General features: G+C 35.1%; 4 protein-coding genes across 4 annotated transcripts in view; 3 read left to right on the top strand and 1 right to left on the bottom strand.

Moving 5' to 3' along the window:
* Positions 1-1,433, top strand: part of LOC132559132 (sodium-dependent glucose transporter 1B-like) — a 3,565-nt gene extending 2,132 nt beyond the window's left edge. Inside the window, exon 3 of the mRNA XM_060223739.1 lies at positions 223-1,433. Coding sequence (XP_060079722.1) covers positions 223-1,433 — 1,211 coding nt within the window. The remainder of the gene's footprint in view (positions 1-222) is intronic.
* A 22,502-nt stretch (positions 1,434-23,935) lies between these two features.
* LOC132559127 (secernin-3-like) lies at positions 23,936-42,139 on the top strand. Its single transcript, XM_060223733.1, has 6 exons — positions 23,936-24,007; positions 29,689-29,843; positions 34,742-34,929; positions 35,508-35,713; positions 36,190-36,423; positions 38,932-42,139. The coding sequence occupies exons 2-6, from the start codon at positions 29,700-29,702 to the stop codon at positions 39,387-39,389; spliced, it is 1,230 nt and encodes a 409-aa protein (XP_060079716.1). The 5' UTR covers positions 23,936-24,007; positions 29,689-29,699; the 3' UTR covers positions 39,390-42,139.
* A 5,116-nt stretch (positions 42,140-47,255) lies between these two features.
* LOC132559125 (disintegrin and metalloproteinase domain-containing protein unc-71-like) lies at positions 47,256-132,334 on the bottom strand. The gene is made up of 24 exons (XM_060223732.1): positions 132,253-132,334; positions 98,204-98,358; positions 89,635-89,717; positions 87,973-88,039; positions 79,933-80,015; positions 71,008-71,071; positions 70,582-70,636; positions 70,078-70,163; positions 61,916-62,005; positions 61,269-61,340; positions 60,700-60,866; positions 60,376-60,457; positions 59,782-59,869; positions 56,461-56,512; positions 56,130-56,238; positions 55,435-55,602; positions 55,042-55,122; positions 54,585-54,699; positions 53,635-53,746; positions 53,035-53,151; positions 52,595-52,766; positions 50,968-51,278; positions 50,038-50,160; positions 47,256-49,226 (listed from the first exon to the last, which is right to left on the bottom strand). The coding sequence occupies exons 1-24, from the start codon at positions 132,332-132,334 to the stop codon at positions 47,597-47,599; spliced, it is 4,164 nt and encodes a 1,387-aa protein (XP_060079715.1). The 3' UTR covers positions 47,256-47,596.
* An 11,147-nt stretch (positions 132,335-143,481) lies between these two features.
* Positions 143,482-144,179, top strand: part of LOC132559131 (homeobox protein cut-like 2) — a 6,902-nt gene continuing 6,204 nt past the window's right edge. Inside the window, exon 1 of the mRNA XM_060223738.1 lies at positions 143,482-143,571. Within this exon, the coding sequence (XP_060079721.1) occupies positions 143,482-143,571 (90 nt within the window). The remainder of the gene's footprint in view (positions 143,572-144,179) is intronic.

The following is a 144,179-nucleotide window of genomic DNA, read 5'->3' as shown; positions in this document are numbered from 1 at the left end:
CGCTTCATATCTTAGTTTGTATATAAGACAGCTGTAAAATGTCTATGTAACGATTGATCAATGAATCACAGTTGTTGAATTCGGTGTTTTAAGTTCTTATCAATTTTATATGATAGCGGCAAGAAGCGCGACAAAATCGAAGTCAAGGGTTTCTCTGAAAACGTTAATTGAGACAAATCGTTAAAAATTGCATTCTTACTCAATCTTATTCAATGTTGTTAGGTGGAAATACAGAAATTTTGCGGATTTGGCAGAAGAAGGGACGTGAAGCAATTCTCCGACTTAATTTGGTATTCGCCCTAGGGAGTGTTTTGGCCCCCCTCGTGGTAGCACCATTCCTAATGGACCAACCTCGGGATGAGAATATACTAACCAGGACTACAAATGGTTCGTACCTGACCGAGGTCATACAGAACATTTCTAACACATCAAGGGACCATCAGTTCTCATATGCAATGAAAATTGAAACTTACAGAATAAATAATTCTCTTTCTACATCTTCACGTAGAATAAACATGAACATGTTAAATCGTTCGTATCTAACGAAAGGCAGAGTAAACATGTCAGATTTGAATTTTCTAGAAAGTTTATTTGAATCTAAATCAGGAATATATGTTCCATTTTCTATAAGTGCAGGTCTTTCACTCATAGCGTGTATCATGTTCCTGATATCGTACGTATGTTATTCAACGGAAAAGATTCGCCCTGCCAAAAAAGCATGCAAAACAAGGAAAGCTAGGAAACTACCAACTACTATCAAATATACCACAATATCTGTGATAGGCTTCCTGTTTTTCTGTTACTGTGGAATCGATGAAGCATACACTGCCTTCCTATCTACCTTTTGCGTGGAACAATTTCATTGGTCAAAACAACAAGGGGCGTTTTTGACATCGTTAGTGTTCATATGCATCCTTGTTGCTCGACTACTAACAGTTATTTTTGAAAAGTGGATAGATACGTTGGTTATTATTGGAATCAATTTCATAATTATGTTCATTTCAATTTTAGGACTTTTAATTGTATCCTTGTATAATTTTGATACTGCCCTTTGGCTTTTTTCACCGTTGTATGGGTTTGCAAAGTCTTGCCTCTTTGCTTTGTTGTTTAGTTGGTCCAATGAATATATCGCTCCAATGACTGGCAAGATATCTGCTTTTTACTTCGTTGCAGCGACATTGGGCTGTGCATTAAATCCGGTGCTTTTGGGTGTTTTGATGGAGAATGACGCAGTCTGGTACTGCTACCTTTTTCTAATAGAGATCATTATTGTCGTAGTATTGTACCTACTAGGTTTGCTCATAACAAAATACATCGTGCGTAACTATGGCAAGACATACGATGCAGAACCCGATATTGTCAAAGTTGGCTACACTGAAGATGAGGATTTTCTTGATGAAAAAGCCAAAGAGGAATTTGAAAATTCAAACTGAATTTTTGAAATAAGTAGTATAAGCATGATTTTGATGTAACCGTTTTTGATCGCAAAAAGTTTATGAATAAAGTAACAAATAACTTTATTTTGAACTCTTAGAAACTCTGGTTACCGATTTCTCATTTCCAACATGGTGTTAATTGTGAATAGAGTTAAATGATTCAGTGTTCTCACACATTGTCTCAAATGTGAAAAAGGTATTTTTGTTTAGGCAAGCATTTATGATACTCGTCCGAAATTGTTGTTACATTTTCCCCGTTAATTTTTCAGCTATAGCTAGTTACACGTCAGCAGATAACCTAAACAATGTAGATAAGTATCGTAAAAAAGATATTTATATTTATGACTTGATATTTCAATTAACGAAATGTTTTCATCCCAAGGTTTTGGATATTATTTCATTATGGTTCAACAAATTCCCTCGACACAAAAATATCATGCATGACAATCAGAAGTATTTTTGTACGCACATAAAACCCAATTGAAAATGCAATGCGATCATTTATTCTAACCATCTATAATTTATAAATCGATAAAAAAAAAAAGAAAGAAGGAAAGAAGGAAAAGTGTACCGTCAGTCTATTCTCTCTTTGATCGACAGTTTTGTTAAATGTTATGTCAGTATATCACATAATGAAAATTAAGTAACCAACTAACCAATATTACTTCAACCTAACCTCTCTGTTTGTGAACATTACATAATCAAAAAATCATTGTGGCATATTTTCTTATAACATAATGATGAAAGGTACAGTATGACAATCTTTAGATATTTTGCATGAGATTTATACAAAATAAGAATATAACGAATTAAAAATTACAGAGTTATACCCCTTCCCTTGCCGATGTTATCATAAATGAGTGCTTACCTTCCTTATTTCTTTACATTCTTGTTATGAAGGAATTGTTGTCGTGTTTATTTACCTTGTGTTACCTTATTCACTTAAGGTTATATAGAGTACGGGTTTGTAGTTTAGATTCTAGCAGTCTCAGATTTTACTATTGGTCTCGATCTGTTAGACTTATGTAAATGTTTATTATTCTCATCTTTCTCACTGTTATTTTTGTATACGCCTTTGACTTTTAATTCTATGAACCTCGAAGTTTAAAAGATCACCAGCAGGATCTACCACCTTCAATCTAGTGAATAGATGCCTTCTTATACAGTCTTATACAATATTTTGATCTGTTCTTATTCTAAACGTCATGCATCCGTGATTCTGTCCGCGATCAGAGTGTAGGAAAACATTATCACAGAATATTCTCTAAACTTAGACTTGGTAAACACCAACAAGTAAAATGCCGTTAATTGTAAACGACACAAATCTACATTATTTGCATGACGTCATGTTGTCCTGGACATGGTAATGTTATAAAGAAGTTTCATTCAACCGTGTAGTGTCTTTACGAACATGAAACTTGTGTGAGAGTATCCGTAACACTCCTCAAAACCACTTTCTAACGCTTCCTATTGACACTAATCTATTCCCATACATCCTATCGATACACAATTATTCTTTAAAAAGTGTGAGAACAGAAATAAACAAGATGTGTGAAAGGCTACGCCCCAGCCAAAGTGTTACATTAAATCTGTACTGCATGAGGCCTGTGCTAATTTTATACACACTTTGTGAAACATTTATGTTTTCATTGTGGTAAAGTTTTTTTTACTTTCGAATGTAGGTCATAAATATTATATTCTAAAGGTTCTAACAATTTAATAACTTACCTTTGTTATCCTGTGGAGTAAATGTTGTAACAATTTGATAACTTACTTTTGTTAACCTGTGGAGGAAAGATTGTAACAATTTGATAACTTACCTTTGTTATCCTGTGGACAATTTGATAACTTACCTTTGTTAACCTGTGGAGTAAATGTTGTAACAATTTGATAACTTACCTTTGTTATCCCGTGGAGTAAATGTTGTAACAATTTGATAACTTACCTTTGTTATCCCGTGGAGTAAATGTTGTAACAATTTGATAACTTACCTTTGTTATCCCGTGGAGTAAATGTTGTAACAATTTGATAACTTACCTTTGTTAACCTGTGGAGGAAAGATTGTAACAATTTGATAACTTACCTTTGTTAACCTGTGGAGTAAAGATTGTAACAATTTGATAACTTACCTTTGTTAACCTGTGGAGGAAAGATTGTAACAATTTGATAACTTACCTTTGTTATCCTGTGGAGGAAAGGTTGTAACAATTTAATATCTTACCTTCGTAAACTTACCTTTGTTATCCTGTGGAGGAAAGGTTGTAACAATTTGATAACTTACCTTTGTTAATCTGTGGAGGAAAGGTTGTAACAATTTGATAACTTACCTTTGTTAACCTGTGGAGGAAAGGTTGTAACAATTTAATAACTTACCTTTGTTAACTTACCTTTGTTATCCTGTGGAGGAAAGGTTGTAACAATTTGATAACTTACCTTTGTTAACCTGTGGAGGAAAGGTTGTAACAATTTAATAACTTATCTTTGTTAACCTGTGGAGGAAAGATTGTAACAATTTAATATCTTACCTTTATCCTGTGGAGGAAAGGTTGTAACAATTTGATAACTTACCTTTGTTAACCTGTGGAGGAAAGATTGTAACATTTTGATAACTTACCTTTGTTATCCTGTGGAGGAAAGGTTGAAACAATTTAATAACTTACCTTCGTAAACTCACCTTTGTTATCCTGTGGAGGAAAGGTTGTGACAATTTAATATCTTACCTTTGTTAACTTACCTTTGTTAACCTGTGGAGGAAAGGTTGTAACAATTTAATAACTTTCCTTTGTTATCCCGTGGAGTAAATGTTGTAACAATTTGATAACTTACTTTTGTTAACCTGTGGAGGAAAGATTGTAACAATTTGATAACTTACCTTTGTTATCCTGTGGAGGAAAGGTTGAAACAATTTAATAACTTACCTTCGTTATCCTGTGAAGTAAAGGTTGTAACAATTTGATATCTTACCTTTGTTAACATGTGGAGAAAAGATTGTAACAATTTAATATCTTACCTTTGTTAACCTGTGAAGTACAGGTTGTAACAATTTCGTTTAATATCTTTTGTATAATTCTTTCTTTACTAGTCCATTAAGTAATAACGTCTGCCATAGCAAGTTTATCCTTATGTCTGTATAAACTGCTGATCTCAAAGGCGAAAAAATTAATCCGTTAAGAGTTCAAAATGATGTTTATTTAGATACTGAAGTAACGACGTTAATATTTCATGAATGTTGATATATGTCTTGATAGTCCAAATATTGCTAAATATTGACTATATATAATGTCCGATAATCCAGTGAGAAAATTGAATCCGCCTAGACTCCAAAAGGATATTTATGATATTTCAATAAACACGTTTAGTTTGCTAACACAAAACCAAATACAGCCACATTTTTTTTAAATTTTTACTTTCGTTTGTAATTGTGCAGTGATCGTATTTTCACCGATTGAAATTGTACAACCAGTAAAAAAGTGAAATTGGAAGTCCTTTATTTTAAACCACTTTACTGTAAAATTTCTCCTAAAGCAATCCGAACAGGAATTAGATGCTATTGTGGTTAAACTGATACCTACACATGCTGTACCAAGATTCTAGAGTCTAACTTATTATATGTTTATTGTTGTTGAGATTTATCAACTCTCAGTGTAATCCATGAGGTATTTGTAGGGTGGATCATTTACAAACTAGTATATGATTAGAAGCAAACGAGTCCCCAACAAATACCTAAAGCAAATATTAAGTAACAAGTTTAGTATCGATACCTGAATCGGATAAGTGTCATTACTAAGGTAACTTTTCCCTCACATTTTCTATAAATTATAAAGCCCATTACCATGCATTCTTGGTTTTGGTTTTAAAATCGATACCACACAAGCAACAAAATACAAACCAATATAAATATTATCAAAACAGCATTTTAATCAAACTCTACATATGTTTACACCATGTGCCAATATCTGTTTTACTTTTGTTAGTTTAGATATTTTTGTTGTTTAAGTATTAACATACTTGATAATGTATAATGATTGTATAGATTTGCCGATTATTAAATATTAAGTAGTTGATTTACCTGTTTTAAATTGTTGTTTGATTGTTTTTGATTTTTTTTTTAAATTACGATTATTTCAATACCGTCACAATACTTCTTGAAAGAAAATAAAAGAGGTCTTTCTTATATCTTTTATTCCTAACATGTGTTTATCAAACTTAATTATTAAACTGTTAGTATTGTGTCAAATATACATAATCTTTATTATTAGAAATACCAAATGTAAAGTATCCTTCCGTTCCGTACAAGTAAAACTGAATCTTTGTTCTATAGCTATTGAAAACTTTTATAAATTACAACAAAACTTTCATTATCATGAAATAAATTACATAAAGTTTTGTTTGAATAACTAAATTGATACATTTAACAACGATTGAAATCAGTAATGAACTATGTCAAATTGTAATTTAAATAATATCATTCAGATCATATTTACTGTAATTGAATGGCGAAATTGTTAATATATATATATAATTTACATTAAACAGGTGTAAGTTTTACAATGTTGTCTTTGTTTTGTAATGACCGAACGCATACCCATCACAGAGATCTGGCAGGGTCCATCGCTTGTCGTCAAATGTACACAACCCAGATTTGTTGAGGTAATACACGTAAAACTGGTGTCTTTTAGTCCTTATGGTGTGCAGTTCGCACATTTTGTTTTGTTTGCCAAAAAGGCATTCGTTATACATCTCGTGACGCAAGTCACGCTTAATGGTAGATTTGGCAAAGACTTTTGGCCACTTCCTTTTCTACGGACGAAATGGTAAATGATTCCTAGGTTTCCAATCGTGAAAATTTCACTGAAATTAAAACTATATTTTCGTGGGAAGTCCTACAAACTCTCCGATGTTCTTGCTTATATTTAAAATGATTTTGTTGGTCGAATCGTGACAGAAGTGTCCCATTGGGTAATTAGACAGGTCCAACAAGTGCCTGTCGTGTAACATGTCGACATAGACGTCGCCACAAAGAACTAGATAACAAAAACTGACGGTGTCTGTGGATAACAATTTTATCCACTCTCCATATTTTGGTTTGAGATAAAGGGTTTGTTTAATACTAGTCTCTTTTGACATTTTCTTCACCCGTCTCTCTCATTAGAATGGTAAATATTTGGAAAGAGGGTCTCGAGCAGTAGTTTTTACTTTTTTTGTTTGTGTGAGCGAGTTTAATGTCTACTCTGTTGCGAACGTTTTCCATTGTCTCGCCAAAACATCCTTCTGGAAATCGTTTGTTGCTAACTTGCGCCTTTCTGTATTAGCCTCGGTGTATTTCTTTAACAAAAGTTGTTGTGTAAATGCCAGCACTCTGTGGAATTTCGTTACCTTTAGGTAACCCAAAGAAAGTCACCTACAGGCAATGGTTCTGTCTTGCCATATAGATGATAAACGAGTCCGATCGGAAAGGATATTAGGATTCGAGGATGTATAGATTGTTGGCTTTTGCATACTGGGTCTGTGAGTAATTCCAAGCTATTTTTTGTCATTTTCAATGTCGCCTGCCATGCCAGACCGGGCCGGTGTAAAGGTGGTCTAGATCCAAGTCATAATAACTTAGTCACATGGTTCGAAAATGTTCAAATACGTCTGTTTATAGCAATACATACAATTTGAGATTGAGATCCTGATATTGAGCTAAATTTTTAATTTTAAGTCGATGCCAAACGTTTTGCGGATGATTGTAGTCTTCTTGCAAATGTGTTATTTATTCAATCGTATTTTTATCTTATTAGTATTGAAACAAACGCTAGCATTTGGTAATCGAACTACGACTAAATTAGGTCTCATACCATGAAAAATAGGTGAAATTGGTAGAACCAGCCGTAATGGTCATCTGTTTGAAAAGAATCTGAGTGAACGGTTTAGTTTGCTCGAGTGTTTGACTAAGTACATGATTAACTGCTGGGTTGAGTCTGATTTTCCATGTAAAGTAACATCCACTTTTGTACAGATGAGACTGTTTTTCAAATCCAACAATTCTAATCCATTTTGACCGGAAACTACAAATTTGACGAATGAGTTGCTGTTAAGAAATTAGTAACACGTCTTGATAATATACATTTTCCACAGCCGTTTGTGTTGGAGGAAAATCAAACAGAGCCAATTCTGATGGTTGTTTCTCTCTTTAAAAATCTTTCTTTAGCATAGCCATTGCGATTTGATCCCTTTCCTCATAATTTTGTTGTTTTGCAGGTTTTTTTTGGTATATCGCTTCTTTGTTGATTTCTTGGTTTACTTCTTAGTTGACTTTTAAAATATCAATTCTATAAAATCTGGGGTTTTCTTACAGCTGAAACATGTTCCTTGTTCCTGTTTTCTGCAAACGAGAGCACAACGACGTTTTGCTGTAAAATGACGATCAGACGAAACCCCACGCTTTTTGAGCTCAGACTTTACTTGCTCAACGGCTTGCTGCGCCGGCGAAACCATATCAACATTGACGTCTCGTGCTGGTAAAGGTTTTCTTCTTCGTTGTTGACCTTGTCTATGAGAAACATAAATTCGCTTCAGTTTACGTTGTCTACATAAGCCTTTTCCTTGCCTTGTGCTACGTCCTGGTAATATTTCATCCTCTTCCCCTCGTAAGGGACGTACATGTTTCTTCGAAATGAAGAGTGGTCGTCACTCGTCCTTTCATGAGTGAAACTAGCTCTCTTTTGCCAGCGATTGCCTGGGACAATTTTCCCACTTTCACCGCTTTTACCAGACGGCGAATATTGAAAAAGCGATCGCAAATGTACGTCTTTGTTTTCAGGAAAGTATGTCTGAGGTTTGTTAATGACTACATAGTGCGACATCTTACAACTTTCGTGACGTGTTTGATGTCTTTCTCAGCAATCCATTGGTTATATCGTGAAGACCAATCTTCGAATTTCACACTCACTTTGTCCTCGTCCTTTACGGTTTTTATCCTTTCTTCAATAAACAATGCATTTCCGTCCGTGTCCACTCTTTTTAGTTTAGATTGATAAAATTCCCTTTTATGTTTTCGTTTAAAAAGTCGACCAATCGATATGTTGGAAAGCCTTGACGTGGAAATCAACTATGTGCTTTGAATTTTTCGGAGGACCACTGCTAATGACAAGTTCTAGTAAAGGGTTGCTTTCAATGTGAAAATCTCCCGAGACTTTCAATATTCAATCTGATCATTTATATATCACCAAGTACTCAACATCTTTAAACAATTATTCTCCAAAATACACACGATCAACCTCATATTTCTAAATGTATCACAAACATCTCTTCTGACCTAGATCAACATCTTCATCTGATATCTATTTGGGATTTATGTTATGTGCGCTATGAGATTTCCTTTTAAATCAATTCGGTTAATGTATTTAGATAATGATTGTTTCTTCGAAATCTTGGAAATTCATGTAAATACATTCATGGAATATAATTGTAAAATTAAAAATAAAATAAATAGACTCATATGACCAGGCATCCATTGCTTCGAACCTTACTATCCACAATGGCATTTTAGTAAACATGTACTCAGTGTACATACAAATATATTCTTATTCTCTTTGTACACTGAATTATTTTGTTTGTAACATCTATCTTAACTTCTGTGGTTTCCTTCCTCATATTTATTATTTCCACCTCTAATTCTGATATTTTCCTCTCCTTTGTCTGTGCTGACTTCTGGAGCCTATGGTTGTACACTGATTGTACACGTTCACTGAATCTAGTTCCATTCTCATCATAGATGTCTTCCTTGTAACCCTCCCGACCCTCCTCCCCTTAATCTGTGACAAAACATCTTTTGTTGGTGAGTACTAAAGTAATGATCTATGACCAAATCCTTGATGTCGTTTTAATGACTATATCACCTTGTTTGTTTGTTGTTTTTTTTTATCTCAGAGAGCTCTTGTCTTTTCTATGCCAACTCCTGTTTTATACTATTGTTTTCTGATCCATCAGTATTTGAAGTATTCCTCTTCATCCTAAACGCTGCAACTGTGTCACCACGAGTTGCTGTTGTTTGTTCGATAAAAGATTTTAATTTCCCTATGGACACTTTGTTGCTAAGTCTGTGTAAAGCAGAGCATTAAATTAGTGTTCAGTCAATATGTTCAGGCAGTAGCCCACACAATACATGTGTGTGAATAGTATTTAACCCAACAGAATGGCTAAACATGTAAATGATCTTACTCTACAAAAGTTGATTTATTATGCAGTTCTCTCAATCAAAGTCTGCAAAATTTCGCAAATGCAGCTGATTGCGGTACCCTCCGTCCTCATATGCTAGAGTACCAACATGTGTGCGTGTGTCGACATGGCAGCCATTTTTCATCTCATTCGCTCACCAGTGCTTTTTAGGTATGATTCCTGTTACATAAGACGTATAATTGCTGCATTTCACATATAAAACGTCGATTCCAATGCAACTCCAGATATACAAGAATGTGACTTCGGACTCTATTCTTGACCATTGTTAGTTGATAGGGAGGTTGGTTACGGATTTTTTGTCGCCGTGACTCTTCCTAACACTAGGCATTATCCCACAGTCAATGTCAGTGCTCTAACCACATGCCGATCATCGATCTTAACAAAACTTTTATAAGACAAATCGATTACACTTTCGGTTGCGAATCACTGCTGTGTCTTTTGCATATTTTAATATTAGTGGACTATTAATTCCCGAGATTTTCCACAGCCTGCATGCCATGTTTTCAATCATCCGAATAGTGACATGGTTCATCATATTATAACAACATTAAGTTCTTTTGAAATATTGCATAATCAACCATTACTAAACTTATCTAATTTCTAGTATTGTTGCGCCATCCAATCTAGTTTCGACATTTTGTTTAACCAATGTTGAGGTTCTCACAGGTTCCACCCTTCTGTAATTAATTGTGCTATTCATTTGTGTGCCTTTTGTACAACTTTCTATCACTGTCGCCATCACCGATCGACCACCTGCCATTCTATATCAGTCAATGACATCCTTGCGAGTGACCAGTATATGGACGCGATGGTATATTTGTTTGTATACCTGATCGGTCATTGTCAACATAACTGAAAAACAACAGATAATGAAATATGCTGTGAGTAATGAACTGGATACTATCAATATGAGTGGATTACAAATTACTTAGAGCCACTTGCTGAATTAGGCAGCATTTAAAGCAGTTAAAAGATCCGATGGTAGACAATGACGACTCAACTGCAATGAATATACTAATTTAGCTGGTACCTTTATATTCTTGAAATTTTAGATTCATCAGATACTGTAAAGACATAATTTCGTGCAGTTAAAATTTCGTTGCTTTCTTCGTCAATACTAAATCTTTGACACTTGATTTTGATAATACCCACGAAATCATTGTTAGCAGTGAAGAAATCATGTCCAAGCTTTCTTTTTTCCTATATCATGGGCAGATAAATTCATGGATTAAATAACCACGAAATCAATGAAAATAAAGCCCACGAAAATTCATGATATTATAGTATCATTAAAGACAAGCTACGTGTCAAAAAGTATCTCATCAGATTAGTATATTTTATCCCATAACATTACTACAGCTTGATTAATGTGTATCACATCAAAATTTGTCGATTTTTATCACTAACAAGACTTTCCATGTGACAAAAATATGCGGTGCAACTCTTTATGTAATGTATACGTTAATAGTAATTATAATAATCATTAAATTGGCCAAGATTTACATGGTGGGCGTCCTCGACAGAGCATAAACGACTTGTATTTTTACCGTGTTATTTCGTTTTTATCCCAGTTTTATTGCATTTGAGATTGGGTAAGGATTATTCTGATATGTTGAATTTTTCATTGTTGATTTTGTAGATGACAGTTTTCATGTTTCATGTCATGATTTCAAACAGACAAATTCAGATATTACATGGGACGAAACGATAAAACAATATCTTCATTAAAGATCTTTCCAATAGTTGTAAAATTAAGGTATCTCAGTTTTTTCTGCATGAACTCCTGTTTTCCTAAACCACCCTAACTTTGCACGTCCTTTAGTGACCCTGCCTGTTAATGGGACGCAAAACAATGATAAAGAAAATAAATTCAAAATTATTCCAGCGATATTGCCTAAGAGAGCTTTGTATCGAAACAGGTCCGAGATAAACAATTTAAGCTATGTAGAAGCACGTTATCTAAACATGATATGCCATTTTTTCCAAATATTATAGACATATTTAAGGTCATACTTATATATTCGTCACTATTGAATTGCTACATACAAGATGCATGCTCACGTTAAGTCAAGATCATTAGCGGACTAGGTGGTAATTGTAAACCCTAGAGGTAGGTATTGCTGCAAGGTACACACAATTATTTACGTATTGCTGGCATGATGATATTTGGTTGGTTCCGATACATAGCATTACGTCTCTATTTTTGGCGAATAGTTTTATCCTTGGCTGTCATAGCCATCATGACTTTTTAAAATGTGTTGATAAAAACGATTGTGACACTATTTAACGTTCGAACACGAAAGTGACTTGAATATGTATTCTCGCATTAGAAATCGCTAGCCGGATTTAAGGCAAATTTCTGAAAGCTGTGTACCTTTCCGGAACTCGTTTTAATGAATTTAAAACAATTATCACCATCAAAATGTATATCCTTATGTCAGTTTGAACAGGTGAGATTGGTTAAAATACCAGCTGTTAATGTAAAATTAGACTGTGTATATACAGTACATCAGGGAATCCCGTACTCAGTCCCTGACTTGTGATTTCATTAGATATATTGGGTAAATAATAAGGTCACTGCGTTATTTACTTCTAATTTCTGCTATGATCGGAATTCAATTCTTACGTCTTGCTTATTTCTTAAATATCAAACAATGTTGGGCTGATGAAATTCGAGCTAATGTTTAGAAATTGATTTAGCAAGATATATATAGTGTCCACAAATGAAATATCGTATGTTTGTTTGTATGGTGAATTGAGTCGCACAATTTCTATAAGAACAAAAATATGTCCTTTTATGATATTTTTATCTTTCGTCATTGTCCATCCTCGGATTTTTAATTGTTTTCAGCGCTGCCTTATCCTGCATCACGCTGACTCAAAACCATACATGATCCACTCTTGATGATCAAGTTGAATACTCTCAGTACATTTCATTATCAATTAAATGGCGTTCCTTATTAATTAAGGACAATGACCGATCAGACATACAAACAACCATATCAACGCGTCCATATACTGGTCACTCGCAAGGATGTCATCGATTTTAAATATGATAGAAAATTACCTCCAGACAAGAGCTCTTCTTGTTATGCGCTGGCTGGCCCGGGATCACCGGATCGTGACTTTACGATTTTACAACACCCTGTCTTGAACTCTTGAACTTCAATCTTCCAACCTGTTTTTTTAATGAGTGTTCCTCTCCCTGCTTACGTGAAAAAACGCATAAAATCACTTTTTTCAGGGAAATCCTCATATTTTGTCGGCGTTACATAGAATTTAAGTTTGAATGAAGGATCTGCAAACATGCCGGTGTTGTCTTTATTGTTTCATTGTTTTGAGTTTTAATCAGTTTGATGTTTTCGCTGAAGCAATTGAAATAAAAATAGAGATATTTCTTTGCTAATGAACTTGACATATTAAAACTCCATGTAATACTCGTATTGTAATGACTGATAGTGTTGAAATGCACTAATTATCAACGTCACTGGACTTATGCGTACATCTATTAATTAAGGATCGTTCCCTCCTTCATACGTATAATGCATTAACGTCATTAGTAAAAGTTATCAAAGCTGTTACAGGAGCGTTATTATTCTAAAGGTAATTCTAATGGTAACACTGTATTAAAAGAGAAGATATAAGGTAGATTCTTAACAGATCTTCATAAACCTGATTGTTACAGAAGCGTCAGTATTCAAAAGATAACTCTGATAACTAACTTGATACAATGTATGAAAAGATAACTCTGATAACTAACTTGATACAATGTATGAAAAGATAACTCTGATAACTAACTTGATACAATGTATGAAAAAATAACTCTGATAACTAACTTGATACAATGTATGAAAAGATAACTCTGATAACTAACTTGATACAATGTATGAAAAGATAACTCTGATAACTAACTTGATACAATGTATGAAAAGATAACTCTGATAACTAACTTGATACAATGTATGATATGAAAAAATAACTCTGATAACTAACTTGATACAATGTATGAAAAGATAACTCTGATAACTAACTTGATACAATGTATGAAAAAATAACTCTGATAACTAACTTGATACAATGTATGAAAAAATAACTCTGATAACTAACTTGATACAATGTATGAAAAGATAACTCTGATAAATAACTTGATACAAATTAGTGGCATAAACAACTTATCATTTATAGTATATATCTCGTTCTTTGTTCTTCGCCGTATACAGAAAGTCCTTTTTTTCCCATTTTTGACTTTGAACGTCGCTTTACAAATTATAAACGTTGAGATACAAAGGTTGTCCTGATTACCATTTATGAAGTACAATTAAATGAACATCGAATTTGAACATCTGGGGCATGACTTGACATACCCTCTCCCGTGAAGTCTCTGTATCATAGACTGAGAATGCTGTGATATTCAAGACATGAGTGTAGAAATATTTCAACTTCTGGAACACCTATTTTTCCATAGTTTTATTAATTGACACGTTTTTCAGGCCAGATGCGACTTATGTGACGTCAGTGCAAAAGTAATGGTCTTGCTCTGGACAACCAGAAGTAACGTTGTAGAGATTTGAAAAAGTGTAATTTGACCCTTATGTTTCTCGATATGAACGTACAATTAGTGAAATAATATTGATAAAATAGGAAATCGATAGAAACCCTCACACCTTGTGGTTGAAGTCATGGTATGTCAAGGCTATAGCTGATATTCTTCAGTGTTTAAGTGTGCTGTATCTAATTCTAATTACTTATAAAAAGTTGTCATTCACTCGTGTGTCTATTTAATCAATCTTCGAGATTGCAGACGGTAGGTATGTTTGCTGGTATATAAGTCGTCGTTGTTGGCCGTCGCCTGCATGCAATGTTTTCTTTCATTCAATAGTGGCACAGTTCAGAAGATACTTATGTTATTAGCTATATTCTAAAATTATCACATACATACATAAACAAAAACGGTTGTTTCATTATCAGGTTAGTGCACCTACCGATACAGATTTTGACGTCTCTTTCGGTTACTTTGACAGATGAATGTTGAATATGTAACTCAAACTAGTACAATAGAAGTCGTTGAAAATGCACAATTTTAGAGTCTATTAACATGTTTTATATGAAAACGCATCCAAATAGTTTAAATGACCGGTAGTAACTAGTAAAACAGTAAAACGCTATGTTCCATGTCATGTAATGTAAATATTTTGAAATGGGAAGTCATTATTTTAAAAAGGATTTGTTTTAAAATTGATTTTTTTTAAAGAAAAAATATGGTTTGTTAGCACCATGATGCAAATTTATCATAATTATTTATGGAAAAACAGACATATTTTCATTCATTGGAATAATGGCACGATTCAAGATATAGACATGTCTTTTTTTTTGGGGGGGGGGGGGGGGGGGGGATTATAGGATATATGGAAAATACGAAAATAGTTTATTTGTGCGGCATGTGCACCTGTCCAGCTAGATTTTGACATTCTTTATTATCAAATTTGGTTTTAATAAGTTGCGTCCAAGGTAACAAAATGTAGATCCTTAGCATTACTGACGTCTTAGAAGAATGAATCAGCTATATCATAAATGAACATGAAAGATTTCACAACAAGAAAATAATATTCAATTATTCATTGATATTTAATACTGTGAAAGATTCAGGCCATGTGAAATCTAATATTTGAAATAAGATCTTTTTAACATTCAGTCAAGCCCAAATTGACTCTCATTTTGTATTTGTTAGGATTTGTCATTGTGACCTGATATGTAGATGCTTTGTGTATCACAGTAACAGCTGTACTCTATCCAGGTCAATTTATTGATGTTGTTTGATTACATATCATAGATGTAATTAAATATAGCTCATCTATAGTGTGGCCATACATCTATATCAAAAATCCCGACAAAAGATAAAACTGACTACAAAAGGAAATAATAAAACGATTTACAAAAACAAGATTTCGGACTTTGGCTAATACTTACATAAAGTATTAACGAAAAAAGTGAATATTTCTTTTCAATGCAAATTTATAACTAGATGAAGTATGGCCAAATAATGAGTTAGACATTGTCATACAGCTGTTTCGGCTTTCTTACCTTACGTCAGAGGCCATAGAGGAAAAGCCGTACAGCCAAACAACAGGTGTAGATTACAACATATTCAAAAACCATTTGACACGATAATCTTTATATGTTCCTAGATTAGCAGATTCAAAGACAGTCCCATACAACATACGCCTATGCAGCTTCAAACGAATATTCAATTTGAATCCAATATTAATGTCATTCAAATGACCGATAAAGTGAATGTGTATATTATATTCAGATTTAAACGATATTCAAATAATACACCTTAATGTAATTATACAGGTAACACGTTGCCTTCATACTTAGGTGTACTTAGAGACATCCCATCTGTCTTTCTACATAGCTGTATCAAGATCGAGACGAGACAGGATATACAGTAGTTTGTAGTAAGTTTCTACCCAGAAGTCCTTTGTTCATTGTATTACATCGAAATGTTATCAGTTTCTAAGCAAATTCAAATATTTTTGATTAAGGTGTACCGATATGACGCAGATGGAAACACCAGTGGAACTAGAGAAAGTTATCACAGGAACTGACAACGAGTACCCCACTATCAAACTGGCGAGACCAACGATTGACGCTCAAGAGTGGGATACGGAGGAACGAATGGAGATGGACGGAAAAGATGCTGAGAATGCAGACATGACATCTTTTCGACGTTTTCAGCTTAAACTCAAAACCAACAAGTTATTCCGAGAGAAAGTCATATACGCTATTTGTCTTTTTGTTTCTAAATTCATTCTAGTAAGTTTGTTTTCTTTCTTATCAAGGACACTGTGATGTCTTTATAGTATCGTGTCTTATTGATGTCGATATTCAGGTTGTATTTGATTGTGAATTTTACTGACTGGCTGTGTGCCAGGATCGCCAGACAAATAAATAACCATTATAAACATGTTATCAATAACCAAAACACTCGTCTATGAATGATAAAGTAGAAGTTCTGTCTGATAGGTTTAATGCAATGTGTATAAATGTAAAAATATATTCTTCCTGAAACAATTAAAAACATAAAATATGCATTTCTCACTTCATTTTAGAAAAGATAAAGACTTTTCGAGATATAATGAATAAATTTTTAGTTATTTAATGTATCTATGTGATCAGGATATTGTTCTATGTGTAATGTAAGTTATTATATTTTCGTGGTACTGAATTATCTTTTTAAGTGATTTTGGTTTTGATTTGATGGTGTCGATAATTGTAGGTGGTTAAACTACTTTTACTACTACTTACTACAGTTTGTGGAAATATGACTACATGACTTTTATCACGTGAAATCATTGGAAATAATTTCCGAGAAAAGTTATTGATTCTACAGTATTTTATAAGTAAAATTACCAAATATGGTGAAGAGAAATAATCTTGAATAGGTCATAAAGGTCAAAAGATTTTAAACCTTCAAATGACTTCTTCTGACAAACCCAAAGGTCTTAAGTCATGATATTTGTTTGATGCGATTTCGAGATAATCCAACAAGAAATTTTCTTGAGCAATATTCAAGGTCACACGGGTCAAATTTGTTAATATGTTTACCGTTTCTTCTCAGTAAAGATGACTTTGAATGTCAATAATGTGACAAAAAAATACTTACAAGGTAAGCAATACATGCCCATTAGGTGTTTCGTTTACAATTTTACAACTCCTTGCTCCAATACTAATTATATATAATTTCAGGGATGGGGTAAAGGAACGTTCGGACCATCTTACATCGACATTCGAATGATAAGTGGAACAAGTCTTGATCTAGGATCTTGGATTCTCACATCAAATCTGACTGGGTTTGCATTGGGATCAATTTTGCAAGGAGTTCTGTATGGGAGATTTAACAGCAAGTTGATGTTTGGTATCACCATATGTCTGTACTCTACTGCTTTTGCTTTGGTGCCATGGTGCAGACAATTCGAATCCATGGTGTTTGCCTATGCTGTTATTGGTATAATGCAAGGTATACTAGCATCAGGTAGGTATATAAGTATTAAAGGTTGCCTTGAAATCAAACAAGATAACAAAATGAAATATATAAATATAGAAGGACACTCTTTACCTAGGACATGTTGTTTAATAGTATTATTTCTTACTCTTACGTTAATGAGTGTAAGGAACGACAACTCTGGGAAATATTAATTAATCGAAATAGTATGTTTAAGTTATGTATAAATGATAAAATATTGATCGTATACCATAAAAAATATTTTGTAATTAATGAATTTGTTCGTAATGTATGCATACTTTTAAATCATTTATTTTCATGGAAAATTTATTTTTGAGGATTTCGCTGAGATTCTTCATTCATATTTATGCGAACTGATATAATAAGGATATTCAATGAGCTATAATCATTCGCGAAATTAAAAATTAAATGGCTATAAAATAGTGGTTGTTTGAAAAAGCACAACAATGTGTGATTTTACAGTAGATGAAATGAATTAACAACCCTGATCAGCATAGTTTCACTCGCAAAATCATTTATATATATATATATTAGCATATCTATACTATGTTTTTGCTTGTTGTTTTTTAATTGTATTGTTTAAAATATAGTTTGTGTAGCACCTTATTAACAATTGTGAACGGTTTTCGCTGAAATGTGAACATAGTAATGTTTCTTACAAGATATAAAAACATAACCCCATCTTCGTTGACCTATTTTGTGGGTATGTATTTTACGTCACATCATTTATTCCTTTCACACGCCTCGGTCTGTCCGTATAGTGGGCCGAGGGTGAATACCTAATTTGGAAAGGACGTTATCGAAGGGGTTCTGACCTCTAACAGTTAAACAGCTGTCAATGAGGAAACTATCAGCCTTGTAGAAAATCGAGAATCTAACTTCAACTATTTTCCTAACTCACAAAGAATTAAGTTCTTTTCATATTTTCGAATTTGAATAACTGAATAATGCTTGTTATGTCGTGTTTGACTGTTCTTGTCCTGAAACGGCTAATTCTAGAATTGTCAAGAACAGCTGAATCTCACAGACCTTTCTGTTTTGCTTATATACTTAATCGTGTATATCTCTGTCAAAACAGGTACGTCAGCGGATATTATCAGGCTGTGGGGGAAAGAAAGCCGTGTAATATTCCTGGGCAGTCAGGTGATGTTGGCCCTTGGGAGCTCTGTAGCTCCACTCGTTGTTTCTCCATTCCTCACTGAACTTCCACTACAAGCCATGGTCATTTGGAATACCTCTTCATCGACACAGCCACTAGCCGCGTCTAACGTCACGATTGGATATGCTTTAACATCGGACACACAGACATCAAACATTTACATACCATTTACAATAACTTCATTCATATCCTTTCTCTCTGCTTTTTTCTTTTTTGTGATATATCTTATATACGACAGAAAGCAGACTAGAAGATCGATGACGAAAGCAGATGATTTGCAAAATCCAAGAAAGGTTCCGAAGGCAGTTAAATTATTTATTTTGTCAATGTTTGGTTCAATATTATTTATTTTAAATGGAGTCGACGAATCATTTACTGGCTTTCTTGCAACTTACTGTGTCCAGTTTTTTAATTGGTCCAAAAAAGATGGGGCTTTAATTACGTTCGTTTATTTTGTTCTTGTCTTCAGTTCGCGTATTTTTGGTGTCGTTGTAGAAAAATGGATGAATACTATCATATATACGGTGGTAAACTTTGTTATATTGTGTATTTCTGTTCTAGGAATGTTACTAATATCCTTATATAATTTTGACACGTTAGTTTGGTTTTTTTCCCCAGTGTTTGGTTTTGCTAAATCGTGTTTATTTCCCCTAATATTCTGCTGGACAAATGATTACATAACACCTCTTACAGGCCGGATATCATCATTCTACTACACAGTTATGATGGTAGGTGGCGCCCTCAATCCAGTCTTACTTGGAAATGTTATGGAGCATGTAGGATTGGTATGGTTTTGTTTTGTGTTGCTCATTGAATCATTTCTTATTCTTATATTCGTTTCCATTGTTGTCATGGCTACAAGATACATCGTGCGTTGCTATGGACGCCCTTCCTATAAAACAGCAGAAAAACAAGCTGAGAATTTGAACAATAGTTCATCTGACGTTGTTTAAAGTACTGGTAGCGTATGTTCTAAGTTTGCTGAATTCATCTGACGTGAGGTTCTACACTTTTACTCCAGATTGGAGATTTTAAAAGTGTATTTCGTTACTGTTATGTATTTCTTCATACAGAGGAATTACAATGACATGAGTATAACTTATACCTTATGTGTTCTGAGGAGTGATAGCTAGACTCTGTTACTTACCTGAAGTTATTTCACTATTGTTATTTTGTTGTAACAATTTGTTACATTGTATGTTTCTTATATCTGTTTGTAATCAATCTTATTGTCAAACTTCTATCTTCAAAACTCAGGTGTGGATCATGTAGATGTAAAATGTTTTGTTACTTTTTATTATGTATGTATATCATGTAGCTTCGTATCATGCAATCCCTTGACTCCGTATCAGACAGGTTTATGATCGCGTTATTACTTGTGTTAAATGTACACAATCCTGCCCATTGTATCAATTTGATTGACCCTGAACTAGTCATTGTTCCAAACAGTACTTCCTCGTTGGTATGTACTGCACAGTTATATCTGCAAATATATATCCTATTATACGTATGTATAATCTGATTTTCATTTTTGTGAACTTCTCTACTACCAATGAGCCTTATTGATACAAATGTAGTGTTCTTGATGCTCTGAATTTTGTAATCTTCGAAATTGTAGAACCACTACTACTTTTTCTAATACATATACCTGTATAAACCTTTCGTAAACTTAGGGTGTTCGGCTAGAAACCGTAATACTTGAAATAGTTCGCTATGCCTTTAAAATACCGATTACCAACAGCTTTCTTTAGATATTTGTGTAAGTCAAATAGATACTATGTTTTTAAGTCAAATAGATACTATGTTTTAAGTCAAATAAATACTATGTTTTTAAGTCAAATAGATACTATGCTTTTAAGTGAAATAAATACTATGTTTTGAGTCAAACAAATACTATGTTGTTTATATATAATAGTCCTTCGCTACAGATATTGAACTTCACTATGCACTCCTGTCTAAATATACCTAGTCTATCCTTGAATATCAGGATCATATTTTTACTTCCTTTACATCCCAAATATGTTCTTATCCTACTCTATTTCCAAAACTCTTAATTATCTGTACCTGTACATTCACCAACGAGGATCTGTCTGATTCATAGTAAACCGTGCGATCAGTATTATTTTCGCGCACACAAGAAAGATTTTTTTTTTAATCATACATTAATAAATATAAGTTGAATATTTGTGCAAATAAAACCGGCGATAGCATTCCACCAGGAACACTCCGTTCTTAACTTTCGAAGAGTTTTGTTACTATGGTATCGTATTTGACATCGCATTTCACTTTTTGATATAGTAATCTAATAACCGACATTTCCCCATTTGTACCCTCTCTTATTAATTACAATTTATACTAGGTATATTTCTACCTACTTACGAAATCCAGGTATTTTTGTAGTCAATAAAAGAGCAATACAACCTATTCTTACATGTTAACCTTCAGTTGATCAAAGCTTATAACATGAATATTACATCGTTCTTTCTATATCCAAAATATACATTATACTTTTCTCAAACTCTACCAGTTAGTGATTAAGAATACAAGCAGCACTGATATCCAGCGTCTCGCCATTATCACGTCTGAACGTTTGCTGACAAATTGATCGTTCTGTCTGACATTTAACTGTAAATGTTGACAAAACTAAAGTGATGGTTTTCAGAAATGGTGGTAAGTTGAAGAAGACAGATAAATGGTTTTACAATGGTAGTTTGTTAGAAAATGTTGATAGTTTTAATTATCTTGGAATAATGATGAAATTTAATGGTAAATTCAATTTGACGCAACAGAAAATAGCTGAGCAAGGAAGGAAAGCATTATTTGGTATAACAAACATTTGTAAGAAAAATTATTTCAATATTGAAACTCAACTTAGCGTTTTTGACACTTTCGTATGTAGCATACTGAACTATGGATCTGAAGTTTGGGGTTTCCATAAGGCGTCAGATATAGAAAATTTAAATTTTTTGTAAGAGAATCTTAGGGGTTAAGAAAAGTACACCAAACGTAATGATATATCAAGAATTGGGCAGGTTACCTTTAAGTATAATTCGAAAATTTAGAATTTTTAAATATTGGATTAAAGTAAGAAATTCAGAAAATTGTATTCTTAAGTCGTGTTATAAAGAAATGCTTGATAGGGGGAGTGAATGGACAAATAGTGTAAAGGACGAGTTATTTAAAATGGGTTTAGGATATGTGTGGGACAGTAATTATTTTAATAATGTAGCTTTTATTCTGAATGTAATTAAATGTAGGATGTGTGATGTTTTTGAGCAAGAATGTATGGGTTTGATTGAGTTGTCTTCAAAGTGTTCATTGTATAAATTCATTAGTGGTAAATTTTGTCTAAACAGTATCTAACAAAATCTATTGGTTCACAAAATATCAAAGAAATTGCAAAAATAAGATTATCATCGCACAAATTGTATATTGAAACCGGTAGATACAATAGCGTTGAAAGAATTGATAGAGTTTGCAACTTTTGTACGAGTGGCGATATTGAAGATGAGTATCACTTTATTTCAAAATGCGAACATTATAAAGATATAAGGAAACGTTTTATTAAAAAGTATTACTATATGAAACCAAGTATGGCAAAATTTATTAAACTTTTGGAAACAGAAAATACTAAAGATCTGTCGAATTTAGGAAAATGTATAAGTATTTGTAACAAAAGGAGAATAAATACTGTTTAAGACATTAATTTAATTTATATGTGTAGAGTTAGATATATGGACTTATTCTTTACACTTTGATCCTGTGTACGTGGTCTGTGTGTGCTGTGTGCTATGTATTTCCTATGCTTGTTGTTGTGTTTGTACTTGCACTGTAAATATATGCACTGTACTGATAAACCGTAAGGTTTAAAGTAAATAAACTGATGAACTGACAGATTACTCTGTGAATGATTTAATCTTATTAATATCTAATGACATAATGTACAGTAAGACAATACGGATAGAGAAAGGAAACATTGGCATTTTTTTAAAATGTTTGTCTGCATAACTGTCATCCATAACGACCATAAACGTCACCAGGCAGTTTAACATTTGCCTAGCTGTCCTCGTAGAAACATTTATTATACTGTAAGAGGAACTGTTTTTCATTGATCGTTTTGATAAAAAGAATCTTTCTGCTCAGACGCAAATTGTAGTATGAAAATCGCAAAATAAAAGTAACGAAACAAAATCTATTTGTCCGATCATTTCGTTTCTATTGTGTATGTATAGAATACTGTCCAACATCCGATAAATTGATCAAATTAATCATACTCCAGGTAGCGAAAATCGTGTGCATAATTTTGAATCAAAATCTGCATTAAGCACTGTTGCTGAAATATGGCATTTACAACTGATATGAATAACATTGATCTGCTACTTCAATTTTCTTGTTGCGTTGGCGCAGACGATGATGTTGGATTGAAAAACCGTCATTTATTTTGACCGTTGTTAAAGACGTTCTTTTTGAAATGAGGTTATCTGTTCATTCTTTCTGTCTCACAAGCTGCGAGGCAAAGTATAAGTTTGTGTGGGTACGTGTAAGCAGATTTGTTCCTATATAAATGTTAAATGATGTTGCCATTTTTATGTTTTCTGGGACATTCTATTTGATTGAATACTAACTTTTAATGCTTTGTACGATACGCATTCTGCCAGAGACGTTTACAGCATATATGTATACACGTCTCTGATTGTGCTAATACTTATGCAAAGCACTGAATGCGTAATGCTTCAAATGTAAAGAAGTTTTATGAAATAGACTTCTTCATTTTGATCAAATAATTTCACATTAAGCATTTTTCGTAAGGCATTTCATATTTTGCATGAAGTTTTTCACGTTTGGCATAAAACATTAAGCGTAACGCATTTTGCATAAATCCTTTATCATAAAGCTTTATACACGTTGTACCGACTTTCCTTGGAACAAAAACGAACCGGGTAGCTCGTATAGGTACGACAGATTTGTCCGTAACAACGGCATAACCGATAGGCCCTAAGAAAAAAAATTCATTCAGGAAGGCCTCGAACGTCAGCGGCCCGTGCGAAGTATCGACTTTTATTGCGCATGGGCAGACGATGCTGATGTAATTCCTCGTCTCGCTCACAGCTGTGCTGTCGACCTGTCTGGAGAAAACTGTAATCTTCCACCGCCTCCACCCAGGTATGTATCATACCAAATTAATGATTGATAGTATTTTTTAAGAATTAGAAAACATTGTCTTTATTATGACTCATTATACCGTTTGACGTGGTATATCAAAGCGTGCAGACACATGTGTATGTGCACGTTTTATTCAATGAAATACACAGACAATCATATTACACACATGCTGAATGTACGTGTGTTATGCCAAATGCCATAATTTTGACGCTAATTATGTGGTATGCTTCATGGAGCCAGTGTTTCAGACAGTATTGTTGGAGGATACCTAGTTCTAGAAACGAACGACCTGCTGCGTACACAGTTATGTCGGCATTTTTATGAAAGACACTAGCAGAAAATAATCAATAAATGGCTAGCCCACGAATGGAGGAGCTTATTTATAAATAAACTGTCATTACCTGCTTGCCGTAAACTGATGAAAATCGCCCAAAAGATTAACAGGAATCTCCAGAGCATGTTTTCAGTTAAAAATTAATAAAAAAAAAAGAACTGAATCAGCATGCTTAATTATACAAACTGTGTTGAGGGTAAAAAAGATGTTTGGCATGACAGTTGACAATATGTTAACAAAATAAAAAGTTTGGAAACCTGCATGATGTGATATCATATTCTTATAACAACATCCTAATATATTACATTGTTATAAAAACATCCTCATAATATCACATTTTTATAAAACATCTTCCTACTATCACATTCTTTTAAAAACAACCACATAATATCACATTCTTATAAAAACATCCTTATAATATCACATTCTTTTAAAAACATCCACATAATATCACATTCTTATAAGAACATCCTTATAATATCACATCCTTATAAAACATCCTCATACCATATTCTTATAACAAAATCCTCATAATATCACATCCTTACAACAATATCCTCATACTATCACATCATAATATCACATAATTATAAGAACATTCTTCTATCACATCCTTGTAACAATATCCTCATACTATCACATTTTTATATAACATCCTCATAACATCACATTCTGATAACAACATCTTCATGATATCACATCCTAATATGAACATCTTCTTAATATCACATATACAGACAACATTCTCATATCACATTCTTGTAACAATATCCTCATAATATCACATCCTTATCGCAACTTTCTCATAATATCACATTCTTATAACAAAATTAATATCACATATTAGCAACATTCTCATAATATTGCATTCTTATAAAAACATCCTCATATCATATTCTTATAACAAAATCATTATAATATCACATCCTTATAACAACATCCTCATAATATCACATCTTAACATTATATCTTCTAAATATCACATATACAGACAACATTCTCATGTCACATCCTTGTAACAACATGCTCATAATTTCACATCATATTAACAATATCCTCATGATATCACATCATATTAACAACATGCTCATAATTTCACATCATATTAACAATATCCTCATGATATCACATCATCTTAACAACATGCTCATAATTTCACATCATATTAACAATATCCTCATGATATCACATCATATTAACAACATGCTCATAATTTCACATCATATTAACAATATCCTCATGATATCACATCATCTTAACAACATGCTCATAATTTCACATCATATTAACAATATCCTCATGATATCACATCATATTAACAACATGCTCATAATTTCACATCATATTAACAATATCCTCATGATATCACATCATATTAACAACATTCTCATAATATTACATTCTTATAAAAGCATCCTCATAATATCACATCCTTACAACAACATCCTCATAATATCACATTTTTATAAAACATCTTCCTACTATCACATTCTTTTAAAAACATCCACATATTATCACATCCTTATAACTGCATCATTATATATCATATATACTTGTAACAATATCCTGATCTAATCAGATTGATCTGTCCTACATTAAAACTCAAATTCATAATCTAATTTCCTTTTGGGTGCAAATGAATGTAAATTAAGAATGTTCAGCATCATCATCATTGTGTAATTGATTTGTAGACTGTACATATGAGGCTAATTTTAGAAGTGCATTTATTGTAGAATAAAGAATAGTAATGGGAAAGTGTCTTAACATGCAAGTTGTAGTTCAATTTTGGTGACTTAATAAATATCTCTATGGAAGCTTTTTGTGATACCGTTATATTCTGAAGTACGCCTAAATGGCTCTTTACTAACAAAGCCATAACAAAGCTTTCGCATGACTTGGTTAAAAGCTTTTCAGTTTTCTTGCATACGATAATTACCTCTGGTAGCTATGGGAACGTCTTTAAGACAATCTGAATATTCATGAATTGATTTACAGCAGCTTCTGAGCAGTACATGTCTTGTGTATACAGAACAGCTAAAACAGTGATTAGAAAATGAAAAAAGTAGTTGCTATTCAAATTTCCATGTATTTGTACAATTTTATTGGCCTTGGGCACTCACACTCACAAGTTACAAATAGCTGAACCTACGTGTAAAATTTGATCTGGTAAACAGAAAAGCACTTTTCCAAAACACAGAATTAATCATTTAAACACCCATTGATTTGATTTGGACACTTTGACCTTCACCCCAATAATTTGATCTGAACCATCACATTTTAAGCTAGTGTTAATAATATTAACCTTGACTCCATGACATTCAACTATACAATTTCATTTCAAAAGATCAAGGTCATGGTACATGTGTGGTTGACCTTAAAAAATGACCATTTGATAATTCTTTGATAAATATTTCCAAGGTCAAGGCCATCGCTTGATTTAGTGATTTTGACATAAGTTTGTGTTCCTGAAAGTCGTTCAGAACAGATTCTGTATAAGATGTAGTGTTTTACCTTTTACTAGAGTACATGTAAAGGGAGGGGGAGGGGGGCCTTGTTTAAATCAGAAATATTTGAGTTATTACTATAGAAGTCTTAACAGACTTCCTTTTTACAAAAGACTTGTGTACAGTACTAGAATATGGAGAAGAAAGAGAATCTGTACCAGATGTTTACATCTTCTCTGATTGAGCCTTAACCTCTGTGTAATTGATGTTTGTAACTATAAATAAACAGTGGTATGTTAAATTTAAAAAATCCCAGGTTTCTGAAGAAAAAGAGGTTTTATATATGTTTTTTCTTGTTATTACAAACAAAAGAGAATCTGTTTCATCAAAAACACCCCTGAGATGGGACTTATAAATAAAAGCAGAAAGCTTATTCATTGCTCTCCTGAATATGATATGTGCATGTATATGTGTGTATGGCATTCCTACAATGTAAGCTTTCAAAAGTCAATTTTGTTTTACCAGCTCATGAACTGCCAACATCAACATCAAAGTTAATATATCACAAGTTAAGTAATCAAATTGAGGTTACCTCCCCTTATTACAAGATGGGAATTTTAAATGATAAACATTAAACTGCTTTTAGTTGGCAATTTTTGATATCATGAATGCCAACTCCAGAAAGACAAATTAAAATTCAGCTTCACAATGTTGGCATTAATATGCCAATTGATGTAAACTGAAAGTTGTTTAATGCTTGAAGAAGGCAGAGAAATCTGTAACTTGAGCCAATAGATTTATGTTCATAAATATTGTGTATCCCAGATTAAAAACCAGCGTTCATCATTACAAGCTCTTCCATCAGCTTAATGAGGATATTGAAGTTTATTGATCGATACATGTATGTCAATCACATACACTTGGGTTCCCTAGGAATAACTACCTTAATCAATTGTCAATAACTCAACAGGTATTTCAACTGCTTAGGGTGTTAGCTCTACTACATTGTATTTATTTTAATGATTCCCTCCATATAAACTGATAAATCTTCTAGAATTCATTGACTTGACTATTAACATTATAAAACAAACTCTCAATTACTTTATTATTCTTACATCACAGCTATTCCTGATAACTGTTTTCAAAATGATTTTTCTGTGATAACTTTTTCAGTTGTTCAAGTATGCTCATGCAGTAAGACTACAAATATGCATTTTGACCTGTAACAGTAACACACATTTGTGACTTAAACATTCCATGACATAATTTATGGTTAATAACAGATCAAATTATGTCACCAACAAAGGAGAAATGAGATATTTTGCTATATTGTCAATATAACTAAGTTACCTACGGATCTAACATGTAGCATCTGTGAATATAGAGATGTTATATACTGTAAACTTATCAATTTTTGTGGGAAATGTATTTTCATGGATTTTTTAGGTACTTTAAATCAATGAAAATACATGTCTGGGAATTGTTAAAAGAAGTATATATTGCTTTATAGAGCTATATTATATTTTTAGCCCACCATCTATCTAATAGATCGTGGGTTATTCAAATCGCCCTGCGTCCGTGGTCCGTGGTCCGTCCGTCCGTCCGTCCGTAAACAATTCTTGTTACCGCTATTTCTGGAAAAGTACTGGATGGATCTTTCTCATATTTCATATACAGGTTCCCCTTGGTCCCTAGTTGTGCATTGTACCTTTTTTGAACTGATTTGCATTCAAGATGGCCGACAGGTGGCCATCTTGGATTTTGGAAGTAAAAGTTTGTTACCGCTATTTCTGGAAAAGTACTGGATGGATCTTTCTCAAATTTCATATGCAGTTTCCCCTTGGTCCCTAGTTGTGCATTGTACCTTTTTTAGATGGCCGACAGGTGGCCATCTTTTATTTTGGAAGTAAAAGTTTGTTACCGCTATTTCTGAGAAAGTACTGGATGGATCTTCCTCAAATTTCATATGCAGTTTCCCCTTGGTCCCTAGTTGTGCATTGTACCTTTTTTGGACTGATTCGAATTCAAGATGGCAGACAGGCAGCCATCTTGTATTTTGGATGTAAAAGTTTGTTACTGCTATTTCTTGGAAAGTTCTGGATGGATCTTTCTCAAATTTCATATACAGTTTCCCCTTGGTCCCTAGTTGTGCATTGTACCTTTTTTGGACTGATTCGAATTCAAGATGGCAGACAGGTGGCCATCTTGGATTTTGAATGTAAAAGTTTGTTACTGCTATTTCTTGGAAAGTACTGGATGGATCTTTCTCAAATTTCATATGCAGGTTCCCTTTGGTTCCAAGTTGTGCATTATACCTTTTTGGACGGATCCGAAATCAAGATGGCTGACAGGCAGCCATCTTGGATTTTGAGAGTAAAATCTTGTTACTGCTATATCTGAGGAAGTACTGGATGGATCCTTCTGATATTTCATAGATATTGGTTTCCCTTGGTCCCTAGTTGTGCATTGTACCTTTTTTGGACTGATTTGAAATCAAGGTGGCCCACAGGCAGCCATCTTGGATGTCGACAGTAATACAGCACAAGCATATTGTCCATTATCCACCTGTAACTGACTGCTATCTAATAATACTTTGGGATCTTTTTCAAATGATATTTGCTAATAGGTGCTTAATAAAAATATCTTGTGCCATCATTGAGTACATTCAATGAAGACCAGTTCATGAACATTTACAACACCTGTAACAAACAAAAAAAAAATAAACAAATCTTCAAGAACTGAAAACAGATCATCAAATGGTGGGCGCCAAGATCCCTCTGGGATCTCTTGTTTATCCATGAAGTCAATTGCCCATAAAATCTAGTAATTTTTTGAAAAACCACAAAAATTTAACTTCACTTAATATCTGATTCTACAGTATACATATTTTGTTTGATTTTCAGACGTGACCACTATGTCGGACATATTTGTGGCTTTCCCGTCTGTAACGGCAAACAATACTGTGATATTTGGGAAGAACTCGGATCGTCCAGCATCAGAGATACAGGAAGTTGTCTACTTTTCTGGGGCACAACATGACCCTGGCTCCAAGGTCAAGGTTAGTCGTAACAAAAAGGCACTGAGATAGCAAATGCCAATTTTACAGTACCAGGAAAATCGTTTTTCTTTCTAACAAAAAATTGATTCAACAAGTGATGAAAAACACTTTCATTTTGTTATACATTCAAATTTTTGAATTATCAGAAACTACTATCTGATTTAATGCTGCATGATGCATTCCTAAATTTCGTCAATATTATAAGATAGGAAAGTTCTGTAAATGTTATTTTTTGAAGAGACTTTTTCACAAAAGTAATGATTTGAACATTGTGCACCTTATTGTATCTTATCATTACATCATCTCATATTATTTTTATATCAATACTTCAGTCCTCCTGAAAATTCACAGGCAGTATTGCTGTATCATACAAGTATGATGAACACATTTTGATACACAATTTCCAAGAATAAAAACGTTGATGTACATGTCATGTATCATGACCAGGACGCTTTTGTTTGCTGGGCTTATTTTCTTCCATGTAATTCATTTGTTTTCTAAGGAAGTAGGTCTGTTGGTAACCCTGTGTAGTACCATGATTCGACCTTAAGCCTTTCTCTGGTAATAAACCCTTCTCTTTAAGTAATGCTAATGTACCAGCAAATGGTATGAATTCCATTATCTTGTCCCCTTTGCAAGTGTTGTAGGCTTGTATTTCAGGTTAGTAATTTAGGCTAATATTGTAGGTTAGTAATTTAGGCTAATATTGTAGGTTAGTAATTTAGGCTAGTATTGTAGGCTTGTATTTTAGGTTAGTAAATTAGGCTAATATTGTAGGTTAGTAATTTAGGCTAGTAATGTAGGTTAGTAATTTAGGCTAGTAATGTAGGTTAGTAATTTAGGCTAATATTGTAGATATAATTTAGGCTAGTATTGTAGATAGTAATTTAGGCTAGTAATGTAGGTTGGTAATTGTAGGTTAGTAAATTTAGGCTAATATTGTAGGTTAGTAATTTAGGGTTGGTATTGTAGGTTGTAGATTAGTAATTTAGGCTAGTATTGTAGATTAGTAATTTAGGCTAGTAATGTAGGTTAGTAATTAAAGCTAGTAATGTAGGTTAGTAATTTAGGCTAGTAATGTAGGTTAGTAATTTAGGCTAATATTGTAGGTTAGTAATTTAGGCTAGTATTGTAGGCTTGTATTTTAGGTTAGTAAATTAGGCTAGTATTGTAGGTTGGTATTGTAGGTTAGTAATTTAGGCTAGTATTGTAGGTTGGTATTGTAGGTTAGTAATTTAGGCTAGTATTGTAGGCTTGTATTTTAGGTTAGTAAATTAGGCTAATATTGTAGGTTAGTAATTTAGGCTAATATTGTATTGGCTAGTATTGTAGGTTGGTATTGTAGGTTAGTAAATTAGGCTAGTATTGTAGGTTAGTAATTTAGGCTAGTATTGTAGATTAGTAATTTAGGCTAGTAATGTAGGTTAGTAATTTAGGCTAGTAATGTAGGTTAGTAATTTAGGCTAGTAATGTAGGTTAGTAATTTAGGCTAGTAATGTAGGTTAGTAATTTAGGCTAGTAATGTAGGTTAGTAATTTAGGCTAGTAATGTAGGTTAGTAATTTAGGCTAGTAATGTAGGTTAGTAATTTAGGCTAGTAATGTAGGTTAGTAATTTAGGCTAGTAATGTAGGTTAGTAATTTAGGCTAGTAATGTAGGTTAGTAATTTAGGCTAGTAATGTAGGTTAGTAATTTAGGCTAGTAATGTAGGTTAGTAATTTAGGCTAGTAATGTAGGTTAGTAATTTAGGCTAGTAATGTAGGTTAGTAATTTAGGCTAGTAATGTAGGTTAGTAATTTATAATATAGGTTAGTAATTTAGTAATATTGTTTAGTAATTTAGGCTAGTAATGTAGGTTAGTAATTTAGGCTAGTAATGTAGGTTAGTAATTTAGGCTAGTAATGTAGGTTAGTAATTTAGGCTAGTAATGTAGGTTAGTAATTTAGGCTAGTAATGTAGGTTAGTAATTTAGGCTAGTAATGTAGGTTAGTAATTTAGGCTAGTAATGTAGGTTAGTAATTTAGGCTAGTAATGTAGGTTAGTAAGGCTAGTAATTGGGTTAGTAATTTAGGCTAGTAATGTAGGTTAGTAATTTAGGCTAGTAATGTAGGTTAGTAATTTAGGCTAGTAATGTAGGTTAGTAATTTAGGCTAGTAATGTAGGTTAGTAATTTAGGCTAGTAATGTAGGTTAGTAATTTAGGCTAGTAATGTAGGTTAGTAATTTAGGCTAGTATTGTAGGTTAGTAATTTAGGCTAGTAATGTAGGTTAGTAATTTAGGCTAGTAATGTAGGTTAGTAATTTAGGCTAGTAATGTAGGCTAGAGATTTGGGCTAGTATGATAGGCTAGTGATTTTGGCTATTATTTCAGACTAGTATTTTAGGCGAAATATGTATTGTTAATTTAGAACTTTTTGATGAGTTCTATGCTGTTGAAAGCTCCACCTTGCTTTTTGCATCTTGGACAATTTGATATATTATTATGATGATCAGGTATAAATCAATTTCAATATTTATCTCATATGAATATATTCCTACCAAGATATGTCTTTTAGAAAATAAAACTTGCAGTTTGTCCTTGTGGATTATCTGTTGTACATGCAAATGATGCACTCAATTCCACCAGGGCTTACACTATAGATAGTCAAGGATTTACTTTGGTCTGACAAGACAGATAGAGCAATACTTGATTTTACTGGTGATATTGATCATCGAGTCAGACAACAGACTGATGGCTGAATCAAACATGCACACAGCTATTTATTTATCACTATTCTGTAGCTCGTCTGGGCCAGGGATAGTCTTATGTAGGTTGTTTGGTACATATTGAAATCAATTACAATATTGCTATTGGGGGATTTTAGAGTGTTAATATATAGCAGTCACTCTGTGTCAATATAGGTCATGTATGTTAAGGAGATATCCTTCTGTTGCATATATGTATGCATTTCTTTTGCCAAAGAGTTCAGCATATAGAAAGATGTACCACGTAATCTGAATTATCTCAAATTTACACCTGTAATTGTTAATGGTTAATTTTCAAGATGGAATTAGAAAGGTATCATACCTCCTTAAAAGATTTTGGTCATGTCGATTTTGGTTTTCCTTAAATTCTGTGACATCATCTAAATAGCACTACCATCTAGATCGCACCACTCAAATATATCTCGATATCTATTTTCAGGCTGTCGAAATTACTTGGTTACTCATGAGAAATGTAATAAGGTGACCAGCCACATGTTACATGTGACGTCAAAGTGTAACTTCAGCTGACTGTGTCAAATATATAAAACAATATATCCTTGATTGAAAGTGAAATATTCCACTTTAACTAAGCACTATATATCATATACAAAAACTTGAGCAAAAAAGTCTATTTGAATAATAGTATAAGTTGAAAATCTATGATGAAGGATCTTGAGTCAGCGATATTCAATTATACATGAATGTACATCTCTGTTATATGATCGTGATGATAACAGCTGTTACTGTTATTAAATAACTTTGTGATATATAACATGGAAGATGATTCTACAGGTGTTCAACACCTGTGATTAATTACGTACACAAAGGCTAAACAAGATATAATCTTCATTAAGATTCGCTGGAGGGGTTTGTTCGGACATTTCTCACCGTTTCAATTATCATGGAAAAAAATGACCTGTGTATATAGGCTAGGCATGACCTGTGTATATAGGCATGACCTGGGTATATAGGCATGACCTGTGTATATAGGCTAGGCATGACCTGTGTATATAAGCATGACCTGGGTGAATAGGCATGGCCTGTGTATATAGGCATGACCTGGGTATATAGGCATGACCTGTGAATATAGGCATGGTCTGTGTATAAAGGCATGACCTGTGTATATGTAACCCTGGTAAAATACTAGCCGCAATATACTACTCGGCTAGAGAGATCTTCTCTTTAGCTCGATTGGTTGAGCGTCAGACTAGTAAGTCAGGGGTCCTGGGTTCGATTCCTAGTGGAGGCATTGAGATGAAAAATGACTAATGTTACATTGGCGCCCATGTAGGGACCCGGGAATAGTACTTAGCCATGCCCCATCAGCATCGCTGTAACCCCTGGAAACTCGAGGAAGAGTTATTTCCTGGAGGGGGAGTATGTAACCCTAGTAAAATACTAGCCGCAATATACTACTCGGCTAGAGAGAACTTCTCTAAAGCTTGATTGGTTGAGCGTCAGACTAGTAAGCCAGGGGTCCCGGGTTCGATTCCTAGCGGAGGCATTTAGATGAAAAATGACTTCTGTTACATATATAGGCATGACCTGTGAATATAGGCATGACCTGTGTAGTGATGACTTCATTAGGAAAATAGAGTATCGCTGTTGCTGATGTAACACTTTGACGGCATACGTCATACGACCTCATTTCACTTTCAAAATATACATATTCACCAAACTAATCTAAAGGGGACAGGACCAGATTTCGAAGTTGTGTGCCAAGTGAAATGGGATACCCCAGACTACAGACATTATTTCATCTTTTTGGGCTGAAATATGGCATTATGAAAAGTTGTGGCCAAAATCCTTTAATTATATGCAAATAGCCAATGTACTGTGGCTGAAAACATACTGATATTTCCTAAATATAACAAATTACAAACATAAGGTGCTAGAATATATTGTTCAAAGGGAGCTAAATCTTATAAATGGGCCTATTAATGTATAAGGTACTACAACATGTTGCCCTAAGTTGTGATTCATGCAGGAGACAGGTTGGTATAAGGTTGACAGAGAAAACAGGATTGAACATGATTTTCCCTTCATATTTAAATCTGCATATTTGTTTTTAGAAAATGTTATGAAATTTTTCCATGCAAATTTAAAACCTTGTACTAGGCATTGGCCTGAAATTTTAAAAACTGTGGAATTTCAGTGTACCTTTGTGGAGATAGAACAGGTGGAGCAAACCTACAATGTCATCCTCAGTAAACCCACATGGTGTTGGGGGGCAGAGATGGGAGCTAATGACAAAGGGGTGTGTGTAGGCTGTACATCAGTGTGGACCAAGCTTTGTCACCAAGGAGAACATGCAGATAAACTCATAGGTGTTGACTTTGTCAGGTAAGTGAACTGACACATGTAGACTTTGTCAAGTAAGTGAACTCAGAGCTGTAGGTTTTGTCAGGTAAGTGAACTTGGTTATAATTTATTTAAATCAAATTTCCTTGAAGTCAGACTTTCAAAGTTTTGAAATCCACACAAATCCTAAAAGAAATAATATTGTTTATTTAACATACTGACTCACTATTAAATGATTCCTGGAACATTCTCAAGCTAAGGTGAGCTAGATCAACTTATCAAAGTCAAGGAATGACATTTCAGGCTGGATTGAGGTGTTATAGAAAATGAGTCCAAGTGCAAGAAACTGGTCTCCAACACTTGTTGACAGTAGATTGTGTGTTTGGTATATTGCCATATCACTTTTGATTATAGTGTCTCCAAAAAGGGTCAGTTGTCTGAGATAGGAGATAATTAGATGTGACATGATTTTAATTGAAACTTCTCTTTTGACAAAATGTCATATCAGGGTGCCAGACAGATTTGATGAGACAGAAAAATCTAGCAGTTCAGTGGCACAAGTTTGGCATTTCTGTGTATGTTAGTGTCCTATCTAATGTTACTGCTTATTGCTATTACAGACTGGCTCTAGAGAGGGCAAAATCTGCAAGGGAAGGAGTTGATGTCATAACCTCTTTACTGGAAAAACATGACCAAGGTGGTCAGAACACACATGATGTTAACTTTGGCCAGTGGACATACAACAATTCTTTCTTGGTAGTGGATCACTCTGAAGCCTGGGTACTGGACACAGCTGGTCAATTCTGGGCAGCCAAGAAATTCACATGTAAACAACATTCTCAAATTACGCTATGCTGTCACACCTTATGCCTTCATCATTGAAATATTCTTGAATAATCTTATTTTATCTACTTCTTTCACTGATGTAAATTTATTTGAAATTTCTAGGAAATGAAAAAGCTATACCACATCAGTGGTGTCTTTTTCAGTTTAGATCAGTTTTAGGTATGATTTCCTTATAATAGAAATATTTATCTGTTAAGTAAGTATTAAATAGAAGTAAAAAAGGCCATGATTTGTTTCAATTCCTCCACTTGGAATTGAACCTGGGACCTCTGGTTTACTAGACTTGCTGGACAGATTGAGTTAGAGAGCTCCAGTCAATGTTGTGGCTAGTGTTTATAAGGGTTACATACATAGGTACATTGTATCAAGAAATACATTATTTGATTATGACTTGAGATACATTTTATACCACAAGTCTGTATAAGATGTTATACACACAGCATTTTTACCTTGTAGCTGGCGTCCTCAATATCTCTAGTGCATTGTCCATTACTACTGAGATGGACTTATCATCTGCCGGGCTTACAGAGGCGGCTATTTCTGCAGGATATTGGAAGGCTGACCAGGGTAACTTAAATTTTGCTCAGGCATTTGATGCAGAGTTCTCTGGATTATCATTGGCTGAGACCCAGTTGCCAAACAACCGAGTAAAAAGAGGCAAGGAACTTATGGAGAAAATAGTGGATAAGGGTATGTGTTTGACATCTTAAGTATAAGTTGATAAGTTTCCATATGGTATATCTATGCTGATGGAGACACAAATATGTCGGTCTCGCTTCATTTTTTATACTTTTCAAAAATTATGTACAAATAAAATCAATTAAAAAGAACAATAACAAATGTTATCACTTACACTTCTACTAAAGCCTATCTTCAATACTCTAGGTATTAATTAAGTATACTATTGCTCTCTGCTCCCTTGGAAAATTGTCCTGGCAGAATTGACGGCAGAAGAGAAGTAATTTGACTGGTCTAAAGCAGGTTTCAGGAGAAAATACTGACCAATCACAGACTGACATTCTCAAGGGAGTGACACCCAACATCAAAGGCAGTACAACATACCATTATTTGACCTAGAGGTTCATTTGATGTACATCAAAGCATCAAACCTGTCCTCTTGTCTTATCCACATGGTGTCGCACAAAGGATCAAACCTGTCCTCTTGTCTTATCCACATGGTGTCGCACAAAGGATCAAACCTGTCCTCTTGTCTTATCCACATGGTGTCGCACAAAGGATCAAACCTGTCCTCTTGTCTTATCCACATGGTGTCGCACAAAGGATCAAACCTGTCCTCTTGTCTTATCCACATGGTGTCGCACAAAGGATCAAACCTGTCCTCTTGTCTTATCCACATGGTGTCGCACAAAGGATCAAACCTGTCCTCTTGTCTTATCCACATGGTGTCGCACAAAGGATCAAACCTGTCCTCTTGTCTTATCCACATGGTGTCGCACAAAGGATCAAACCTGTCCTCTTGTCTTATCCACATGGTGTCGCACAAAGGATCAAACCTGTCCTCTTGTCTTATCCACATGGTGTCGCACAAAGGATCAAACCTGTCCTCTTGTCTTATCCACATGGTGTCGCACAAAGGATCAAACCTGTCCTCTTGTCTTATCCACATGGTGTCGCACAAAGGATCAAACCTGTCCTCTTGTCTTCTCAAACCTGTCCTCTTGTCTTCTCCACATGGTGTCGCACAAAGGATCAAACCTGTCCTCTTGTCTTATCCACATGGTGTCGCACAAAGGATCAAACCTGTCCTCTTGTCTTATCCACATGGTGTCGCACAAAGGATCAAACCTGTCCTCTTGTCTTATCCACATGGTGTCGCACAAAGGATCAAACCTGTCCTCTTGTCTTATCCACATGGTGTCGCACAAAGGATCAAACCTGTCCTCTTGTCTTATCCACATGGTGCCGCACAAAGGATCAAACCTGTCCTCTTGTCTTATCCACATGGTGTCGCACAAAGGATCAAACCTGTCCTCTTGTCTTATCCACATGGTGTCGCACAAAGGATCAAACCTGTCCTCTTGTCTTATCCACATGGTGTCGCACAAAGGATCAAACCTGTCCTCTTGTCTTATCCACATGGTGTCGCACAAAGGATCAAACCTGTCCTCTTGTCTTATCCACATGGTGTCGCACAAAGGATCAAACCTGTCCTCTTGTCTTATCCACATGGTGTCGCACAAAGGATCAAACCTGTCCTCTTGTCTTATCCACATGGTGTCGCACAAAGGATCAAACCTGTCCTCTTGTCTTATCCACATGGTGTCGCACAAAGGATCAAACCTGTCCTCTTGTCTTATCCACATGGTGTCGCACAAAGGATCAAACCTGTCCTCTTGTCTTATCCACATGGTGTCGCACAAAGGATCAAACCTGTCCTCTTGTCTTATCCACATGGTGTCGCACAAAGGATCAAACCTGTCCTCTTGTCTTATCCACATGGTGTCGCACAAAGGATCAAACCTGTCCTCTTGTCTTATCCACATGGTGTCGCACAAAGGATCAAACCTGTCCTCTTGTCTTATCCACATGGTGTCGCACAAAGGATCAAACCTGTCCTCTTGTCTTATCCACATGGTGTCGCACAAAGGATCAAACCTGTCCTCTTGTCTTATCCACATGGTGTCGCACAAAGGATCAAACCTGTCCTCTTGTCTTATCCACATGGTGTCGCACAAAGGATCAAACCTGTCCTCTTGTCTTATCCACATGGTGTCGCACAAAGGATCAAACCTGTCCTCTTGTCTTATCCACATGGTGTCGCACAAAGGATCAAACCTGTCCTCTTGTCTTATCCACATGGTGTCGCACAAAGGATCAAACCTGTCCTCTTGTCTTATCCACATGGTGTCGCACAAAGGATCAAACCTGTCCTCTTGTCTTATCCACATGGTGTCGCACAAAGGATCAAACCTGTCCTCTTGTCTTATCCACATGGTGTCGCACAAAGGATCAAACCTGCACAACCATGAAATGTTCCAGGGCTGCAGAGAGTGATAGAGAAATTATATAACCCCAAGTGTATCGCAGATGGACTTCAGTAGAAGTTGTAAGTCTTATTTTTCATTTTAATTGTTTTATTTGTAAATAATTTTGATAAATGGCTGCCAAGTAATGGAAAACTATATATCATATATAACTATGTATTATGTTTTACAGAAGTGAGTTTTTATATTGTAGGCAAGTTTTTGCTGGAAAATATGATGGAAATTCTTAGGGACGAAGACGGCAGCATCAATTTCGCTGGTGACATTTTAACAGTAGGAAGCCAAGTTTCGATGTTGACTGAACCAGCATCGCCATCACCTGACAGCCATTGGTTCACATGCACACCCAACACATCCGTTTCAGTCTTTAAGCCATTTATCTTCTGCCCGGACATTGACATCGGCAATATTACAGTTGCATCCTCTGTTGACAAACATCATAAACTGTATGATGCTCATGAAAAGAAGCGAACAATTATGGAGGAAAAATGTCCATCTGGTGAGAAACTGCGTGGGATTATGATGGCCTTGGAGCGGCAGTGTTTGAATGACATACAGGATTACCTGCAGAATTTTCCAAAAGATTTAGTTAATGAGTCACGTGACCTTTTCAAGGATGTTGCTGAATCAGAGGTCAAGTTTTACCGATAAACAAACCATAAAAAACAAGCAAATTTGTGAAATTACGTTTGTGCTTTATATCTAATCGATATCAGATTCCAAAGGGAAACAGATTTGATTTGAGATATTTTCTGGAGATTTTGAAAATTCTTTTTGCTTAATATATAGAACATCAGCATGCCACTATTATAAGTACATTATATATGCACATATAAATGAGTGGGCTTTAAGTGTTCCATCATAATTTTTATCTTCTGAAGACTCGCGGTCACATGAATATATTTCCATGAAACCAGCTATACTCCAATTCCAAAACTGTCAGTTATGTCTTCAAAATTTGTTGGTCACTTCTGACCATTACTGTAGTGTCTGTTATCAATTGTAGTTATGTATTCAGGATGTGACAATCATCAGTTAATCAATTATATCAAAACACTTTATTAATAAGCATAATATATCAATATCCATGATATCAAAAGCTGGTTATTTTGAATATCTGGACAATTCCAAATATATTTTGACATTTGGTTGTGTTTGACTTCAGCAGGTTATATTATAAGGGTGCAGAAACATTCCACTTTCTTGAATTCATGCCTAGTTTTAGTTGTTAGTCTAGACTATTAAATATGTAGGTTTCTTTGGGAACATTTGGCTTGTACTATTTATCTGCTGTTGGAATTTAATAGGTCTCCCACCAGTACTGCTGGAGAGGAGTATTTAGATAATTAGTAAACTATTATCCGTCCTTCACAATCTCTATATCGTAATCAAGTTTGTTACATTTAATGTACATATTTGGATATTTAAGTGTTTTACACCAAAAAAGGGTCACATTAACCTTAATTATATAAATATTGCTTCCAGAGGTATTAAGCCCCTACTGAACATTTCCTCGCCACCAGAATTTACAAATAGCTTTACTAGGAAATACATACTATGTAGATGATATTTGTTCAAACTGTTTTGTCTGGGATCACCAAGTACCTTTATAAGATCAAATGTTGTATACTGAAACTAAATCTATAAGATTATTACACAATTATTAATTCACTGGCGTCATCGCCCTTACTGAAGCATAACTTCTGCAAGGAGCACCAAACTTTGCACAGGGAATGTAAAAAGTAGGTCACTGTGACCATTATATGACTTCCTATGTTTCTTGTAGGTCACAATGGCATTTAAAAGATAATTTGTGATTCTTGTAGATCACTGTGACTATTACATGACTTTTGACCATACTAGGTCACTGTGACCTCAATATGGCACTGACTATATATGACCTTTAACCGTTTGTATATTACTGTGACCTTCATAAAACCATCGACCATTCTAGGATATTCCTATGATTATTTTATAACCCATGACTTTCTTGTAGGTCACCGTTCTATCTATATGACCCATGACTTTCTTGTAGGTCACCATTATATCTATATGACCTTTGACCATTCTTGTTAAGTCACTGGAACTTTTACAAGACCACATCATGAATAATAGATCTGGTCTTGCGCTCCAAAGATCTGCTGCATGTATAGTTAGTACTGTTGGCTTTAGTACATGTAACTGAATCATCAGGTGGAGGACTGTATAGATGATATATAATAACAATTCATTTGTTACACTTAGTTTGATTTTCTTGACACTGCTTAAAATTAGTGTGTCTTTTAATAATCTGTAAGAACTTTTATTTAACATGAAACCTGATCAACTTTCAGATCTAGAATTGTGAATAGTTTTATGTTTTTACGAAATAATGAATACATTTTATTTTCAAGTAATTTCAAAGCAAATTACATCTATTCTTACCATATACATGTACCACAAGCTTATTTATCAAAAACTTGTCTTTTTAATTAAAGTATTAGTGATGATCAACATAATACCATATTATGGCTTTGCTTCATCACCTGCAAATTTCGCCATTTCATGTCAAACTTAAAACCAGAATGTCTAATTTTAGTCACATTTTTTCTGTATTGAAAAGCAGAAGCTATATCTCTAAATGTAACTCTTTACTTACTTGTAATAAACAAATAAGTATTTGCCACAGTCTTATAGAGAAAAGAGTTAAATAGGAAGGGACAAAACTCTTGCAGAGGGCCAGTGTAGTATACAGCATGGACTGCGAATATTGAGTAAACAAGGAAATGCATTGAACTACACAACACCACCATTATATTAGACAGTGATGAAGTTTATAGTATGCTGTAATTCTCGTGATATTTTATGATGTTCAACTTGATATACGCCCAGAATATCATACTTTTTGCAGAATCCTTTACAGAATGGCAAAACCTGGCAAAACTTTCATAGTGAAAGTTTTTGTCAATTTCATTGGTAAACTGCAGAGTAAAGAGTGTTCAGGCCAGAAAATCCAAAGGGGATGGCTTAAAAGTTTGGATATTTTTGGTTGGTATTTTGAGAGTATTTTACTGACTTAAGAACTCATGTTATTTGTTGAATGTATATTTAAATATTTAGTCCAGCTTTCTTTGCATAGGTTGTAACTATTATGTATTGTATATTTACCTGTATGGATTGGTAAACTTGGAATCACCCTCTGCTTTGAAAGTTCTAAAATTAGGTGTTGTATTTTGCATATACATCCATCAAATTTGTGATATACCATTATAATGAAGCGAATTTTTGCTCATATTTGATTGAAGATGTAGGATGCATATTTACAAAAATATATATTAAGTTATAATAATGGAAATGTGATATGCATAATGCTTATGTTGGATGTCTTTTGACCTGTGTAGAAATACAGCTAACAAATCTGATTCTGTGTTGATTATTTTTATTTACATTGTACCTCGTGTTGAGTGGGGAGGAGTGTTACTTTAAAAGCTGTTATCGAGGAGTTGAACTTTTCGCTATTGTTAAAGTCAAAAGTAAAACTATGAAAACTTGATAAATTAAAAATGAAGTTAATAAATACTGTGGATTCATTTATTTTCGTTGGGTTCAATTTTCGTTGTTTCTACAAATTAGACAGTTTCGTGGACTCATAAATTCGTGGATTTTTGATTCTGTGGGAAAAAAATAAAAACGTTAGAATTTTCTCTTTTTGCTTCCATCTGTTTGTATTAAGGCTATGTTCACAGGAATTAACACTAATGACAAGAATAAAAGAACGGTTTTTTTTCAAGATGGCGTCCTGTGTTTTTATAATGTTTATTCGCATTAATATCAAACCACAAATCAGTATATATCCTGGCGTGTAATCAATCGGTAATTATCAGAAACAATTGTTTTCAGTGGATAAAAACCCCGCAGTCATATGAAAACACCACGAAACCATGTGTGTAAACAGGTGTGTAAACAAGATCTGCATTATTAATAATTATTGTGAACCTGTAGTCGGATGACTCTCTTCAATCGGGATGGTCCGTCAAGCCTAGTGTCCACAGTGTCGCTAACGACTGGATGCATCACAATGGGTATATTTGTTATGTTTAATAATATATAATTATATATCGTTGACACCAATTTAGTCCATGTGCTAATTACGGAGCTTCTGACCGGTGGACGTTTCCGGTGTCGGCAAAGATTACTTGGTCAAATTTAAAAATTACTTTAGAAGGTATATTTCGTTGTGTTTTTAATATTTGCTCATCCACGAAAACAACGTATCACATTCCAGTTCAGTATATATCTCTTTTACATCAAGTCTTTATGGGAAATATTGCAAATCTGAACAAACCATGAAAAAAACCCAGTGTATAAGAAATGCTGCTGTCTATTGACTCTGGATGGGTCTGAAAAAGGATGGATATTATACAAGTCCATGTGCTAGTAAGCTTGATATAAGATGCTATCAAGTCACAGTAAGCTTGTGGCTATCAAATACCCCCTGTCACTAACTACCATTTTCAATGTTGACTTCTGTGGCAACCAAATTACAACCAAGACCTTGGTAATAGCACCAATTCCTCAAAACTATACATCAATTTTCAGCTTAATCAGACAATATTTCAATTTTAGACCAATAAGAATCCTTCAGAAGGCCTTCCAAAACACTTAAAATACTTAAAGGTGGATGTAGTCAAGTAAATGTAGGCTTTCATTACCTAGTATTACAAGATGTACAGAGATAACATCCCCAGGTCTTCCTTCATGGTGGGGAGTAATCTTTATTCACTTTGCAACATAAACATAAATAATTTTACAACAGTTTTGAATGAAGTATCATCGATTTAAATTCAACATTTTTATTTGTCTGGAAATTAGCAGCAACAGCAGATACAGAACATAGCAATGGTATAGCAGAAGAATAACACAAACACAGAAACTGTAGTCTTTGTGGAGTTTAATTCTCTGTATCGTCCTACTACAACTCGGCAGGAAATTGTTCTACAATTACATAGGTACTGGTGGTGATAATGGAAGAGCACACAAAACAGGTCACAGCAACCTAATTATTTAAAGTCGCAGTGACCTGCTTACATTAAGTTTGTGACCAAGTTTAGCCATAATAATGCATTAGTAGTTTCAAAACTGTAGTAACTCACTCTAAACATTGAGCTAAAGAGAAGTAGCTTCAATTTATAGCAAGTTCCAATAACTTGGTCAAGCAAAGTAGGTGATCCAATAGTGTCACTGTGACCTAGTTGCAAGTTACTGTGACCTACATTTCATTATAATAAGTAATAATAACTTAGTTTGACGATGTCATGGTGATCTATTTTTGGTCATTGTAATGCAGCACTCTTGATTGTCATGTGACTTCACACAGGTCACAAAGTCTTAATTGTGATGATGATGCTAAAACAATTCATGATAACTATGTGAGTTACCTAGACAGGATGTTTGGAACAATTTTTGATTCATTATGTATCCTAAAGATTGTTCCAGTTGGCATTTTATTGGTGGATGACAACAAATGATATACATGACTTTTAAATACAAGGTAGATCTGTCATACAAACCCTACTGTATTTTTGGTAAACATTTCAAAAGGTTTGAATGAACTATTGGACACAATATTTGCTAGCATTTCTTGAAAATTTGCCTCCTTACAGTAGTCACAATGTATGTAGTGATTTTTTTTTACAATATGAACAACCATCTATTGTAAGGAGGCTATTTCTGTAAGGAGTTGTTTCTAGATTTCAAAGGATGAACAATACACACGGGTGTTAAATGTACTTTTATACAACTATTTTTCAAATACTCTGTAGTGTCATCAATGATTTGTGCATTCTTACAGCATTCTTCACACAGAAATATCAATGAAATTTAGATTAAAAAGGAATATAAGACAATCTGATTGGTCAAATTGTTCAACTTATTATAATTACTTTTTTTGTAACAGACAGTACACTGATCAAGACTTGATTTTCAAATTTCACCCACATTTTGATGGTTTTAATTTCACCTTAAAAAGATGCTGCTTGATGTATTTAGGTAGTTACAAAATGATATACGTGACCTTGAAATCAGCCGGATTGCGAAATGGAAATAAATGGTGAAGGAAATTGATTTCACACTTACAACAGAAAAATCCAGCTCTCTGATATGGCACCACCTGTATATATTTTAACAAACCTTTCACATAACTCTCAAAAATATGTATCAAACAACATTTTTGTTTTTTTTTGCTCTTTTTTGAGTACAAAATTGAAATGATTTAATAAAAAAAAACATTAGAACCATTTCATTTACAGTGTATAAGCCTATCTCACTGTTTTTTCTTTTTTAGGTTTTCCAACCAACTTTACAGTCTGACTGTTTAAGTAAAATGTTCGACTATATGAAATGAGATTCTAAATATCTATATTATATATTATGTGCTTTTAATACAAATCTTCACAAAATGGTTTAACTTAGACAAGAGAGAGTAATGACAACATATTTTCTCCATAAATTATACATATTTTTATATCTATTACGGTAAATAAAGCTACATTCAAAATTAGGAAATGGACAATAAAAATTTCAATAATTTTTTTTTTATCTCAGTCACACTAAATACACAATCATTAAGATCAAAATCTAGGTTTTCAACAAACTTACACTAAATGTCAAAAACAATAAACATGTATACAAAATAATCAATATACATTGTTTACTTCATTAAAATCATTGAATTAATATGATATCAATAATGAATTTACTGATACGAGATATAATACTGCAAAATAAAAGATAAAACTTTTCTCCTCTCTAAACAAATCATCACAAAATCAACACACGATATAGTTGATGAGTATTGCACAAACTGGGTTTGACCTTTTGGAAAGATCTTACACATAAAAAACCAATAATAACAGGTGTGGGGACTTAATGCGTAGAAATGAAGCATGGCGAACATCATATTTATACATGTATATACAATGTGTATGTTTTTAGAGACAAGAAAAAGTCAAACAGCTACAACCGGTAGCCCATCTCCAAATGGTAACAATGACGTATTTACAAACTCTGTCTGGGAAAAGCTTGCTGATTCAGAGATTATTTTCAGCATCAATATGCCATTGTTTTCATCAAAATGGAAAACAATTTCAGATTTCACAACCAAGATGGGATATGATTGAGAAGATATTATGAATATCTTATTTTTAATCTCAAAATTATTTCCATCTACACAGGACAATTTTAATGTTAAATCTACAGTCAAGCCTGCCCTAGCGACCAGTATATAGTGACCCCCTGTCTATAACTATATAATTGAAAATGGCTGTACATGTATAAAAAACTTTCTATTTTACGGTAAACTCTGAAATTGCAGATGGCAGACCCTGCTAGTGGACTTTTAGTCCCTGAGGTTTGCCGTAAACTGCATGCCACATTTTATATAATTAGAACAGTGGTACTGATCAGAGTATCCACAAGTACTGTAGGTTCTAAATTAATCTGATGTCAGAAAGTAATGAAATTGATTGAATTAGAGAGCTAGAGCAACTCTCCCATCCTCTCATCTAGATTTTAAATTTTTTACGATAATTTTAGTTTTCCTCTAAGTCTTCAAAATGTATACCCTTAGCATCGTTGACAGGTACTATGAGGACAAAACAGCTGTACAATGCACTTAATTATCTAGCTCTACTGTATCATATTCTAAACTTGTATTGAAACTTGTGTTCATTTTTGTGTCTTTTGCAGTTTAAGTGTATAATTTTTATTTATTATTTTGAAAAATACATTTTATATCACAATATAAATCCATAGGAGAAATGATGTCCTGACTATAATATACAGTCTATGATGTACAATTTCTGTACACCTGTTTATGGTAGGATTGCGAGTGGTGATAAATGGGTATTTGGCAGTGAGGAATATGTCCTAATCTGATCACAAACCAAACTCACACAAAAACTGTAATTAGAGTATATCTCAATCCCTTTGTCAACCTTACAGTGTATATCACATTGACTTCGTAAGTCTATGAAAAACTTTAGCAGGTTTAAATAAATTTGTCAGAATTTTAGTGATAATTTTTAACCTATAAATGTCTAATAGCATAAAGTCCTTGATAAAGATTTTCACGTGTGAGCAGGTATTCCATATATATTGTAACTGTTTAAATGGAGTAGTATACATCTCTGTTCTCAATATCAATCTGTTTTATACAGGAGATTTTTAACAAAAAGTAAGCATATGTAGATTAAAGTCATGGCAAGTAAAACTCCTACGTTGGCTTACAAACAATTGCACAAAAAAACCTTTCATTTAAATACTGTACTACCTTTCAAACACAGATTTCCATAAAAAGCAGCAAAAAAAAATAATAATCACTGAAAAGAATTTAAACAATTTTAAGACCTCAGATTGACGTGAAGCCAGTAGTGAAGTATTTGTCAAACACTTTAATAATGTGCTGTCAATAGTTTTTATTTTAAGAATAATTCAACAAAAGACTTAAAAGAATATTCTCATTATTTACTAACAGTCAGAAACATTTGACATATAGAATGTTGTTGATAGTTATTTGTGAATTGAAAAACTATTTCTTAGCAGACTTTAACTAAGTTTCACAAATCACTACGACAGATTTTAACATTATCAAAATGAAATAAAGATGTCATTTAAATTTTGAAAATACTTTAAAGAACATCAAAACAAATTTGTGTATAATTAATAAATGTAAATAGTTCTGTAAGAGCACAGAAAAAAATGTAAACAAACTATTTTAGCAGATCCATTAGTCAAGCACGTACATACACATATTATACAGCACCGGCAACAACACATTGTAAGAGTTGTCCTCCCTTGTTGTAAAATTTACCTACGTAACATTATGCTACTGTGGGGTCCATAGGCAAAGCCTCTAGTGCACTATCCAGGGCACTATGTCTCCTACTGTCGGTGTCAGAATCATTCTGGTCAAACAACAACTGGATCTCCTTCTGAGGCCCCATAAGACTGTTAGGTCTTTGTGCTACATTTAAACAATTTCTATTTTTAGGTTTTGATTTGGCAAGAATTGCCTGGGGTATTGACTCCAGACTACAGTCTATGCATGGTGCACTGCCAAACTGCACTTGGTCCTGTTTACCTAAAGGACAGGGATCTGGGAACGAGTCAGAAGGAGGTGGTATTCCCGGGGGTAATGAATCTGCTTTAGCTAGAAAACCGTATCGAGGCTGTTTGATGTTTGTTGGAACTGGGCTTCTTTCAAAAGTACCAGCATCTATTCTTGGCAACTCCTGTAAAAGTCTATGTAAATCTTCATTTTCTATACCTGTTTCCTGTAACTTTTTGGCAGGTACCAATTTGATTTGGTTTGGCCCTGTGCGGATCACAGCACTATATGATGGAGGTGAGGCAGACCCAGATCTCGACTGCGTATGTGACATCCCATCAATGCTGTTTCCTTCTGCAGGGTCATGTTCACTGCCATAACCTGAACTTTTCTCATAGCCACAACGAGAGTTGGTGGTGCCGTTGTTTGAGCTACACTCGCCTGTCTGACTACCCATTGGAGTATCATTGTTGTCTCGATCCAGTGATTTCTGTGCATAGTTGAATATGTTCCGTATGTGCAGAGGACTCATTGGTGGTGGAATATTGATGTGAGGGGGTGGGGACTCGCCTGTGCAGAAATCAGGACTTTCATTGTCCCATTCATTGCGTCGGAGTATATACTTTGTCCACTGGCTGCTGAGCAGGGGGCGGTAAGTGTCGCGAGTGCTCCCACTTGTGATAGATTGTGGGGACTGTGGTGTGTGACAGTTGTTGAAGTAATGTCGGTCCCGATCTTCAGTGGAACTACTACGAACATCTTCTGAAGTAGAAGGTGACACTTGCATTGGCAGTTCATCAGGAGAAGGTGAAAGGTCAATTGTGTGTCGATCTATCTGCTGGATCAGTTCATCCAAATTTTTCATGCGTATGACCTTTGACTTTGGTGGAGATGATAGATTGGATTTCCACAGCATAGGTGGACGTTGTGCTTGATTTTGATGTATTGGGAAATCGTAACCACCAACTCCCATCATCATTTTCCTCGGTGATGAATGTACATGTCCAGGGTTCCCAGAGTTTCCAGAATTGAAATGCGGCATTGGCAGTACAAAGTCAAAACTTGAGGATTCTGCGATTTGATCGAGGGCTTCCTCCATAGAGTTCCCTGTATCAAACTTTCGGCTGAGAATTTCCTGTATTTCCTCTGCTTCATCATCATCATCCTCATCGTACATGTAACGCTCCATACTCTCTCGATCACAGGTGACATCGGAGCCACCAGTGTTTGATTCACTGCTGCGACGCTCGTCAGCCTTCCCACAATGCTTCAGAATTCCACGCTCGGGTTTGACAGCATCATTGGAAATAATGATTGGAGGTGGTGGGAGCTCACCAATGTCACTTTCTTCCTCACTAGTCAACCGTCCTTTCTTCTTTTTCTTACCCCACATCTTATCAGACCTGAAACATGTCACACCAATATGTTAGTTTTTCTTCACATTGGCTTTAGTAAAAAACAATATTTTATTGTGAAGACTAAATATGTCAGTACAATAGGAATGACCCCACTGGCAACCAAGGAGAAGTTTGGGGGATTTTAGTTATTTACATATTGGTTTTATTGGCTTGGTCTTAGAAATCAGATTGAAGTCCTTCCTGCAGAATCATTGATGAAGAATCTAAGATAAAATTTTGTCCTGCATACAGATTTTTTTACTTTTTTTGAAGGAGTTAGTCAAAGGCTTTTCCAATATTGAAGGTAAAATCTTCATGTAAATTCCTAAAGTTAAATGGCCCTTATTCTAAAATGAATTAACAGACCATAACCAAATCAGAAACATACCTCCATAACATTATCATACAACTTCATACCAAATTATAGTGGACAGGAAATATCAAAGGGATAGTGAACAAGGGTAACAAGACTACAATGTATATGCTCTAGATTATGAAACAATGGAGACACAAAAAAAAAAAAGAAAAAATTGAAGTAGTGTCTGAGGTTCATATCTAAGAAAGTTGATTGTTCACATTTGACACTATTGGATCATTTGAACTGAAAATGTCTAGTTCATGAAAACTTTCTCACTAGGTTGAGGAGGCATTACTGACCAAAATAATTATGACAGTCACCAACAGAACAAATATTTTGAAAACATGAAAACTCCTTGCTCTGGAAACCCTTGCTAGGAAAACTGGTGTCTGACAGAATGCACACCTTCTGAGTTACAAAAAAATATTTTTCAACACAAGATGATTTGTGTACACTCACTTGTAAGAAGGTAGATTTCCAAACGTAATCAGCTTGTTTCCAGCCTCTATACATTTATCCTTTTCACCTTTCTTGCCAAAAAATCCTTTCTTTTTGTGGAATAATTTCACTGGGTTTCTCCTCCTGTGTGAGAAATAAGGAAATATTGAAACATTTACATACTACCTTTATTGCAGATCCCACTTTGAAACTTGACATTTCTGATATCAGGGCGAAATGAACATTTGATCATATACAACAGGTGGAAAAAACAATTCTTAGGGCTATTTACTGATACCACATATTACAGCATGTCCTTCAATTATAGTGTCAACAGAAACAAAGCTATATCATATTTCATGCAGAATGTATGAAATGAAAAATGCCACTGGCTTGATGTAGAAATCAAGCAAAATAGAGCAAACACCATACCAGAGGTAAAATATGAAAAATCATGAAGACAGTATTTCCGATTTGAAACAATATATACAGCGAGACATAACATAACCAACACCTAACATTAAGGGCTTTCAGAAACTCACATTAAAACTTAACAGGCACAAGGCTATAAAGACATCCTATCAACATACATAACCAAAGAAGCCTATCAAAACCAGCTTCTCTCATGAGTTCAAATGTTATAATTGAATCAAATGCATGCAAAAAATAACCTTAATAACTAGAAAACATCTATAATACATGTAGGTAACTGCTTCCACAACATTGCAAACAAGAGTCATCTGATACCGTGTAAAATTCAATGTTATATACTACAGGGCTAGGAATCAAATCTGTTTGGAGGTTTTCAATATTACGACATTGACTTGAAACACACAGGACAGGATGGAGGGAAAGACTGACCTACCTGGATATGGGTGAAACAATATTACCCCCCTCATCTCTCCCCCACGTAAAATGCTGAAAATGTCTATGTAGTATATAGTAATTCACCTGTAGCAGACAAATGTCATGGTTAGAAGAAAAACTAGACCTCCGACCACAGAGGCTAGAATGATGATGAGCCATACTGAAGAGAAGCCATTGTCCTCCGGAACAAGAGCGGCCACAGAGCTCTCGGTGTTGATAGTTGTGGCCTCATGTATCTCTATAGGAATCACAAGGATTTCCGGAGTTGTTGTGGGGGTCGTCGGCATGGGTGTGGTAGCCATGATTCCAGTTGTCACAGTAATGTTGACCTTCACAGAACAGTCAAGGTCATCCCATCCTTCATCACAGAAACATGAGTTGTCCTTCGTACAAACCTTCATTCAAAGCAAATTCATACATATTTGTCAGTTTTTGATTTTTGCATTTCCCTCAGCACAAGACATCCACAAAATCTGAAGTGTTATAAGAATTGTAAATGTAAAATTGAATTCATGAGTGTGAGCAGATTCAGGTCAATCTATTTGTAACAGAACAACCTACGCTCACAAAAACTGCCTTACATGTGGTACCTTCTAGTCCACACTGGTTTTAACTCTCCTCACAAATACTGTGTAAATCCACACATGAATTATCACTGTTCAATCAGTCTGTTAAAGAGCACCTGACAAATATATGACAGATGGCACACCATGATAATATCATTAAACCTGTCTCAATATTTAGTTAACACAGGTAAAATATTGTCCTCATTAATATTTCTATATAAAGTAACAGGCCCCTTGGGGTCTTTCTGACCCTTCACAGCCAGTACTGTAAGATACACTGACATGGTGCATTACCTGGGGTAGGGAAGTGACAAAACTTGTAGGGCTACTTTAAACACAGGACAATTAATTATAACAACTGTCATTAGAGATTACAACCTGATTTATTTAATTCCATAATTTGTCTGACTCATTTTAAATGACTAGAAATATTATAATATTGATTTTGATATTTTTTCTCTTCTTTTTATCTAATAATTATCAATAGAAAACAATTAAAGTTGACTTCAAAGATTTTGTTCTTCATGTTTATTTCTTTTATCTCATTTTTTCAAAATTCTTTGACAAAGTCAATTGAAATTCAGTTGACCTGCAGCTTTTCACTTTAGAATGGTGTTGTAAATTAAATCAGAGGAATCTGTGCATTATTCATCTTTCACTTTATTCTTAGACTTATTCAATAAAAAGAGATATTGACATAAAATGATTTCATATGTTGTTCAGAAGTGTAGATTGTCAATTTTGACAGGTTTGAGGATAGAATAACATTGTAAAATATCAATACTTTAAAAATTGAATAAAGAGGAGGGGGAATTTGAAAATGGCACAAAATATGTTCCTTTTCATCAAACTTTAGGAAAAACTGTGAAAATATGAACCATAAAAGCAAGAAGACATAAAAAAAAACTCTACAATATCTCATCTGATATCTCAATAAAAACAAAATTCTATAACTTTTTGTTGTCATATATTAACAGAATAATTCTCTTAATGATATATATATCTGAAAATATCACATATCACTTAAATCTCTTTAAGTGATGTTTGACTACTGGGATATAGGAAATTGCCTGATAAACTAAGTGAAACACACTGGTACAACACTTTTTTTATAGATTTTAAAAATAATTTAAAATCAGACTTACCCCGTGACCAGAACAGATTATATCACCCCCTGTACCAGGACATGACAGGGGAGGTAACACACTTGTGGAGACACACTGCTTGTTCATACATATGCCACCATTGCCACATTTAGTGCCATCCTGAACAAGACCAAAGTGTGGCAAGCCAATCACAGCTGGGCCGTGGATCACCCTGGCAACACAAGAATTTATTGTCAAACTATTTCTGATAATTTCAGAATACAGGCAGTTCTTCTGAAATAAACATCCCTTGGGGCCTAAACTTTAAACAAATGTTTTACAATTTAAGTACAGATTTTTAAGTACAGATTTTTAAGTACAGATTTTTAAATACAGAAGAACCGACCAGTTAATTTTAAAATTTCCCGACATTTTTTAAGGTATAAGCATGGGTATGGACAGGATTTATTTATTTCTTGAGATTTCATTTACATACTTACTTGCAGTCATACTCTATGTCATCGAATCTGAAGGTGGTTTTGGAGAAACTTCTGTCTGAGCCGAGGAGGGGGACTGTGGTGCCTCCCTGGCAGTGTAACAACCCACATTGTATGTTCCTGTTAATATAAAATAGATGTTTGATCTGAAAGTTTCAATAATTTAGGCCATTAACAACACAGAGGAGACCCTGAAGGACGAAATAGTTGTATAATGCAATCTTATTCATTATTTGGTTCCATTGAATCTAATTCTAAATTTGTATGGAAATGTTCTATTCACTTGTGTGTCTTTGTACAATCTTTATTCTGTCAACAATAAGATAAATCCATTATAAACACACTAATTTAGTACTAAACAGGTATTCTTAATGTATAAGCTGTCAGACTTCAGTTTCAGTTTTAAATTTTTTTTAAAAAAAGTCTTCGGCGCAGAATAAGTATATTCTCTTGATTTAAGGGGAGACATGAAATTTCAGAGTAATATATTTTTTTAATCATTTTGCTTTCACTGGATTGTTTTTTTTTCAAACAGATTTTGTAAGCGAAAAACTCAAACATTATTAAAAAAATGTTTTAGTTTTCAATCTGTTTGATACTTACTCAGGTAAACATTTAGCAAAGGATCCTGTGCGATTATTTTTCCCACAATGTCCATTAAAGTTTCCGGTTGGATTGAACCGCTCAAAACACTGGTAATCTGCTCCTGTTGCCTCTATTAAGAAACATATATTTGTGATGTGTGTAAAACAGACTTATATGGAATCTCTACAATGTTTTGCCATAATCTTTGAAAATTTACCAAAATGTAAAACAAAATTGAGGAACACAACCATAACCTTTATTTGTGTTGAATTTCAATATCCCACTATACTGCAGATCCTTTGTTTTAAAATCCTCTTCATTCAGAACAGGGAGTGAATTCTAGCTTTAGTTTTAGATAACGGTTATCAAGAAATCTGCTAAATCATGCACATCCTAATAGCGCCATAAGTATACCCTACCTTAACATATTAGTTTGCCAAAAGACGATCTATATGAACAAAATCTTTTGAACTGAAGTTTTGAACACATGCAATTCAGCTGAAAAATGTTGAACAAATGATTTAGATCAAGGCTCTAAGTACAAATTATACAAATTGTTATATTCTTAATTGTCCTAAAAAGAGCCCAATAATTTCTGTGTTAGCTATGCTAATAAATGTTAACACCATTCATTTCTGTGAGAGTTTTATTTTCCATAATCAATACAAAAAAAATGTCCTCAAAGTGACAGTTATAACTAACAGGTAATTTTGGTATTTAGTGAATTTCTTGAGAATGTAACATTATACAACAAAATCATGTGCAAACCAAAAACTAAGTTTATTTCAAAATCCAGGAAAGTATGTAAATTTTACAGGTGAGTAGAATGAAAACCCTGTTTAATAAAAGAATTCAGCTTCCTATGGTCATCACATATACATGCGTATATATTTAACAACATGCAGTTGCTTGTTACACTCAAAAGTCTTCCTCTCAAAACCTGTTGGTGATAAATAGGGAACACTTACCTGTACCCCAGATGTGCTGACACTGCTGGGTAAGGGTAGGACAGATACCACCGACACAGTAACCTTCACCATTACCACATGGATGTCCATCCTGCACATAGTTGTTAGCAGAACACTGCAAAGGGAGATAATTCATACATGTATTTCAGTGCCAAACTTTAATTCTATACTACCTAGGGAACCTTTTACAACAAAACATGTACTACCATAAAAAAAATCATTGAATATGTATATTTGACAGTCAGGGGAAACAATTTTTCAATTTTTGTTTTTTTCCTTTTAAATTTTTTTTTATTTCCAATGGCAATCCATTTGTTTCCATTCAACAAATCAATAAATTCATTGGTGGTTGTCTATTTGTGTTTTTTTAAATTTTAAAACTGTATGAGTTCTCTAAACACAAGATTGTCCTGGATTTGAGAAAGCTATCTATCAAATCAGATGAAAAGTACTGCACCTCTCCACTGTCTCCAGTACAAAGCTCTGGGACATCACATTCGGTGGACCTCTCCCGACACACGTAGTTCTTAGCCATGAACTAAAAATCAACAATACAAAATCATCATTGCACATACAAGAAAATCGCTGACACATCATAGAGAATCATCCTTTTGACGATTCATAATTTTGAGAAGTGAACTTTAAATATGCATCATGGTACATTAATCTTTTCATATAAGTTTGACCCAAGATCAATATTTTGTGACATATGTTTCCACAAAACTCTACAAAATAACAAGCATCCCCCTTTTCCTCCTAAAATGATTTCCTGTAGCATCATGGATGAAAAAGATGCCTAAAGTTGATGATAAAATAACACAGGCTTATCAAATACTGTTGTTCTACTTACAGTGCAGTTATGACAGCAGGCACCAGTACGACACTGTGCCCAAGTCTTAAGGAGACATGTATGAGGGTCACAACAGGGGTCAATCTTCTCACATTCCTCTACTCCTCCACAGTCACACTCTTCCCCACGTTCTATGTACATGTTACCACAGGTCTGGGTAAACGTCTCCTGTAGATTACCAAACATTTGTTAGTGGAGGTAACTTTACATGTTACAAGTATGGGTAAAGGGATCCTGTGAACACAAAGCATTTGTCAGGGGAGATAATTTTACATGTAACCATACTTCTGGGTAAATGTCCAAAGTGAACACAAACCACTTGCTGGGGAAGTAACTCGAAATGTTACCACATGTTAGGTAAAGATCTCTATTAGAACACAAAACATTTGTTTGGGAAGGAAACTCTACACTTTACCATAAATCTTTTTCAATGTCTCCTGTAGAACAACACAAAACATATGATAGGGGAGGTAACTCTATATATTACCACCAGTCTCAGTAAAGGCATCTCTTTATTTTACCACATGTCTGGAGTATCCTGTGACACAAAAAAAGGAAAAATGTTGAGGGGACATAAATTCTTTTTTTTTTTTGTATTACCACATGTCTGTCAATTCAGAACCAGTTCTGAATCACAAGCTGTCACTACATACTGTTTTATCATTATATCATTGCCTTAGTCTGTCATGAATTACCTTCTGATTATCAGGAGCCAAACACGATGCTATATCCATATTCAGGGCGACATCAAGGTCAGACAAACTGCAGGATGAGAACTGGCGTGAGTGGATACTCGTCTTAGACCTAAAACAATAATGTATTAAAAGCTACAAAATTAAGTAAATTAAGTTATCTCTTAAAGCATAATCCCGATAAACATAAATCTTTTTTGTGTCGTTGTAGGTAAGACTTTGCTGTGATTACAATAGCATTTTATTCTCTTATTGATTCAGTCATCATTCTAGAATACAAATATTATACAGCAACTTCATGTATTTAAAATGTAAATAAAAGTATTTTACTTACAGAACAGATGTAGACATGATACAACCAAAGTCATCCTCACAGTCACACCCTCCTGTAAACAGAGGTTGAATAGGTCATACAAAGGTCATACCCATACAAAACTCAACACTGCATAGTTATTTTATTTCTCATGTCTAAGATATTGTGCTTTTAATAAATAACTTATCTTAGGGGATTTCATTTTGCAAACCATAAAATGTCTGTTTTTGGAAAACCTTGTGAAGACCTCCGAGTGACAAATACAAGTAGCTGTAAACATGCCATATTATTACTCAAAATATTTCTATCTGGACTTTTTCAACAAAATCACACCTATGAAATGATGAAAAATGTTTCCAATTATGTTTAATTCATATTTGAAAATTTTCACGAACCAATGATTACCTCTGATTAACCACTAAACAACTGGGACCAGATATCAGTCTGGAGATGTAATTGTGCATTTTTAGGCCAATTATGTATTATATTAATTATGCTTAATAATCATTTCATTTCATTATATGTCATTGGCTAAGTTATTATCATGGGAATAAGGCACACATGTAAACTTAACAAAATAACACCCCACGTGAATATCAGCAACCTTATATAGTAACCTGCTATATTGTGCAACAAGTTAGTTGACACATCAGTACATATAGAGGTATATACACAAGACTGTATAAGTTGTCAAAGTCTAGTCATGTAATGATCCATAACCAAGGTCAATACTAAAGTCCATGTCGACACCTTTCTCTTGTTTCTGTGTAATACTGGTCCATCCAGTATACCCAGGTTGGCTATTCTTGTGAGATATACACACCCACCCATGCAATACAAATAGTTATTTGTAGTGACTATTTTTGTTTTGTTTTATTTTTCTAAGGCACACTTGACCAAATCTAGCTATGGAGAATTCATTTTCTATGTCAACTTGTCGATTAATTGAATTATGAAAAATATGATTTTTGTGTAATAAGGCATCAGTGTCAATGTCTGAAGATAATAATATTTCAATATTTTAGAGTGAGAAATGAGAGAAAAACATTCTTTCATATATGTGGGTGCAGGATGGGATATTTATCCATGAGGTCACAAATTGTGGTAAAACCTACTGCAAAGCCTTAGGTTTTACAGCATTTTATGACCTCTCCTACACTCCCAAACATGAAAAAGACTTATGCTACAAAAGGCTGTATAGAGGTCAACACGGAAACCAATATACATGTTGATTTATCAGTCTATATATAGGTCAACATAGATACCAATATATATGTTGATTTATTGGTCTGTATAGAGGTCAACATAGATACCAATATATATGTTGATTTATTGTTCTGTATATAGGTCAACATAGATACCAATATATATATGTTGATTTATTGGTTTGTATAGAGGTCAACATATATATCTATATAGAGGTCAACATAGATACCAACATACTGGGTACATGTTGATTTATATCTATATAGAGGTCAACATATATATCTATATAGAGGTCAACATAGATACCAACATACTGGGTACATGTTGATTTATATCTATATAGAGGTCAACATATATATCTATATAGAGGTCAACATAGATACCAACATACCGGGTACATGTTGATTTATATCTATATAGAGGTCAACATAGATACATGTTGATTTATTGGTCTGTATAGAGGTCAACACATATATCTATATAGAGGTCAACATATATATCTATAAAGAAGTCAACATAGATACCAACATACATATTGATTTATTGGTCTATATAGAGGTCAACAAAAAGTTCACAATAAAATCTGTAAAGAAAGTCAGTAGATGCATTAGAAATGAATTAAGACAGAGGATGATATCACCATAGAAGCCAGACATGATTGACTTAAAGTGCATGTGAGTCTGACTATGAAGGAAACAGACATGTTTACAGATACAACACATTCATTCCTGTTTTGCATGCAGTTTTTTATAGAGCTTAATGAAAAGAGCAGATTTATCACAGACAATAGTTTCTGCAAGGCAATATTTCTACAGATGTTCTTTAAAGAAAGATATCTTCAGAAAGATTTTCTTTTTGGCAGAAATGATATCCTCAGATTTTCCTTTAGGCAGAAATGATAAGGCTGGTGCACACTTCTTAAAGTATCCCACCAAAATGGACTCAGAAAGAAACATTGCTAAGTGATTTTTGAGACTCGGGTATTTGAATCCTGGACTCATGATTTTCCAGTAGGTTTAACTCAAACTTGGAGGACCCACTATATTCCTTAGTAATGGGACTCAACAAAATTTTGAAATGATTTTTTATAGATTCTTCTAAAAAAATCTTTAAACAAAAATGATTTCTTACACAGCATATTTAGCAAAATAAAGACATGTTTTTATAGCATCGTACAGTGATATAATTTCACATGCCAATAAAATAGATAAAAAATTTCACAAGACAAAATTACAAAATATGAAGTTTAAAATAAATGGCACTAGAAAATATCAGAAATCAAAACAAAATACAGTTTTATGAGAAAATGTGATGCAGGAACAAAAGTCAGGAGCCGACAATGTATATAGTAGTGGTTACCTGTATGATAAAGATATCGCTCCTTATCTATAGGTACAGCAAAAAACAGCACAGGTTAGTTATATGATAATGGTCAATGAATGAAACACAACAAACTGTATGTATTAATAAATGGCCAATACTGTTAAACCATACACATATCCTTACAGTAGAAATTACATCACATTTTACACTATATCATATCAACAATATCATGCAGTACTGTTGCAATGTTTTAATCATATTGTCTTTACCCTCCTTTACACTTGTGCCCTAGCAGACACTGGCCTGTTTTAAATAGGCTGACACATTGTCAGTATAGACAAAATGAGAATATCAGGTATCTTACTGTGAAATCTTATATTTCAGAGGGGCTCAATTTTCATGGTTTTTGAAAAATTCATTTTTTCATCAATGTTTGATTTCATGGATGAATGTTGACCAATATAAATGAATTTACAATAATTATAACAGTTTGTGTACTTATGAATTCAAAGATCAAAAGTAACCACAAAATCACTGAAAATAAACCCCCACCAAAATAAATGATTTCACAGTATGTTGGAAGGAAAGCAGAATGCTGGGGCTGTCACTGTTCATTAAGTTAAGTAATGCACACTGCATGTCTTTTACTTGCAATAAAAGCAACAATTATTGAAGTATAAAATAAACTGCAAATCAATGTTTTATTTCTAGATACATATTCAATTTTTTAGTAAATTTGTAACTGTTAATAATATACACTGACGTTAGTCTATGTATAACTATATGTATATCCACCAAGGTTAAAATACTCACCGTCTTCATCGTGTTTAATCCCAAGTGTGTGACCTATCATGTGTGACAGGATAGTCGCGACTTGCTGAGGCTGGAACACATTCTTCATCTGTAAAGTAGTTATAGAAGTGCATATATTGAACTGAATGATAATGACAAATAACATCTTAAAGCGATTATGAATTCTTTGAAATTTTGAAAGAAAAGAAAGCAAATCAATTTCAGTTTTTTAAAAATATTTTTATGTCTACTGAACACATGCTTTTGTATGGTGTTAAATTTATGTGGATGGGGAAAATTTGAAGTGCACTGTTTTTGAGAAGCATTTCTGATATCCATTTTTCTTGATGGAATGTTCAGAATCATCATTTTTTCAATTATCTTTAAACAAAGTCCAATGGATGGTAATTTTCCTTTAAGAAAGAATCACCAGCTTACCAAAACAATCTGGGGTAAAAATTTCGCCATAAAACAAAGTTGTGAAAATATGAAAATATGCAATACATACATATTAAATGCAAACAGTTACTTTATACTTTCAGATTTTTCACTACACTTATCTCAACACCTACCAGATTTATAGTCTAGGGAAGGTTTAGGGTAGCGTATACGAACCTTATTGATGCCGACGGCCCGTTTTGTACACACAGAGTCCGGAATGGCCATACCTATAGAGTTGTCCTCTAAATCCTCGCCACTGTGAATAAAACCAACCAACATTCCTGTTACTTTTATATAAACACCGACAGAGTACCAAATTAAAACCTGCTATAAACTGATTTCACCTAAACATCCCCTCTGACTTCAGTCAGGGATTGAGCTTATTACAGTCAATGAAATACCATTTGCATTCAACTAAAACAAAACAGACGAGGGTCGGCTTATTACCAGACATATATCATTAGACAACTTTATGAAAATGTCTTTTGTAAGACTTACACTAGAAGGTGTGCTGCATCATGTTCTATCTGTGAGAGTTCTCTCCCCTTGTATAGCAGGATCTGATCCAGGTTTTTCCGGAGACTAGGTGTAATATCTATTTTGTCTCCCTGGTTCCAATGTTCAAGATAAACAATCGGTGTCCTCATCCCTATTTCCTTGTAATACTAGAAATATGAAATACAGAGGATACAAAAATGAGTACAGGATACAGTAACCCTAGGAAATCAAAAATATGGTATAGTAAAGGGATGTATACTAATCTTAATTTGTAACTTAATTTACCAAGCAATGAAAAAGCAATTATGGAGCTGGTCTACCTATTGAAAAGAACAAAATGTTCTGAAGAAAGTTTAACTTAAGAAAGACTAGACTTGTCCCCCCACCACTGGAATGGTTATACCTGATATCAACAGCTCAACATGGCAAAATGTTTGTTTGAATATATTGAATATATTGATGACAAGTACTCAGATTTTTTCTCCCTTAAACCATCATCAAAGCAAAACTACTGGGAAACTTCCTATCTACTACATTAGCAATGATCGTGGTGAATGAAAAGTACTTACCAAATCGACAATATTGGCTATCTGTATAGTATAAGTGACCATCTCGCTGAAACTGAAGTTTAGCTGGTTGCACTGGAATACAAAAGAATTAGACAGTTGAGGCTAATCAGGAAATACATTGTAATGACAATAAGCATTGTATTAATTTGCATTTGAATGGATTATAAAAATATTCAGATTAAAACAAACAAATAGTCTTCTACACAAAGCTCTAGTCTACAGCAGTAATCCCACTTGCTAGTCAAGTCAACTGCTTCCAATTATTTCATAATACTGCAAGGTTTCAAGCACACCATATACAAATAATTTTGATAATTTAGAGTTATTTCCCTTGATTTCAAATGGCAGGAAACATTCTTTCTTAAGTTTACACTTCCACACATAACAAATGCGTTACTGGTTGAGTGATCAATCTGCTTACGTGTCCCAAGTCCTGTATGGGTAGAATTTTCATGAGACTTGTAGATTTTTAAAATACTGAATTTTTTCAATGTGGGACTCAACAAGAAAGATGAAAAGGACTCATGAAAATCATCAGTAGATTGATCCCTGTGGTTGGATTTATTCTGGAAATCTTTTGTAAAGGAGATCCATTCATACTTATAAGGTAGCATACACTCCTGTATATCCTTAATTGTTTAACTTACTGTGGCATGATCTACAAGGAGAGCTAACTTCATCATCTTATCTGTCACAATACTAGCAGGGTCTTGTGGGTCACTTTGCTGGCTTGATTGCTGTAAAAACAGAAGAAAGAAAATTTACTTTGTTTAGAAGGCTGTGAAAATTTTGCTTAAATACTGTATCTGCAACATATACAACTAAGGACAAGGACAGCCAAGGACATGGGCAGTCAAAGACATGGGCAGCCAAGGACATGCAAAGCCAAGGACATGGGCAGTCAAGGACAAGGACAGCCAAGGACAAGGACAGCCAAGGACATGTACAGCCAAAGACATGGACAGCCAAGGACATGTACAGCCAAGGACATATACAGCCAAGGACAAGGACAGCCAAGGACATGCACAGCCAAGGACATGGACAGTCAAGGACAAGAACAGCCAAGGACCAGGACAGCCAAGGACATGCAATGTCAAGGACATGGACAGTCAAGGACAAGGACAGCCAAGGACATGTACAGCCAAGGACAAGGACAGCCAAGGACATGCACAGCCAAGGACGTGCACAGTCAAGGACAAGGACAGCCAAGGACATGTACAGCCAAGGACATGTACAGCCAAGAACAAGGACAGTCAAGGACATGTATAGCCAAGGACAAGGACAGTCAAGGACATGTACAGCCAAGGACAAGGACAGCCAATGACAAGGTCAGCCAAGGACAAGGACAGCCAAGGATATGCACAGCCAAGGACATGGACAGTCAAGGACATGCACAGCCAAGGACATGGACAGTCAAGGACAAGGACAGCCAAGGACATGCACAGCCAAGGACATGTACAGCCAAGAACAAGGACAGTCAAGGACATGTACGGCCAAGGACAAGGACAGCCAAGGACAAGGTCAGCCAAGGACAAGGACAGCCAAGGACATGTACAGCCAAGGACAAGGAAAGTCAAGGACATTTACAGCCAAGGACAAGGACAGCCAAGGACAAGTTCAGCCAAGGACATGCACAGCCAAGGATATGCACAGCCAAGGACATGGACAGTCAAAGACAAGGACAGCCAAGGACATGAGCCAAGGACATGTACAGTCAAGGACAAGGATAGCCAAGGACATGCACAGCCAAGGACAAGGACAGCCAAGGACATGCACAGCCAAGGACAAGCACAGCCAAGGACAAGCACAGCCAAGGACATGCAAAGCCAAGGACAAGGACAGCCAAGGACATGTACAGACAAGGACATGTACAGCCAAGGACAAGGACAGCCAAGGACATGCAAAGCCAAGGACAAGGACAGCCAAGGACATGTACAGCCAAGGATATATAGCAAGTCAACCACAATGACATGGACGTGGACAATAAAATTGCATGATCTAGCTAGGCAACAGTAATTCTAATAGTTCTGATATTCTACAACAGCCAATAAAATACATTAAGGGAAACCCCAAACACAATTTTTCTTTCTGGCTTCCCGACAGCCAGACGGTTTATACCATCCTGTGTACTTACAAGTGCCCTATACTGCAGTACAAATAGATTTGGTATCATACATCATTATCACTTCAGTTCTATAAATCACATTCACCATAGCTTGATGTTCTTAATACTACGACATGAGACAAATGTATCACTGGAAATGATCAAATGGGCTTTTCAAAATACACACAACACACCAGCACTGAATTTATATAAAAAAAAAACATCAGATGTTCTTTCAAGTACATGAAACAAGTCTTTTAGCATTGCATCAAACATTTTTTAAAAAAATGAAAAAGCAAGCATTGAATTTTATATGAAACAGTATTTGAGCTACAATACTCCATAAACCACCAAGGATTGTAGTTTATAAATGTAGATGAACAAAATATAGTATAATGATACAACGATTAATGGAAGTGTATCTACACTAGTCTAGAAACATTTCTAAAACCAGTGTAATTCATCTCTTCAGTTTTCTTTTCTCCCTCTTCATGTTAATTCAGTTGTTGAGCATATGTCTCCAGTCAATCTGGCTCAATCATAGAGAAAGAGAAAGACAGAAAGACAAAGAGACAGAGAGACAGAGAGAGATAGACAGAGAGAGACACACACAGAGAGAAAGACAGAGAGACAGACAGAAAGACATAGACAGAGACAGACAGAGAGACAGAGAGAGATAGACAGAGAGAGACACACACAGAGAGAAAGACAGAGAGACAGACAGAAAGACAGAGACAGAGAGAGAGAAAGACAGAGAGACAGACAGAAAGACAGAGACAGAGAGAGACAGAGAGACAGAGAGAGATAGACAGAGAGAGACACACACAGAGAGAAAGACAGAGAGACAGACAGAAAGACAGAGACAGAGAGAGACAGAGAGAGATAGACAGAGAGAGACACACACAGAGAGAAAGACAGAGAGACAGTCAGAAAGACAGAGACAGAGAGAGACAGAGAGACAAAGAGACAGAGAGAGATAGACAGAGAGACACACACAGAGAGAAAGACAGAGAGACAGACAGAAATTCAGAGACAGACACAGAGACAAAGAGAGAGAGAGAGAAAAAAAAAAAAAGAGAGAGAGTGAGAGAAAGAAAAAATCCACCTGTAATTTTGAATTTACATTTTCAAAAGGAATGGACTCATAAATGATCCTGAATAATTTTCGCCAAATTAAAAGTGATGCAGTATTCATTCAGTGAGAAAATGCCTTAATAATGGCTAGTTCAAGAGGTTGATTTACTATAAAACAAAAAACAAAATGTGAAATAAAAAACTGATGCTTCAAGCTCTATAACAATCTTCCAGAGACAATGTATTGGATTTTAATTATAACACTAAAGACTCTTTGCCCTGTGGGATCTTACACACGGAAAACTGTCCATCAGTTAACAGCACAGGGAATGTTCGTGACAGAAGCAGAGAAAGTCTCATGGAGGGAAAACTTGCTGTTGATCTTGATTTTATTACAGATAACCATTACCCCTTCACTGTTCTCTGTGATTTGTAGTTTCCTCTCTGCAAGATTCTGATAGGACTGACCGATATTCTTCTTTGGTTTACGAGCCATTGTATAAATATTGATCTGGCAACATTACCTTGAAATAAAGCTTAATAAAGAATCTCCCCTATGGATAATCTTCATCAAATATCACCCTCATTTGAGCTGCTGTAGATTATCTATTGGAAATGTGGCCGCATCTCTTAGCTCTGCCTGGATCAGAAATCGGAGAATATCCGGATAGGCTATATTGTAGTATCATCCTGACTTTAATAGTTTACAGTCCAGTACATCTCACATGCTTCCTGGAAGATTCTATGTTCTAACCAAAACTCAAGAAATCTAAAGTAAAGTTGGTTAATTCAATGATTTTGAGGATTTAAGTGTTTCAGAAAAGCCTTTGTAACATGTTTAACTGATTTACAATTCTCACAAAAAATCACTTCATTGAAGAATTGTAACTTTATTTTTATTCCTTTAGGTTTGGACAATCTTCATTTCTTCTATAAATTGATGAACATTTTACAAATTACTTATTGCTAATCAAATAATAAATAATCCCATAATTTTTACTGAGTTAAACCTTCATATCATTCCCCTCTTTGTGCTAAATGTCACCTCTAGTATTGTTGTATTAAAAATACACTGCAAGAAAACTTTATTTATTATGCAATAAACAGAATCTTACATTTGTTTAGATAAAAAGATTATAAATAGAATCTTCTATTTGTTTAGTCAATAAACAGAACCTTACATTATGTTAAGACAAACAGAACATAAAGAATCTTCCATTTGTTCAATCAGTAAACCGATGCTTGTATTGATCAAAAGAAACTTGCATATTTTTCAAGAAACAGAATCTTGTACTTGTAGTCAATTCTCTTCAGATAGTTTTTAAACTTTTCACAAGTTATCAATACAGATTGCTACAGCCTTGCTAATACTAAAAAGCCATCATTTGTTTGATCAATCTCATGGAGTAGCAAATCATACCACATCCCTTTATTTTTAAATTCACAATAATTTTCTTTTGTTGTAGGACTGAAAGCCATCCTAGGTTACAATAATGCATTGAAGTTATTTGGCCTGATCAAATCTGTATTTATCTTTATTCAAATGACAGTTCAAATTAGAAAGAGAAACAAAAAATTGAGAAATAATCAGCAAATCCCAATTGTCATCAACTTCATCTTCATAACCAGAATCAACCTTTTAACCCATCCATCAGATTTCTTCCGTCTGTGTTCACTCACAACATCAACACTCACAACTTTATCCCATTACAAACATGAAACTCTTATACTTATAAATGACAGAAAAACACTGTAGTTGGATATTGTCCAACAAGACAGTAATTCATACACAAGACAGGTGATTTGGCAAGAAAACTGTACCATTTCATTATTTCTATATGGTACAGTTAAACCAAACCTTTGTACCTCACATTTCCACAATCAATAGTCTAAAATAATGCATTGGAAGGGCTGGCAAGTTATATCAGCACTGAGGACACATAGAACCAGAATTAGATCAGGCAGAATTCAATTTGGCAATGAGAAACATCCAATCAGGAGCGAAGATCCTAGCTGTGAAAAATCCCCCGAGTACTCCTTGCAGTTCGACAGTTCATAAATGTGCCAGGTTGGAGTTATCTATCAATGATAACACTTATTACACAACGAACTGCAATAAATGTGTCCTCCAGTATACTTTATTTTACCTATCAACTAGTCACAATGTCATCAAATTCAAAATTACTTTTAAAAAAATAACCCTAAAAATACCAAAATACAGGGTAACTATGATGTTTGTGACAATTTCATTACCGCACCTTACCTAACAATACTTTAAATGTTCATTCCAAGAACCTTTGGCCTTGACTTTAACAAATGGGACATGGAGGTCACATCAAGTTAATTAGGCTTAAATTTGGATCTACTGGTAACTGATGTGTATATAATGCATAAATGCCTGGCAGAATTAGAATTAAATGGAGTAGCTGTTGTGTCCAACATCTAAATCATCTTTCCATTTATCCACACTGACAGTACAGTCAACATCTTTGGCCTCATTCATCAATCATGTTTTCTTCGTATTGAATCATTTTCAACACACAATGATGACATTATATATAGCTATACAGATACTGTGTATAAATGTTGGCTTCTGACTGAAATAATCCCCCACCCACATACCTACCACCCCTTCTGGAGTGGTCATGTGTGACCTTTGAAACCCTCTTTCTTGATTATGCTTGAAGCGATCACCAGATTCTGATGAGGTGAATCATATATTTTTGACATATACAAGCAAACCTCTCAGTAAAGACCATTCAGAGAAGCAAAGAGAAGTGGCACTTATAGGGAGGTGACCATTATATTGAGGTTCAATTACAAAAAGTGACCATTATAGACAAGTAATTGTTATACAAAGATGGTTTCTAAGACAGGTCTCACTGTACTAAATCTGATCAAGTATCAGGCATCATGCACTTTTACTATTTTTTCTTTTGCTGTTCAAAGTATCATGAAAAGGAGAAAACATCAAGAAGTCAAGTAATGGGACAATAAATATACTAGGAAAATAGTAGCTCAGACAAAATGTGTAATGTGCACAGATAACCATGATATTGTCATCAGAATCCATCAGAGGCTTGCATTGCAGATGTCAATCAATGTGATTTTATGAGATCTGACAGACAATAGCTTTTACAGTGAGTGCCAAATGTATCCCTCGAGTTTATGCTCTTACTGCATTACCACAGCAAATTTTATCTTTTTTAATATATCAAATTCATGCAGACTAGACTGATCCTTTAGACGAAAACAATTTTCACCTAAAAAAAAAAGAGTCAACAAAAAGAATGATGCATGTTTGCTGAAAATATGATATACTACAACTGTTTTCCAATCAGAACTGACACCCTGACCAATGCATAAGCATGCACAGCCCTGATTAATGGGGTCAGTACTACAACCAATAGTCTCCAAGAAAGATCAGATTTGTTGATTTGTTGATAGACAACTGTAAGGCTATAATATAAACATCTCAAACTGATCAAAGGGCAAATAAAATTTTGAAGCATAAAAATTCTTTCCTTTTATTTTTTTTTCAAAGATAAAATAACATATAGATATCAACAGAATTAAGGGAATATACAAATAAATATTTGTTTTCTTATAGCTAAATATTTCACAAACATTAATGATCATTCATTACTAAGAATATTAAAAATTATTAAATAAAAAATGTTTTTTCATTTTCAAAATCAGTTCAAAACAAACGGTTCATGATCAAATTATTGAAGCATCAAAAATTTTTCTGCTACTTTAGAGAAGGCAGTACAGTAAAATTGCATGCTACTAGTAAATGATCAATATTGTAAACTACCAGGGCAGCAGTATGTCACGGGACACTTTTATCGTCATCTCTTCCCCAGTGATCGGGCGGCACACTGTCGTAAAGCTGTATCGAAAACTAAACATCACAAGCAGATGTAGGGAGAATTATCGGTGAAAACATCCGTCAAAGCACAGCACATCGTGACCAACATGTAGCATGTCATGATGAAAACGTTCAAGAGAACTATTGTGTATCTGGAGAGGACATATTGGTAATTGTCATGAACTCTGGCCTTGCAGTCTTGCTGTTCTCAGTTTTAGGTTAGATCTGTTCAGTAATAATCTGTTTACAAGGAGATGTACTTGTCATTTCCAGATGAATCCTTATCATTCACTCCATGTTAATGTTGTTTTTCATTGCAGAAATATTTAACAGGCACTTTTAGCTTTATGAAAAATGGTCATGATGATGTTTTCTCAATTCAACACCCTATTTATTATTGAAGGACTCAACAAGTCACCGACTTTCACTTTGAGGAGACAAAACCACATGTGCTACAACTCATTGTCTAGAAGCCATCCCCAAGTGTTCCCGAGACATGCACATCATTATCAAACTAAATACCAGACTGTCAGATCAGGGTAATTACCTCCCTTTACAACCTTGACTTTCATTATCTCCCCTTTTGGAATTCTTCTTCAATTAGATTTTAAGTCTTATCTGTGGAAGTAAACTTAATCTTGTAATAAAGATGTTGAAGTTCCTCCTGTTTCCCATAAAAATATAACCTGTTTGGTTTGGATAATTGAATCCAAGGACGACTTTCTGGTTGTTCGTCAAAAAAAAAAATCCTCCCCTGATACTTGTTCAAAATGGGGGGTTGTGGGTATGTGTCATAAATCACTGTAGCAACTGCACCAACTACTACTCTCTCTCCTGCAGTTTTCATCAGCTTACACAAAAAAAATATTTCATGAATATAATATCCAAATTTTTCACATATTTTTAGATTCTATACTGAAACCGCTCAATTTGTTTCCAGTTCCTAGCTAGCTATGTTGAGTTGCTACCTTGCGCTGCTCACTGGTAACAATAACAGTAAACAAGTTTTGTTTGCAAGCTAGCTAATTAGGCAGAGTGTAATCACCCAGCCTGTCATAGCATTAGCAGCTGCCGTGCCGACATCTTTGAAAAATTAGATGTATTAGTCGACATCAATACCACTGTTCAGGAAACCTTTCTACAGTGACTGTACAAGTTGGAGGTTTCTCTTGATTACCTTAGTGTTTGTGGCAGAGACTTGCAATCATATGAAAAATGCTCAGCTGAGTTTAGTGGGCAATTATACTGATGGTGGGGGTTGGAAAAGGTGACAATTACAGCCTTATATCACAAACTGTTAAACCTTTCTGTAGCCAGGGAGACCCAATACACAAACTTCAGTGATAGGTTTGTTGTGGAAAACAGGCAATGATTTATAACTTCTGAGTATTTGGCATATACAGAGGAACAGAAGAGTTAAAAAAATGTTAGTTACCAAAAATACCACAGGACAAGATCACCCCTCCCTCCCCCACCCACCCCATCTTTCCATACACTCTCACCTCACCCCTTTCTTACATCCCCAATGCTGCACCCCAATCTCTCCTGAAATATGTGGGAGTTTGCTTCATATAAAATTCTTTGCACAAGTGAAACGAAATTCATTAAAGAATCAAGTGTAAGAAGAAATGAAAACAAGGGGAGATAACTGAACTACATGTGAGGTGAGAGTACTATTTAAGGTAATGGAATAAATGTCTGGCAATGTTTGAGTCATTTATGTAAGGGAGATAACCTAACAAGCAGTGAGTGTAACAAACCTGTTTTGCCTTGAGATGTTTGACCCTTTTGATAAACTCTCCTTTGTGGAGTTCCTGGAAGGGTAGCCATTGACCATGATCATTTCCTGCACAAAATAAAAACATTTTTAGAACAAAGTAGACACTGACAAGCATAAAATAAGATTTTCATCAAAAAATGTTTAAATCCAAGCAATTCAGTTTACAAATTGTTTTAGGAGGCAAACTGTATTAACATGGAATGCATAAATCAAATTTTCAAAGTGAGGAAAGTACCCAAAGAAGGATTTTGTAAATGGAAACTTTAATTTTCTGAAATAGCTAAATAGTTAAACAAGTCTTTCAGCTCTATTTTCCAACACTGTAAATGATAACTAATTTACTCAAGTGAAAACTGTCAAATTTCATTAACTTTCTTCCTTTGTCCCATAGCGATATTTTTAGACAAAATAATAAATATTTAAAAAATCCCCCCTAAGGAAGTTCCTAAGTAGACATCAACTTCAACAGGCATTGTGTACTTACCACATTTTTCTGACTCTGACGGTGTCGCCTTAAAAACCAAATGGGGGTGTTCGGTCTGCAATAAGCAATATATATATGAAAAAAGTATTTAAATTTCAATCAAACACATACATAACTTCATAGCATGCAAATAATATTCATAACTAAATTTAAAAACACTAAAAAAAAAAAAAGAAGCTGTTTTTAGCTACTTACTACTATTAAGAAACATCTATATAACACTAGGTATTCTCCTGAAGCCTAGAATACTATGAAATCAGCAGGATGTTGGTTCTTCAGAAGTTTCTCCAACTAGATATTTTTCTTGTCTGTTTAAAACACCAATTTCTGTATTTAAGTAAACTCGTACATGGAAATAGTACTTTCAGGATTGTTAGATAAGAACCAACATAGAGTCTATTAATGTGGCCCCTTTATAATACTCACCCCCTCATCTCCTCCTAGAAGTGGCTGAATCACGTAGGTCTCATTGTTCAGATTAATCACACCCCTGAAAAAAAATCAAATTGAAAAATTATCACAATCTTCTGTCAAACCGACTCATTGGAAATCATATCCTAAATACATAATCAGTTTCAGCATACTCTGTATGTATCTAAATAGTTTTGAGATATGAGAAATTTTGATCTGCCTGAGAAAATATTTGTGTGGTGGGGCAGTCATCAATAGGTTTATACATACTTGTCTTTTATTTCTGTTTTTTTTTTTGCTTGTATTTAGAACACTAGGACTTTTAGTGAACTTAATCAATAATTACTTCCCTTGCTGAGGTTTTTTTTTTTTTGTTAAAAAAGATCAAACTATTATCAATTTAAAATGACCACATTTTAATACTTAGTCATAAATCTTTCAAGAAACTGTATTTAGATTAATTTAAAGGAAAATCTTCTCCTACATCATCAAAATTAAGTTACAGGAATTTTCCACCTCATCATTCAAATTTACACAGACCATCAGACATTTCATAAAGTCACTCTGAAACTAAGTATCACCTTAAACAAGAGATCTACCCTCATCAAAATATCAAATGCATACGTAAACACACACCAGCAACCGACCAAATTTATAAATCACTTTCTTACCATAAGCAGATTACACAGAGAAAACCTACCCCCAGACCATGCACTTTTCATAATCTCATCTGACAGAGTCCAGAAGTAATTGAAGTGCAAATGAAAATCTTTAAAGTGCACCAAATGAACTCAGTTTCCATGATGTTTTTATCCCCACTTTATCAATCATGCTGGCATTTTATGGTTACTTTGTAATATAATACCAAACTGATCCTTTTAAGCCACATTCACTGGATTGCTGTGCTGTTCCAAATGGAATTCCAGAAACAATTTTGGGAGTAGATTTCTAACACACTGACATATCTACATCCCATACATCATGATATCAGTTAAGTACAATAACGCTTTTATTTTGGACTGAAAATCTCTCTATTGTAACACACCCAACCAACAACATTTTTAGAGTAAGACATTAAAGTTGATGTTATCAGTTAACCCTATATCTTTCTGATAAATAACCTGTGTATATTGAGTATCTATACACTACACCTGTAGTGACCAGCTGTTTTTTACAGTAGACCTAGTAACTTCAGCAACAGGAAGGTAGGTGTAGGGAACACTTGGTTTTTACAGTGGACCTAGTAACTTCAGCAACAGGAAGGTAGGTGTAGGGAACACTTGGTTTTTACAGTGGACCTAGTAACTTCAGCAACAGGAAGGTAGGAGTAGGGAACACCTGGTTTTTACAGTACTCCTAGTAACTTCAACAACAGGAAGGTAGGTGTAGGGAACACCTGGTTTTTACAATGGACCTAGTAACTTTAGCAACAGGAAGGTAGGAGTAGGGAACACCTGGTTTTTACAATGGACCTAGTAACTTCAGCAACAGGAAGGTAGGTATAGGGAACACCTGGTTTTTACAGTAGTCCTAGTAACTTCAGCAACAGTAAGGTAGGTATAGGGAACACCTGGTTTTTACAGTAGACCTAGTAACTTTAGCAACAGGAAGGTAGGAGTAGGGAACACCTGGTTTTTACAATGGACCTAGTAACTTCAGCAACAGGAAGGTAGGTATAGGGAACACCTGGTTTTTACAGTAGACCTAGTAACTTTAGCAACAGGAAGGTAGGAGTAGGGAACACCTGGTTTTTACAATGGACCTAGTAACTTCAGCAACAGGAAGGTAGGTATAGGGAACACCTGATTTTTACAGTAGTCCTAGTAACTTCAGCAACAGGAAGGTAGGTGTAGGGAACACCTGGTTTTTACAGTACTCCTAGTAACTTCAACAACAGGAAGGTAGGTGTAGGGAACACCTGGTTTTTACAGTAGTCCTAGTAACTTCAGCAACAGGAAGGTAGGTGTAGGGAACACCTGGTTTTCACAGTAGACCTAGTAACTTTAGCAACAGGAAGGTAGGTGTAGGGAACACCTGGTTTTTACAGTACTCCTAGTAACTTCAACAACAGGAAGGTAGGTGTAGGGAACACCTGGTTTTTACAATGGACCTAGTAACTTCAGCAACAGGAATATAGCTGTAGGGAGCACCTGTTGGGGGCTTGCTACCCTTCTTAATAGCTCTTTTTTTTTGTATTGAAAAAAAAATGCATGAAAGCTTCTGTCTTACTGTCTTAAAATGTTAATAATTGTAAATTACTTTGAGCTAAAAGTCATACTTAAATTTATATTTCTGTTATTGACTAGTTTTAAGAATCCGGATTTCTATAAGATGTCTTGTTCTTTTATAGCTTTCACTCAGAAAAATAACTTTAATGTATGAATGTCCACTCTCAAATAATGATAATGTATCATTGTTAGACAAATTTCAATAAATAGTAATAGTGATCTTGAAACATTGAAACACAAACCATCTGAGGTGGTATCATGGATGAACTTTGCAGAAAGTTTGAAAAGAAATTCCTCCAGTAAAGAAGTCCCTTGAGTGAAATAACAGACTAATCCAAGACCGACATTGGTCATTTAAAACTGCAGGTTTGATCCTCTAAACAAACGTTAATAAAATTTTTCAATCTAGTTTCATTAAGTAAGACCTCCACCTTTAAGTCAGATCATTGTCTCATAAGAAAAGAAAACAAGGAATTTCAACAACTTTTTGAAGAACCCCAGAAACTTATCAGCTATGTACAGTGACGGATCAGAAAAAGCCAAATTTTCTTAAGGGTTACAAGAAAGCAGTCTCTCTTGAAGTCATAAAAAGAACAAATTATGAAAAAAAAAGGATGATGGAAAAATCAGATACGGTACTGGTACAAATAATAAAATCTGTGAAGAGTTGATGCGAGTAACATACTGGTGCCTATATCATTAAGAAATGCATTGAAGTACTCGCCTATAATCTTTGGCAGATGTCTGTACAATATTGCACACTCTCTGTGTTACAGAAGAGGCTACCAGAACATCTCACACCGTAACATTTCAATTATCAGCTGGATTTGAAGTCATGTCAATCAGTAATTGGTTTCTGTTAAATAAATTGAACTGTACATTGTTGAAAATTGGCAGTTTTCTGTTTCTTACTTTTTCCTATCTCAATACGTTAATGTTACCCCAATGCTTCCTGGAAAAATTTACCTTGGAGTGTTACAAAAGAAAACCATACCTAATAATCTTTTCAAAAAGTCAGGAAAGAATTCAACATATACATACTATAACCTGTCTTATCCTGACCCTGTCTAACCCAGATTCCTGCCTATTACAGCTTAATTTATGGTCCCTGTATTTCTCTCTTAAATTACCCAAATTTTTTCATTATTCCAGAGAACGGCCTTTTTATCTCATTTAGGAAAAAAAGATCAAATTGGAAAAACATTTGAAATAGGAAATTGATCTATTTGGGAATGTGGCCAATATTGGGACCTACAGAGCCACTAGATAAAGTCCCATTATTGTAAGTACAATCTCTATAATTGGCCAATATTCAGACCAACAGAGCCTCTAGATAAAGTCCCATTATAGTATGTAAAATCTCTATAATTGGCCAAGATTCAGACCAACAGAGCCTCTAGATAAAGTCCCATTATAGTAATACAATCTCTATAATCAGCCAAGATTCAGACCAACAGAGCCTCTAGATAAAGTCCCATTATAGTAAGTACAATCTCTATAATTGGCCAAGATTCGGGCCTACAGAGCCTCTAGATAAAGTCCCATTATAGTATGTAAAATCTCTATAATTGGCCAAGATTCAGACCTACAGAGCCACTAGATAAAGTCCCATTGTAGCATGTAAAATCTCTATAATTGGCCAAGATTCAGACCTACAGAGCCTCTAGATAAAGTCCCATTATAGTAAGTACAATCTCTATAATTGGCCAAGATTCAGTAAGTACAATCTCTATAATTGGCCAAGATTCAGACCAACAGAGCCTCTAGATAAAGTCCCATTATAGTATGTACAATCTCTATAATTGGCCAAGATTCAGACCAACAGAGCCTCCCATTATAGTATGTACAATCTCTATAATTGGCCAAGATTCAGACCTACAGAGCCTCTAGATAAAGTCCCATTATAGTATGTACAATCTCTATAATTGGCCAAGATTCAGACCTACAGAGCCTCTAGATAAAGTCCCATTATAGTATGTACAATCTCTATAATTGGCCAAGATTCAGACCAACAGAGCCTCTAGATAAAGTCCCATTATAGTATGTAAAATCTCTATAATTGGCCAAGATTCAGACCTACAGAGCCTCTAGATAAAGTCCCATTATAGTAAGTACAATCTCTATAATCTAGGCCCTGTCTATTCTGAAAACTGATGTGTTAAGCTCCATTACTGTATGACAATCCTTCTTAACACATGTTCATACCAGCCTTGAACATTTCTCATCCTATGGTAATCTAAAGAAAAAAAACTTTTGAAGGCCTTCCATTAATGGACTTTTCAATACATCAAATTGAATGCCAAAGACTTTTCTACAAATCTGTTGCATTTAATCAAATCAGTGATAAGAGCATTTCCTTTAACTTCAATTTTCATAAAAACTTTATATCAAATATGTCAACAATTTTTTATTTCTATGAACAAAACATCACTGTTAACCAGCCAAAAGCATTGATCCTGAGAGTGCTATAAGTTCCACTGTGGATGGAATAAGTACTTGTTTGTGAAAGTTCACATCGGAAGTTGTAATATTTCAATTGTCTGAATGCAGCAGATGTTATCAGGGGTGTTTTATTGAGAATTTGATAAAGATAGATGCTGTTAAATAAAAATACACGTGGAAAGGTCAGACAGGCAAAAGTGAGATATGTGAGGAGCTCGCTAGTGGTACTGAATAATTTACAATTGTGATCTCTGATAATACTGACAGGTTTTTTTTACATCTCCATTGAAATGCCACAGGATCAAGTTATCTGTGATGTGTTCAAAAGTACAAATAGGGCAAACCTTCGTATTTAGGAGACTAGCTTTTCATTAACTTTAATATCTTAACATTCATCTCTTTCAGAGATCAACAGAATTATGTACAAATCATCATCAAATAGTTTTGGAAAATACAAAACTACACATAAGCTAGTGACAATCTCCACACAAAACAGTAAAACACTGCTCAAAATATTTATTAAATGAAAACATGAGCTAGGCCCCATGCAATATCGCATTTGACCTTTTACCTTTGACAAACAAAATCTAATCTTATGAAGCATTTAATAACACTATGTAATGATAACTCCTATATTACAATCTAATGTTATTCAGGTGAACAATTCTGTCTCATGGTGATTTATAAATCATTCTAAGTTAACAAGAGATTGGTCAAAACTGAGGAGAGGAAATCTTGAGACAGAAAAACAATGGGCAATAACTCCTACAAAAATATCAAAATGCAATTCAAGATTCATGAAAGCCTGCAATATCTCATGACATTCAATTGAAACCTGAGATAGTATGTCAGGACAAAAAACATATAGGATAATAGATAAACCAAGCAATACCATGACACCTATAGCACTTGTGAGTTACAGAGATAAAATCATGTACATCTTGTACATAAATTTGTAACAAACACACCAGCTAATGGATACTGAGACAAAGTGATACATCTTTTAGGAGTGAATTGAATGTAAAAATGCATGTAAACATTCATGTATCTGGAACAAACAAACTATACATTTACTATCATGTTGAAGTATACTATCATAACAATGAACAAAGATTAAATTAACTCAAAGGCTTACACCAAACAAACATCCTTGACTGACAATCACTTCTCACTCACATCTATCATAATGACAATAATGTACAAAATTATTTTCAAATATTCCAAAACTTCTCCATAAGAAGAGCTTATTTCCCCAATAAATCTTGTTTACCACCTACATAAGATAACCACAAAAGACCACAATCTGATGAAATGACAGCTTTTCCCTAGTCCCTTTGTATGTTACCATAGTAACAGATGACTTGCCTTGACAACAAATTGTATTGGCTGGATGATGGGTGCTGCAGGATGAGCTATGATCTATTCTATATTTATTACTACAAGAAGTTATGTTTGGGTAAATCTGAAATAATTTTTCCAAAAGATACTGCATATTTTACCATTAATGCCAATTCAACATAGCCATTAATCAGAACTAAACTTCACTTTTCTTCCAATATAAGCAAAAAGGTAGAAGCTCTAAGGAGGATGAGCTTCAAGAATGAGAAAACTGTACAAGGAGCTTCGAGGAGGATGATTGTCAAGGCCTTGAGGGTTAAACCAAAGCAGGAGTTTGAGGATGTAGAGCTTCAAGGAATAGGAGCTTTCTAGAGGATGGGCATGGAGGAAGAGCTTTGCAAAGGAGAAACCTCAAGTAGCAGCTTTGAAAAAGAACTTTGAGTAGGAGCTACAAGTAGGACAAGCATGAAGGAAAAGCCTTGTGGAGATCAAGGAGGAAGTTTGAGGAAGAGCTCATAGGAGGAGGAACTTAGGAAAGGAAGAACTTCTAGGAGGGATAACTTTAAGGAGCTTTGAGAAGGATTAGCTCTTAAGAGAAGGTGCTATTAGGAAGAGGAATTTCAAGATGAACGGCCTTAAGGACCATGGTATGGTGCCATCACACTGAAAATAACCCAACTTTATACTGACATAAGCATGCTTAAGCGCCATCCATCAAAAAATGGAAGTTGTTTAACTATGAGAAACTAAAACTTAGTGATGTCTTAGTTAGAGGAAATTGAAACCTTAACCTTTATTGGAATTAATACCCAACCCCAAGGCTAAAGTATCGTAAGATAATTAACTCTGAATGTTTTCATTTCAGTTAACAATTACCAGAACAATTGCCGTGGTAACGAAATAAAGCTATGATAATACATCAATGATAATTACAACATTTATCAAACCTTTAAAAATGCTGAAATGTTTCTTAATTACAACCTTCAGAACATTCCAATGAAACCAACTCAATCAACAAGTAATTAAATAGATAATGTTGTTGATGCAAGTGAGAAATATTGCTTGTTCAAAATATTAAATATTCAGTCTAATCCTCCATATGGAGCAGAAAACGATTAACGCCCTAGTGATGCATTTTCCACCACAAAAATATTAAGTGAAATAGCAAACAACACTTTTTTTTTTAATGTCAGAAGATGAAGATTATTGCAATGACATATGATTAAAACAGGGAACAACTCTCTGACTCGTAGATACCCACTGAGGTTATTTAAAAGTTACAACAGTTTCTAATTATATCAGATTCACAGACTTTTTGTTATCGAACACCTTAACAATTTCAGGAAACGCTTTAACATTTCACTTTTCAATCAAATTCAAGAACAACAGTCATGAGAGGCCCAAAGTATCTAAGCAACGAGGAGATTACTTTCTAATCAATGGAGTCAGGATTCAGAGCTGAGTCATCAGCCCTCCAATGGCTACACAAAAGCAGGACCCAAGAAACCCTGTAGTGTTTAGATATTACACAAAAACAATTGGCCTAATAGGCCTGTAATGTTCAATTTTACACAAAAACATGGCCTGAAGTGTTCAATATTACACAAAAGCAAGGCCCAATAGGCCTGAAGTATTCAATATTACACAAAAGCAAGGCCCAATAGGCCTGACGTGTTCATTTTATGGAAAGGCAAAGTCCCAATAGGCCTGAAGTGTTCAATATTACACAAAAGCAAGGCCCAATAGACATGAAGTGTTCAATATTACACAAAAGCAAGGCCCAATAGGCCTGACGTGTTCATTTTACATGAAAGCAAGGCCCAATAGTCCTGAAATGTTCAATATTACACAAAAGCAAGGCCCAATAGGCCTGAAGTGTTCAATATTACACAAAAGCAAGGCCCAATAGGCCTGAAGTGTTCATTTTACACAAAAGCAAGGCCCAATAGGCCTGAAGTGTTCAAAATTACACAAAAGCAAGGCCCAATAGGCCTGAAGTGTTCAACATTACACAAAAGCAAGGCCCAATAGGCCTGAAGTGTTCAATATTACACAAAAGCAAGGCCCAATAGGCCTGAAGTGTTCAATATTACACAAAAGCAAGGCCCAATAGGCCTGACGTGTTCATTTTATGGAAAGGCAAAGCCCCAATAGGCCTGAAGTGTTCAATATTACACAAAAGCAAGGCCCAATAGGCCTGAAGTGTTCAATATTACACAAAAGCAAGGCCCAATAGGCCTGACGTGTTCATTTTACATGAAAGCAAGGCCCAATAGGCCTGAAGTGTTCAATATTACACAAAAGCAAGGCCCAATAGGCCTGACGTGTTCATTTTACACAAAAGCAAGGCCCAATAGGCCTGAAGTGTTCAAAATTACACAAAAGCAAGGCCCAATAGGCCTGACGTGTTCATTTTACGGAAAGGCAAAGCCCCAATAGGCCTGAAGTGTTCAACATTACACAAAAGCAAGGCCCAATAAGCCTGACATGTTCAATATTACACAAAAGCAAGGCCCAATAGACATGAAGTGTTCAATATTACACAAAAGCAAGGCCTAATAGGCCTGATGTGTTTAATATTACACAAAATCCTGGCCCGATATAGGCCCGTAGTTATCAGGCCCCAGAGGCCTCTATTGTTCATTTTACGCAAAGGCAAGGCCCCAATAGGCCTGTAGTGTTCATTATTACAATAAAGCATGGTAAAGGTTTTACTAATGAGAGGTAACCAGAGTATCTAGGGAAAACCCATATGGTTGGGCAGTTGACCCTCTACAATATCACGTCTGTTTGGGGGAACCCTGGACGTCTAGATGAAAGACAAGTGTTTAACCTCACTCTGCCACCTAAACACCATATTTAGTATTCAATGCTACTCAAACACATGGCCCAATAGGCCTGTATCACTCAATATCAAAGGACAAAATCTTACCTGATTCCGTGGCAAGTACTGACCGCTACACTTGACCACTGATCCTTACGCACATAGCCATGGTAAAAACAATGCTCAACGGTCTGAAACAGCAAACACAAAATTCTTAATTTAACATCAAGTCTGTTTCTTATCGAATAAGTTCATTTCAGTGAATATTTTCATATCATTTGTAAGTGTTTCAATTTTTGTAAATAAAAACATAAAACATTCAATGATATCTAGAGAGAAACAAACAATTTATACCACATGTATAAACATGTAATTGTGAAGAGTGCATATTTTCAAATAATATAGTGCAATCCTGTAAGAAACCCTTGTGTCCTACTACAGCCACAAAGGATCAATGTATCGATTTCAACTAAAACATGGGTGGATTTATATCTTTTGATGATGAAATAGAACAACATTTGTTTGAATTTATGATCATACACTATTGTCGACTTGGGTGGGCTTTGGTTTAAACAAGCACTATGGGGCTAATTGTTGGACAAATAATTGGGTACATATCAGAAAACTCATAATTATCATCAGCACTACATTGATGTACAAGAGAGGATATTTCTCCAAATTTGCTGCTTTTCCTTAAAATTTCTTCAGTTTTTCATTTTTACAAAAAATTTCCTATATTTTTTTTAGTTTTCATAAATATGGATTAAAACTTGGAATCAGTTAATATAACTTGATATATTAAACAATACAGATGGTAAAGTGAAATAGGAAAAACGTTTAATTCTTACAAGACAATCCCTTGAAATATCAGACTTTGCAACTTCTCAACAAATAGTGATAACAATCTTTCAAAGTCAAAATTCAAGGTGACCATAAGTCACCCTTTTTAAGACACAACTAGGGACCAAGTGGAACTTACATATGAATATTAAGAAATATTGTTCTGGTGCTTCTCAAGAAATAGCAATAACAAACTTTCATTTTCAAAATGGCTACTTCTGAGCCATTTCGTTTCTTCTGATCAGTCCCAAAATCAAAAGGGCACAACTACGAACCAAGAGAAACTAGCATATGAAATTTGTGAAAGATCCATCCAGTAGTTCTCTAGAAATAGCTTTAACAAGAATCATTCAAAGACAGATGACAGAACTTGGTCCTAGATTTGAAAATATCACCATCCCAATGGTTGACCAATATCATCAGGAAATGGAGCCAATCAAATGTATAACTATATCAGGACAGGCTATTTCCCCTGGGTATTTAAGGACCTTTACACCAGCATGCAGGCTCCTGATCGCTGACAACATGATGAAGAGAAAACAGGATATTTATCACACAGTAACAAAAGTCATGTCCTGTACAGGAGCTGACATCCAAATCTGGTAAAGGTCACTGGTATAAAGTATAGGCAACTAAGTAAGTCAATTACAGAGTTATCTCCCTTGTAAAATATAGGCATCTAAGTAAGTCAGTTACAGAGTTATCTCCCTTTTATAAATTTGTAAGATTCTTACATTTTTTTGGATGTCATGATATTTCTCTATCATGTAACACACCATTCGTTTGCTGTATGTTAAAATAGTCTTGTACTAGTTTTTACACAGGGTGCTTTTCAGGAGCAATATGGCACCAACAGAAGAGCTCTCATGCCAAAATTATTGATTGTCAAAGAGGGAAGAAGTCTCTTGCTAGTTGCCTTCGATAATTGCTTTGAAATTGGCAAAAACAATTTTTCAATTCCAGGGACCCAATTGTGTCTTTACCATGTACTGTTAAAATCTCAAAATTGTCAACTGTTACATTAGGAAGTCTAGAGTAAACATAAACTTTGCAGAAATACAGCCATTCTCTTAGAGTTTATATTCCAAATTCCCTCTGGAAAAGAAATAGTTACGACTCTTTTGTGACTGAAGTCTTTCATTCTTGAATGATTCTGTGTCATGAAGGGGACCTTAAAATGTACTTTCTTCAGTGTTCTGGTGATCTGTGAGATAGCATGTAGCCATGCACTAATGTAATGATAAAAAGGGAAGTTTGAGAAACTAGGCTTTAAAATCAACTTAAAGAACAACTTTCCATATTCTCATTTCTACATAAGAATTTTGTATTCCTACCCACATTTGGTAAAAATTTTGTGTTAATATCATACAGACATTTTTTGTGCTTTCTGATAATTCTGGTAGACATTTTGTTAAATAATTGATATATAGACATTATTTTTTATATTTTTATAAGAACACCAAACATATAACAGAGAGGAAATTTGCAACAAATTAAATATACCCCAAAACCCAAATACTTCAGGTAATTGTGCCAAAAACAGGAACAAAATTTCTTTGGAAAAATACATCAGTGAAAGACAAACTACAATACATGTAGTTTGAGAGGCAGGGTCCATATATAAAACACTATTACCTTTATTGTACAGAATTGCAAATTTTGATTTCATGCCATCAGTACAGGTCAAGTCTTAAAGTTAATATTGGTATCAAAAATGATAAATTTTCTAGAGTTTTTCAGATGGTACTAGAAATATTGAAAAACAAGAGAAAGTCTCATCTGGTGAAGACAAAAACATCAATCACAATTCAACCCTGGGAATGACAGACCAGAGGTGCCAGGATCCATCAATTGTAATCTGAATGTCAAATGGCACAGAATTCCACAACAGAGCAATGTGTGACAATTTGGCAATGAGGAAGACTGTGTTGAATCCTACACACCAATGCTGTGATGAGCCAAGTATATGTATGAGACACGGCATTGCCAGGGTTCTGATGGAACAGACCACCATCAGCCAGATAACGCCAAGTATCATGACTGCCATGATAGACAGTCTTCTGGGAGTCACAGGAATCAATTCAACAATACATCTACGAGCATCTACGAGTCAGAGTCAACATTCAGCAGTAGTGATATGTCAGTTTTATCTTTATTTTCAGGAAAATGAAATGTTTACAACAAGCATGTCAGTCGTATATTTGATGAAAGATAGATATTGAAATAGTGGAAATGTTACTCTATAGCACATTTAATTCTTTTCAGTGTGAATATATCAGATGTAAATCACATCTCGTTCTGAAACAAACTCTAATCAGTAGCATGGAAATTTGAAATGTAGAAACTCCAATACATTTTCAAAAAAAAAAAAAATATTCAATTATGATATTATATATCATATTTACAATTCACGCTCAAAACTTGCCAATGCCCAAATGGATGAGAAGCTATAAAAAATCAACAGACATGCAATACAGTCTACCAAGTAAATCATGTCATTTACTATGGCCATTTATTCATTTGGTTTTTTGAAAAAAAAAAGATCAGAAATGAAAACGAACATTCAGAAACAAAGATACATTCGTACGTTTAGACTAGATGTGTGTACAAAATCATGAGCATATCCCCAAATGCAATCCATGCAAGTACACAACAAAAAAACCTGTCCTAAAATGAAATGGAAAATTGAGGTCATCAACTTTGGTGGAAGAACCTTGCAATTGTAACAAATATATCACACTATCATCAAGAAAGCAGACATTTTCTGATGTCTATGTATTTGTTCGCTTGGTTTATAGTGAACAGCAAAGGTTATTTTGAGACAGGGTCTCTCTGTTAAAGAAGATGGTGATTACCTCAATGAATAACATATGAGAGGTCCATCACATACCATCCTGCACAATTAGGATTAAGTGTCTTGCAAAAGCACATAACCACAGGATAGTCCATTTCTAATAAATACCTGAAGTCCACGGAACCATGCACCTCAGCTCTTAACCTGATGGTGCCATCTAGCCCAATGCTCTATTTAACTGATAACTGTGCTAGGTAACACTCCCCTATCCCCACTCCCCCTATCCCCATCCCCATTAATCCTCACCTTCCATCACCATCCTAACCCCCATCCCCATACTCAACTCCATCCCCATCCCCTCCCCCCACTTTCCCATTCCCATCACCCATCCCTGTTTTCATATACATGATAAATCATTTAAATATCATTTTCTTGACTGGAAATTATTTTAATGTGATGTGGTCATTGATAACACAATTTTCCATTTTACAATCTATTTAGCTATGGCATCATAAGTTCCCTTACCCTTTTAAAATCATCTGGACTAAAACACAATTCCACTGGTAAGGCATATGATATAACATATATTTTCATCTATTTCTTGAAAATTCTCTAAAATTTTCAAAGAAGATACACTCATGGGTCACAATCAGTTTAAATTTAGAGATGGAATGTTGATGAAAGTAAATATGACTTGAAAGGAAAAAGAAGCCATGTTCAATGTGCAAACATTTGGAAGGAATAAATATTGATTGATGTTATCAAAGGAAGAGAAACATAATTTCTAGATATATATAACAATAAACAGTTGAAAATTAGGATAAATATATCACCAAAACAACAAGACCATCTGTACAAAACCAATCCACACGAATTGTGCAAATTGAACAAAATACGGAGGTGTGTCTAAGAATTGGTGACAGTACACTATAACTGCACTGTTTACCTGATTCCTTGTTTGCTACAAGTATACCAACAAACACATTCTTACTGCTTAATGAATTCATGCTATCGATCCATAAAGATTTCACACTTCAAATTTAACTAACATAACCTACAGCATCAAGTTTTAAATCACAAAATGATAATTTGTAAATTTCTATAATTGATCACTTTTATATTTTATATCACAAAACACCTAGCCTGGTGTGTAAAGTTAATTATGAAAATCAAATAATCTCATAACTGTCTACAGAATGGAGTCTTAAAAAATTTTCAGATTAGTTTTACTTTGTCAGCATAATATTTTCTGCAAAATTGTTTTTTCCCTCCTTTAGCATTTGAATTTCAGATTCATGCAATTCATTTTTTCACAAATTCTCATCTCCTGCAGAAAATTTTTGGATTTCTTCTGAATAATTAGCCAAATGTTTCCTTAAGGAAACTTTGCCTTGGGGGATGGAATGACTAATTCGTGACATCGGAGGCTTGAAATAGGGATTCATTAGTATGTCAGTGCATGTCAAGATCTTATTATATAACTTAAAACAAGGCCACCACAGGGAGGAACATTTAAATATCACATCGTTTGTCACATATGTCCAACAGAAATACAATGATTATCACATAATGCCTCTGAAAAAGCATACTATCTTGACATTATGGAAACTTCTACTGGGTTTGACTGATATTGGTGAGAAACTTTAATGAGATTGGTTGTAAACTTAAAGATTTCCAGACAATAATATCATTGTGTGAAAACAAAGGGCAGTAACTCTTCCAAATACAGTTAAATCAAACTTGTTTTTAAGAAGTTGATTAAGGCTCTGATGTTTGAAAGAGATCGCTAAAAAACTGTGAAAGTAGATTTCCAGACAAATAACTATATAAAAATGAACAAAATAATCAGGAAGATGTATAGTACATTGAGCGATACAAAAATGAAAAAAACTTCCTGCTGATTTGGAAATTGAAATAAAAACTTACAAACCCAAGATTAATAGTATTTTAGGAAAAACAAAACACGTCTCCACAATAATGACTACTGATTTCAAAATCAAAGGAATATCAAATGTAACACCAACTACTTGCTTTTATCAAAAGCACAGCATCCGTACCAAAATGACCTACCTATATTTATTTTCATGTTCATAAAGAACCATCATTACATTAACGAGAAACACATTCTATTCTGATGCCGCAGAACATCAAAATCTTCTGAATCAGAAATAAACAGCCAGCATCCTGGTATGTTTTTTGTGAGACATTTGTACCTAATGGAGTTATGTCTCTGTGATATCATCTACAGGGACATTTAAAACACATGTCTGTTATAATATAATGGATTCATCATTACTCAGCTAAGTGAAATCTCTCCTTCAGCAAAATCATCCTCGTCAAAACTTCATTTTTCTTAAGATATTTAATCCTTATTTCGAACAGAAACAGACTTAAAACTTGATGATTGTAAAAATGGTGGTAACAATTCTTGATCCATTTTCCATGCAGTACCCCACCAAAAAATCATTAGTACTGGATATACACTAAATGACTGAATATATATGCCTTGGTTTCACTGTAAAAAACAAAAATGAAGCTGACTCGTTCACAAGCTTAATTTATACCAAGGAAGCGTAAGATACAAACTTCCTACAGACATATGTGCGCTACTTCAGCTGAAGGAATCTGTACACATACGTGTTCTGCATTCATAAATCAAACTGATAATGTGTGTTTATAGCATTGTGAATGTCATTTCCTTCCAGTAGGTTTAACCTTATACAATCTTTAATAGAACCTTTTAACTTAGACCAAGAAATATACAAAGCCATGCGTCTGCATTAGACAATCATTCCTGATGTGGCTAAAAGCAACTTGAAACTACAATGTATCTATAAAAACTACACATTGGATTTACATTAGATAGCTAGGAAATAGTGAATAGGAATCACAATTTAAAAATCAATAATTTGGTATTTAAAAGAGAACTATTTTTTATTGTATTTTTTTTCTCTCTCAAGAATAAGAAGTTCAGTAAAACTCTAGTAGAATTGAAAATCATTTGTGTTACGGCAATGATGCTACTCTTGATTATTCAAATGATTGACAAACTATAAAATTTCACATCTAAAATTTACAATGAAATGAAATTATGATTTTATGAAAATAACATTTCTTTTTCTTTTTCAATTTTACAACATGAAATATTTGATATTCAAAATATTTTGTATTGAGATAAATGTTATGGATATCTAAGGTATTATTGTAACTTAAAATTTTTGTTTTTTGTTTTGTTTTGTTGTTTTGTTTTAGGCATGAAAAACATACTTTTATGTCTACAAGTTCATAATTATATAACACAATTGTCAAAGATAAATTTTAGACCTTTTAGAATTTTTAAAGCAGTTGGGTAGCTTTTTTTTCAATAGAATGTTAATGATCAGCTACTAGCTGTGTTCATGGTCTAAAACAAATCAGCAACCCCCTTTCTCACACAAATATGTGACTGTGATAATAAACGGCACACCATCAATTATTCATTATTGTGTGAATGCCCTTGAACTTTTTTGCAATTTTCAAAGTCAACGCTATAGCCACTCAATCCTGCGGGCCTCATTAATCTATTATTATCATTGTACAATGATTGCTCCCTGAGAACATTCCTAGGAGCTGGAGTACTGTCACACACAGTGGGTTAGGATAGCTCTGAAGGGGAGCATACATTTATCAAAACATTAAATTGTCTGTGAATGACACATCTCATCCTGGAGTAGACATCTTGGATTCATTTTATAGCTGAAGGAAGAATTATATAAGAGATAAATCTTGACCAAACACAATAAAGACCCAGGCATCTTCTCCCAGAGTACTTGGTCAATCCATTTTATTGTCCTTCACATTATGGGGTTAATTAATTCCCACAATATCAAATAAATCAATGTTCCATGTACTTGTGGTATCTTTCCCCTGATTCATGATGGCATAATGGCTTACAACTAATTTATCTGTATATGTGGATGTGTTGATATTGACAGGTGCACCCTGGGAAAGTGGACAGACAGCTGTTTCCACCATAATTCTATGTTAAAACAATGATCTTATTAAGAAATCAATCAACTTCAAAAATATTAAAAAATAAGTCATCATGAAAATGTAGAGTAATTATTCCTAGAAACTTAATTACCATATCAAATTGTTTCATATTTTCTCCTGTCAAAAACATGCAACAAAATGATTAAAATTGCAAGGGTTTGGGAAGGGATATGTGAAACACATTGTTAATTTTGTCTGAAAGATTCCTTATAAAGTAGAACCTTGCTGATCAGACTTCAAAGAAGCCCAGAAACCATTTACTCCTTATAATTCCTGGGGTCCTAAGATACTAAGATTCTAAAATGGACTACTATTTCAGTGATATATTTTATTCAATAATATACATGTTTAATCAAAGATCTAACAACAATGTCTTTTTAATATATGTTAAGAATATCAAATCAGCAGTGTTCCCTGAAAATATCAAAACATGCAACATTAGAATCAGATTGCCATTTAAGGTTTTCAAAATAGTTATTTACCTGTGAGACAATTTGTTGGTTTTCTTCTATGTTATGTCGTACCTGGATACCAGATGATAGCAGCACTCTGCAGGAAGAAAGACAAAATAAATCAGTATTTTGGAACATTTCTTCAGATGAGTGATGTCAATAGCATAGAAAATCTTATAACACAACCAGCAGAAGATGTAAGTGTGACGTTTCTATGACTACACGGTCACCTTCATCTTATAACGCAACCAGTAGAAGATGTAAGTGTGAGGTTTCTATGACTACACGGTCACCTTCATCTTATAACACAACCAGTAGAAGATGTAAGTGTGACATTTCTATGACTACACGGTCACCTTCATCTTATAACGCAACCAGTAGAAGATGTAAGTGTGACGTTTCTATGACTACACGGTCACCTTCATCTTATAACACAACCAGTAGAAGATGTAAGTGTGACGTTTCTATGACTACACGGTCACCTTCATCTTATAACGCAACCAGTAGAAGATGTAAGTGTGACGTTTCTATGACTACACGGTCACCTTCATCTTATAACGCAACCAGTAGAAGATGTAAGTGTGACGTTTCTATGACTACACGGTCACCTTCATCTTATAACACAACCAGTAGAAGATGTAAGTGTGATGTTTCTATGACTACACGGTCACCTTCATCTTATAAAACAACCAGTAGAAGATGTAAGTGTGATGTTTCTATGACTACACGGTCACCTTCATCTTATAAAACAACCAGTAGAAGATTAGAATGTGACATTTGGTGAATTCACAGGCACCTTCATTAGACAAATGACCAGTGTGAAGTGAACTAGCACTGATGTAAGTAGTGTACAAGATGGTAAAGAATTCACCAACTTTGTCAGTACCTTGCACCATGATCTTTCCCAGTTTTAAAAGAATTTAGATCTAATGCTAATACCAGTGTAAACAGGCGTAACCAATGATTCCAAAGCTCAAAGGCAGCAAACATTGCCAAATATTAAAACTATTGTACTGATCAAATAAGAAGGGTGTGGGACTTAGAAGCTGTGCCTTTTTCTGTTTTTTGGGTGAATACTGCTGATGTTAATTCCAACACACATAGAACACAAACAGCATTATCTCTGACTTAAGCTGGTTACTTGTATGTGTGGTACTGAAATAAAATTGTTTTAAGTTGAAAACACAGTTAACTAAATTTGAATCCAAAATGACAAACTCTCAAAAAGAGAACAATTCCTACAAAAAAATCACATAAAGAATGCAATAATTTTGTCTCAATGTTTTACAGTAGGAACTATGACAAAAAGCTTTACCAGATTTGCTATTCTTATACAATTTTATGAAGTTAGATAAAAAAAAATTCTACATATAGTTGGATGATATGCTAATCCTAGAAAGTACATCTTCACACAAGAAGAGAGAGGCAACCGTATGATACTGGCATGAAGGATCTCGGACAATCAATAAAGCAGATTATCTGACAGTAGCTGAGAAATAACTTTGGAGTATGGAGGTTCCCTTACTTTCCTATTGCCCTCATGGTTAGCATTAACATTGTAATAAGTCATTATCTAACTAATCAATCTAGGTTATTTCCCTTTGTGATTCCTGACTTATCTCCCCTCATTACTGCTGTCTGATATACAGCATGTTTTGTAGCTTAGTATATGAGATGTCACATGCGACTTACTCGTTTCTCTCCAGTCGTATCTTCTGTAATTTGCTTTGGATCATTAGCTCGTACGTCACATGTTTGTAGTGTTCAAAGGTTCCCTGCAGAGTTAAATGTTTAATTTCTTAGTTCAACATCATCATCACTTAACCAATAAAACAATCAAACACAAAGATATGCATTCATCCCGTAATTTCCTGGTTAATCAATGAATATACATGTTTACATTATATAATCAATTGTGACATAAGAATTAGATTTCAAGAAATGACATCACATGCTCACCGTCATATGCTCACCGTCACATGCTCACCGTCACATGCTCACAGATTGCATTGTGTCATTACAAATTAGAGATCTTATTAGATACAGAGCTGAAATGACTTAAAAGTCTGATGTAGAAATGTGTTCTACAATATTTGCCTGAATGATTGATCTTATACAGGCATTGGACAGCAGTCCTTACAGACAAAAATTGTGTAAGATTTATTCCAAAATGACTTTCTGAATGTAGTACTGATACGATACACAACCTAAACACAAAGGAAATAAAAAATCAGAAAAAATTCCTGTACTGTTGTACTAGTACATTACCAACATCTAACTAACAAATAAGTCATCTCTATCACTGTGTCAAAGAACTGAATTGTCCTGTTATAAGCCCATGACCTGACATTGAGTCAGTAGTGACGTGTTAACCTCATTGAATTAGTACAGAGTGTTGTTGTTCAAGTAAAGATTACAGAAGAATTTAGTGACATTTTCAATTGTGTAAGCCTCAATTCAATATCTAAAAGTCATGGCAAAAACAAATATTTTCAATTTTATGTACAATACGCCCAGGAGACCAAAATAAGTTTCTTCTTACTCAGAAGGACAAATTTACATAGTATCAGTATGTATTTTCACTAAAAAGCATTAATGTAAATTCAAGTGGACTTCTTACCAGCTATGAACTTTTGCTTGATATCACTTCCTACATTCATATTGTCATAAAAAAATATTGGTTTTAAAACCTTTGGGTTAATAACAGTAATTATTTTAAAAGCACAAATTATTCTGTTCAGAAACTGATTTGATTGAAAAGAACATTAAACATGACAATTCCTGAAAATATTACGCCTGCGGTAAACACTGACTACATCAAAAGACGAATCTCTGTGGAGCTATGCAACCCATTTAAAACCAGAAATTATGTAAAAACAAAACAAAACTGGTATCAAAATCATAAACATGCATCGTTAATCAATGTCAATGTGAAATTGATGTTCGAGTTTTGTTTGTTTGTAAATATTTGTATTGTTTTCATCATAATGTTGGGAGCTGATTCTAGTTTGTAATCAATTTTTATCTTTTTGAATTTTGTTTTATATTGAAATAGCAAAGTGAATATAAATGAAAATTAAAACTTGGCATTGCTGTAATCTAGAAAAACAATTAAAATCCATTTAATTAACACTAATATGACTCATCTTAAGCCGATTCCAGACATTAAGCTGATTTCAAACAATGGCACTGTAACAAAGATTATTTAAATGTTGTTGTCAAGGCTGCACAGCCACAGACAGAATTGTCACTCATTGCCTATCATCAAGCCTTTGTCGCATTTATCTTTTTGTTGATGATCAGGAGGAGTTACATTTATAATGGACAGACTGGCTGAGACTTTAGGGACATGACTTTCTGACAGACTGGCTGAGACTTTAGGGACATGACTTTCTGACAGACTGGCCGAGACTTTTGGGACATGACTTTCTGACAGACCGACTGAGACTTTAGGGACATGACTTCCTGACACACTGAATGAGACTTCGTGGCCATGACTTCCTGACAGACCGACTGAGATTTTGGGGCCATGACTTTCTGACAGACCGACTGAGACTTCGGGGGCCATGACTTCCTGACAAGACTGACTGAGACTTCGGGGGCCATGACTTCCTGACAGACCGACTGAGACTTCGGGGGCCATGACTTCCTGACAGACCGACTGAGACTTCGGGGCCATGACTTCCTGACAGACCGACTGAGACTTCGGGGGCCATGACTTTCTGACAGACTGACTGAGACTTCGGGGGCCATGACTTCCTGACAGACCGACTGAGACTTTGGGGGCCAAGACTTTCTGACAGACCAAAGGAGACTTTAGGGACATGACTTTCTGACAGACCGACTGCGACTTTGGGGCCATAACCTCCTGACAGACTGACTGAGACTTCGGGGGCCATGACTTCCTGACAGACCGACTGAGACTTCGGGGGCCATGACTTCCTGACAGACTGACTGAGACTTCGGGGGCCATGACTTCCTGACAGACCGACTGAGACTTCGGGGGCCATGACTTCCTGACAGACCGACTGAGACTTCGGGGGCCATGACTTCCTGACAGACCGACTGAGACTTCGGGGGCCATGACTTCCTGACAGACCAACTGAGACTTCGGGGCCATGACTTCCTGACAGACGGACTGAAACTTCCTGGCCATGACTTTCTGACAGACTGACTGAGATTTTGGGGCCATGACTTCCTGACAGACTGACTGAGACTTTGGGGCCATGACTTCCCAACAGACGGACTGAGACTTCGGGGGCCATGACTTCCTGACAGACGGACTGAGACTTCGGGGGCCATGACTTCCTGACAGACTGACTGAGACTTCGGGGGCCATGACTTCCTGACAGACCGACTGAGACTTCGGGGCCAAGACTTTCTGACAGACCAAATGAGACTTTAGGGACATGACTTTCTGACAGACCGACTGCGACTTTGGGGCCATAACCTCCTGACAGACTGACTGAGACTTCGGGGGCCATGACTTCCTGACAGATCGACTGAGACTTGGGGGCCATGACTTTCTGACAGACCGACTGAGACTTTAGGGACATGACTTCCTGACAGACTGACTGAGACTTTGGGGGCCATGACTTTCTGACAGACTGACTGAGACTTCGGGGGCCATGACTTCCTGACAGACTGACTGAGACTTTGGGGCCAAGACTTCCTGACAGACTGACTGAGACTTCGGGGGCCATGACTTCCTGACAGACCGACTGAGACTTCGGGGGCCATGACTTCCTGACAGACCAACTGAGACTTCGGGGCCATGACTTCCTGACAGACGGACTGAAACTTCCTGGCCATGACTTCCTGACAGACTGACTGAGACTTTGGGGCCATGACTTCCCAACAGACGGACTGAGACTTCGGGGGCCATGACTTCCTGACAGACGGACTGAGACTTCGGGGGCCATGACTTCCTGACAGACTGACTGAGACTTCGGGGGCCATGACTTCCTGACAGACCGACTGAGACTTCGGGGGCCATGACTTTCTGACAGACGGACTGAGACTTCGGGGGCCATGACTTCCTGACAGACTGACTGAGACTTCGGGGGCCATGACTTCCTGACAGACCGACTGAGACTTCGGGGGCCATGACTTCCTGACAGACCAACTGAGACTTCGGGGCCATGACTTCCTGACAGACGGACTGAAACTTCCTGGCCATGACTTTCTGACAGACTGACTGAGATTTTGGGGCCATGACTTCCTGACAGACTGACTGAGACTTTGGGGCCATGACTTCCCAACAGACGGACTGAGACTTCGGGGGCCATGACTTCCTGACAGACGGACTGAGACTTCGGGGGCCATGACTTCCTGACAGACTGACTGAGACTTCGGGGGCCATGACTTCCTGACAGACTGACTGAGACTTCGGGGCCATGACTTCCTGACAGACTGACTGAGACTTCGGGGGCCATGACTTTCTGACAGACTGACTGAGACTTCGGGGCCATGACTTCCTGACAGAGTGACTGAGACTTCGGGGGCCATGACTTCCTGACAGACCGACTGAGACTTCGGGGCCATGACTTCCTGACAGACTGACTGAGACTTCGGGGGCCATGACTTCCTGACAGACTGACTGAGACTTCGGGGGCCATGACTTCCTGACAGACCGACTGAGACTTTGGGGGCCAAGACTTTCTGACAGACCAAAGGAGACTTTAGGGACATGACTTTCTGACAGACCGACTGCGACTTTGGGGCCATAACCTCCTGACAGACTGACTGAGACTTCGGGGGCCATGACTTCCTGACAGACCGACTGAGACTTCGGGGGCCATGACTTCCTGACAGACCAACTGAGACTTCGGGGCCATGACTTCCTGACAGACCGACTGAGACTTCGGGGCCATGACTTCCTGACAGACCGACTGAGACTTCCTGGCCATGACTTTCTGACAGACTGACTGAGATTTCGGGGCCATGACTTCCTGACAGACTGACTGAGACTTTGGGGCCATGACTTCCCAACAGACGGACTGAGACTTCGGGGCCATGACTTCCTGACAGACTGACTGAGACTTCGGGGGCCATGACTTTCTGACAGACTGACTGAGACTTCGGGGCCATGACTTCCTGACAGACTGACTGAGACTTCGGGGGCCATGACTTCCTGACAGACCGACTGAGACTTCGGGGCCATGACTTCCTGACAGACTGACTGAGACTTCGGGGCCAAGACTTTCTGACAGACCAAAGGAGACTTTAGGGACATGACTTCCTGACAGACTGACTGAGACTTTGGGGGCCATGACTTTCTGACAGACTGACTGAGACTTCGGGGGCCATGACTTCCTGACAGACTGACTGAGACTTTGGGGGCCAAGACTTCCTGACAGACTGACTGAGACTTCGGGGGCCATGACTTCCTGACAGACCGACTGAGACTTCGGGGCCATGACTTCCTGACAGACTGACTGAGACTTCGGGGCCAAGACTTTCTGACAGACCAAAGGAGACTTTAGGGACATGACTTCCTGACAGACTGACTGAGACTTCGGGGGCCATGACTTTCTGACAGACTGACTGAGACTTCGGGGCCATGACTTCCTGACAGACTGACTGAGACTTCGGGGGCCATGACTTTCTGACAGACTGACTGAGACTTCGGGGCCATGACTTCCTGACAGACTGACTGAGACTTCGGGGGCCATGACTTCCTGACAGACCGACTGAGACTTCGGGGCCATGACTTCCTGACAGACTGACTGAGACTTCGGGGCCATGACTTCCTGACAGACTGACTGAGACTTTGGGGGCCATGACTTTCTGACAGACTGACTGAGACTTCGGGGGCCATGACTTCCTGACAGACTGACTGAGACTTTGGGGGCCAAGACTTTCTGACAGACCAAAGGAGACTTTAGGGACATGACTTCCCAACAGACGGCCTGAGACTTTGGGGGCCATGACTTTCTGACAGACTGACTGAGACTTCGGGGGCCATGACTTCCTGACAGACTGACTGAGACTTTGGGGGCCAAGACTTTCTGACAGACCAAAGGAGACTTTAGGGACATGACTTTCTGTCAGACCGACTGCGACTTTGGGGCCATAACCTCCTGACAGACTGACTGAGACTTCGGGGGCCATGACTTCCTGACAGATCGACTGAGACTTGGGGGCCATAACCTCCTGACAGACTGACTGAGACTTTGAGGCCATGACTTCCCAACAGACGGACTGAGACTTCGGGGCCATGACTTTCTGACAGACTGACTGAGACTTCGGGGCCATGACTTCCTGACAGACCGACTGAGACTTTAGGGACATGACTTCCTGACAGACTGACTGGAGACTTTGAGGCCATGACTTCCTGACAGACCGACTGAGACTTCGGGGGCCATGACTTCCTGACAGACCGACTGAGACTTCGGGGCCATGACTTCCTGACAGACCAACTGAGACTTCGGGGCCATGACTTCCTGACAGACCGACTGAGACTTCCTGGACATGACTTTCTGACAGACGGACTGAGATTTCGGGGCCATGACTTCCTGACAGACTGACTGAGACTTTGGGGGCCATGACTTCCTGACAGACGGACTGAGACTTTGGGGCCATGACTTTCTGACAGACTGACTGAGACTTCGGGGGCCATGACTTCCTGACAGACCGACTGAGACTTCCTGGACATGACTTTCTGACAGACGGACTGAGATTTCGGGGCCATGACTTCCTGACAGACCGACTGCGACTTTGGGGCCATAACCTCCTGACAGACCGACTGAGACTTCGGGGGCCATGACTTACTGACAGACCGACTGAGACTTCGGGGGCCATGACTTACTGACAGACCGACTGAGACTTTAGGGACATGACTTTCTGACAGACCGACTGAGACTTTGGGGCCATAACCTCCTGACAGACTGAGTGAGACTTCGGGGCCATGACTTACTGACTGAGACTTCGGGGCCATGACTTACTGACTGAGACCTCTGGGCCATAACCTCCTGACAGACTGACTGAGACTTTGTGGGCCATAACCTCCTGACAGACTGACTGAGACTTTGTGGGCCATAACCTCCTGACAGACTGACTGAGACTTTGTGGGCCATGACTTCCTGACAGACGGACTGTGGCTTCGGGGCCATGACTTCCTGACAACCAGACATGGGCCTACCACTGGACAAATACGGCAGTATATGTGTTTATTAAATTACTGAATAAATCTAGTCCCAGTCAACATTCTAACACATGTATAACCATATTGGTTGACCAAAATAACCTAATTCTACAACCTGTATTAAGCATGGTATACATCAGAAAATTACATGTTCAGTGTCTTAAATTATATGCTGTATTTAGGCAAGGATACAGAAAGACTAAAGTAGTGAGCTATTCATTTTGTAATAAAATCTAAAGTTACTGCAGCGCACATCTTAAGTAAAGTCAATACACAACATATACATACATATACCGTTTCAGTATGGAACACCATCAAATGTTCCGCCCGACACCTGCCTAGGCAAGTTTTACACAGGAAACCAATATGTCTGTCTGGCATTGCACATTGTATACCAGTCATCTGCACACCTCGGGAATGTCGTGGTGCAGGTTATTGCGTTTCTGCGCATTTTTATTTATTTTATGTGTCACTTCCAGCTCTCTAGGTGTAGGGCTCTATAATGTAATATTTGCACTGCCAGACTCCTAGGAGACCAGACTTTTCTCAGGTCCTTTTCTATGTTTAGATGTAAAAATCCTTGTCAAGCAAAACTATATCCATAGCACCCCCATTGTTACTAGCTGCCTTCCAAGATAAAAATTTAGGGATAGCACATCCAAAGAAATAACACCTGAGCTGTACTCACTGAAAAGTGTTATATTTCTCAAATATTTTGTTTACATTTTGCAATATTTCAGTACAATTATTTTAGAGTTAGCCACCCACTTTTTCTCTATGTGTAGGGTATATTCTACATAATACAAAATTATTTTGGATGTCCTGATATTGAAAAAATCAAACTTGGTACACAGTTCTGTATCAGTTTGTAAATATTAATGTGATCTACATTTGACCTTGTACCCTGCACAACGGGACACTAATATATAATCTAAGCCTTAAGCAAATAAATCAACAAAATATTGCTCTAACAATAAGCCTTGAGGTAACCACCTCTGCATGATAAACAAATAATACATTTGTCTGGCCTTACTGCAGAACAAACAAAAACAATAATTTATATGTCTGACCTTTAACTGCAGCTTATGTTAAAGTCATAGACTTATACCACATTAATTTTACCTTATTGTAAGCCAGTGTCTGATAGAAGCCAATATGTCTGGCCTCACAGCAGTGTAATGATAAAACCAATATTCCATTTGTCTGATCTTTCATTGCAGTGTATGATAAAAACCAAAGCTTCATTTGCCTTGCCTTTAAATGCACTGTATGACAAAACCATGCAATATTATAACTGTCTGGGCTTATTGTAGTGTATGATATACATATAATACCAATACCACTTTCAGTCTGGCCTTACTGCAGTGCATGATAAAAAGATATATACCGGCACTGAAATATATGTTTGGCCATATTGCAGTGTACAGTAAAACAAATATTGCATCTGCCCAGCCTCAATACAGTGCACTACATGCTTAAAGTCAGCCAATCGGAAGTGTGCACCCTCAAGAGAACGACTACAAAGGTTAGGTTCCTGAAACTAATTAGTACCTTCAGCAGAGATCAAAAATAAAAATAAAACTGTTTTATGATTTGAATTACAGGTTGTGTGTAGAGTCAGGAAGATCTCACATGCTCGGCTATAAATGGAATCAATAACACTTGGTTGGAGCAATAAAATGTCACATAGCCATCATAAGGTATACAAATAACATAGTCCAAACTTAACAAGCTCTACAATGAGGAACATTGATTAAAGCTGAGTGGGTGTAGCAATATCACCTCTTATACTGCCTTTGTTATATCATGACCATGCAGTTTTATTGCACTGATATAAATATTTCACTCATATATGAATCTTACAATTGTCCGTTATTGTATCAATTGAGGAAATGTTTTGATATTTTGTGGAAATTGGAAAGACTGTAAAACAAGGCAAAAATATCACTGAAAAGGTATATCAAAGAGTTGGATTTCTTCGTGTACATACATAAGTTTGTAATTGTCCATGTCATCTATGTCCATATAAGTTAAACACACAATGTAATACTGTAACACTAAAGGACATCTTGTATATACTTGAATCATTCCAGGGCCCATCTAACCCACACTTACATGGTGCTTGATTTGGTGCTCCTTGGTGGATATTCCGATGGCTTTGTTTCGTCGTACGATACGTTTTGGAAAGATGATTTCGTAGGGCCGTGGGACGTTCGTTAGTAGGTGACGGTTGTATTGGGTCTGAAGCAATGTGGCCATGTCATGTTTGTCTGGAAATTAAAGGGAAAATGAGTTATTGAAAATGCTTCATTTGTTTTCTGATGTCAATAACCAGCTAACTTCAAGGTCAACCACAAAAACAAGATAAGACATCAAAGAATCAGTATTTACATACATGTGTCTGAACTCAATCCTAATAAATATATAGGTACGTTCATGTATATAAGACAATAAGCCCATGTTTGGTAATAAGCCATCCCATATGTATTGCTGATAAAAATTACAAACAGATACAATTAATAAGCCCATCAACTATTTTACAGTTCTCATTTATAGTGGGTTAAATTTTCTAATTCTAATGGATCAATTTAGACAAGTAAGTAACATTTGTCCCTGGAACTCGTACGTAGATTTATAACTCGCTATAGTTGATGAAAGTAACTTGATTACAAAACCAAGCTAGGTCATTTTATCATTCACAGTGACTGGATTAGATGACCAAGCTGGGTCATTTTATCAATGACACTGACTGGGTAAGATGACCAAGCTGGGTCATTTTATCATTCACACTGACTGTATTAGACGACCAAGCTGGGTCATTTTATCATTCACAGTGACTGGATAAGATGACCAAGCTGGGTCATTTTATCAATGACACTGACTGGATAAGATGACCAAGCTGGGTCATTTTATCATTCACACTGACTGGATAAGATGACCAACCAAGCTAGGTCATTTTATCATTGACACTGACTGGATTAGACGACCAAGTTTGGTCATTTTATCATTCACAGTGGCTGGATTAGACGACCAAGTTTGGTCATTTTATCATTCACACTGACTGCATTAGATGACCAAGCTAGGTCATTTTATCATTGATACTGACTGGATTAGACGACCAAGTTTGGTCATTTTATCATTCACACTGACTGCATTAGATGACCAAGTTTGGTCATTTTATCATTGATACTGACTGGATTAGACGACCAAGTTTGGTCATTTTATCATTCACAGTGACTGGATTAGACGACCAAGTTTGGTCATTTTACCATTCACAGTGGCTGGATTAGACGACCAAGCTAGGTCATTTTATCATTGATACTGACTGGATTAGACGACCAAGTTTGGTCATTTTATCATTGACACTGACTGGATTAGACGACCAAGTTTGGTCATTTTATCATTCACAGTGGCTGGATTAGACGACCAAGCTAGGTCATTTTATCATTGACACTGACTGGATTAGACGACCAAGTTTGGTCATTTTATCATTCACAGTGGCTGGATTAGACGACCAAGCTAGGTCATTTTATCATTGATACTGACTGGATTAGACGACCAAGTTTGGTCATTTTATCATTGACACTGACTGGATTAGACGACCAAGTTTGGTCATTTTATCATTGACACTGACTGGATTAGACGACCAAGTTTGGTCATTTTATCATTCACACTGACTGCATTAGATGACCAAGCTAGGTCATTTTATCATTGATACTGACTGGATTAGACGACCAAGTTTGGTCATTTTATCATTCACAGTGACTGGATTAGACGACCAAGTTTGGTCATTTTACCATTCACAGTGGCTGGATTAGACGACCAAGCTAGGTCATTTTATCATTGATACTGACTGGATTAGATGACCAAGTTTGGTCATTTTATCATTGACACTGACTGGATTAGACGACCAAGCTAGGTCATTTTATCATTGATACTGACTGGATTAGACGACCAAGTTTGGTCATTTTATCATTGACACTGACTGGATTAGACGACCAAGTTTGGTCATTTTATCATTCACAGTGACTGGATTAGACGACCAAGCTAGGTCATTTTATCATTCACACTGACTGCATTAGATGACCAAGCTAGGTCATTTTATCATTTAAGTGGACACATAGGAAAAGCTAGGACATCCAACTACATTCATGTAGCACATTTAAATCTTCATACATTTTACTAATATATGTGTGAATATTAAGGTAAAACAGCAATTAACTTGAACCAATAACGTCTTCATTTATTTTTCACAACCTTTCCCTACAGCTCCAATCTCTATATGTGTTGATAATGTCTAAGATATACACTGCATCATATGTCAGTACTAACTTATGGCTAATTACAATCATTCCTTTATGCCTGATACCCTGACAGATTTAATCTCTGCCTCCTGTATAACAACACCATCCCTGTGATCATACTTGTGGAATCATCATAATTAGTATCTATCACCATAGGGGGCACTGTATGTCTTTAGGACAGATACAAATACATTCTGGAAGAAGACATATTATCATGTATTCTAGCGGTAGTATATAGGATCTTTAATGACTTTTCTTTTGTATCAGATTTGTATGAGATGGGTCTCAGAAAATTTTATTTTCTGCATGTCCTTATATCACATTAAGACTAGGTCAACGTAAAATTGCGGAGGACAAAATCAAATGGAGACATCATGACATCAAAATCAATTTCTGACTTGTGCAGCCAATGAAAAACCTTCCATGGTATATATCACTAGTAGCAAATACATCACAATGGTGAATTTACAACATGAAGATTGTGTGAAGAAATTCATTCATCTTCTTTACTGGAAGACTGGGTCTCAAAGGGACTGAACCCAGGACATCTGGTCATTCATAGGCTGAAAAGCTCTATATTGTCCTAAAGGGAATTCACCCTACATATTTTAAAATCAATCCTCTTGTTTTTTAAGGGTTGCAATTCTGTTTAGTGTGTAAGACAGCCAAAAGTAATACTACTGTGATTCTTCTTTCATTTATAACAGAGTTACTTCCCTTGGTAATACACAATCCATCTATGTTAACATAATGGAGTCCAATAGGCTTTAGCTAGGCATTTCATAATATCTAAATTCTGTGTCTAATATTTGAAATTGCCACTCTTCTGTTTGTTCAAACAACTTCCATTTTGTATAAAAAAAAATAAAAGCTTTATCATGTTCAGTAAATTTGAATAATATCCCAATTGCCAATCAGTTATTATACTGCACTGCCAGTAGCCAATTACAGTATATAGTAACATTATTGTAAATCTAACATTTCTAACAAAGATATCATGATATAGAACTGTGCTCACTGAAATGTATACTCATCAATCTCTATCCAGTTTATTTTAGCTATGTGAGAGAAGGGTTTTTTGCGATATTATTTTTCAATCCATGTGATACAGATATATCCTAGCTAGTTTGTGCAAAAGTAATACTTATTAAAAACACCACACTAAAAAAACTACAGGATAAATGACAAAGGCAAGACAACCATGATAAATATTTAATGTCTTTGTCAGTTTTTACCAATCACAGAGAAACACAACCTGGTAAAGTAATTATCCAAATCATTTAGTATGATCAAATTGCAAGTCTCTTAATTGTTGTAAAACAAAAAGAAAATTCCAGTGATGAGTGTAGACATATATATAAAGGTGTGATGTTCGACAACTGTACTGTAAGGACAGAACCAGCATCATTCGTAATTGTGGATGAGAGTGACACTAGAAATAGACCCATTCCAAAGCCAAGCACCAAACACCTTCAAAGACACATCTCCAGGCAACTGGAACCTTGCCAAATCAGTTATTAGGCCTCCACTTTGAATGCAGGAAGAACCAGTGTGTGGCAGAAAGTTGGTAAAAAACCTCTTCTACACCAGGAAAACAGACCCCACCAATGTACTCCAAACAGAACACTTCCAACCAAAGTCACCTAGATATCTGAATGACTTTGCAGGATTCAAAGATTGGTTAATATATGTCTGTTCATACAACGTAGATAGTGTTAAAACCATTTAAACTCATGATTACCAACTAATGTATAGGGTAGATATAATAGCATATTTTTGCCAGTGATAAGCCCACACTGCAAGATTCTAACTGTACCATCTGAATTCAGGGTGTTCTGACATAAATACCAATGAGTTACAAACAGCCCACCAGCAGTATGTCAAATTCCTCCCTAAAACCATTCTCTAATAAAAATTTTCTCCTGTTTCGTCAATTTCAATTTTCCAAATTGTGATGATTCCTTTACTATTTTTCAGCTTGGTTGTGAAGTAAGTTTTGAATAGAACATGCCTTTGAGCAATACATAGCCGGTATTAAAGTTACATGCATTGGTCTTTCAAAATGGGGACTGAATTTTTTATAAGGTCATGTCATACTTTGTCTTGAAAAGGAGAGTATCAATGTATTTTTGAAAATAACATATATGTTTATAATATGAAAATTGAGCTTTATTTTTAAATGCTTAAACCAAATGTATTTCTTTTGAAGAGATTATAAGTAACTACAGTATCATTTTATTGGTGTTGTTTTACTGTCCTTAGAGCTTCATTTGAATGTCTTTCTTATTCCAGATGCAAAGCCTAGAGTGGAGCTAATCAGCATAACCCACAAAGTGACTCCAATGTACCTTACCATTATTATAAGAGTTTTTACTTATCAAATAAACAAAGTACAAAATTTGTCTGGTATCTGATATAAATCATAGACTAAAACAATCTACACCTAGTCAACAACAATCTGTGACCTTTTGACCCTATACAATAATGGTTAACCATATACAATGCATAGGAAAAAACTTCAAGAATTATTATCGTCACCAACCATCTTTACACAATTATATAAACAATTACCTGCCTAATCCTATCTTCCTCAAAGAAAATCCCTGACTCCAAATTTTAATATCTTGGCTATGTTTCGTTTGACATTCAAAGCTTGGCTTCTTTTTCATTTTCATGTTTAAGTGTAAATTCAAGGATATGGCCATTTAATGATAACCTGTCTTACTGCAGACTCTAATGGTTTAATTCCCTTTTATCAAGATTTCATCTTAAACATACTGTTTCTATAAATACAATGACATGAAAGTGTCTATAACACACGAACGCCCCCATTTGTTCTAAACCAGAATCTGTGCAATCAAATAAAACTTGATGATATTATGATACTATATGTTAAGTTCATTGACCAAGGGACAGAGTCACGAAGTGATAGGATAATACAATTTGATGCTGGGTAATATCATATGCCCCACCCCTCTCCTGACCCCTCCATTACATGGCTGTCTGGTACCAAAGTATAAACACTTCATTCAACAAGTAACTATTTGGATAAATACACCCATGATTACTTAGACTTAAATCTAACTTCAAGGCACTATACTTTTTATTGTAATTCAAAATTTCTATCTAAAAACAGAATACATCCCAGCCTAAATATACTACTGTTTATTCAATTCAAAACGATACATTTAATTCTACCAACGTTAGGTGCCTGAAGATTTTCCAGATGTACATGATTTCACTATAAATCAGAGAGAGAGTACACAGATGTGGCCTATTTATCACCATCACACCTACATGAAATGTACCAATTTTATATAGACCCCCTAGACTTCCAGGTGTAAAGACCCACGGGCATGGTCAATCACTGAAATCTGGTTCACAGGGAAGCTTTACACTCAGCAGACATAAAGATATGTAAACACTAATAAGTAAAGAGTAGTGTGCCTGTTACAGTGTGATATGGAAACTTGATAAGTGTAACTAGTGTTAATCAAAATTGATTTATTTTACAGAAAAGTAATGAGAACAATTATGTAATCAGACAAATCTCAACAAATTTATGTATGTTATTGCAATGTACAGGTGAAAATAAATAACACTTTTGGTGAATCTTGTGCAAGCATTGAAGTTTTAAAAATCTTTATCTTATAAATATGAAATCAAGAGATCAAGATGAAGTGTGAATATATCTGAAGTAAATCAAAATTATACTACAAGAGAAATAATGATACAGCAGGCCAAAAATAGAACATGATTTCCAATTTCGAAGTTTCTACAAAGAATTTACTATCCTTTATATAGTTATGCATTTACCACAAGTTACAACTTTATGAAAATCATAATTTTCTTTCTTCCATTTTCAAATCTGTGTCAAACTAATGGCATAATTTATTCAAGATCTGGAGAAAAAAAATGAAGAAAAACTTTATTTACTTACAAAATCAAATCTAAGTGAATGGATGAAGATAACATCTAGAGTTACCTGCCCTTTGTAACTTATGACTGTTTAAGTTAGCTTCTGAATCTGGACCATCTGTCTGTAAGAATCTAACTATACAGCTACTAGAATAAAAACCAGTAAGACGATATAGAATATCTCAATGTGTAGTCTAGCCGTGTAACTGATTGTGTGGATGTTGAGAGATCCACTTATCACTTGAAAGATGAAGAAAATTACTAAGATCTGACACACCTGTTTTACCTATAGCTATATGGTAACTGTGTAGCAGGGTATTAATGGGTGCTGATTATCATTTCATATCTCTTTGGTAAATACTGTAGCTTTGTTAACAGAATATTTATATACTACACACAAAAGTATATATCTGATATTAATGTTAAAAGAATATTTCAACATCCTTAAGCTTTTGTCACAACATTTGTTGATATGTTAAGGAATTTAACTGGGACAACCTCTATCAACAGCGATAGCAAAGTGTTTGTGTTTTTTTTATTAAAACAAACAATTTTGACAAAGGATATCTATTCCGATAAAATAAAGTATTGATTGATGAGAAAAAGTATAAAAGCTTCAGAGTGAAACTGATTTTGGAGGTTAACTGTAGCGCATATCATTTTGTCAAGAAACAGTTGATCTTCATCTCAATTTTCGGACCGATCTGCCAAAATTCTTAACCACCATAAATTATTTTTTTCCTTCAGAAGATACCTCATGTTATGACCCATCACTCCAACCTTTGCATATATATAAACTTCATTTAGTTACAACAATCCTAAAACAAGCTATCAGCTCATATTACTCACTCTTGTTGGTCAGGATGGAAGCGCTGAGGAATCACACTGTGGGAGGAAACTGGAGTACCCGGGGAAACCAACATGATCAGGCAGGTGACCCCTTACCTTTACACCTCCATTCCAGGAATCAAATCCTGGACATCCATGTAAAATGTGAATTGCAACACCTGACCAACCTTTATATATATCAGTTAATATCCTGAAATAATTAAAGACCAACACACACGTAAAGTTTCAAGCCAGCAAACTGCCAGAAAATAACTAAAACAGCATTTGTTGGTAATTCTACTGCATATCATTATATAAGGGTGGGCTTATCATCAGACGTGGACTTGGTGCTGTATAAACAAATCATGGTGTTTCACATATAGCGTGTATATGATTGTTCAGACTTGTAATGGACAGCAGAGCAAAGTGGACGGAAGTCCTTTTTCCTTAAGGTATGAGTTTTTCTTATCGGTCAAGCGTGACTGTATTTGCATGTGCAGTTTAAGAAAGTAGGTCGAGTGTGTGTCCTTCAGAGAGGGTAGACCACAGGTAACACATATCTATGAATTGTGAGGAAGATAATTCTTCAAATCTGCAGTACAAGAGCAGGATCATTTCTAAACGACTTATGGGTCTGTGCAGTGAAAGTCAGGGAATGGATGACAATTGTGATGGTGAGATTGTTGATTATATCAATGATGAAATGTGTGTTGATGTGTACCCATCGCTAGATGTCACAAATAAATACAGTAATACTGAACAGATATACTGCAACTGTACATGACCAAATTGAAATTGGCATCTCTTAATTCTAAAACCAAATTTTACTGCTCCCCATCCGTTAATACAAAAGATTGTACAATAATTCCAATATGTCAGTCGGATTTCTTGTGTCATACGAGTATACATACCTACCTACTGTGTATAAAAAATATACTGTGATAACACATTCTGAAATTTATTAGACGATATTATCTGATAGGTCATGCCCTCCAAAACGATATTTGATCTGTAATTCAAACCAAATGAGCCTAAAAAATGACAATTACCATACCAGGTCCATCAATTTGTACAGGAGATTGTTATCGTTCTGTGCCAATGAGTATATACATTACACAGAGATAGCAATCTTAGTGGGTAAAACATTTAGCTTGCTTTTGTCTGCTAATGGAACACAGAAACTTTCATCAGGTTTCATAAGGTCTTGTCAAAGGAAATTAACATGTATCAATAAATTTTCATGCAAATAAACAAACAAAGGGAAAATTAAACCAGACAGAGTTTCCTGCTTTAAATGTAAAGCATTATATAGATATGTACATACCTGCTAAAAGCTTATTTACCAAGATCTAGTTGTAACAATCTTAATATCAAAGGGAACATTGGATGTTACTTCCAAAAACTGACAGATCAAATCTCAGCTATGCATGTATTTTGTTTGTTGGGATATCAAATTTTCTTCAAATGACACTTTGTGACATTTGTGTATCTTAATTGATAACTGACCAAGAATGAATAAAAACAAGAAAAGAATATCCGTTACAGTGGCCATGGCCCTTCATTTTGGGTAAAACACAGGAAGAGTTGAAATTTCCACTCCAAAATAAAAATTAGTATATAAAAAGTAGATACATACATAATATATTCTTTTCATACACTGTTTTTTTTTTTTTTTTTTGCACTTCCTGTGTTTTTCCCAAAATGAAGGGCCATGGCCACTGTATACTGTGCATTGTAAACAAGGGAGCTATATTTAGTGGACCACTTTCTCATGAAGTGGATAACAAGTGTTTATATCCCATAATGACCATTATCGCCAAGGATAAGGAAATTATTGGCTGTATATATTAATACTAACCAAATATTTTGGACGGTTAAATATTAATAATATCAATACGTATATACTTAAGTATCACTCAGGTTAAAAGTGATGGTTCTTTCAAACACTTCACAGAGAAGAAGTAGGAGTTTTGACATCCTCAGTCAAACACCAGAGAAGTGTATCCATATTATATTCTTGTCAAGGTCACAGTTTATACATGTTTATGAAATGACAAACCTTGACCTCTGACAGTTAGATTTAGATAAAAACATACACGTTTTCTGGGTTTAATCCTCCTTTCACAGCCAGGGTCATTTCAGGCAAGGTGCACATGGCTACTTCATTGAACAACATACAAGAGGACTGCAACATGTTATCCAGAGCAAATAGGATAATTTATTGTCCTGCGAAACAACACTACCACATCAGCTAAACTCACTGAGGTTAGGCACTTCCTAAGACACCAGGGATAAGGAGCTAAAACTGGACCACTCTGACACCTCAGCTATATGATGTAATTTGTAAAGGTTTATAATTATACATTACACAGATGTCAATAGCATCCACCTATGTTCTAATACAGGTTAAGTGGTTCAAGTACAATGGAAACTGAGAATTTCAGGCAGTATACAGAGATAAAGAGACAGGTATACATGTTCAATAACAGATTTAATTGGTGATAATTAATATGTACAGGTTGACAAAACAGACAGACTTTTGTCAAACTGGATCACCTGAACAAACTGGACATTGTGACCATCTGTTAACTATAACATGATTAGGGTATTCAACATACCATACAATCTGTCCATGGTGTTATGGTCAGGCCACATATATAAAAGTACATCCATTACATGACTATGGTACAGTAAACAGATTGTACAAATTCACAGACTAAAGTGTGTATAAACTGACAATGAAGTATTAATGATGGTCTCAAATCAATCACAACCTTAGAGAAAAGGCTAGTAATGTCAGAAGAAGCAGGAGAATTATTTAGAAGAGCAGATGTACTCGATTATTAGTCTATAAACCAAGCTTCTAGCCGATATATTCTGTCTCAACTGTTGCAGGTTTAGTTTGTCTCAATAGCGTTCCGATAGCAGGAATTCCCCAGTTGGAGTTCCGACAAACACAGATACAAGTTAGACTGCATAGGGCTATCTGAGATCATAATGACCCTATCTCCGGGGACATTCTCACATTTTGCGACGTGTTTAACGTACATTATCCTGTAATACTCTTTACATACCACTGGCATCGGATAGGATGTTTACCAGCCGAGATCAAGCTACGAATGTAATTATTACGCAAGAAGTGCTCTACTGTTGAACGAATCCATTGGGAACTGTATTCCGGAAATCTATATTTAGATCTAGAATTACTGTGGAAACATTAAGGAATATCCGTAGTTGTCGTATACTCGTTAACGTTCGTTGTCTATGTTTGTAAATTGCTTATTTAAATGGCATCAAACAGAACGCTGAATACAGCACATTGACATTTGTGCAGTATCCCATCTGATTTACTGTCCTGGATCATGCACTTGGAGAGCAAAAGTATATAAGACAATTTCCACTGACATGCACCACTCATTAGGAATCACAAGCTTTATAAGACCTACACACTCATCTGCAGACACAGACAAATAGTTAACAGTCGGTAAACAGTCCTTAGTGTTAATCACATGCAGGGTCATGAATCGCGACTTTTATGCCCGGTCAGTAGGTTCATTGGTAAGGTGCATCATGGGATCCCCTTTATAACCTTTTATAAGAAATCTGGATCTAAATCTGTGATGTCCTGGGTTAATTATAAAGACTGCCATACATGTTTATATAAACAACATCAATATTCATGGATGGAACTTGTTTTTATACCAAATGTTCTCTGATTCTTCAAGGGTCAAGGAGATCATCATCTTGAATAAAGATTAAAGCATAGGAATCCATAATTAAGTTTTTCTTTTAGGGGGAAAGGTGTTTCTAGCCTATGATATCTCAGGTGCCTTATCTCATTTGTTAGACTGAACCAATGAACAATGTTTAATTCAACAAGGGAGATTACTCATAAAAAAGATGGTCTAAAATTTCTTGAAATTATCATACAAAGTTTTAAAAAGAATCAACCCTTTTGATCTAAGTGGATGTTTTTCATTGTGTTGTATCTTACATGTACAAAACCATGCCTTACAATTGTTACCTATACCAGCCAATCAATTTTAACCTCATTAAGATCTTAATGTATCCCTAGCTATCTGTAATTCCATGAGGAAAAGCAAGCATTTATCTGTATTCCTAGAGGTTAATAGTGTAAATCAGAAATAACATGTCTATGTGGTGTGATTAGGAAGAAGAGTTTGATGTGACAGACTTAAAATGTTTTACAGAGCTCTGACATGCCAGGCTAGGAATAACTGTAGAGACACCTGGAAGTAGAGCACACTAAGGTAGAACATAGAGATGATTTCAGGACATCCCCCTATTAATATGTAAAGATTTAAATGTTATTTACTTAATACTAAACTAAGAATAAAATTTGTAAAGATTGCCGTGATGATGGTCGTCATTTAGTGGTCAAAACATATCACAGCATCTAGACCAAAGCTAACTGTTCTTGGATGTTGCGAATTCTTTGTCCTACTGATGTATCTTACAGTAAAAGTATGAAATATTATGCCTTGTTTTTAAAATGTCTACTAAAATTTTTTTCCTTTCGTTTTTTTGTTACTGGTAACTTGTCATATTCTGAACAAACCATCATCAGTGTAGTCATAAATAATGAGTGTATTGGGTGATTGGGTGAAGCAGTGAAAATACAGCCTTGCCCTTTACCTAGACAGGCAGAGTTTTATTCCCTGAGTGGACGTGATAAAGTAATGGAGGTCACCTGTCTGACCATGTTCTCCTGGTAGTCCAGTATCCTCCTACAGTAACACCCTCCATACACTTCTGCGGGAGGCAACAGGAGTTATCATTATAAGGTAATAACATGTTTTACTATTGTTGTGAAATGAATAAAGGTTAAATATATTCTAAACATAGTCGTTTAGTAGTAATGACAGAATTCTACAGTTCACTGCCATTTACACTTATTTTTGTCAAGACATAGGCCATGATCACCTCCTACCATTCTTATTAGCTCCACTAAAATATCTACGTCATTAATTATTCAACAAGAAAGATATTTCAAAAGCATTTATGCTTCCAGCTAACATATGAATACTCTTTTTTATCAATCATTTTTTACCTGTCACTTTCTAAGTAAAAAATAAATTTATTTTCTCTTCAAAAGTAAATTAAACCACAGGGCCATTCTGATAATATATATGCATAACAATCCAGAACAAATATCATTCTTAAGCACACTTATGGGAATTCAAATATAAACTAATACATCATACATGTCTAAATGGTTTTCATCCAGCTGAATGCTTAGTTCCCTGGCTCCAGGAGGAAAATACGCAATTAGAAAAGATGTCCAATTTATCCCCACGTTATCAATCAAAGCCTTAACTACAGGGGTCTGTGATGCTCAGCCTACACTCAATATCCAATAAGGAAAACATCTACACAGTACATTTATTACATTACGTGATAAACAATATTGGTTATGTACATAAAATAATTCAAATGACTGTACATTTTTTACCCAATAGAAGCTTAAGTCAGGAAAACATCAAAATTGTGGTCTTAGATGACTGTTCAAACTCCAAACCATTCCTGTATTTCTAACCATAACTATAAAATGTCTGTAAGACATGAATGCCCATGCTTCCATCTATATATATCATTGTTTGCGGAAGTTGTCAAATCTGACCTTGACACTTTGACCTTCACTGACAACTGACATGATTATATAATACTACTACATCCCTCCCATTTCCCCTTCTCTTCCCTCTTTTCCTGCCCAAGCACCCCATCCCCCTCCCCCTACTCCCCCATCCAAATCCATCTAAAAAGGCAGAGATGTGATTCAAGATAGTTATTGAAATTTTTCAGCTTTTGCCTTGACTTTGCTGGCTCCTGTCATTTTCATTCTTGTCATTTATACAATATTTCATGAAAATTGTCTTGAAACAGCTAGAGCATTCAATAAAGAGAACCCCAGAATGGTATTGTGGGACAGACACACATGCTTGCCTACCTAATATGCTTCAAAACATTAAAGGCAAGCTAACAGAATTTGTCAAAACTGATTGACAATAACTTGCAAGCTTTATCCTTTTCTACTTCAAATGATTTAATTTTCTATCAAAATCAATATGCTTTTCTTCTCTTATATACCCGTTTAATTTTTCTACTGTACGTTCAATACAGCTTAAATCACATTCCTTATGGAACTGAAGGTTTTCAATTTAAATAATCTGTGAGCAATATTCAATCCAATTACCTATAATTATGACTTAAAGCTTTTATTTTGTTTTTCTTTCAGGATTGACTGATCAACAAAATAATTGTTCTTGCAACAAACAGTACTATATTTTTTTAAGGATTGTATCTACTGCCGAGTCTAGGTTTTGTAGATTCTTGTCTTTGCTATTCAGTGATAAGAATCCTGGTGCCAAAATGTATTTGCAGAAGCAATCAAATATTTGGTAGTCCTTGAATGCTGATCTAATGAGAAATTTCGGATGCTGTAGATTTCCCCAAAATTTTGCAAAAATTTATAAAAGTATCATTAGCAAAAGACACTCAATTAAGTGACATGGTTCAGAATATACACATGTATGGGCATTGCTCTAAAATTATGTCATGTATGAAAATTATGAAATCTAATTTAATGGGGCTTGTAGTGCACCTCCCCATACAGCTGTATGATGTAGTTTAATTCATTATCTGGCTTTACTGTATCACTTAGGAATCCTAAAGGGACGAGACAACCATATGAAGCAGTTTAATTCATTGTTAGACTCTACTGTATCGAGCTCTAAACTTGTATTAACTCATGTGTTATTTGTACAATCTTAAGATCTTTAAAAGTCTGATTTACTTGAATTAACTGGCAAATGAAATCATTTCATTTTGATGAATCTGACATCACTGAATCACAAGCCCTCTAGCCTTCCACCTCTGGGTCGTGACTTCGAAAACCTATGTGGGGTAGTTAACAGGTACTTGTCACAGATCAGTGGTTTTAATCAAGGAGCTCCAGCTTTACTCCCCCTATCCAAACCTGACATGTCCTTAAATAAGTAGGTATCACGAAACTTTATTTGACAAAAATCACACTGGATCAACTTAATTCTTCACGGATCCTGTTTAAACAGAGTTAAACAAGCAGTATATTTGGAAAATAAAACATGATCAAGTACTAATTCAAGTAGTTTTGGATTCTTCCCTTCAGCATTTGAGAATATCTACCACTCGTCTTGAGTGGAACAACCATTATGCCTTGGCTCTCATCTATATTGGATCATGTAGATGAGTTAAGTCATTCAGCAGCCATCCAAACATATCAGTCGGCAACAACGCTACCTGTGTTAGTCGTAGTCCAAAGAATCTGGAAACAGATTCCATATTTATCTTCCACAAAAACATAAAACATCGACAAGGTAAAACCTTGGAGTCTCCATGCCTTGTCAATGTAGCCTAGCTTCAGAAACCATTCAGCATTCATAAGCAAAGCTATTTCTGTGAAAAAAGTGCACCAATACGTTTGATAGATCTCATTCAATCTTGAACAATACTGTGTACATATTGCTGAACATTAAAGTCTGGTTTATAGGTCTTAGACAAATTACTAGAACCGTAGTTTTTGACATTTATTGAGATTTACATGTATATAGAGAAGTGAGTTTCAATCAGTCGACACAATGTGCCATTTCATCACATTCTCTATAATATTCTGCCAAAGCATAATAAAACATACAGGCATGAAATGAGAACTCAAATGTACCAAAAATACAACAATAACCAAGATAACAATACCAGCAAAGATAAGCTTTATGATGGTACCAAAGGCATTGAAAACCGGCTATCATGAAATGTTTATTCCCAAATGTAAGAAAAAAATCATTAATTACAGGAAGTATATATAAATCACATACTTAAAATTGCCTCAAGTTCAGCTCCAGAAATTCTAATCACAACATCAAATACATTCAATTTTTATTGACCAAAAAGGCCATGTCTGTTTAATTGTATAAGCCCCTTCAAAACTGTTTAGTGAAAAATACCAAAAAACCACTATTTCATTGTATTGCAATAAACTCACCCCCTACATATCTTAAATGAAATTTGATGTGTTTACACCAGCCATACAGTTTCTTAGAGTTATGGTAATTATTACTGAAATAAAAACAATGTTCAGGGATATCTATATCTATAAATATAAATAGAAGATGAAATCTGCTTCACATTGTAAACAAGAAATTAACATTTCACTGTAGCATTTTGATTATGTACATATCCTGTTTCCCAGAGTATCTGCTTTGACTGCTTCCAGGGATTTTGGTAAGGACCCGATAAATCCTGATTGCTGGTCTGGTCCTAAGGAACACCCTAAACCACATGTTGAGTTTGTGTTAAATTAAATACAGACTGTAAGAGAGCATAATTATAGGCAGCAGGACTTGTGGTTCTATCAGGTTTATAGAGGTAATTTTATGATGCAAAAGTCCTGAAAACATGTTTAATAGGTTTATCTAAAGGTGCTGTCTTTCCACCTTGTACCTGCATGCCAATTGCACTTGTAGTCATGACGATGAGGAACTGGTGGCTCAAGTGAACCAGTTTGATAGACAGAAGCTGTAAAATTGTCTGCCTCATTCCTTATCTTCCAAGGTTGTTCGGGTTAGAGATTTACCTGTACATTTATCCTCAAAGAATATTTTGTATATTTCTGTCTGGAACTTCAAATCTTCTAATTTATGAATTTTCTACCACCTGATGACAATGGAGTCTGCAGAGAAAACATTATTACTTACCATAAAGCAATGCACTTAATAAAATCTTAATGTAACAACTCTTTTCAAATAATCTTTTCATTAAATTGGCAAGGAAAACATATAAATCTTTAATTGGAAATAATCAAGGGGTGAAATTTGATCCCTAGAATGACTATCCTTCTGTTGAAAACAAAATCCTTGACTTACTTTCTAGTTTTAAAGTGAACCAGAAAGCTCCATTCTGTACAATGATTCTAAGTAGCAATTCATGTACCAAATGTTTCAGTGCAATTGAAAACGAAGTTTTCAGAAAACCTGATCATTAACAGGTGACCATCATGACCTATCCAGAAGTAATGAGTCATCTATTAATTAACAGATCTTAATTAAAATGTCAATAAAAAATGATCTTATAAGATTTCACTGCCATGAATCATATTAACAATGAATGAAAAGCACACTGTAACCCCTTTATGTACCCAATAACCTTTGTGACCTCTGAGGATCTATAGCAGTTACCATGGACACAAACAACCTTGTATTTATGGTAACTTTCACTTTCTGACTTTCATCCACTTTCATTTTATAACCAAATCTATTTCATGTGTAGATTGTGGAGGTTTCAATAATTAGGGTCAGATGGCTTTAACTAGCATAGATTCTTCAGTCAAAAAGGTCAATATTCCTCTAAAACAGGGAAAGTAATATTTAATTGGACGGTACATACATCAATTGACAGCAGTAATTTAAAGGCTGGCTTTTAGAAAGTATCTCTTATATTCAAATATTTCTTTTTTAGGCTAAACATACTCAGTGCGCATAGCCTATTGCGACGGCCTTTCAGACAAAATTTACCGATCCTGGCCTTCTCATTGGCTGAAATATCGAAAAGAGTTAGAGCCCTCTAGCGGCAATTTTTTGCGTAAATAATGAGGCGATCTTTCAAATCGCTATTTTAAAAGCATCCAAAATTAGTTTATTTTTTAATAACAATACGATTACTATATATTTCAAAAAGAAGCACAGTGTGGTTGAACTATTGATCAATTTTTATACATATATTTTACAGAATTCTCGACATGACGTAAGCGTACAGAACACTGTACGTGTGAGTTGATAAGAAGCTAGTCTGGGGGCTTAGTTTGAATTATCAACTAACAACACTTATAAACAAACAAAACGTGCGAACAGAACATATGACACATTTTCAGGTTTTTCACACCCACCGCCATGACACTTTTTCAAGTTTTTGAAGATAAAAAGTTTGCGCTTCGTTGGCAAGTTACATTTGGTGCTCATGATTTATGAATAATATATTTTTAATACTGTACTGATCATGACGTTGACTCTGCTATAACTTATATTTTTTGTCTTTTAGTTTTATTTGATGAAGGTTGCTTGTGCTGATTTCTCAAGGTTTGTTAATGTGTATCAAAGTTCCTTGAAATGAAAATATTCCTTCAAACAAAGCACGTATAAAAAAAAAACCCAAAATATTCATGTTTATAATTATCAATTAACTAGAACGAAATATTTTCATAACATATTTATTCATTTAGCGTGTCATGGTGACATTATCTAATGCATTGGAGATCAGAAATAGTAGTAGCTATAGTGAAAATATTGTAAATTTTGTATATATATGGAAGTCTGGTTTAATCTCAAAGAACTATGTCTTTATAGACATAATTACTGGAAGAAAAGTCTAACCATGATACTTCAAGGAAGATAGGCATGTAAATACATTTAATGTAATTACTTACACTTTAATCTATCTGAAATGCTGTGTACACCTTATTTACTTTCCTCAACTACAATATAATTATAATAAGTAAGGACTACTACTTTGCAATACATTCAAAATAAAGAAGTAGGTATAAAGTCCTTCCGATTTGTCTAAATCCTCATATTGATAGGATAGTAATTGCAACATATTGGGTATTTCAAAGGTTCTATTTAGTCAACTTCATCATAGAGCTATTTATCATTTGGCTTATTGGCGATAAATATGGTTGTGTGTATTTTGTTATTTTTTTTTTTTTTTTTTACCCATTTTGATTTGTTCACATTATTGTCGTCAAATTTGGAATAAGAATTAAAGAAGATATAAAATCGCTTAAAATTAAGAAAAATAGCCTCTGGTTCTCTTATTTTAGTAATTTTTGCATTCCAAAGTGTAGGAGTATGGGGAAAGTAATATAGCTTAGCGGTTATTTGTGAACATTTTTCAAAACGTTTAGCCTCTCAGTACTTTCAGTACTTTGATTTTAAACAGTATTGTAACATTTAGATATGATTAATACTGCAGTGGGTTGGGTAGGTGCTATTTTACCTTATTTTAGGGGAAATAGATTGGTGAATTGAGAAGGAAATTTACAGGTGTAAATTGCAAATTTTGGGAATTGGTTTAAATATGGAAAACAAAATGCAATTTCAATTAGGAACTGAGCCCATTATCAGCCCCAAAAATTCCACAAAGAAGCTCTGTATAGTATCCCACATAAGTATATAAAGAGCTTAGAAAGTGTAAACTTCTCTAGATCTCTTCCTGAAAATTGCCTGCAATGGATTTAAATTGTTAGAATATGGTGACAAGCAGTTGTATATTGTAGGAAGGAAGATCATAGACACATTCATAGCAGCTTAACACACATGTACAAAGTACATTGTATATAGCAGTATTGTGCTGACTCACCATGATGAAGCCATAAAGAAACGAAATTAAAATTCCTCTTTATAATTTGTGTTTTTGTTAAGATAGAACCTGAGTGTTGGGGGTAGCTCACAATACAATGACTAGCCTCCCATGTTCATCCAACAACAAAACTACAGACATAAAACTACCCTATAATTAGACATTACAGACCCATCAATCCTGGAAACTTTATCCCTAATGCTATGTCAACACATGAACTCTCCCTGCTGCAGATTAAAGGGGCCCTGATGACCAGAAGAACTTGTGTAGGTAAATCAAATGCATTCAAATTATAATAAAGTGCATGTTCTTTGAAACTAGATTTTTTCACATCTATTTTCCATCATTATCTAAGACAAGATACATTTACACAACTTGGTATTACCTGTAACATATTTTTACCAACCATCTTAAATCTGTTCCCTTGATGCAGCTTCTTTCATACAAATATAGAAACGATCAAAATTATGAGCCTGCGAATAAACATTTTCATGTTGTTGGTTGAGACCAATTTTATCTTGTCCTAATTTGCCATGAGTAGCAGTCCAGCAGTTCATAGATTTAAACATATTTTCAGTTTTTATTGTTTCTTAGTATCACCAGTATACACATAATTATCATCAAATGAAATATATTAATTTTCAATTATTTGTAATTAAGTAGATATGCATGGTCAAAGTTAAGGTATGATTATGGCAATCCAAGATGGTGGTCACAAATTAGCATTGGGGATGCTCGCAAATAACTGCCTTCTCTACTTGTAAACTTCTTCACAGGGGGACAGGACTTATTTGCAGTAAAATACGGTATATTCCCCTTGTAAGATAATCTTGGTATGCTGCGATTGACAAACTATCCCCTTTTCATATCTCTGTCACGAGTAACATTATCTTTAATGGATTATCGTATACTTGTTAAATATATCTCACGATGAACATTTCACGAGATCTTTAAACATGAACATTTCAATGCATCAAATTGGGTTGGTTTTCCGATATCTTTTATGTCCTCATTATGTATGCATATATTCCAGTATAAGTTACTTGTACATGTTGTTGACCTGTTGGTGCCCTTTCTATACACCTGTGGGAACTGCCCGTCCCCCTACATCAAAACACAAAAGTCACTTCCAATAACGAAATTCAATAGCCTTATAACAGAAGGGTGCATTATAATATAAGCCTTTCACTGCATGTAGTAGAGGTCTTTCATATATTGGTAGCAAAACTTTTGAAACATTTTTAAACTGTTCTGATGTTTTAATATTTGAGCTTTTTGAAATGCAATATTCTACAGGATGTAAACATAAAACTTCTATAAGATATTGACAGTTTTCAAAATCCCAAATAGAATATCAAATTTAACATGGGTCCGATACAATTTGAAAGCGAGATGATAGTAATTGAGGGAAAAATTTTATGGAATGACATCAAAATAAGCAATAAATGGTTATAGTTTTATAATGTTTAATGTTTTATCAACAGCTATAGCCCAAGTGTACCAGATGAGTGCATGTGTTGAGTACATGTGTTATGGGGAGGCTGTGATATGTTGGTGTAAACCTCTATGTGAAAGTGCAATTCAGCAATAAGCCCATGCCTAATCAAATAATTGTACATCAACTTATATTTCACAAGAAATGCCAACAAATCCTATGGTGCCCGGTAATAAGCCCACCTAATCTTCAGCCACATATTGTGTGTCCCTACACACATACACCCTCTCCTCGGCTCACGGTAAATATGAACTGGTATTCTATTTCTTGTTTATATGATTGATGTTGTTTTATATCTTATAAGTGTGATTCCGCCTGCACCTTCAATCATATATCCCTGTAGTGTCTTACCATGACCAAAAATCTTCACAAAATGAAGTTTATACACAAAACGATTTTTAACGTCACCTTAGCTGCTCTCACCAAAATATTACATCACCTGTAAAATCATTGCACCCGTTTGATGTTTTTTAAAGTTTAATAATAACATACCAAGTAATAGGAGGCTTGTATTTTAGAATTCATACACCTTCTTTGATGTTCCCACTATGATCACAGTGCAACAGGTTTCTTTGACGATAAAGTGCAACAACCATAAAGCTATGCTTGAAAGAATGTTTGTTCACCTGCTTACAAAATATTTTGATTTATATTCTATATGTCAGAAAAAGGTTCAAAGGGCCTGTTGTGTTTAATACACCCATTTTCTTATTTCACATAATTTCCGTACTACCTCAGGTATTCAGAATTTGATCACATCATAATAACATGGAAAATCCAAAATGCCTAGTTACAGAGATACACTTTGCTCTACAGGATTCAAGTTCCTTTCTGAGAGTGAATATGTGTTTTGTTCTCAGAGATTAAACTTATAAACTTATAAACTCATAAGGATGTGATTTTAGAGTGAATTTGCTTATCAATGGTCAAAAAGATATATTTGGACAAAGTCAGTGTAACAAACAACCTCTGTATGAGGATCAGCTGTATACCTTGATGACCAGATCAAACCATTGTGTTGCTTTATAAAGCTAACTGATGTGATGCAGATAACAATGGTAATTTACATGTACAGGTATAGTGCCTGCCCACTTTTGTAGATATCAATATTTCACTGCATTTTAGTAAACAATGCAACTTATTAAAAAACAGTTTTAAAAAAAATGAAAATGAAATTATCAATTGTTTGAAGGGACACACTGCAACTTAACCTGTGGCAGCTAGGTTTAGGTTAAATATGTGTATGACAGTCTGGGTCATTTTTAGGCAAGGTCTCCTTATAATAGGTAAAGGCTTAGTTCCCTGTATATAACACACAAGAAAACCCATTACATGCCATCCAGAACATTGAAATCAGGAACAATTGGCATAAAGTACCCAACGATATATAACCATGGTAAAGAATGGAGTTTTCTGAGATGTACGGAACCACACACTCTGCAAGAGATAGAACATTAGTCTGTGAGTAACACCTGGAAAACATGGCCTACATACTCTCATTAGCTAACATCAAGGAACAGAGACCTCCACCAATATGTAGAAGAAATCCTTCTCATTACTTATATCACTAACATACATGCTGTACATGACAGCCACGAAAGTGTTTTTCACCATCAGCATCCCAACAATACTCGTCAATGTGACAAACATCCACCAACACCACCATCAACCCTTTGAACAGTACATTCATTATGTCATTACTCATACAAAAATGTTGCAGACAAATAAAAATGCCTGGAAAGAGACCTGCATATTCTGTTGTATCTCCTGACTGCTCATTCTCTTTAAATACATGCTATGAATTAGTTTCCTGCACTCTAATCAGTGTAAAATTGTAACGAGTTGATATACATAACAATTCAGTTTCCTTTTATTTTCCTTTCACTTTTCCCCTTTATACATAGTCATGATGCCTGAGGGAAGGTTGAAACTGCCTTACCAACTTGTATTGTGATGCTTTGAAGCACAACTCCCCCAACATATCGCTTTTGTAAACTAGAACAGGCTGGCGGAGCAATTTTCTAATGAACTTTTTTTTACCTAACATGTGGAACCTATTAAAAATACATTGTATACATTTTTCTTCCAGTGTGATGATAAATAACAGCTTGTAAGTTATTTCAATATTTAAATGCACTGTTAGGTATATAAAGACATTATTTCTGCTATAATGACAGTTTATTTACAGCAACATGCAAACTTAAAAGAGAACATTTCTTTTATCATATAAAATATTTAATAGACCTCCTTATATTGATGAGATCTGAGGTATCACGGGAGGAAATTATAGATGGTCACAAAATTAATATTTTGGTGTTCATTGATTATTTCTTCATTTCCTGTTCGTAATTGTGTTCCGGCCATTCGCCATATATTTCTTTATCATCCAAACTGCAAAGAAAACAGGAATTTCAACCATATATAAACACTTGGTTTTAATGCTGCAGTAAATTAATTCATACCGATTCAAATGATCTTCATCATTACCATGGTACATTGCTAAATCCTTCACATGTCTGTGGACACTTTTATGACTATCCATTTTGGCAGTTTATGATAAACAATTTGTTCCAAAGAAAACATTTTAATATTATTTATTTACTTTGTCCTGTACATATATGTAAATAGTACATCAGTCCAAGCTTACTGTTGTATCAATGTTTAATCTTGGAAAGATGTATTTTTCCCTGGAACCCAAGTTGAATGGGAATCCTTTCATCTGACACATATCAAAGCAAGCATATATCAAACCATAATGTTTACCATGTGTCACTAACACATAACACAGTGGCTTCCCCTACTAGCTATCTTAAGCATAACAGATTCTGTCCCTTGTAAATTAAATCGTCACTCCCCCTTGTAGCAAAATCTAGACTATTGACTAACAAGAACTCTTGTACCTACACACAAAGAAATCATGTACCACAGATCCCATATAGTTCCCCTGAAAAAAACCATACCAAATGCCATTATTTTTTAACATCACTGGTGACATAAAATATTCTGAAGGATGAACATGTTCTAGAGTTTAATGGTGATGCTTTCGAAAGTATATCCGATTATTTTTATTGATAATTCTGGAGTCCCTGAGTGGACACTCATAGTACAGAGGTCATTATTTTTCCAATTCTTCTGGTTGAGTTTTAATCTAGGATCTCTGGCTTATAACTTAATTAACATTATTTATACTCAGCTCTAGAGAAACTCTCCAACACATATTGGCAGGAAAGAAGCAGCTTGATCTTTGCCAATGTGACAGAAAGTTTAAGCCTTTCTGTCTAAATGACCATATAACCATTTCACATTTAACATAAATGGTCAGCTTCTTGTCCACCTCAATGGATTCCAGAACATACCTACAACTTGAAATGGTGTTTTAAGTAAAGCTGTTTATAATAAAGCCAAACAAGTTGTGAATATCAATAAAACAAGTTGAATTCCAAAATTTTAGTGTTTTATAGTTGTAAAATATAAAGACTGACTCACGAAATCAAGACAGTCTCGACTTTCATGGAGTGTTCCTAACTTGTTACCGAGGTAACGACTGCAGGTTTCACATACTGCTGCTAAACAACTTGGTTGACTCTTACTTTATAGATTTAAGATCAAATAGTTTTGTAAACTGATACATGCTGAGGACAAGTATTTGTCTTGGCAGATGAAGGTTTCAATGAAAATATTTATCAGCATTAAGTATACAGCCTGAACTTCTAATTGCCATCATGTTTATTTTCAGAATCGTACAGAACAAACAATTTTTTCAGAACCGAACTGAATGCCTATATAAGTTAAACATCACAGATGAGGTTGCAGGGATAATACTGATATACAGAATATATGAGAAAAGAATCATTTTGAAACTTTTTTCTTAGCCATGATAGTAGCTGAATGGTTTTCATTTTTAACTTACTAGTATTTACAAAATGTAGCAAGTGCATTTAAATTTCTAAAATTTACAATTTTCATAATTTTACAAAAAATTATCAATATCTAAAGGCATACATTTTAGTATATGTGATACAACGTATATTTTGTATGGGCATATTTTACACTAACATACATAAATATCATGCTTATTTAACAGTTGATTTCACACACACACTAATTATGATTAAGCTATCTGTTAGAAATATCAGTCTTCAAGAGTCTTTTCTGAAATGCTTTCGTTGAAGATATGCCAGCCAGATTCACATCCTTTTCCCATTGTGTATGGTTAGGTGAACATAAGAGCCAATTAACCATCCTAGATGGACGGACAGCATCAGTAGTTATTGTTAGTCATACAAACAGTCATCCCTAGCTGTCATGGCCTGGGGACTGGCATCACAATATTTTATCATTATGCTGGTCTAGCATGTATTTTATCACTATTCTGTATATCAATGTCTATACCTGGATGTATATATATAGTGAGGTTGAAGAAGAGTTGGTTTCCAGACTATCAGTAGAGTATAGATGTCTTGTCAATAAAAAATATTGCCTTGATGAACGTGAAACAATGTGACCAGACCATGGAGCTTAAACAGAAATATTTTCCTGATATGTAAATCAATCTTCACCTTCACACAAAGAAAGGAATTCTTGATACCAAACAACCATCTGATGTCATGTTTTCATGGTATGAGTGTACATGATGCAAAATCTTAAAAAATTGATTGTCTTCTTCCCTTCTCTAATATCTGTTACCATTTACTGACTTCAATAAAGTAATCAATATGATAATTCTCACTGCATACCCTCATAGAACTTTAAGTGTAAGTTAAGTTTGAAGACAAACATTTTTTTGTCTATTTACCGGTAAGTGTCACTAAGGAACTTGAGACTATATTTACTTACTTTCATTAAACAAGATATATATGGCCGCTGTGATATTATGTAATCAATGGAGAAGAAGATGCTTAACCTTTCCTAACACCTGATCTTCTCCTCCTGACAATTTGGAGTCAGTGGAAATATTTTTGTTCGTATTTCACTCAAGTTTCATAAAATTTGTGTTTAAATTAAGAAGTGATGTCAGTATTTTTTATGATCATTGTTTATGTTGAATGAGCAGTAAGCTTCCAGGCCATTTCAGTGTTCGTGGTAGAATTAAATCTGTGATAAATGCAATTGTGCAGCTTTAAGACAAATACAAATCACAACTCTGCTTAATTAGTGAATAATCTTAATTCACTTACGATTTCCTTATTTAATTGTCTGTGAAGTATAGGATTAATTAGTACACCTGGGTATACAATGATAACACTAATCAGTACTTATCTCTGGTGATACACTGCTACTTACAGAGGGCAACTGGGTTGGTACTGAGCCAGATTTAATCCTCATTAGAAGCCTCCACCACAGGGGAGTATGTTCTAGTAAAACCTCTACTGTGCACTCAAAGCTGATAAATCTATCATTTATGTGTAAATAATAACAAAATTGATGGCATTAAAGCTCCAAAACTAAATTTCTTTTGAATGAAATTTCAACATCTCTAAAACGATGTTTAGTTTCTCACATAATTTCTTCATAAAATACAGAAGGCAAAGAATACAGGAATAGTAAGGTAAATATACGGTATATATACCTGTTATAAATATATCTAAATCAGTTTCTAATCTTAACCTTCAGAGTCTGGCTTAACAGGTATATAGTCAATATAGAACCTCTTCAAAAAATATAGGAATGTTTTAAAGAAAAGATGTGTACCAATACGCTATGCAGAAGAGGTTTAGATTTATAATCCAACAATATAAAAAGAAAATAGAAAATTTGGCATATGTTAGACTTTCTTTACTTGGTATAAGGTTAACACAACTCATCCATGTACCATGTTGCTTCCATTGACTCAATCTTTTATTTATTAGGAACATCTATCCTGGCAACCAGTATAGCTCTAGAAAACATCTCCATACATTCAGCACATGTACATCAGTCATTCTTTAGCTGTAGACTGCAGTGATGCTAACAATTTCACAAGGAAGCTATAGGGCCATTTTATTATCTAAGATTAGATGCTCAGATCTGTCAGGCCTATAATTTCATTTTTTTTATTTGTTTCAAGGTTGAAGAAAACATATATTTAGCCACCATATATGTAAGGAGAAGAACTGATGTATATATTACCTGTACCAGAAATGAACCTAGATCACACATCTCTTCAGGATATATTGTACAACTGGTAACATTACTATCGCCAGTGTAGTATCTCAAGTCAAACTCACCAAGATACAAGATCTGAAGTAAGAATTTTTTTGTGTGATTTTTGTCTTGCCTGAATTGTACGCTATAAACTCAACTCCATATTCCTAGCCAGCACAAGTATGTGAATATCAAATATGCATACAAATATAAAATCCTTTTTTGTACAAAAAGATTGGTTAATAAAACACTGAGTCAAATATTAATCATTTAAACTGTACCCTGGTACGCGATTTATCACCCAGTTATGCCAAGATAACACATTACACAATACTGTTAACATACATATTTTAGCGAATTTTTTTTTCAGTGCTGAAAACATTGCACTTAAATTTGCTGAATGCATCACAATGTAGGTAAATTATTATAAAGGAAATGTTTGTAGACGCGAAAATTCATCATTATGCTAATTTGCCAAAGAGTGATATATATTCCACTAAAAATGTCATCGCATTAAATTAACTACATTAACAATTATCTAATCAACATGGTTGAATTAAAGTGAATGCGATATATAAGTACTGGTAACTCATATGCTGAGCACTGCATTAATGACAGCATCGTAAGTAAACAGGAAGTCGGCACACCTGTTTAATGTCTGACCAAATCAAGAGTTCTACATCTCCTCTTAAATGTCTTCTCCGCTTTAAACTACAAATGTAGGTGCGAGTGCAGTCTCTACTCCCCACCAGGTGCAACACTGTGAAAATGATCCCCTGTGCTGGAGCAATACACAGCCAGGTGCCAGTCCCCAGTAACAACATTGGAAGGATGAAGTCAAAGGTGAAGGTCAACCATATAAGGACAATGACTTTTACTCTGATTTTTGGATATGTAATTAAAGCTCATAATGTACAATAAGTTTTAAGGCATCTTTTGTTCAAAAGACATGTAACTCAAAAATAGTACTAGTATAATAATCAGAGAATAATGAGCCAGTCAAATAATCGATACTTTGAAGAGAAATCCTCATAAGTATTTGTGAGCCATTAGGCAATTATGTGATTCTTCAGCTCACAGAAACACATGGCTAGTGAGAAGTGAGGCTGCTAATTTGTGCAAATGTGCGTAAAAGCACAGAAATTAACAACATTTTCCATCTATACACATGTAGTGTTGACCATAGAACTCCACAACAGGAGGAAACACTAAATATCACCAATACACTTAAATACATGAAAACCAACAGAATTAGTTTTATTTTAAATTCACCTGATTATCTGGGGCACAAGTCTTGAACTTCACCAATTTAGTGGGTTTCGTACCCTCATTGAGATAATGGGGAACACGGAGAAGATCATTCTTTCCATCAACTTTATATACATTAAGCATACTGTGCATGAAAATTATATATATATTTCTTAAATGGAAAGCATAATGACATAGAGAAACATTAAGAATTAAAATAAATATATTGTTCAATACAAAATGTATACTTCATAATCTCTTGTATGTACACCTCATATACTGACTTGTTTGATGAATAATCTTTTTTTAATTCAAAAGATGTTAAATATTGAAGATGTACTTCTGATCCTCTCAGTCTACTGAAATAAACCAGACACTGTGCTCATTTATCACAAACACAAATCTAGCAACTGTCGAGAAACTTACAACTAAATCATCAAACCAAATCTTTTCTTTTTAAATCTTGATACTTAATCACACCATTTCTGTCCAAAAAAATAGACTAAATCTTCAGCTAAAAATATTCTGCCTGTATCGCTTTAATCAAGATAAGAAAGCTATTTGAAATTATGACAAAAAGTGTATGTAGATATCAGATCCTGAAGGAGTGACTTTTCTTGATACTCATTTTTCTTTCATTTTTGAAGTTTACCTGCAGTAACATGTACTTACAATAAATAAGCAATTTAAAGATGAGGCCCCGTTGACATTTTCTAGTATTTTATACATCTATCTAGAAGTAATTCTTGTTCATTATCATACATAACAAACAAACATAAAGTTACCAGTTTATGAAAAATTTTGATGATTGTAAAAATTCCAGACAGCAGACATGAACAGATATTACCCAGCATGAAGTATATTGTAACTCTATAAAACATGTCTACTTTCAAATCCAAGGGTTCTCAAAGCATTTACCTTGTTTCAAAATCATTGTCAATATATCAACTTTCACTTTTTAATAATTATTCTTAAAATTGATGAAATAGAAATGACATTTAAAGGAGATTTCAAATTCTCTGAATTTGGCTTATGTATAAATACTAAATAATTTCAAATGGGAATGGGCTGCCATTATCAGCCCCGAAAAGACCTCTCCAACCCCTCTCAGAAACAAGCACTGCCTTTTGATTCCCATAACAAGATCATACATAAAGCTGATGGTGATTTCACTGGATGTGAATATGAGATATACACGAATCTTTATTTCAACTATCAACTTGAATTAACATTGAAACCTCTAAAGAGGTCCATCATGTATGAAGAATTTTAAAAAATACAATAAAACCAGGAATTTAAGTTTAACTCTGTTTACTGAAAATCCCCAAAAATTATAAGGATCAATATGGCAAAAGAAGCTATATTGCCAAGGTTACTGCACACAACAGAACATGAATATATTTCAACAATTGGTCAGAATTTACCTTCTGTTTCAATCAACAGGTGGTTTGCTATTACTGAAAATGTCTTGTTATGTTCAATTTAATTTACAGTTAGGCATTGCAAATAAAATGCTATAAATTAATCAGATGTAAAAAGCTGGAACATCACCCAATTTTTAACTAAATGTTTTGTTGTTGCAAGAGAATTCACATAAAAATAACCAAGGTGTTATAACAATGCATAAATTATTAACTTTGATTACACTGCAATACATTTTGTTCTTTGAAATAAAACCAAATGAAACGGTTTAATATGTTAGCGCTGTCCGGACATGTTGTAATCCTTCTATCAACAGATGGTGCCATCGTCATTTACATTTTTCTTCATTTCTCGCATTGTGTTCAATATTTCATACACGTACAACAAAGAGGCAAGTACGTGTGCATGCTTAAGCAGCATCAATAGCAAACATAATGCGAGATTCATTCGATAAAACATTTTTCTCTGATCGATGTGACCAAAAAAATCAATAAATGATTTTGATGATGTATCAAGCAGGATAGCTATGAACACAAAGAAAGAACAAGTGGGGTTAGATCATCTTATATCTGAATGCTAGAAACACGTGACTTCAGGTTGTTATGACCCTGACGTTGTGTCATATCAGAGGTTTTCATCAAATCTATTACAATCTCTCATCACCCAACAGATTGTTTCTGATCAAAATCTCACATTACTCACCATTTTTTAATTATTTTTTCTGACAATTAATATATCAGCTGATGAGGTTCAAAGGAATATTTTTAACGATAATTTTTTATCCAAATCTTTATGGATAAATTACAATTAAAAGAATGTAATAATGAAGAGACTAATTTCTCACATATTGTGTTTTATTTAAAAAGACATTCCATCACTAAAATTTAAATTTTCAAAATAAAATGTCATTATTGAAAAATAATGCATTTGTATGTGCTCAAGTTGAAGTCACACTAAAAAGAATTGGAAAACTTGTATTGATATACATAATATTATTTGTACATGCAAAATGTACTCCAAAAAATATTTCTTTTATAAATATTATAATTAAAATTCCTAATCAGAAATTTAGAATCTCATCATATGGTCCTCAGCCAAAAAGCTTTGTCATGATAAAACATTACCAGTAAGAACATCTCTGCCAACAGATTTTTTCAAACATGAAATACAATCCACTTCCTGCAAGCTATGTTATAAAAACAAACAAAACAATCACCATTAAACAAAATTGCTGTTCCATTAATTGTCACGCTCATGAACACCAAATTTTCCAGAAAATTAGAAAAGCCTTTGACAGAAGTTATGAGTGGTTGGTTTGTGAAACATTCCTGGGGAACATCCCATCTGTAATTCAGCAGTAAAATTCTCAACTGATCATGCAGAGAAATTTCAGTCATGGGAAATTAACTTTCATAATAAAAATTTTAATTCAAAATACAAGAAAGGACCTGCTACACTGTAGTTATTGCTGTTGTGGCAAATACACTATGTCTCACAAACACACCTCTTCAACATCTGTGTATAAAATCCAGATCTTGTCATTTTTCTTACATATCCTAGCGTTTAGAACCATTTCTTTTTCCTCTTTAAAGTTCTAATTTCATCTATATCTTTACACATTCTTCTATCTTTTAATAGAAAATATGTAGAGGGATTATGATCTCAAAAAGGGTACTTCATAATCCCATTTGTAGTTATCGTCACTGTCCTGTAATCTCCTTACCTGATTAGGTATTGAACACTTGATTTAAGCTGTTGTTATCATCGGTTTCTTTGCCTGATCATAAACATCCACTTCAAAAGGAGGAGGATATTTTGATGCTTGAAACAGTTCAGTGACACATTTTATCATTTTATACATAGCCTACAGGTATTTAAATAATTACACAAAAATTATTCCAATCTGATACATTCCTACAACTGTTTCATTCAAATGTCTGAAATACATATGTTTTTTATTTATCCAACAAATGCTCTGAATTTCACAAATTTGCAATATTGAAATACACATGCCATGGTATAAGTAGCATAAGATATCAAAATGCTTATAAATATACAAGTATTTTCATGTTGTTTATGAGTCTAGGTACACCTTACCTTACCTGCATTACATCAGAGTAAACATTACCTTGTGTAACGTTTTATCAAATCCAAAACTTTCTATACTGTCCATTAGTTAAAACCGGTAACTTGATCAAACATCCAATCTGTTGTCAATATTGACTCAACAATTTTATTTTATTTCTTTAAAACAAGTGTCACCAGACACAGGTAAAAGATTATTCCAGCCCCACCAAACCTGTCTGTGTGTGTATGTCTGATCTCTCAACGGATTACAATAGATCAGCCCCTACTTTGTTTATTCAATCACATACTGAATTCTTAACAGACTGGTTTTTCATTACCTTGAAGATTTACACAATGTAGACATGTAATGTACAAGCTGGTCAACAACATCAGCAACAAAGCTTACCTACAATATTAAAGTATTTATCCTAAAACAATCAACAAGTATTTTATTAAGTATTAAGTTCCTGAAGAAATAAAACGAGATGCTAAGAAAATATTTCTAAAACAAGACAACTATATGACACACAATATTTTAACTATACATGTATGCAGGGATTTGAACCTAGGCCTACTGTGCACCCAGCCAAGGTTCAAATGCTGTATAACCATCTCATCATTGTCATACAATAAACCAAGAAGAAAGGGCTGCAGATCTAGATGAAAAACTTTCATTCAGTGACAGTTACAAATCAAAATGGTGCACTCTGGAATTGCATGTACATGTACAAGTTGGAGATTAGAATCATGAACATGTCATCCTTTAAATATAAAATACTTCAATATTCCCACAAAGTAATTTGATAGTTCACGTTTTTCGTGACAAAACTAGCATTAGGTTTCAAATATGTTGAATAACCAAAGTATTGTATTGTTTTTTCTCCTTTGTTTTTGTATTTGTCTATGTAGTGTTAAAATTAGTTGGCATATGCATGACCCCATGTGATTGTAACCTACACCTCAATTGGCCTGGCTGTCTATCATAAAACACATCTGGGAACTGTTTGTAATAACGGCATGTTACACATGTCATGCATGGAAGAATAATCTTGTGCCTTACTGATACTGACATGTACTGTCTTTATACAACTTGAGCTATGTTTCATTACAGATTGTCACATGTTGATCCCCTCTGATCACAATAACTGCTGAATTGTTTGTGTCAGATCATCATGTGGCCTGGTGATGCAGTGGTAACACAATTGGCTTACACCTAGACGTCCAGGGTTCGATTCTCTGAATGTTCAAGGTACCAGGTCACCTATGTGACGGCTTTTCCTGGGCACTCCTCACACTTCCATCAAGGCCAGCAAGAGTAATTTATATGATAAATATTAGATAAATATATCATCTTTGACTTATTACTTATGTCTCCAGTCTCATGAACCTTGATGAAACTTTAAAACCTTGTTACCAATTCACAAACAAATCTATGAATTTTCAGACATTTACCAATGAAGTAAAAAGCTGTTCATAACCACATGAAAACAAAATTGGGTGTACATTTTTTGGTTTTTGTTGATGAAGATATATTATATGTGACCTTCCAACTGCACTGGAAGTGGGCTTAAATAACATGCTACATGATGATAAAATTTCATGAGAGTCTTCTCATCATGTACTGTCAGCAATAGTCTAGCAATCAGTGACCATATATATACTGAGTGACGTGTATTGATCTCGACTGAGAAGCTATAAAAAGGTGAGATGAATCACCAAAGTATGGTTAAAAAATGTGCTACTTCTGCATCACTGAGCAACAATCCAGCCTGGATTACAATCTATATAGCATATATGGTAAAAGTATATGTTTATGAAAATTTACATAGAGCCCAGAAAAGAGAATTCTCTGATGATCAATGCAAGGTTGGATCTTGAGATGCAAAAGGTTAATGTTTTATGAGGAACTCATAAAAGGTTTTCCCTTCATCAGGGAAATCCACTGTGTTTTGGGACTCATATATTTGAGTCCTGGACTCGTGTTTTCAATGATCAATCAACATGTGAGTCTTGAGTCCTGTTCTCATCAATTTTAATGGGACTCATATAATTTCTGGAAATACTTATATTTACACTGTAGGAACCCATTTTTTTAACAATAAAGTTGAAAAGGGTTCATGAAAATAAATTGTAAACTGAACACTATGCTTTTCTTGTGGGACTCTCAAACTCTGAGACCCAACAATATTTCTTCGTAATTGGACTTGCATTATGGGTTTGTGTTCTGGACTCGCCTAAAAAGATAACACAGAAATTATTTAAATCCATATAACGGTACCTAACCCATAATAATGATCACATTTATCTATACAGCAAGTAGATCTTGACTTTAAAGCACAAGAATCTTTGTTAATGAGGGTTGACTTGGGGTGTTCAAAACTATATATTTACCAAAGTAAAATTTATTATGAGAAACATTCTTGACTCAATTTCATCACCAAACCCCAAAATTTGGGGTCAGAAATGTTTCAGTCAAAGATATATTTATTAGGTGTGGTTGATGAGGATGCCGATAAAACAAATTCAACTGTTTTAGGAATCTTAACTGATGGATTTTGAAAAAAAAAAATCATTTATAAACTATGTTTTCTTCTAGCTGAAAGATATTTTTTGATGTTTTGGAAAACACTGATTTACAGGTTCCTAGCATTATGGGCTATGAGTACCTAGTCTTACACATATCCACTGGTATATTTTATGGGTCTACCACAACAAAATTGTTAGCTAAATGCTAAATGAGGTTATCCATGGATCATACATAATTATTGGGGATGTACTGAAAATATGTCCAACTATATTAATTGAGACAAAAAAGGGAAAGAAAACAAAATCATTGAGATACCCCATTTGATTCAATATGTCCTTATTATTATGGCCTTTATCAATGGATCTTGAATGAACTTCGCCATTTTTTTCTTTAAATTGTTTTTTAGTGCCACGGTTCTCAGTATGCTTGTTCTCCAATTTTAAGTTCCATAATTTCCTGATAATTATCAACACATGTTTATAAGAACCTCCGCGTCTAACCTTTTCTTCCTTCATACAACGTCTCTCTAGAGCTCTAAAATGATCTAAGCTTGAACTGTTAAATGCTCTGCAGCGCTGTGAGGCAAGTTCAAATTTGTATCTATCTGCACAAAGAGAAACTAGAAAATATCTTAATTCGCCTTAAGTCAGATTTTACCCGACTTTCTTACGAATTATCATTGTATCCTGATGAGTACAACGATAGTTCAATACGTGTTTCTGGCGTGCATGACTCATGCTTACCGTGTACCGTTAGTAAAACAATCAATATTCAAAAACATGACAGAAGCCCACCCCGTTATCAACACAATACACAAATCACTTACCCGTTGTCGAAGAGGCAAACAGTCCATATTTGGGGAAACACACCAATATAATTCCCGTCATTAATTTGAGAACAGTATCCATTTTTCCCCGATGTACGAGGTATATTTTTTCGAACTTTCACATACTCACATGGCCTTTACTATACACAAGCCTACTACGCTGTGTACAATAAACAGCTGAATGGGTTAGCGGCTTGGGGCAAGCTGAGGTTAGTTTCGTATATTCAAGGGCGCATAACTCTTGCATGATTCAACGCACTACTGAGCTAGACTGTCTGCCGGCATCAGTAATATAACTCTAAATGTTGATACCCCTGAAGTTTTGTAAAGACAATTTCCAACAAATATCATAATTATTGATGAACCGGAATAAGCTATTTTTAATGTATTAAGAACAAATGAAAGGAATTAGATTTCTTGTATATATTAAATACTCAGCAAGCAGAAAGCCTATATTTTTATTAATATTTTATATTGACAATTGCTTTGACCTAGTTACAGATTCTACTTTAACGTTCATGTATACTACAGCCACAGGAACAAAATTGAAATAATGAATTTTATATACCTTTGGCTGCTTGTTGCATCACGGGTCACTTTTATTCGACATCCGTATGAAGTGAAAGATGACTCTTATCGTAATAAGATTGTCTAATCTACGACACTAATTAGAGAAACAATATTACAGTTTCATATAAACGTACATTTCAAATTAGATGTATTTCTAGATGCTTCTGTTTTGTTTTCAAATCTTAAAAAAAAAAAAAGATAATTGTCATGTATAGATATTGATAAAAGATATTGTTTAAAAACCACGATAACTGACCACACATTGAAATAATTGTATTATGAATCTTTATAAAAATGACAAATTTCTGTTACCTGATAGGCGGACATAATCTTAAGAAAATGAAATGACATTATTGGGACTCTGGCTCCATTTGACTCCGAGCTATCCATGTTCTCAAGCGTCACAAAATTTACCTTTTCTTCTCCACAACCAAGTATCAGGAGATACGTGGTCATGTCATAAATCTGAATTCACTAGTAATTAAAATTATAAAAAAAATAGTTAAACTGACAATTTTATGTTAACATGCCATTGACACTGCAAACCTAGGACCAAGCAATCAGTTCAGAATATACATCTCTTAAACATATAATTGAATAAAAGTGAAAGAGGAAACACATGAGAAGACAATAGGAAAGAGAAAAAAAGTATGCAAACTATAAAATTGTAAAAAAAACTCAGAAATTAAAAGAAAAGGGTAAATGAAATAAAAAAAATTAAAATAAATGAAACTTTAAAAAGTTAAACATGATATATTTTACGAGTATTTGATAAAAACATGTTAACCTAGTATTTCTTCAATGTGTTTCCATATATACCAGTTTATAAAAATCTGATGATTGTTACCACACATGGCACACGGAGAGTAAGTGGCATCATTTAATGAAGCGATGGAATTTCTTTTGCTGTATAATTACGGTATGTCATAATCTGAAGCAAGTGTTTCCCGTTTTCTAAAGTAATAGCAATGATAAGTACGAAAGAGTTGTCGCCCTTATAATTTCCACATGTCGTGTCAGTGACTGTACAGCCGAAGGACTGTCGATCATCCTCCATAAATTCATTGATTTATCCTAGCTGACATAAGATATATCTCTATTTCTAAAGAGTAGTCCTCAATAAAGAATTTGTATTTAAAACCTCTGAAATCTACTCACAAGAACTGCGCTAATTACTTTTCGATTGTCCACAGCCACGTCAGCACAGATTGTCCGTTTCTCAGCTACTCGTCGACAGACTGGGGTGGTTGTGTCCTTGAGCAAGACACTTCAACCTAATTGCATGCGACGGACCTCTCGTATGTTGTTCAGTGAGGTACCAAATAACAACTTGAGAACCCTTCTCAAAATGACTCTTACATGTTCTCGGGGAGATAAAACCAGTAATTATATTGTTAAACATCATATGTAAATAAAAAAGTCCATTGATTCTCAAAACATGAAAATTCGACCCCAAAACACATTATCTTCCCGAGAAGGAAATAACAAGAAAGTTTCGCTTTCGCGACTTTTCTTGATAGACGAAAGTGTGCAACGTTAGATTTAATAACAGAAAACATGGGAGACTTATCACATCAGTACCAATGATTAAATATCAGAACTACTGATTTTGATTTTTAAGTACTAAAGAACAAGTAAATAAAGAAATACGGATGATTCATAGCTACGTAACCTTTCTATCTAGTTGGATATACATGTAATTTAATCAATGTTCTCTCTTTTGATTTCTTAAGCATTATTCTTTAACCCTCCACCCTTTCTAATCAACTATGACCTTATCTGGATCTTTGAACAATGGTCTGTGACGTCACAAATGTCGACGTTACATTTTCCTGAAATAGTTGTGTTAAAAACGTCACAGATACTGTGCGTAGTCAACGTCAACATGATGGTTAGCGACAGCGGAAACAGTTTTCCAGAAGTCGGCACCCTTACGATGGCAACCGCATATGAGACTAACTTGGTAGCTTACAGCATCGCATCTGAAATTATAAATGATATGGTCGTCGGTATCAAAGACAATACTGACGATGACATTGAGGAAGATAGCGATACAGATACAGATGGTATTTGCATCATCGTACCGTGTCAGGCGGTCACTTCAGCACAGACTTTACCTAAATGCGATGATTATTCAAACGAGAGCAGCGACGATACTGACAAGTATGTCGATACGGTGACATCAACATCAGAAGATACGACGATAGATGACGAAGGAAAGGATGTTTTTGTTGATGCAGAAGAGGAAACCAGTCCAGAAAACCGCCAAGTCTCCGGATTTTCACTGGCCATTGAAACTAAAGAAGAAGTTGAGTTTGACAATGCAGTTCGTGAAACTCTCGACAAAATATTGGAAATGGTTCAATCCGAGGAAATGGTTTCTTCTGATGAACGGCCCATGATCAGTTCAGTTTCTTTAACTAATAACGCGGGAATTCAACCGAACCAAATCCAAAAGCAACCAGAGGCGACCACCGTGACTTCGCGTCTGAACATTCCTACCGACAACCCAGGACTTCCCGAGCTAGAAGATCTTGACGGGGAGATAGAATATTACGATTCTTGTGCGGTGTTTAGCCCGTTTGACGGTGGACCAAGCGTCATATGTGCCACTGCGACAAATTGTGACCACGACAGAGTTATTTATACCGCTTCCGAAATGTTCAATGAAGGATCATACGGGAAGTCGGGTACAAACGACGTCCCCTATCCACAACAAGACTATGAAAACAGCTACACGACCCCCGATCAAAGCTCTAACATTGCATTTGAGTATCCGATATCTGACAACTTTGCAGATGCATCTCAATATCCCCCAATTTCGAAAGATTTTCACGAAGGCCAGACAAAAAGTTTGGAGCGTACACCAGAAGGTCATTGTCAATCAACGAATGGGTTTATAAACCAGTTCAACATTGTGGATAATGACAGGACGTTGTATAGAACACCGCGGCAAAGTGATGGTGACTTAGCGAACACAAATGAAATACAAGGTACTTGTTACGAGCCACCTTATAAAGGACAACACGGAGACGCTGATATATCGTTCTCACCTTGTGAAAACCCCAGTGAAATCACAGAAACATGGTACGATCCCCAAACGTCGGCCGACGTAGTTGAAACACAACAAGCTGTCGACGCAGATATAGAAAAGACCGAAGTTCCAAAGTCAGTAGAAACGATTATGAATTCGAATACCGGTATACTGGATATACAAGGAACTATCGACACCACACCGACAAGCACAAATGAAAGTCTGTCGTCGTTTCCAAATTCTTCCCTTAATCCGGAGTGTGAACCATTTGTCCCCATGCAATATTGTAACGGCCAGTATACAGCGTATAGCAACGCTGATAATTCGTACCAAACATCAGAATCTCATTCAGGGGTCCTAACCTATGATGGACCACCTCATCTTGCAGCCTTTAATACCGATCCATCGTATTCAAATCATTTCTATGGAGAGACTTATATGTTTCCTGTACACCACTGCACAAACAATGGCTACCTACTTCAGCAAAGACCATATTTTTGTCAACATGGACTAGGGCATCCTGCATACCCAGTTTATCCCAGAAACATTTTGTTACCGAATGCGAACCCAAATGATATGTCATCTTTTCAACAAACAGATCAAACAACGGGCCCGAGCAATCAGCACTTGCAATTCCCTAACACCTCGAACGGAAATCAGCAGATAGACTTCCGGTATCCAGCAATTTACTTGTCCGAGGCTGGACTCATTACGGTGCTGTTGCGTCATGACTTCTCAGTGGAAATGACAACAGATCAAGTGCTCCGTGCTGTCAACCACAAGAAAAAACTAGTGGCACTGATTAGCAGCCAAGGAACAGAAAGCTACGTGTTCCATCCAGCGGCGAGGGTAACACAGGACCTTGAAGCCGTAGAAGTTGAAGTATTCCTGCAAAGGAAGGTCAAGATGAAAGCGGAGGCTATTGTATTCGCTAACAACTTCAAGTGCTATAAATTTGACTACGAGGATATAGAAGAAACAGAACCCGAATTTTCTGACCTGCGCAATGACCTATCAGTTGACTTCCTGTTCGCTTCACAGAGGAGCAGTGATATCGTCACACAACGTGCAAGGGCAATAGCAGAGGAAGCTAATATTGAGCACGGAACAAACGGATCGTCTGTTGTTAGAATCAATGGTGTTAAAATAGTTCAGAACGAAAGAGGTGAAGTTAGTATCAATTCTGGACCGAAATTCATTAGGATGTTTCCCAATAATATGTCTTTGCAACTGAAATCAAACTTCCTGGAGGTCAGAATCGGAATAAATTGGAGTGTGAAGGTTTGTCGCGGTCCACAGCTGCTAAACGCTAGTCACTGTGGATTCATTGTCACAAACGGTCGAATCGAAGCCGGATTTGACGATGCAAATAAACCGTTTGCATGCCTTCTTCCCCGTCGTGTTCCGTTATTAAGCGATCACCGAAAGTTCAGGCGACGTCACGGAACAGGGAATCATATCCGGCACAGGAGCAAGACACCGGAAGTCAATTAAATTGTTGTGAACTTATTGAATGACTTAGCTTGGAATATAACAATATTACTGGTGTGAGACAAACGTTGTTGCAACATTGACTATACTAAATCTTATCGTTAAGCGGGTTTATTTATTCATTTCTTTTGGGTCGATTTGAAAAAAAGGTCCCCGCACATCTCTCCTATTCTTTTCCGAAATTCTTGATCCCCTTCTAGCCTCGAACTGTTTGACATCTTGTAATTGTGAATTCAATGCAATAATAAATTTGGCCTTAGCGTTTAATACAGTCTGGATAGACATTCTATTTTTGACCATGAATATGAAAAAGTGAGATTTTGCAATTTGAATCATGTCCCTTTGAAATGATCTGAGCAGTACCAGTCGATGTAACTAAATGTATTTTAAGTGCTGATAATTGATGTACATATGTAATTTTATGCCATGACACTGCCTTGCTCTCTAGTATATTACATAAGTCTGTTTTGTTGTGCAGTCTACGGTTTGTTACACTACAAAAGTAAAAAAAAAAAAAAAAAGCTAGTGTGTAAATCCAGTCTTGTTTACTTTCATTAATTCAGCATATAGCATGCTATTGGAAAAATTAAACGGATAAATTATAAGATTATACACATCACTTTCATTTCATACCTATAACGAGAACCAATTAATCATAATTACATACACTGCAGTGCTTCGTCACAACTCTTCCGGTTAGAGTGAAACGTGTACTAAATGACCCCATTCGGTATTTCACCAGCAGTACTCTCACATGAATGGAAAAACAAACGAAAGTGTTTTCAAACATTAGGGTATTACTGAATATTTTACGCTAAACTAAACCACCTGTATATAGTTTATGTCAACTATATTTTCTTTTACATACGACATGCTTCTGAACAATTTCTAGTGAATAAATTACACCGAGAGATAAACTTTAAAAAAACTTTAAATTTTAAAACACTGCGAAGACGCACCGTCATGAATAATATACTGCGTTTGACTGCTAGCAACCACGTATTTCACGTAAACTACAATGTACCACCTCGCAATCACGCATTTTCCCACATGCTACCAATGCGCCACATTCCATTCACCCATTTTCACCTAATATCAACGTGACGTTTGAAAAACTGCAACAAAAATACACCCATACATTTTAACGCACTTTCCCGAATAATACCAGTCTGCAGTAGTCACAACATTTCTCGCACTATCCCTGGCTATTTAGTGCGGCTAATGTAAAAGTATATGTCTGTCATCTGTGTGGAAAATAGGTAAGGGTTGATGACGTTATTTATCATTTAATTGCAGACGACATATTGGGAGGAAAAAATGGCGGACGTCTATGCCGATAAGTGCAGCCTGTTTTTGCGTTATTTCTGGTTTTTATACTATTATCAGTGTTATTGACAGCAAAAGTGTTGCGCTATAAGATCGAGGACTTAGACAATGTTTTGATTGATAACGATTCTGGTCCTGACGGGTCTCATAGACAAGATCAGACGGTATCCATGCAGTACTTTTCCAGGGATGTACATCCTGACGTATTTTTGAGAAGTAATTGTCGCCGAGACGAACAGTTTCTTTGTCACGAGCTCTCCATTTTGTTCTGTTCGAACGCTTTTCGCAGCGCACTAGGTAGGTACACTTCACATAAGTACGGGCTCAGAATTTTGAATGGCAACATTAATAGCCGCGTTGATACACATTCCAAAACCTTATAAATCTAATATTGATGTACATTTATTGAAATAGGACGTACAATTGCATACAAAAGCCGGATTTTCAGTGTATCAGGCCTCCTACTCAAATCCCGAAATCGAGCCCCTGTGGTACACTGAATCAGTTTTATCACCTATTGGTAGCTTATGTCTTCAAAGACATGCAACAAGTAATGAGACAATCATATGATAAATATAGGATTAAGAATTAATTAACAACAATTAATGGGACAATCAAATGATAGATATAGGATTAAGAATTATGAAACGAGGCGAAGAACTTTAAATTTTAGCGAGGCTTTGACGAAGTATACTGAAAACCTCGTGCCAATCTTCGTAAACCCCACAAGACAGGGTCTAATATTCCGTTGCCTGTACAAGTCTACATATGAAAAAAAAGAAATAGAGTTCAACCCCTGATAGTGTCACTCGGTAGCTCACAAACAAAAATAAAGCAAAAACGAACGAAAAATTAAACTGAAAACACCTTGTTAGCTGATGTAATTTGGCAATGGGCTTGAGTTCTAAATGAGATGGAAATGAAAGAGAATGTGAAACTGCTGTAAGTAATTCCACAAGCAGCTTACAGTGAACCGAGATATTTTCTTGGTTAATTTACCATTAAAGTCCGATTGATCTGCCCTGGAGATGTATTGGTCAGGATAAAGACTGATTACAGGCGTGTCTGCAGACATTCCATACGACTAGCGGTCATTCTTTTCTTTTCCTTTTTTTCTGGTCAATTGATGTAGCTAGTCACTCACCGAATGGTCTCGTTATGATCAATATGCCGACTCCTCGCTGACCTCGGTCTACACATTCCAACTATGAATACAACGTGAGACTGATAACGAAATTGGCCTGTTAGCATAGTTGTTTTTTACTTCAAAATCATCAGTATTCCTAGTTATCTTTAGTGTAAACACTCTATAAAGAACTAAACATAAACCAACGAATATGTCTACATGAATATCTGTAGTAGGGGTGAACACCAGTATCAATTAACAATATTTCTAGCATTACAGGGAAGGAAAGAAGACAGCCATTGAAGTTCATTTAAGGAAAAACAAACGCACGCAAAACAACAAACAAAACAAATGCATGATTCCAGATAGCCCTGTGTTAGAAGCGGAACTGTCTATAAGTCTTCATAAAAAGGCACTTCGAAAATAGCAACTTGACTGTGTTTCACATTCCAGGAACATGTTGGCGATATATTTTTATGAGTTTCTTTTATTTCATAGCTTATCAGATGACATTGGAGTTAAAGATTAAATTTTACTATAGATATGGGTCAAGGTCATTTCTTTTCACAAACAGTCGTGCTTCTGGAACCTCTAAGCCAAGTAATGAGTCTACGCCACATAGTTCTGAGAATGTTGACATGTAACGGATGTAAGGAAGGACAATAGACGCTCCACCTAGAAAGCACTTTGATTTTTCCAATACTTTAAGAGTCTATCGTTTACCGAGGGATGAGGATGGTATTTTGAAAGAAAATTATATTGAATATGTATACCCTGATGTACCCTGATGTAATTTTAGTCTTGAGGTAGTAACGGATGTGATTAAGGATTTATCTAGCAGAAAATCTATAGGTATTAATATGATTATTAACGAATATTTAATTAGATATCAGGACATTTTTTACCTGTTAAATGATGTTTAAATCTATGTTACAGACAGAATACTTTCCTGAATCATGGGCACATGGAGTCATTAAACCTTTACATAAACAGGGGAGATAATGATAATAAGTACCCGGTATTCCTCGGAGGAATATGAAGTTAGTCAAAATGTTTACTTCCATATTAAATACATGTTTATCTGCATGGAGTTCTAGAGAGAATATTGTTACAGATATTTTGACACCTTAAGGTATTCATTGCATGTATAACGTAAAATTGCTGTGAGGAAATATTCGATAAAAGTTCTAAATACGTATAAATATATATTAAGTGTACTATTCGATTTGAATGTCAGGAAGTCAAATTGTAAAAATAATTTGGTATATCAAATTAAGCGCGAATTATGTAGACTGTGTATTACTATATTTGGATACGACAACGTGTACAAAACAAACATTAGGTCGGTACATTTCAGTAGCAGTTAAATCTAGTTAAACCAATAATATTATCAAACAATTATTCCATCAATTTCGAATGCAATGTCACACACCTAATATAGATTCTGGTCATTATAATGATAACCACGACAATGTACGGGTTGTAACACAGGCAATATTGAGGACGAACTTTATTTATACTAATTTGTTCTGCCTGCAGTGTATTTAGAAATTAGAAAGAAAATAACAGGTAGTGATTTAATTCGATATTACAAAAATTAGATAATTATACTCATTACCTACATCTGTAACCTTGACCTTGACTGAGAGTAAAGTATACATATTGAGTACTCGCCGGTTTTAGATAGGTCACGTTCCACGTTCTTGTATCTCTCTATGAAATCGCATCATTATTTCTTTCCAATTAGTTTAATTTTGTGTCCTAATTTTCATGGCTTACGTGCATGCTTGTGTTGTGTGATAGCATGATTCAGCTGGTGCGGTTAAATGTAAAATATAGTGTAAGATATATTTCAGATGTATTATGTAAGAATGTATTTATTTAGCCATGAAATTCCAGCAAATCTCTCTCTCTCTCTCTCTCTCTCTCTCTCTCTCTCTCTCTCTCTCTCTCTCTCTCTCTCTCTCTCTCTTAATTAAAAATAATATGTATATAATTATTTTGGGCCATCTTCAAATGTATATATGTATTTTTTTTCTAAAGGAAAGGGTGTTAATGATGTTATTGTAACTTGTGCTACTGAATCCGTTTAATGGCAATAAAATATGTTTAAACAAGAGTACACTATTTGCACTGTGACATTTTCGTTTTGGTTTTGTTTGTTTTTTTCGTCGCATTTATCATTACGTCACCAAAACATCCATGTCGCCAGAACACTGTCATTCGTCGGTGAAACGACATCCGGACACGGGTGCCCTATGCGCTGACTGGGTAGTAAACTGAGAATGACAGTAACATTTCTTAATCTTTGTATCAAAATAACTTATCTAGAGAGAAACCATTCACATCAGCTGGATCAATCTATTTTAATTTAGAAACAACTTGAAATATATTGTGTATACAATACACAGATATGAATTGAGATACATATTAAATTACTTACTTACATATGTAAACATTGATCTATATCAGAAGAATTGCCAACTTCTTTGTAAGGAATGCGATATGATTTATAAACATCTAGGTTTTGACAATTTTTCGGTCGCTTTGTGTTCACCTCAATCACTTCCTGGGCTTCAGTATTTTGGCCCTTAGCATCACTAACGAGTGCTAGAAGGACGTAACAGCTGTATGACTCAATTTAATTAATTGTTTGGCTCCACATTTGTATTAAAAGGTGCAATTCATTTCTGTTTTTGTACAATATTCCAGACAACCAGTGGTAAACACTGCTGGTGGAATTTTAGTCCTCGAGATTTGCCATAACCTGCATAATCAATCGCTACGCCGGCTTCAAATTCAGGTCCCCAGCATAATTGTTTGGCTCTATTCAATGTAATTGTATTAAATAGGTGCTATTCACTTTTGTTCAAGTTTCTACTCTCTGAATTTCTCATGAATTTCGTTGGGGGTGGGGGGGGGGGGGGGAATGTACACGTAATGAAATTTACAACACACATTTAGTATATCATTTATTCATCTTAAGAAACTGACTTTTCATACGTTGTGTACAGTTATGTAAGTATATGTGCAAAACTACATGTATATCAACTGAAAATCCAGAATTGTGGAGTTTTTCCACGTCTAATATATCACTGGGTAAAATATAATATACTGTTCATCAGCTATTCGAGTCACACGTTCCACGGTTAAAACCTTCCCGATCAATCAAACTGCTGTGCCCTACACACTAGCCTAGCCTGTCACGACACGCTATGGCGTTGTATGAGTGGGGCGCGCGCTCTCGCGAGGCCGCTTGATTGGTGATTGATTGTGATTGAGTATGATCGATTGACTGAATCTGATTGGCTGACGAGCGCCATTCCCTCGGGGCCAGTATCACCGAACAGGGACGCTCACCACCGGAATACGGCCCCACCTTGTGGGAGACACAGAAAACAAATTGTGTGTGGTGTTTACTTGTCATGCGACCAAGAAGTTCATGGGAAAACATTACGTTTGGCTGACGATACGACATAATTCAAGTTTCACCATGGTGTTTTGATATTTGTGGATATTAGGATCTACGTACCATACACTGGATAAACATATATTGCCTGTATAAGTAACAATATATACCTATACGGACGGAGCGGCAACATCAAAGTGGAGTGAATATTCCGTGTCAGTAGGTACAAAGAGGGGCCTCCGACAGGGTATCTAAAACAACCACGACAGCAGAATGGAAAATACTCAAATAAACCTTGATACCCTGGAAAGAACTGCTGCTTGGGTTCAGCAAGTTTCTCAAATGAAGGAACAAGCGATGGAGGTAAGTATATATCGGAAATATTTATAGAGAGTGACCTTTACGTTTAACTTGGCTTTAGACCAATTATCATGCCGAAATACCCCTCTCTTGAGCCCCAAATATTATTACCTTGTACTGGGCTGATCAGCTGGTAGCTAGAAGACTTGGTCATAAGCATGTGAAACATCCACTTTCTTTATCGTATCAGACGTATACACATCCGTGTTTCAAAGTGAGCTGTATTTTTAAGTTAATCTTAATTAGTATAATGAATGAATAAATGAATGAAATAATTATAAATAATGACAGAAATAAATGCGACAACTTTAATGTTGTGTGTTGATATGATGAATTTCAGTTCACACAGTACACATATACAAAACTGTATATATATACATATGTATATCTAGCTGTCTAGAAGTTTTCTTGTATTCTGCTGGTAGTCGAACTGTAGATATGTAATTTTTAAATGCTTGTATACCATAACAACAACCTATATACAAACTGAGGGTTATGAAATTAAAATTTAGGGTTGTATTTGAAAAGAATTTTCATGTTAGCAAGCTAAGGTTCATAACTATTCAGAGGATTTCAACAGATATTTCTGAACAGCTGTTTTGTATGTAACA

Source organism: Ylistrum balloti, unplaced genomic scaffold (genome assembly GCF_031769215.1).
Source record: "Ylistrum balloti isolate Yb309-2 unplaced genomic scaffold, AGI_CSIRO_Ybal_v1 Utg370858, whole genome shotgun sequence".
Lineage (NCBI taxonomy): Eukaryota > Metazoa > Mollusca > Bivalvia > Pectinida > Pectinidae > Ylistrum > Ylistrum balloti.
This window is presented reverse-complemented; position numbering and strand designations above follow the sequence as displayed.

Bases quoted from the DNA above. Each gene is read 5' to 3' on its own strand.
- LOC132559127 (XM_060223733.1), top strand. From the start codon at position 29,700: ATGTCGGACATATTTGTGGCTTTCCCGTCTGTAACGGCAAACAATACT. The intron at 34,930-35,507 runs GTAAGTGAACTG...TTGCTATTACAG, and splicing joins ATAGGTGTTGACTTTGTCAG to ACTGGCTCTAGAGAGGGCAA. The intron at 35,714-36,189 runs GTAAACAACATT...TTTACCTTGTAG, and splicing joins GGCAGCCAAGAAATTCACAT to CTGGCGTCCTCAATATCTCT.
- LOC132559125 (XM_060223732.1), bottom strand. From the start codon at position 132,334: ATGGATACTGTTCTCAAATTAATGACGGGAATTATATTGGTGTGTTTC. The intron at 80,016-87,972 runs GTAAATAACTAT...TTGCTGTTTCAG, and splicing joins ACCAACAAATTGTCTCACAG to ACCGTTGAGCATTGTTTTTA. The intron at 61,341-61,915 runs GTAAGTTAAACA...TTTGTATTCCAG, and splicing joins TCCTTGTAGATCATGCCACA to TGCAACCAGCTAAACTTCAG.